This window comes from Zootoca vivipara, chromosome 4, assembly GCF_965207765.1.
Source record: "Zootoca vivipara chromosome 4, rZooViv2.hap1.1, whole genome shotgun sequence".
Taxonomy (NCBI): Eukaryota; Metazoa; Chordata; class Lepidosauria; order Squamata; family Lacertidae; genus Zootoca; species Zootoca vivipara.
The window spans coordinates 85,439,313-85,581,874 of NC_142587.1; the positions used below are offsets into that span (position 1 = coordinate 85,439,313).

The 142,562-nt window shown below is 42.6% G+C and overlaps 3 protein-coding genes across 18 annotated transcripts; all 3 read right to left on the reverse strand.

Moving 5' to 3' along the window:
• Positions 1-5,475: 5,475 nt before the first annotated feature.
• On the reverse strand, positions 5,476-86,442 carry YAP1 (Yes1 associated transcriptional regulator). Of its 11 annotated transcripts, none has more exons than XM_060273863.2 (9): positions 85,734-86,406; positions 77,757-78,001; positions 46,765-46,880; positions 41,997-42,110; positions 27,103-27,284; positions 24,731-24,778; positions 12,424-12,554; positions 9,954-10,066; positions 5,476-9,040 (listed from the first exon to the last, which is right to left on the reverse strand). In XM_060273863.2, exons 1-9 carry the CDS (start codon positions 86,052-86,054, stop codon positions 8,802-8,804), a joined length of 1,509 nt encoding a protein of 502 aa, XP_060129846.2. In that variant the 5' UTR covers positions 86,055-86,406; the 3' UTR covers positions 5,476-8,801. The 11 variants fall into 11 exon arrangements, with proteins under 11 accessions (XP_060129846.2, XP_088524500.1, XP_088524501.1 ...); XM_088668374.1 differs by having other exon boundaries at positions 12,424-12,587; positions 85,734-86,391; XM_088668375.1 differs by having other exon boundaries at positions 27,091-27,284; positions 85,734-86,391.
• Positions 86,443-90,786: 4,344 nt separating this feature from the next.
• On the reverse strand, positions 90,787-101,859 carry CFAP300 (cilia and flagella associated protein 300). The gene is made up of 7 exons (XM_035115906.3): positions 101,702-101,859; positions 101,239-101,320; positions 100,042-100,114; positions 98,610-98,776; positions 96,831-97,003; positions 95,970-96,036; positions 90,787-91,031 (listed from the first exon to the last, which is right to left on the reverse strand). Exons 1-7 carry the CDS (start codon positions 101,812-101,814, stop codon positions 90,900-90,902), a joined length of 807 nt encoding a protein of 268 aa, XP_034971797.3. The 5' UTR covers positions 101,815-101,859; the 3' UTR covers positions 90,787-90,899.
• A 16,593-nt stretch (positions 101,860-118,452) lies between these two features.
• Positions 118,453-140,246, reverse strand: CEP126 (centrosomal protein 126). 6 transcript variants are annotated; one of them, XR_015949713.1, is made up of 13 exons: positions 139,755-140,246; positions 138,932-139,051; positions 135,616-135,764; positions 132,474-132,564; positions 131,713-131,905; positions 131,433-131,472; positions 127,467-129,489; positions 125,052-125,213; positions 123,780-123,904; positions 123,099-123,186; positions 121,991-122,200; positions 120,574-120,638; positions 118,453-118,953 (listed from the first exon to the last, which is right to left on the reverse strand). XR_015949713.1 is itself a non-coding variant. In XM_035116737.3 (12 exons), exons 1-12 carry the CDS (start codon positions 139,985-139,987, stop codon positions 118,858-118,860), a joined length of 3,555 nt encoding a protein of 1,184 aa, XP_034972628.3. In that variant the 5' UTR covers positions 139,988-140,246; the 3' UTR covers positions 118,453-118,857. The 6 variants fall into 6 exon arrangements, 5 of the variants coding, with proteins under 5 accessions (XP_034972628.3, XP_060129851.2, XP_088524507.1 ...); XM_035116737.3 differs by lacking the exon at positions 131,433-131,472; XM_060273868.2 differs by lacking the exons at positions 125,052-125,213; positions 131,433-131,472.
• Between the last annotated feature and the right edge of the window lie 2,316 nt (positions 140,247-142,562).

A 142,562-nucleotide genomic window follows, 5' to 3' on the forward strand; every position in this document is an offset into this window, starting at 1 on the left:
TGGACTGGCAGCAGCTCTTCAGGGTTTGACAGGGGACATCCCCAACCCTACTGGGGTCAAAACAGGGACCTTCTGCATGTCAATCAGGTGTCTTCAAGTTCTTCTTGTGGGCTTTCCTGGTGGGCCACTGCGGGAACAGGAAGCTGCCCTAGATAGGCCTTTGGAATGATCCAACAGGCCTTTTCTTATCTTTTTACAAAAGAACCTAAGGAGAGCCTCCTGGATCTAGTCCAGCATCCTGTTCTCACAGTGGCCAACTAGATTCCTGTGGGAAACCCTGCACCCTCTGAAGGCGGACTAAGGGGTGCAGTACAGTGGTACCTCGGTTTATGAACACAATTGGTTCCGGAAGTCTGTTCATAAACTGAAGCGTTCATAAACTGAAGCGAACTTTCCCATTGAAAGTAATGGAAAGTGGATTAATCCGTTCCAGATGGGTCCGTGGAGTACTTAAACTGAAGCGTTCATAAACTGAAGCATGGGTGTAATTGGTTCCGGAAGTCTGTTCATAAACTGAAGCGTTCATAAACTGAAGCGAACTTTCCCATTGAAAGTAATGGAAAATGAATTAATCCGTTCCAGATGGGTCCGCGGTGTTCATAAACCGAAAATTCATAAACCGAGTTGTTCATAAACCGAGGTTCCGCTGTACATCTTAGGAGCTTGGTTATATTATAGGCTTGGGAGACACCGGCACAAATAAAACCTAATCAGTTGAGTGGGAAAGAAGGACAGTTTGTTTAAAGTGGCAGCCTGCCTGAGGAAAGCAGTAGCACTAACAACTAGGCCTGGTTAGGCCAACGTGCCCAGACCTGAAGTTTTCACCTTTGGCTGTTTGTTCATGGAACGTTTGGTTCACAAAAGTACATCTGAAGGGAAGGGAAGGGCGTCCTCCTGAAATATGTTGTTGCCCATTTCCTTTGTCAGCTGTGCAAGAGGGGGGGGAAGCAAATAAATAGAAGCAGAGCTCAGTAGGCGGCTCAGAGGGTTAGTGTGCCATAAAACCGCTTTGGGCAAAGGCCTGCCTGGCAAAATCAAAAACAGGCTGAGCATGTCTTTAAAGCACAAACGCAGGTGTCAACAAACCCATGTAGGGGTTTGTGAACAAGCTGAGAGCCTAGTGACCCTTTTGGATTTCCACCATCTAACTGCCCTCCCAGATGGCTTTGCACACTAATTCCTTGCAATACCTGTAGGTGCCTGCAAGCTGAACGAGGATGTTGCAGAACCACGGCTTTTATCAAATTCCCAGTCTCTCCTTCATCGCTCTCCTGCTCTGTGAATCCAGCCTGTTGCTGCCTGGTCTCTGGCTAGGTGCATAACTTCCTGTTGCGCATCCCTGCCCTTGTAGCCCCATCTGAAAAAATAAATCTGCTGCTGTACCTGTTCCACTGGAAGACGACCAAGCTTTCCTCACACGGTGACAATACCTACAGAACCCAGCCCTTTCCTGGATTCGTGGTTTCTAGAGCAAATGTGTTTCAAGTCAAGAGGAAAATGCGCTTACTGCAATATAGCTTCCTGAAACTTTGTACCCAAGGGATGGCAAACAGAGGCCCTCCAGCTCCCCTATAGGGCCAGCCAGTATGGCCAGTGATCAAGGAAAATGGGAACTGGAGCCTAAAAACAAAGAAACCAAGCCTTATGAGGAACTGTTTAGGGAATTAGGTATGTTTAGCCCGGAAAAGAGGAGACTCAGAGGAGATATGATAGCCATCTTCAAATATCTCAAGGCTTCTATTCTTCTTCTGCTCTGGAGGGTAGGACCCGAACCACATGAACGGAGATTCTGAGTAAGGAAGAATTTTTTGACAATAAGAGCAGTTCAACAGTGGAACGGGCTCCCTCAAGAGGTGGTGGACTCTCCTTCCTTGGAGGTTTTTAAGCAAAGGTTGGATGGCCATCTGTCATGGATGCTTTGGTTGAGATTCTTGCATTGCAGGGGGGTTGGATTAGAGGATCCTTGGGGTCTCTTCCAACTCATTTTATGATTCTGTTAACATCTGGAGGGCTCCAGCTCTGCCTTAGCAGGACGTATGAGAAGCAGCCCTTCCCCAGCTGAAGTGGCTCCTTGGGTCACTTGGTGGGACCTTCTATCTCCATCAGTGACATGTAATATAATCTTGTCACGTAATCAATGGCAACCAACCCTGATGGCTTTGTTCTGTCTCCACCATTGGAGGCAGAATGCTCCTGAATACCAGGACCCGCAGGTGTGCAGAGTGCTGTTGTGCTCAGGTCCCATTTGCAGACTTCCTAGGAGAACAGGACAAGATGGACCGCTGGCCTGATCCCACAGGCTCCTCCTTGTTTCATATGTCATACTTCAGCTGCATTTTCCATGGGCTCACCTCCTCCCAGGCAGAACACAACGAAGCAGAGCACACCCTAAAAGGCAGCGTGCTCTTTGACAAAAGCTCTCCTGCTATAAATCTGGAATCCCGCCTGGGACACGGCACGGCCATCCACTTGAAAAAGCCACACACGCTTGTTGTGCTGAAATTTTTTAATAGGCCCGCAGTTCTTGCCAGGCCTGTCAGCGAAGCAGCAAGTTTTACAACTCTGTTGCTGTGCAGCCAGATAGATGTCAGCTTGCTAGTGTGTTCTGTTTTGTCTGAACCACAATTATTGGCAGAGGCTGTCTGGCCGCCCCATCCCAAATTCAGCCTTGAGCTTCTTTGGTCGAAGCGCCTCTGGATAGGCGCTTCCAAAGCAGCGATAGCTGGAAACCTGAAGAGAAGCAGGAAGGAGCTCATAGGAGGTGGAGTGTTGGTGTTGGTGGAACTGCCAGTAAAGAGGTCCAGAGTAACTGGGTTTTCACAAGAGCTGCTCTGTCCCAGCATGTGGAACATCAGCCTAGTCGACATCTGGCCTGCAGGTGCCAGGCACCTCTGAAAACAGAATCACTCGATAAACCAAACATCTGGAAGTCTCCCTAGAAAAAACATCTGCATCTCCAAACACAGTCAGTTCTCTCTCCCCACCCCCACCCATTTTAACAGTTATGTTAAAACCCAATTCAAATGCAGCAAAGGAAGTCAGGAAAGCAAAAGACCATCTCATGGTTTTTTCTTTTAAAAGTTACAAATTCTGGGCCTAGAATTCATTGTGCTATGTCATTTGCATACATGTAATTATCATATAGTTCTTATTCATAATTTGAAGCCATGCGGAAGAACCGAGAAAGGGGGGTGGGGGCGGATCCCATGCGGAAATATTTTTTAAACTGCTTTCTCAATTGCTTTTCAAGTCTGGAAACTTCCCAAGGCAGTTTTCAATAATGAAAGCAAACATACCATTTCATAGAATCGTAGCATTGCAGAGTTGGAAGGAATCTCAGATAAAACAGCCGTGACAGGTGGCCACCCAACCTCTGCTTAAAAAAGCATTCCAAATATATTATTGTTGTTGTTATTGCTATATTTAGATTAATACAATATAATATAATGCCAGACACTGAACATTTGAAGTGAAATAGCCTGCTTAAAAGGTAAGGTGGCTACTGAAAAATGCAATTACGAACTTAGCCAAGTCCCCAAAACGTAGGGAGATAGGAAGCTGCCTTATATTGATTCAGACTGTTGGTTCACCTGTCTCATGATTTTACACACTGGCTGGAGACCAGAGTTTGGGAAACCCTGGTTGAGACTGACAGGCAACGGCTCTGCAGGGTTTCAGGCAGGGGTTTCTGCGTGGAGATGCCAGGGATTGAACCTGGGGGTGAGCTATGGCCTCCTTTCCCCTAATTTAAGTTAAACCAGGATGAACCCAGGAGCAGCATGTGAAATTAACAGCCAGATAAAACAAATAGGCCACAATTGATGGAGCCAGTTGTATTTAGACCTCTAGATACGACAAATAAAAACAGAACAAGAAATACTTGCTTACAGGACACAGGGCACATCCTAAGTATATGGTTGTGTAGAGCGAGTAATGCTTCTGAGCTGGGCATCTTTAAAATTGCCCACAGGAGCAAGAGCAGAGGTATTCCTTTTGCTGCAGATGTGTTTACTTTGACATTTCAAACAGGGGTGTGGTCAACAGACTAAGGACTTGGGAGAGGCACTTTTTTCATGTTGCTTCTTATTCCAAGTTAATGAAAACAAATGTCACCCTAATCTAGGGTGTTGTGTGTGTTAGTGATGCAATTGTCGACAGTTTTATTTAGCCCTGACAAGGTTTCAAATTATTTAGGGCCTTCCTGCAACTCAGCTGAACGTCCCGCTCCCCTCAGAAGACTCGCCAATAGCAAGGCTATTGTCATAAACGTGACAGTCAACCACATAAGGTTTCGATACTATGAATTCTGGAAAGGAAAAAATAGAATCTTAGAGGGCTCTTAGAGATTGTCTAATCCAGGCATAGGCAAACTCGGCCCTCCAGATGTTTTGGGACTACAACTCCCATCATCCCTAGCTAACAGGACCAGTGGTCAGGGATGGTGGGAATTGTAGTCTCAAAACATCTGGAGGGCTGAGTTTGCCTATGCCTAGTCCAGTGATGGGCAACCTTTTGAGCTTGGTGTGTCAAAATTCGCCAAAAAAACCGAACATAACTCAGGTGGTGTGTCACTTTGAGAAAAACAACAACCATAATTTCACGATATTTAGTTTAAATAACAAAGAAATATAATTGTAATATATAACTGTAGTTAATAAACCAAAAACTAATTATTTAACCAAACCAAACCAAAACCCCCTTATTTATCATAAAGTGCCCAGAGTTGTTGAGCTTTTTGGGGGGAGCTGTTGACCAAAGTTTTGGAGGTTTTTTGGGGTGTGTGTGCAAAATTTGCCTTGCTTTTTTGGGGATGCCCCAAAGCTGCTGCGCTTTTTGGGGGGGAGATAACAGAAATAAATGACGACTAATACCTTCGCTGGAACTAACACACAGCACCGACATAGTCTGCCAAAGCACCAAAGAAACCAGCACAGAACGGGTTAAAAATGAATGCTGTTACACCCAATCATAGTCTGCCAAAGCGCCAGAAAAAAACAGTATAGACACAAAGGGTTAAAAAACCAATCTCTGGCTACCAGCAACAACAACAAAAACGGATCTGGGCTTTAACAGCGGAGACAAGCTGTAGTGGAGACAAGCTCTAGCAGAGACAAGCTGTAGGAAGAGCAGGAGAATAAATGGGGGGGGGACCAACAACAGCAGCGCGAATGGGCCGATGGGGTGCGTGCCAGCAGTGAGGGCTCTGCGTGTCACATCTGACACACGTGTCATAGATTCGCCATCACTGGCCTTGTCTAATCTAATGGTCTCTCAAAGCTGGAAATCCACTGCAACAACATCCCTGAAAGGGATTAATTTTAGTACTGCAGTTTTATGTAAAATTTGATTTATTTCTTTTTTTAAAAAGTATTAAACGTGTAAGGATTCTGCATTAGCTGTCAAGACCTGGTACAAAATTCCTCATGCCTATGCATTACGATATGTTTAAACATGGAAAAACCAAACAAGACACTGTAAGCGCAAAGTATATATTTATATCATGTAAAACAAAAAAAGCAATGGGGAAAAAAACATATTACATAAAAGAAAATGTAACAGAATTTACTATGGTACCTAACAGAGGCATGCTCTATAAAGAAAATATAACATTCATAACTTTATATATATTTGCAAAAGTTGAGTTTCAGAGTTCTCTAATAGAAAACATTTTAAAATATGGAAGTTTTTCACCCTAAAGTGTCGTTTTAGACACGCACACGCACACACACACCTGCATCTTGTATAAAAAAAATCCCACTATGATTGCAAGTGAAGTCGTTTTAATATGGATTCTCCAGATGTGCAAAAACTAAGTTACCGTTAATCACTCAAAAATTGTCTTTTCACCTTTTGCATTGCTTGAGCTCCAACACTGATTGGTACAATTTTTGATCCATATGATTTATAGAAACAGTACACATTCCAAAGAAGTTATGCTGTCAGACATACACAAGAATTCATAAGCTTCAGTTGCAATCTGAACATAACTGTACTAAAAAAAAAAATCTCAAAGCTATAAAGTTAGGACAGTGATCTGTTTAAATATATACACCAATCAATACAAAATACTACTCATAACACTTTTCTTCCTTCCTTCCTTCCTTCCTCTTTCTTTTTCTTTCTTTCTGCATTTCAATACACACACAAAAGTTAAGCCACTCTGTCAAGTGATCAATTCGAATAAAAATCTAGACTGGCTTGTTTTTCTTCCCCTGTTAACGGTACAAATAATCTCTAAGGCACATTTCCCATCAAATGAAGAGGCTTATAAGGTAACTTGCGTTAAGTACTACATAAACGGCTTAGTGTTAAAGAGAAATTCAAGAATTCCCAGTTTTTATGTCGGTACCTCTCCAGCAGTGCTACTCCAATACAGTATAAGCTGTGTAGTGTATGTACAGCAAGGGGGGAGGAATTAAAAAGTTCCAACCTTAAAGCTGTGACCAAGAAAAGCAAACAGAAACTGTTTCTGTGCACCTCTATGCAATACCCAGGATAGGAATTCAGCAATTTCTACTTGAGGCTCAAAACAGATATAAGTGGTCCTCTGATATCTGGATACAAAGAGCTCACCGAAAAGCAGGAACTCTCAATGTCCAACTTCTCTTCATTTATACAACTGCTAAAGTCCAATTATATTTTGTGTCAGTTTGCCTTTTGAAAGGATCTTTGGGGAAATGTGGGGAGACTAGGAATAAAGGAATCCTCTTAATGGGAGTGTGATGTGTTCTTACGACTACGTCCCAAGTTACTGACTTAGGAGTTAACATGATGTTGCGGAAGGGAGCCATTGAGCCTCTTGGCCAAAGCTTCGCTTTTAGGTTTCATCCCACACGTCAGCTAGGGAGTGGGGTAAAATGAACCTAGGAGATATTATTGACATTAAAACTTAACACACAAAAGTTCCAGCCTGAAAGGTCTTTTGATGGCCAGGTTATAAACCCTTGAAAATAAGGACAATGAATGAATGAATGGGAATGTTGAAAGATCCAGATGGTAGTACTAGCTGGTGCCAACGCATTATGGAAAAAACCAAAACTTCATAGCTTATACTGTAACATTGATTCATGCTCATTTTGTTCACTTAAAAATACTCTTTGGAAAACGTCACAATTCCTACAAACAACTTCGAGGACAATCATTTCTGGTAAAAATAGTTCATGGTTTCAAGATGTACTCGGCTCCTCGACTTCAGTGCTAATCTCTACTACTAAAATACACTACTACTTGCTCACATTACAATCTAACACATATCTTTACAATCTTCTATATGCACCATGGGCTTATTCGTCAGTATGCTTCTGATGCACTTTAACTTTTAGTGTTCATGTTGCTAGTGTTGTAAACTCAAGATGACAGTGCAGGTGGTATCATAAAACTAACTATACGAAAGCATCTCAGTTTTTTTATCCATCAGGGACTTTAGAATCTCAAGCCACCAATTTCATCAACATTTTAAAAAGCTCTCTCAAAAATAGCAAGAGCTGTGATGAAGAACCATAGTATACTTTTTTTTTTTGCTGTGTTTAAAACTCATGATAAAAGCCATACAGGTTGGTCACTCTTAAGCGGTAGTCCTAAAAACATTTTGATGGATGTAAATTCCTCTGAAATTATTGGCGCGAATAAGTGTATTTAGGAATAGTGTTCAGCAGGAGTTCCAACTTTTACAATTTGCTTTGAATTCTGGTACAGGCACAAAAGATAAGCCACCGGTCCTTTAGTCTAATAATACATTCAAAGCTATCTTTTAAAAAGTTATAAGCAAAACATAGAACTATAGATATTCACTGGCTATCTGGCTATACTAGTTAGGTATAAAAAAAAGTCAACCATTTCAGATTTAAATAAGACTAGGTGAAGTCAGGAAATTTAGTTTTCATTATTTAAAAATATGAAACAAAAAACAAAACAAAACTGAAAACAGTTAACTTCTTAACCTACTGCTATATATATATTTTTAAAATGAAGGCCTAGAATTTGAAGAAAAAGCTAAAATAAGAGGCAACAATCAAGATTCTAATGATTTTTTTGTGTGTAAAATGAATCAATTATGGTGCCATAAAATGTGAACAAGCTAATAAAAGAGAATTTTTAAGTAGATAATGATGGGCTTAATCCAATAGAAAAATCACTGCTGTGCATATTTCATTCCTTTCAACGTTGATCAAGCAGCCATAGTGTCTGATGGACTGTGCCCAATAGTAAAATCTCGGCCTTCTTCTGATCCTTATTTCCAAATCCGTATTGACTTCCAATCCATCAGATACATCATTTTTGGCTTACTGGACCAGTAAGTCACTTTTTTTTTTGCAGCTTGTCACAGGCAAAAGAGCAAAACTCCAAGCAAAGCATAGCCAGCTACAAGAAGGGATGTGCAGAGTTGAATTCATAAAACATCTGCATTATTGGATAAAAGGGCATACAAAACAGATAGCGGGACAAAAAGGAATGGCAGTCATCATCCAAAACAGGGCCCTCGCCACTTCCCCATCCTTCCCTCTCTCCATTACGACCATGTGGAACAGTAGTTGCAACAGCAAAAAAAAAAAAGATAAAACGAAACATCTAATTCTTCAGAGTCAACTGTGAAAGAGGTCAGCAGTAAAACAGCAGCGTTTGGACAAGGAGGAACAAAACATTGGATGAAAAAGAATCTGGAGTATTTTGTTCATTTACTTGTTTTCCTCTCTGATCATAAGCCAAGAAGCCTTTGCCGTACAGGCTTGTTTTCAACATCAGGTACGTGTCTTATCTCCTTAGATCCTTCCAAGATTTCAAACTCCATCTCCCCGAGGCCCCTATAACCAGGTAAGAAAACTTTCTTTATCTAGCTTGGTGGCTGCCAATACGGATTCCATGTCATTAAGGATGTCGGAACTCAAAGCCTCCTGTAGGCTTGGCATCAGTTCCTCTCCTTCTATATTCATTGCATCTCCTTCCAGCGTCCCAAGGTCCACGTTTGTCCCTGGAATGGCTTCAAGGTAATCTGGAAAGCGGTTCTGATGGGAGGGTATGTTGCTTTGGTTGATAGTGTCACCTGGGTGCAGAACGAATGCAAAACAGGAACATCACATTCACTGAAAGAGATCATCTAACGTCATACGAGCTGGAGAAATTTGAAGACTTTTTCCCAACACGGAAGTCTCGACTGACCCGTGCTCTTCATTAACCTTTGCACTCTACATATGGGCAACATAGGTTTTTAGGGGGGGGGAACCAACCTCCAGTGGCCAGACCTGGAGAAAAGGTAGTGGTGGACCACCTTTCTGGAAAGCAGCTTGTAAGAAAAGATAAAAATACAAGACAGCATGCAAATCCCCCCCCCTCCCCTAATTTATTGTGATTTTGCTGCTAGTCTACAGTGTTATGTGTGAGTCCACCGCAGCCAGGCCATGGGCCTCCGGGCTGTTGTGGACAAACGCCACACATCCCTGCTATCTTGTAGCACCATGGGGCAAGCCATCAGCACACCTGGCAGCAAATGCATAGGACAGTTATTTCATTTGACACTGGGATGGTGGGAATCACTCTATAAGTAACAGACTCGCATTCACAATTCAATCAAAGATTTGCATCAACCTTAATTTATATATGATGCATTGTTTAATTTTTTAAAAAAAAATTAAGCAAACAAACAAAAGCTAGAAGCAAGATTACCTACTGTAAACCTTCAGCAAAGGGTCAACCCACCTCCCTCCTACGCAACTGTTTTCCTGATTAAACTGCTCTTATCATTAAAAACCTTCACATGTTCAACCGAAGCCCACCCTCCTGTATCTTCAACCCACTGGATCTAGTACCCTGGAACAGGACAGGGCAGCGGCATAAGAGAATTCTGACATTACCTAGAAGTGCAGGGTTTTTTCTCTCTCTCTCTCCGTTACTAGTCAGGCAAGCTACCCAAAAAGAAGAAAATCTCAAGATTTTTATTAGAAGGAAAGGATGCAAACCTGTATCCATTTCATCAACACTGTTGAGGAAGTCATCTGGAGTTCTGGGGACGCTGTAACTGCTCATGCTGAGGCCACTGTCTGTGCTCTCATCTCTCGAGTGGTATGTTCCACTGTAAAGGGTAAATCATCTTAGTTTTAACCAAGAACACTGAAGCACTCATTACCCCAAACATAAAGGCAAGTTTAATTCTGTTCTCAAGTTTGTTTGTTTTTAAAAAGACATTACAAAAACAAAAAAGAAGTTTCTTTGGCTTCTCGATTCTGCACAGAATATTCAATCCTGAACAACAACAACAAAAGCACATGCATCCATGCCTAAAGCTAACACCAAAAAGGCCCCGGCATTTTTTGGAACAATTTGTTCAGGCTGTTCAAGTGAAATATCCAGCCCCAAGTTTGTTTGTTTGTTGCTGTTGTTGTAGATACAGTTTGGTCAAAGTATGGTACCTGTGGTGATGGGGAGAGGCAGATTTGGAATGTGGATTTCATAACTGGTTAGAGATTGTGAACCAAAAAAGAGGTGGAGGTAGAAGGGGCGTTCCCTGAGAAGGAGAAATGTGGCTGGTAATTGGTGTGGGGAGGACACAGGTCTCTTCCTGGGATCCTTAGGATATATGCCAACACTTTATGTATTTCCCAAAAAAATAACTGATATTTCATGTCTTCCAGACCTAAGTAGCACACCCTCCAACTAAAAAAAAAGGTTCCCAAATGTGTGTGTAACACACTTGAGACATGTGGGACACAGATTTCAAATAACAAAAAGGCAGGTCCCTGCAGGCCTGCATCAGACTCTTGGAACGCTCAGGATTCAGGATGCTGTGGCAGAAGGAAAATGAGACCAAGTCAATGTGGCTTGGGAGTTATTTGACAAAGTGATTCTACTAGTGCAAGGACTTTAAACTCCCCTTCCCTCTCAGCTCCCAATCTTCCCCTAAATCTGTTCTGTGTTCCTCCCGCTAACTCCCGCTTACTGGTGCAGATTTGGGGAGATGCGCAGAGAAGAGGGACGGGAACTTCTGTTGCGCATCCGAAGGTCCTTGCGCTGGTGGAAGCATTTGGTTGGATGCCACCTGAGAAGTGGGCAATGTGCTTACTTTTGCTTCGTGGAGGGGACAGAGCCAGTCTGCTGGGGTAACCCTTCCCACAGGACCCTAAAGAACATATTGTGAGGCTGCTGCAACTCACGTGTGGGCCCCGCCTACAGTGATGGAATGTGAAAAGCTGCCCAAAAGCCAAGCAGGAGAAGGAAGCAGTCGGAGAAAAGCATGCCATTCCCTCCTACATCCCCCAACTCTCAAATCCTTGCTTAGAGCCACCTGACAAGAGGGAGGGAGAGAAAGGGAAAGAGAAAAGGGAAGACTCAACATCTCTTCGTAGAAAAAAGGTCTCCTATCCCTGAACTAAATAATGCAAAAATGGCTTGTAGACCTTTCAACACACACATGAAATGCTATAAGCTACAATATCCACATTTATGCTCTGGAGTTATTGACCATAGCAGGAGTACATTGTAACATAGACCAGCAACAGAAAGTCTGCATATTCAGTCGAAATGAATAATCTGCACATCCTGTGTGTGGGAAGGAAGATTAAGGCAACAATTTACACTCTCCCGGCATCTGGTACTGCCAACGTCCTATAGTCAATGAAATCGATTAGGCTGTTGAGATACCAGGAAGTTTTACTAAAATATATGCAAATGTGGTTATGACTAAGAAAACTTAAATCAGGCCTCTGAATGTCATATCCTCAGTGTAAGACGCCAGGAGATAACTTGTATACATATATCCCCAGTTTTTCTGAGCTCCTCAAATCTATATATTTACCGTTTTTAAGCGTATCTTTGCAACAATGAGGGCTAGGAACATTTCTTTAAAATTTAGCCCAAAACAGTTCACAAGGATGTATCTGAACAGGCTGCACAAATGAATGGCCCCCCCCCCAAAACCCTGTTAGCCTGTAAACTCTGCAACTTGATATGTAAAACCCTTATCACAGTTTCCTCTGTAAATGCTACAAAGGATAAAAATAGAACCAGGGCTGCTGCAGAAACTCCTTAAAGTGAGCCCCATGTTAGATCTCATTGCTAAACTTTTGAAAAGCTTTTCTGAGTCAGTAATTCTAAACGGCTGTTCATCAATTGACTTGCGCCGGGGCAAACATGTTATGACTTTGAAGACAAACCCTTCCTACAAGTCTGAACAGTTGACTTCCTCCCGCAGGAGACAGCTTTTAATCCTCAACTTAAAAAACAAAACAAAACAAAACAAAATCTGGACTTTCCATTTAAGGAAAGATTCATTTACAGCTGTGGTTCTTGGAAAAGACAGATGTTCAAAACAGACGATTACATGCACCAAACAGAATCTGAAAATGATCTTCTCTCTCTCTCTCTCTCTCTCTCTCTCTCTCTCTCTCTCTCTCTTGCAAAGCAAAACCACTAGTAGTAGTTACAGCTACTAACCTGTTAAGAAAAGGATCCGAACTATTTGTGGTCATTGTTCTCAGTTCTTGAGACATTCCAGGAGAGGACACTGGATTTTGCGGAACTCCATCCTGTTCCATGCTGGGAAGCTGACTGCGAAGAGCCAATTCCTGCCGACCAAGTTGTAGCCGCGTTAGTATATTCTGTGTACAAAGTTCAAAATCCATCGGCACCACTAAAGAACAGGCAAGAACAGGCATCCACACTACGCACAACCAGAAGGGTGCCCATTTCACCTTTGTTTCACATTGTACCAGCACACATTTTAATGCAAATCCTGCAATAACAATAACAATTATTATTTTATTAATTATATGTCGCCCATCTGACTGGGTTGCCCCAGCCACTCTGGGCATACCTATAAGAGTACCTGTAAGAGTACAAATACAATTTCTCCCTCTAGTCTAGAATTCTGCATCTCGTCTCAGAGCTGCCTTTGCAAAATGGTTCAGAGCTACACATACATATTCCAAGCAAATCTGATACAAATTGCCAAGGGAAGGCAAGGAAGGTGATCCTGAGATGGGACTGCGGAGTCAACAGGTTCTGAAGACACAAAATAGGGTTTAGCAGTGGAGGCACAGATTCATTGTGATTGACTTCCAGCTTTGCCTGAGCCCAGGACCCTTTCACTTAAAGAAGAGAGATTTCCAAGGGGGGGGGGCCTCCGAGTAATGTCTTTCTCTGAAAAAAATTTGGTAGGCCAAATAAGTTTGAGAACCTTTGCCCTAGCCACTCACTGAACTTGTATGTTTACAGGAGCCTGAAAGTTAAAATTGCTGGCGTTCTGGTTTAATAATTCCCACTTGAAATGAACGTGGAGAATTTCAAGAGCAGCAGCAGTAGCCAATGTGGTGCTCTTCAGATGTTGCTCTGTGATTTTCTAACACCAATTCCTAATGTGTACAATATCCTCTGTTTTTAGTATTTTTCGGGGAGGGGGTGGATCTTAGGCAGCAGTACTCATTATTCTGGGAGTACTGGTAATTGAACTCAATGGGTCTTACTTCTGAGTAGACATATATAGGATTCCACTGCTGGGAAATGTATGGTACGTTTTTATTTCAATACAGTACTTCAAAAGCATATTGGAAAGGTTCAGATTTTTGTCCTTGTTTCAAAAATATGTACTATTCTATATATAAAACATAACATCTGAAAAAAAATCTGGCTGAAAACTATTCTTATTTCTTCATTGCTTTCTTTTTAAAAAAAACAAAAACCCCTATGTCAAACTTTTCTAACGGCCCTTGGGAAAGAAAGAGACTTAACACTCATTGTTAGTACAAAATTCTAATTTTAGGTATTGAAAAATGAGCCAAAACAATCTATCAACCCCTTAGAGAAGCTACTCTAAAAATGAGTTTAGCTTTTTGAAAACTATCCAATTGGTCTCTTAAAGGCATTTAGTTGTGTGTGTTTTTCTCTCTCTAAAGAGTCAGAAGGTCTACATAACTTCACTGCTAGTCCCTAAATGTGAAATCCTTAGCTTGGTTTTTAAAAAGGAAGGGAATCAAGCATCTTCTAAACATTTCCTTCACTCAAAATTTCATTATCTGGCATTCCACAGTTCTGGCTTCTTGTACATTCATTAATAGATGCTACAAAAAATCTGCACAAATGTCACAAGTAAAATACTTCACAGGATGAAATCCCCATGCTTCACTCAAGCTCAGCCATTAAATAAGCAACTGTTTGGCAGTGGGCAATGCTAAAGCCCCATATGAGCCACACCAGGAACCAAATTAGAACTCTGGGAAAAAATCTACCCCAACAGCGAAGAAGTGAGCCTTCAAAATATGACTTGCTGTTTGTTTTTGGGGTAGCTGACAAATCCAATCCAACCCTCCCCCTTTAATGTTTGCTTTAAAGTGCGGAATGTATTGCATATATAACAATTGCTATTTTTTTTAAAAAAGTATCTTAGTAATTAATATGTGCAATTCCAGCTATGTACTGTATCTTCCTCAGTTTGTCGGTGTCTAATTTCACTCAGTTTTTTCAGTTCAACTTAATCAAAGGTTTTGCTATAGCCACTTCTGCATAGAAAGAAGGTAGGCGAAGTCAAATTTCCAAATAACGTGTCTGAAAGATTTTGGCTGCGGGAACATTTGCTAAAAGGGTTCTCTATTACAGTAACTCTGGATTCTTTAATGGTGCTGTTGTATATAAACGGACAAATCAGCCAAAAACCAGGATTAACCATTCTCAAAATAGTTTTCCAATATTGGTTGTGCTTTTTACATGCTCCACCACAGGTGGAGAGGAAAAATCACATCTGGCAGACTGACATTTCCAACATCAGAAAACAGTGGTATGATAGCCTAATAGGTTTTGATGGCATCAGATACCATCTATATAACACTTCTATATTTAACTTCTCTCGTAGTGAAGGAGACATTTTATCCAAAGCATTTATGGCAATGAACACAAAATTTATATCATTCCCATAAATGCTCTGGAATCACAATTCTTAAATCTTTGCACCACTGGATATTAAAAATTACTGCTCATGTCTGCAAATTCATCAACATACTTTCTAGGACTTAAGCAGGCTCCTTACATTTCCATTCCTAGTAATTTTTCACAATGGGACACTGGATACAACCCATAGTGATTTTTGCAGGAAGTGATCTCAAAAGCTGGCAGGAACCTCTTATATATGGTTCTATTGCCATATTCCCTGCAGGAACAAGGATGCAAAAACCAAATGCAAAACATTTTTCTATCAGCATATAGCAACATATGAATTATCACCATCAAGACAAATAACAGGTGATATTAGATGGACTTTAACAATATGCTGTCTTCTCAAAACTTAATAAAAAACATCAACAACAACAATTTCCCTTGCTTATCCTTCACCATAGGGTCCCAGGGCGAGTTACAACAACGGCATAAAAATGCAAGTTTAAAATCAGTTGAAACAATTTACAACCAGAAGAACAGGAGAGGTCCTAGAATCTCTCTCAGTTGTCATAGACCAGGATCAAGTCGTCCATCTTAGAATCATACAACAAAAGCTGTACAATGAAGGTGCCAAGTGTACCTTTGTGGGGAGAGATCGCCACTCCTTGTGGGCCTCTACAGAGAATGCCCTTCCCTGGGCTACCAACCCCTCAACTTCAAGGGAACTCTGTGGAAGAGGTGGTCTTTCAAATATTTGGGGGCTATGTCTTTAGGCTTTGCAACACTAATTAATTTGAGCACTTTGAATTGGACCCAGAAACAAACTGGCAAACTATTATAGATGTTTTGAAACAAATAATAATAATAATAATAATAATAATAATAATAATAATAATAATAATTTATTTATACCCTGCCCATCTGGCTGGGTTTCCCCTGCCACTCTGGGCAGCTTCCAACAAAATAAAAAATACAATTCAACATCGGACATTAAAAACTTCCCTAAACAGTTATGCACGTTCTAAATGGATCAGTTGAAATTTCCGAGTCATTGTCCAGGGCAGCCCTCAAAGAGAGTGTGCTGCAACAATCCAATGTGGAAGCTGCCATTGCATGGAATACTGTGGCCGAGTCACCTCTGTCCAAAGACGACCTAGTAGAAACCTGTTCCTTCAAGGGGAGCACAACGCTATCCAGAACAAGCAAATCTACCCACCTTTCAGACTCAAGAACATGAAAAAGATAACAACCTCTTCCTTATCAAGTTTCAGATTCAATCTGCCCTATTCAATAATTATCCAACAGGTGTGCAAGGAAGGGACTTTTTCCTTTCTACGAAATAGCCCCTGCAGAGGGGGGAAAGTGCTGAAAGCCTGCTTCTCAACAGGAAGTGATCCAGATTCCACCTTGGTTGAAGGACTGGCCAAATGCGTGTTCTAGAGAGGTTTATACTCTATTTTGCCAAAGGAATTATGAGATCACACAACAGAATAAAGCAATTGCATATGGAATTGCTTTACAACTATGTTTATCACAGCATACAGAATGCTAACCAATTCTATAAATAAGCCAACTGTAGGTATGTATCAAACTTTACTTTTTATGTGTCTGAATACCGCAAGGAATACAGTTGCCAAAAATGAATGGAATCTTCCAAATTACTTTCAGCAGAACTGCAGAAGACTCATTTCCCATAGAATTGGATTATTTAAATTTGATCCAAAATAAATCTACCCCACTAATGGCCCTAAATCTTTTTAATGCTTTTTCTAAGCCAGGCATCCCAAAACCCGGCCCTCCAGATGTTTTGGGACTACAACTCCCATCATCCCTAGCTAACAGGACCAGTGGTCAGGGATGATGGGAATTGTAGTCCCAAAACATCTGGAGGGCTGAGTTTGGGGATGCCTCAGTGGCCCCTCTCACATACTGGTGGCCCATTTGCCCTGAAAATGACTGAACAAAGTTTCAGGGTTTGTCTGCATTTGAACACTAGCAGATTATTTCAGAGAAGGACTGAGGTTCAAGAAATGAGGCCTGGATTCTACAGGATCATGTTCAGCCACACCCTTTCCCAGCATCATTGGGCTAGTTCCCAAGTCTTAAGACAACAAGCCAGTGATTGGCTAGTGCTAAAAAACTGCTCATACCAATAGTCCACTCACATGGCCAGAAAAAGCACTTTTCATTTGAAAGAAGCTCTGACCTCACAAGCCAGTTTGCAGCTTCCATGTTTACACGTTGTTTGTGCCAGGTAGTTTAGCACATGTCAGCCAAGGGCATTTTGCCAAAGTTAGCTTTCTCTGAATCTTCATCCACACAGACAGAATGCTAACAACTTCTTGCAAAACTACAATCAGTTGCCAAGTCCTAAGACTTTCTCCTGAAACAAAGAGGGCGACCCACTTCGGTGTCATGGTGCAAATAATTCACAGATGCTGAGTATACTTGAAGCTAAATTTCCACTTAAACACACAGTGGCTCCCTTGAAGCCCAATTTTTCATTCTAACCAAAAAAGTGCTCTTGGCTTTTGAAAATATTTTTAATAAATCAAGTGTTTCAGATTTAAACACGAGGGACTGAATATAACTTAGGCACAGAAAAATCAAAGAACATGGCGAAAGCTAAAGAATCCCACAACCGTATCAGTTGCTAAGCACTCTTGATTTCATCACACCACATGTATGCAAAACCCATAGCTGCCAAGTTTTCCCTTTTCTCGCGAGGAAGCCTATTCAGCATAAGAGAAAATCCCTTAAAAAGGGGGATAACTTGGCAGCTATGGCAAAACCCTTGACACGTTTCCTCTCTGTTTTAATTTACTCCGTATCACACCTTACCTGTTCCATTGTTCCACTGTAATTTGTTACTGGCATGTTTCCTGTTTTCCATCACAAGAGAATCAATAAAAAACACATATATGTGAAAAATTAAAGCGGCAATAGCCACAAAAGCTACAACAATTAAGGTGGACTTGCTTTTCCAGTGAAAGCTAACCAAACTCGGAGCTGGTGCAGAATCTTGACTTAGTCATAGCACCAAACTATGTTTATGCTTTGAGGAGCTGAGTGCTCCTTTTCCCCCTCCTGGCAAACACATAATTCAAGCGTTTAGAAAAGTGCCAAACTATGGTTTGCCTCAAGCCAGGCCAGGAGCACAGAGTCACCACACACAAGCAAAGGAAGCGTGAGGCTTCTCAAAAGATTGCACGCATACCAGCAAATTATGGTTTGGCAGCACATGAGAACAATGTGAAGCTTGCTTACCCATGAAAATACGGTAGCTGCTTATGTGAATGGACTAACATGGCAGGAGAGGATTCATGAAACAGTGCAGCTTCTCTTGAGCAGTTAGAAAATACATTGCCTGCAAATAATTGCTCACACAAGTGATCTGCTCTGTGTGTTTTTCCAATCACAGGAGGAGGAATAACAATCTACCAGGAGTCTTTCTGTAGTTATACTATTCACATGAATGGACCATTCACATGAAACAGGCCGTAGTTAACTTCTGCCCATTTCACAATGTATGCCGTACATGCTTGTGTCAGTCAACATACTGCTTTGAAGCTAGCTACATAGGACTCACTTTCTCCCTGGGGGAAAAAGAGAGAAGAGAGCCTTGTTTATTTTTCTGAAGCACTACCTGTTCGTAGCCATTTTTCTCTCTCTCTCTCTCTCTCTCTCTCTCTCTCTCTCTCTCTCTCTCTCTCTCTCTCTCTCTCTCTCTCTCTCCAGAAAATAACTTCTTAGTGTTAGATTGCATCAAGCAACTCCTTCATCAGTTCTGAACAGCCTAAAAACTGCTCAGCAACTCGGAATGAAGTATGCACTTCTGAGGTCTGGCGAAGGCTTTGAGCCACATTGGGAGAAGATGGAACACCATGACATCTGACTCATAATCACTCACACACTTATTAAAGCTTTATTATTATTATTATTTTGCCAGGAAACTGAACACAGAAGGGCTCAGTTTTGCACTGAAGTCCCGAGTGAACACACAACCTCACTATTCACAACACCACATGCAATATATGCAAACATATTGGGTGGAATATGGATAGACTTCAGGTCTGAGCTTTGGCGCATTCGCTCCAGGTCCATGGTTTTAGTAACAAGTAAAATTTGCCTAGTCTGCCAGGCCCACAGCCAGACGCAGGCAAGCAAACAGCATTTCAATAAAAAGGTTTTCAGAAAGAAGTCCAAACGCATTTAAGATAGATGTCTACCCATACTGGTTTTTACAAATGCAAATTCCTCATTTCAACAAACCTTGGATGAAAGCATCAGCTACTTGACAACAGGACAGACAAAATGGAAATACTTTTTCATGCAGCACATTAGATTATGAGTGGCTGTGTGTTATGATTTTGCTATGAGAGGCAGTTGGTGGGGAACATGACCAAAATACTACTATAGCACTTCTTGTGGGCTTCCTACAGGCACGCAAATCGCCACGCTAGGAACAGAATGCATGGCTAGATGGGCCTTTGGAGTCATCCCAGAACGGCTGTCACCTTCCATTTGAAGCACATTATTATAGAGCAGGCGATGGCGACAATGTCCTTTAGTCCAAGAGCTAAGCTACATATTATGCAAATCGATGTGGTGGAGTCCTTCCCGGACGGTACTACTTTATAGACTGCAGGTAGGATATCATATTTTACAGCTTTAAAGGACCTGCCGCCGAATTGCCCATTACATCCAAACTGGCCAATTGGTTTATTCTTGGGAGTACATACCAAGATACGAAAAAAGGATCAGATAGAGTCTGTTGCTGATTTGCATCTCCAGCAATAAGCATATTTTTAGACCATACGCTTTCTTAAAAGCGGTGGGAATTTAACACAACTGATAAATATTCTTTCTGTATTCCATTGTTTTCCTTGATAGCTATTTTCAGTGATATGAAAGAGCCTGTTTTACATCATCATCATCATCATCATCATCATCATCATCATCATCATCATCATCATTCCCCTCCCCAAAAGGACCATCCTCTTAAGGGCACATGTTAGCCATTTTGTTTCAAGGCTCAGTAGCAAGCACAAAAGGCTGCAAGCAAGGCAGCATGCAAATGTAATCGTATGATAGCAAGCCCCACTTAGATTCTGATCGCTGCATCACCTTAAGACAGGCATGTCAAACTTGCGGCCCTCCAGATGTTTTGGCCTACAACTCCCATGATCCCTAGCTAGCAGGACCAGTGGTTGGGGAAGATGGGAATTGTAGTCCAAAACATCTGGAGGGCCGCAAGTTTGACATGCCTGCCTTAAGACATGCTTGTGTAGCCTGACAAAACACAGACTAAAATGCAATCCCGCTGATGATGTATAATCCAGGACAGACTGGCACAGATTAGAAGAATGGTCCTCAGCCAATACATTTAGATTACTCTCAATCCATTGCATGTTACAAACATTTTAATACAGTAGACTGTAAAAAAAGGGGGGGTTGAGGCTTGTAGTGGAGAAAATTTAAGAGCTATTAAGGTAAGCAGGCCAAGCAGCTGCAAGTAGAGCACAAAATCTTCAGGTCACTAACCAAACTGATGTCGGGGGGGGGAGGGGAGATCTCCCCTCCTTCACAGAGTGTGGCAAGGAGTGAGTTTACTTTCATTGTAAAAACAACCACCACTCTACATGATGACTTCCACTTTAAGATTTGATCCTGTGTGCTGCAACCCAAATTCTATCCCAGGCGGGTATTTTTACTGGGGTGCAAAATTGACTTCACTCTTCTAGCTGTGCCAGTAAATGTGTGCCAAGCCTACACCAGCCCATTTCCATTAGTTTGAGGTCAATGTGCACGAGCCCAATAGCTTAAAAACGAAAAACATTTTATTTCTGCAAAATTAATGGCAAACATTAACGTGGGAGGGGAAGTGAATCACCGATTTTATAACACTCGGCAAGGACAGGCACCATCAAAACAGGCTGCTGCAGAAACGTAAAGGAAAAGAGAGGCGGTGTTCTGTTTCAACATTTTAAAGAATCAGCATTGGGTTATTTTGCTCATCTGCTTGCCCTAAGGTAGGATATCTTACTTCCCTAAGCATTCAGTAGACACCTGCCAGCTCAGCCTGTTTTTCTATAAAACTTTCAAGGAAAGGTGCTTCCTGCAACTTACCTGGGCAATTAATTTTGTCACCGCCCCCACCCAGCTTCTGTTTGAACCTTTAAAAAAAATCTATCCACCTACAGTTTCAAAAAGTTACTTCTTGACCCATATGATCAGTAGAATGGATGAACAGTTGTTTTAGAGTTGTCTAACCTTAAATTTAAAAAAAACAAACAAACCCTGTCAACATGCTTCCTTAAGACTTCTTTAGGGAAAATATTTGCCGAAACCTCTGTATGCTGCTTGTGGGTTTCCTCTGCGTTCTTTCAAACAACTTTCTTCAATTAGCTAGAATGGGTCAGACAAGGACCAAGTACTTACGGCAGTATTACTTCCCTGTTGATCCAGGTAAGAAGATATAAGGAGCACTAAGAGGGAGATTGGACCACTTTGGCTCCTGACACATGAAGCTGGGCAGGGAAAATCATGACTAACTCATTAAAATGGGTAATCATTTGTGTAAGATTAACTTGAGGGGTAGCCATTATGGTGCCCCCTTTTCCGATGTTGCTGGACTGCAACTCCCATCATCCCTGATGGGACTTACAATCAAACAACATATTGAGGGTATCACTTGGCTACCCACAATTTAGCTGTTTTTCCTAAGCTATAGATCATATACAAGACACAATGTGTTATAAAAGGAGGGCAATTAGGGTGGTTTGTTTGTCTCAAGTCAGAGATTACTTATGCCCAGCCAATAATATCTCCTGAGACTTGTTCCCACATTGCACCAGTAATGTATGGGGGGTTTAGATAACCTAAGTCAGTGGTTTGTGCACACACACACCCCTCCGTGGACCACTTGCAAACTGCTAAGCACTTAATGGTTTTTCTGCCTGCTGTAGAAATTGTAATGTACTGTCCTAGATGCTGTGTGATTTTTAATTTTATTGCTACATGTATTGCATTTTATTGTATTCCAGAGATTTCAAGTTGTAATACAATAACATACAATATATGAAATAACAGAAACAGTGAAAATGCTATTAAAATCAGTATGACTAGTTAATACAATGGATGTGCCATTTCCTGTCTTCAAATTCGCAGACACCTGATTGAAGCTCATGGATCACTGGTGGCCCAGGGTTCAAGATTTCAGAACCTCTGACCTATTTCTTTTTCCATGCAATGTGCTTCCTCCCTTTCCCATGGGCAGATGATGCAGGCTATCCTGCGACATGAGAACTAGACTTGCTGTGTTGACATAGTAGAAGAGGATGGCTTGACTTTGTGGCAGTTTGAATAAAGCCCATGGCAGAATTCCTACCTTTCCAAGGAAAATATAATATAAGCAGTTAAGTTTAAAAAAAAATATATTCTTGGGTTTATGGTACAGCTTGGATCCAACAGCTTTGATTCTCACACACATTCAGAGAAGGATGCCAAAATGTGCAAACCGCAGGAGTTGAAAGGCCTGACAAATGTATTCGGAGGCAAGCAATTTGCTCATGAAGCCAAACTTCCAAGATGGAAGAAATTACAGAGCCACTAAAAGGTACAGAAATGAGAATGGAGGTGGCAAGGACAGAACACAGCAGACAACACAGTGTAGTTTTGCTTTGGTTTCTGTCACTTGTCTGTTACACCAAACAGAGGAATTTATCAAAAGGTTCTCTCAAGCAGTTTCAAGCACACCTTTAAATATAAAAGCTGAAAGTTTCAATATGGAACATGCAGCCTACTGGAATCAATGTTTCATGTCTTGCAGCTTTAAAAACAACTGCAAATGTGAAAGGTATATTTGATATTAAGGCCTCTACCTCTACCTAAAAAGGAAAACTTTGCAGGAGAAGGAACTCACGTGGATCAAATTTCCTTTTCCAATTACAATTTAATCAATCACTTTACGGAGCTAGGAAGTATTTCTTCTCAGATGAGACAATTTTGGATGTTGTGATCTTCCTTTCTTCTATATCACCTTGTTCACAATCTTATCAAGAACTTAGCAGCATTCTACACATATCTCTCTAACTCCTGTTACCTGCTTACAGCACACAGAGAGATAACCTATCAATTCTATGATTGCATAGTGGATCTTGTACTAAATAGCTTAATATGTGAATTCCAACAGGAGATGAAGCTGCGTTTTAGATCTCCAAGTGGCTCTGAAAATGTTAGACCAAAATCTTTTTAAAACACAAAATGCTAAATTAACAGGATCTCACTAAAATGTAGAAATTGGAGTCACAAACAGAAGCAGTGCTGAGCAAAACATAGCTCTAAAACTAACAGAAATATAAGGCTGATTATCTCTAATAAAAGCAAAAAAAACCTGATAAAGGGTATCAGCATTGCAATGTTTTTATGTGAAACAGCTTTGTCCCAATTCTCGCAGTGAAAGAAGGAAGAAAATATCATGCACTTTGCTTAGTGATGCTCCTAAGCTTTACAAGAGCCTGCCATGGGAAGTTTAAATTGGCCAAATCCAACAGCTTGCCCTGACAAAGGAAATGAATGACATTCAGTCATGAGTTTCTGAAAGAAGGCAGCTCTGGGTGTAAAAGCTCTGGTGGTAACAACTTCCAAGCAATAAAGGCCTAGGTAGATTCTCCAGAGCTACCAGATGAATTTATTGAGCCAGATTCTACTATTTACTAGAATCAGATTATTAAAAACAGCATGGGGCGAGTAAAGCATAGCACTGAGGTTGAGTATGCTGTTCTGCACACAGAAAAACAAAACTTCATTGCCTGACAGTAGAGCAAAGCCCATGAACTAATGAGATAAAAACAAACTACTGGGCTGAAGCAGCAAGCTAAACTGAGTTGGAAAGCCATGTGATGATCATGAAGACAAAACCAGTGTGCTGTAGCAGATGGAATGTTGGCCTGGGCCAAGGAGATCAGAGTTTAAAAGCCAGCTCAACTATGAAGCAAACTAACTCTCAGCTCCATATTTCTGAGAATTTTTTGTTTAAGGGACAACCACATCTATGTCATCCTGAGCTCCTTAGAACGAGGGCACTTCTATGATGAACAGAACAAAGTTTTCAAGAGTTCAGCTTGCATGATGTTGTGTCACCTCACTCCCGCTGTAGCCTATAAAAAAATAGTTTTACTCAAGGCTCTGCGGCCACCACAAGAAGGTAAAAGAATCCAGGCCTGCATCAAGCTGATGTTATACCCTTTTCACTGAACAGCTAAATTATGAGGCATCTCAGCTGCCACAAAGGATTTTTGAGAGATATCAGATTTGTATAGCAAATCTAAAAATGAGGGGAAAGGCAGTTAATATAAAAGCACCTACCAATCTTGGTATTTAGTTCAGCTTACTTGATAACTGAAGTTTTATGGCTGTGTGTCAATGTTGAGGTGAAAGCAGCTAGAACACTGTTAGAGGAAGAAGATTTGAAAGACTGAATGGGAGCCATATTGAATAGTGTTGATACAACACAGACTCTTGGAAGTTGGAACAGAAATCTTGTCTTTTCTTCCTACTGGGACATTTTAGGAGTGTTGAGGTCTCGTGTACCCAAGAGAGAACTTTACAGCAATACAGCTTTGTCTTCAGCATTATGCCTGGCAGTGAGAAATGCTATCTGGGAATCACAGCATCATGTTTGAGAAAAACACAGAGCAAGCAAGACGGCGTACTTTATTAAGCCAACTAGAGCTCCTTTTTCAGTCATGCTGAGGTTACTGGCAGGCTGTGGTTCATAAAATACAAACAGCTTCATATAGCCCAAGCACCTTGTACAGCTGATCTAAGTTAAAAAATGTTTCTTATCTTGCTGAAACATTTGTTAGGAGCCTACCTGACGTTTTGGAGAATTTGCTGTGCTGGGATTGATATTCCGCAATGCCTAAGAGTAAAAGAAATAAGATGGGTAAGCATTACTCTTTTTTCCTTTTCTTTTTTGCTGAGCGTGGTTGGGGAAGATAGGCTGATTTGACAAACACATCACTCTCTTAGCATTCTGACGAGGCAAGTTCCTGAGACAGCCAAAGATGACAAAAGGGTAAGGGAGTTAAGAGCTGACAAAAGCTGCTGCATAATGGAACAAGACGCTTAGGGGTGCTTACAGAGCACACGAAAACATGTCATTTAACAGATAGGGGACATCAAGGTAGAGAACATGGTCTGGCCTGAAGTTAGTCAACTTCTCAAGAGGAAGTTACCGAAGAAGAAATCCAAAATTAGAAGCCTTATCTAAAAGCATGCTGGCACGGCGGCGTATGAATTTGTTGGAGGGTTAATAGCAAAGCAGTTATAGGAAAAGCTTAAGACTATTTCAGCTGAAAAGACCCTTCTTTTTAACTTGTCCAGAGAAAAGTCATCATCAGTTTTGTTTTTAAGGAAGTGACACACATTCTGCAATAGTCCAGTTTACACAAAGTAGTTGTGCCTGCAAATATATCCCTTCGGTACAGAATGTAGTGCAAGAGTTAGACTCCAGAATAAGGGCAGTTAAAGCAAGAGGCGATGAAGTCAAAAGCCTGAGGAAATGATCTCCCAAGAGCATGAAAAATATTTCATGATGCAGGACCCATCACCCAAAGGGGGGAATAAGTTTAAAGAGGTTAGGATGTCTGCGATGTCCCACAACCTTCACAAAAGGTGATGCCAGACATTTGAGACAAGAAGCTAATCAATAATTAGCAGAAGATCTAGGACAGGAAGCGCTGATTGAAAGCGACAGTTCTAGGAGGCAAGCTGAATTGTCTCTTTGGGGTTCATGCCTCCAGGGTTATTTTTAAAAAGAGAAAAGCGAAAGCAGCAATCAGCCTACAACCACATTGGAAAACCATTAAAAGCTTTTAAAAACTAACTAAAACTGAAGTGAAAACACTCACTTAATCCAGTTTGCTTTTAAGAAAGCTAGGCTCTTGAGAACAGCTTGCAACATGTTGTTGTTGTTGTTGTTTAGTCACGTCCGACTCTTCGTGACCCCATGGACCAGAGCACGCCAGGCACTCCTGTCTTCCACTGCCTCCCGCAGCTTGCAACATACACGTTGCCTAATGTGGATGAATTCTCCCAGCCCACCCTTCTGTCTTGTAAATCACAGCCAAGCTGTACATAATGGGTGTACCATTAGCACACTCACATCAAGAACCTTTATCCAATGCCAAAGTTTAGCAAAATGCTACAATGACAAAGTTCCCATTTGCTTAGGGGGCCGGGGGGAGATGAAGTGGTTGCTCTTAGATAAGGTATTGTGACGTAAATCCATGATGCCCAAATCATGAATCCAGTGACAGAGTTCATAACCTGGAGTTCTCATGAACGGTTCTGATTTTGTCAAATCGCAACTCATACTTAACTCACCACTACAAGATGTGATGATGAAAACAGGTATAGATGGCTTCTTTTTTAAAAAAAAAAAAAGGTGAGGCAAACTCTGAAGACGTGTCTATCAATGGCTATAAGCTACGAGAGCTAAAGGAAACCTCCATGTACAGAGGCACTATACCTCCAAAAACAAGGATGCTAGGGACTGTTAACAAGGCCAATATCTTCATGCCTTGCCTGCGAACATTCAGAAGAACTTGGTTGTTTGATGATGGAAACAAAGCAGTGGATTAAATAGCCCTACAGCCAAACTGCAGTTCATATGTCCTTCTGGACCGCTTTGTTTTTACAGACACTGTGGGAAGCATTTTAACTTACAGAGGAGCTGGAGGCCTCAACCCAACAAGGCCAATTCCATTTTACAGGCTCCATCCTCTGTGAAGCTGGAGAACTCGATAGGAACCATTTTTCCATTCAAAGCATTAATAGCTTTTGCAAAGCATCCCAGCAGGTTGCAGTCCATGTGGCAGAGTTTTAAGTGCTGAAAAGAGTGCCAACGCTAGGAAGCATTGCAGGAGTGGTGGGGGACGACGGGACCCACCTTGCAACAGACGTATTCTGAAGAGGCAATTGACCCTGACATAAATTCACAGCTGCGGTGGTCGTGTCTGCTTGCAGCAATGTCACCTTGCTTGGGCAATTTAGTGGAGGAAACATTCCTTACGAGTGCATAGGTCCGAACGCTTACCTTCCACGTGAAAACAAGGTACCTCTTCCTTCCTCCAAACTATTGATGCTTGCTGGAATTAAAGTGGGTGAGCACAAAGCCACCCACACATGCACAAGCAGCAATTTATGTTAGAGCGGAAGCGCTTGTCTAACCTGCGGCCTCACCTGCCGAAGCAGTTCTTGGTGTTTCAGTCGCAACCTCTCTTTTTCCATCTGCAGTTGCTGTAGCCTCATCTGCTGCTGCTGGTTGGAGTTGCTGCCCCCCAGCACTCCACCAGGCGGGCTTTGGGGGGCTATTGGGGGTGGCTGCTTCACAGGAGCACTTTGGCTGATTCTCTGGCTCATAGCTGTGGAGGCAAGCAATAGGGCAGGCATTTTAAAAAGCAACTTGAAAGCAGTGGTTCAGAAATAATATCCATTTGCGTTTCCAAATGGATCCAAAGTAGTACAGTGGTACCTCGGGTCTACGAACAGCCCTGCTAGCGAACTATTCGGGAAACGAACTCCACAAAACCGGAAGTAGGTGTTCCGGTTAGCGAATTTTGCCTCAGAAGCCGAACGGTGGAAGGGCACTGGGAGCCTCGGTTTAAGAACGCTTTGGTTTAAGAATGGACTTCTGGAACGAATTAAGTTCGTAAGCCGAATTACCACTGTACATTATCATGGCCCAGGCTTCATGGATCATTTTGGCATAATGGTATAAAATAAGTAGTGGAGTGGAGAGTTTCATTTCAAAATTTCATTTCAAAATGGCAGAAGCCACAGACAAAGATATGCCTCAACTCAAGCTTGTTCCTTATTTCTACTCGAGGCTGCTTAGATTCCGACAATTAGGCTTGACAATGCTTGCCTCATTACTTCTATAAAGTTTCTAGCCCTCATTGCTGCCCGTGGTTGAATACATTCATGTAGCATCTATGGTGAGCTCTGATAGAGCAACATTTGCAGTCCCCCTATTCATTCATTCATTCATTCATTCATTCATTTTTGCTTTCTACCCATCAGGGGTCAACAAACTTTTTCAGCAGGGGGCTGGTCCACTGTCCCTCAGACCTTGAGGGGGGCCGGACTATATTTTGAAAAAAAAAATGAACAAATTCCTATGCCCCACAAATAACCCAGAGATGCATTTTAAATAAAAGGACACATTCTACTCATTTTACATGGACCCACAAGTAACCCAGAGGTGCATTTTAAATAAAAGGACTCATTCTACTCATGTAAAAACATGCTGATTCCTGGACCGTCCGAGGGCTGGATTTAGAAGGCGATTGGGCCGCATCCGACCCCCGGGCCTTAGTTTGGGGACCCTGATCTAGTCATTTCTACCCTTTTCTAAATTCCAGTGCTACTGAAAACAGCTGTTGCCAGAAGAGTACCAGTTATAAACTGCACAAGCAATTTATGTGCAGTTTATTCAGAGTGCGGAACCAGGATTTTCTTGGTGATAAAAATATTGTAGTAGATCTAGCTCAGTCCATAACTTTCCAGTACGCTTTTATTGCGGGCTTTTTATTTACACTGAGATTTTTCAAGTACCCAGTATATATTTATTATATTCCTGTGCCTCCCCATAACCACTGGGCAGCATACATAAAACGCTAAAGATGGTTTAAAAACCTAAAACATTTAATTTACTACAGAAGAAGTGTTGTGGGCTGTTTTCTATTTTATTTATGCTGACGATTCTCTGAATGAACTGGCAGGCCACTTAAGACTCTAGATTAACTTTCACATTTCAAATATGTATAATTGAAGTAAACACTGAAGCACCATTCATAGCGTCATCCCCAAAATATCAGCCTTATGGTTGCTCTAAATCCAAACTGCGAGGAAGGTGTTCAACAGAATGGTGCATTGTAGTACATTTTCTCATCACATTTTCTCATCACATTTAATGTCAGAAGTTTAAAGGGAAGGAGATTTGCAATTATGGGAGGCAAATGGTAAAAATAAGATGATTCTGAGATGAAATAATCTGAATTCAAAGCACCCTCTTGCTTGTTAGTATGCATTAACTCAGAGAGCCTCTGTTGTGAACACCTAGACCCAGGGGTCAGCAAACTTTGTCAGCAGGGGGCCGGTCCACTGTCCCTCAGACCTTGGTGGGGGACTGGACTATATTTTGGGGGGGAAATATGCCCCACAAATAACCCAGAGATGCATTTTAAATAAAAGAACACATTCTACTCATGTAAAAACATGCTGATTCCTGGACCGTCTGCAGGCTGGATTTAGAAGGCGATTGATCCAGCCCCCAGGCCTTAGTTTGGGGACTCCTGACCTAGACATTGTAGCTAGAATTCTTGCATACCTTTCCCCCTTTTTCATTTTCCTTTGCATTAAATCATGGGCAAATCATATACAATTACTGTGTGCTATAATCACAAGCAGAAATGGAAATGGAAAAGGACGAAATGTAAAATTTAGGAAACAACAGCACAAAATAAATTCCTGTTTGAAAATGCAAATATGTGTGTGTTTTTAGAGAGAGAGGGGGGAGAGGGAGAGAGGGAGGGAGAGAGAGAGAGAAAGGAAAAGTACAGTAATGCTATTTTAATGTCAAAATGCTAAAGAAAAGGACAAATCCTAAAACAACTTTGTCTTGGGTTGTGTTTTGGGATGCACCCATACGCAGAACCAACCAGGGATCACAGAACTGAAGTCTTATCTTAGCTGATAGAGACCATGGATTTAAATAATCCAGCAAACTTCACAGTGAATTCCACAACAGGAGGCCCTGCAGTGCTTGAAAAACCAATTCTGAAGTTAAAAACTAGTTGCTCATACTGTACAAACAGTGGGCTCTTTAAAAATAATAAATAAATAAAAGCCTCAATATGCATGTCCAACTTTCCTTGTGTGCATCAAAAGCAGTTGTTAAGATCATGGCCATAACACAAGATTTATTTTGATGTCTTTTAAGGATTTCGTGATCCAAATCTCTCCCTATTGCTGAGAACAACCATCTTCCCATATATTTTCAACCAGAACAGTCTAATAAAAGGGGAGAACAAACTGAATTCAGAACGAAGTCGTCCGGGAAGATAGAAAGCAGGACGCCGAGATGACAGTTCCTCCCTGGGGAGGCTCACTTCACAATTTGGTTTACATCAAGAGCTCTCAAAGTCATTTTAAACTAACCAAGCACTTGGGCAGCAAGGCTGCTATCCCGATTACACGTTTTAGCCAACTGGGCTGCTCCTAGGTCATAGAAACAAAATACATTGGACGATAAATATAGGCTCATGTAGAAATTGTGCCAGTTTCCATTTCGGTTGTAAATAGACAGCCATCGGCCAGCTCCACTGGGCTGTAGATCAAACCCAGGCTATTTATAGGCATGTGGCAAAAAATAACCAAACACTTTCAATTCCTTGAACATATTCTCAGCCAGTTCCAAGACGCTCAAATGATTAGCATTTATGAGCGCAATTCCTCCAGGAACATCTCCTACAAGAGGCAAAATAAAAAGCAACAGGGTACGAGTGGGGGGCTGGAGGCACACGGGTACTTCTTGGCCTTGCCACTCTAATTTATAAAATGGAAGGAGGGGACTGCCATGATTTTTATGAAAAAGGCAATGCCCCCAACAGAAGGGACACGTTGCTTAAAAGAAAACAAAACAAAAGAAAAGACCCTGATCCAGGCTTATCTGAAATCTACCAGGGTTCAGTCTGCAAATGGAGCACATAAAGAAAAATTAAGGATGTCTTCATTGCGTTATGGGCTATTATACAGCTAGCCAGGGCTATTAAATAGCTAACTAGGGGTCCAGCTTTGGGAAACACATTTGTCTGTGCTATTAAACATCCTACACTTGGCAAGCAACACTTTTTATTGGGGTGGGGGAATAATCTATCACCAATCAAAGGAAGAGACGTTGCACAGCAAAACCCATACAAATAAAGCCTTAGCTGTGCAACCCTCATATGAAGTGCCAATGTTTTTACGTACCTTCAACTCCACTTTGGAGGTTCGAGAAAGGCATCTAATGATCTTTAAATATTTAGTTCATTTTTAAAGTCTGCCCAGATGGAGAAGGTGTGGGGGGGGGGGAGAGGCAAAATGACTTCCTTTATCTGCTAGAGCTAGGATTTAACCAGCTTCCTGTTCCTTACTTTCATAGGTATCAAGGAAGCATTTAACTATGAGGCTCAACACCCACAAATGGGGCAAGTAACAAAGACCTCACAGGCAGTCGAGGAACAAAAATGTCTTTATTTCAAAGAGGAAAGAGGGGGATTTAGGAGGAAAGGGGGATTTGGAGCAAGGAATGAGGGGAACAGCACATACCATTTAGCACATACCATTTAATATAACACATACCATTTAGCTACATTGTGTTTTTTAATATTTGGTAAGGCAACATTTTAGGACAGAATACCGTCTCTTCAGTTTTTCTACTCTACATCTGCATCTTGGATGAATTTTTAAGAATACAGTACAGTGGAACCTCGGTTTATGAACACCTCGGTTTATGAATTTTCGGTTTATGAACGCCGCGGACCCATCTGGAACGGATTAATTCATTTTCCATTACTTTCAATGGGAATGTTTGCTTCAGTTTATGAACGCTTCAGTTTATGAACAGACTTCCGGAACCAATTACACCCATGCTTCAGTTTATGAACGCTTCAGTTTAAGTACTCCGCGGACCCATCTGGAACGGATTAATCCACTTTCCATTACTTTCAATGGGAAAGTTTGCTTCAGTTTATGAACGCTTACTCCGCGGACCGTCTGGAATGGATTAATTCACTTTCCATTACTTTCAATGGGAAAGTTTGCTTCAGTTTATGAACGCTTACTCCGCAGACCGTCTGGAACGGATTAATTCACTTTCCATTACTTTCAATGGGAAAGTTCGCTTCAGTTTATGAACGCTTCAGTTTATGAACAGACTTCCGGAACCAATTGTGTTCATAAACCGAGGTACCACTGTATTCTATAATCAGTGGGAATCAAGATACTAGGAATACCCCGCCCCTTTCTATCTCAAAAGCAAGGACTGTGTTGTTCTTGGTCGTATTGATTGGTTATCTTTACAGAGAGTGGGACAAAGGGAATGAAAACTTTTATTTTATTTATTCAATTTCTATACCACCCTTTGTCAGATCACAATATTGAAGACTATTAATATTCTCTGCAATGCAAAATTCAGCAGTATCTTGCATTTAATGCAGGCTGCGTTTGCTCCTTTCAAAAATATGGAGCAAACGTAGGCAGGGCCCTGGCATTGTTGCTTCTTTTACATAAGGCTCTCACTGTTTGTATAAATCAAGTAAGAACTGGTCCCCTTGTATTCTCCACAAAGGAAGAATAATAGAAGTTATGACTAAGCTGTTTAACTTTGAAGTGTCAGCATAGTACACCAACTTCAACTGGCAAATTTGCAATTTCTATTTTGCGTTACAAGTATACTATAACTTTCCATTAACTTTGTTTTCATCCTCACATATGAACTGTCCATGGCACCAAGAGCAATTAAAATGGAGGGGAACTCTTTTGTATAGTATTGCTGGGGCTGAAGTTTGCAAGTGCCTTTGTGCATTCATTATGTTGAAACAATACCTTAAATAACATTTTTGCTTTTGAGGGCAAGCCTGACCCAATGCAAGCGTTCAATCCTTTGCACTGGGGGTAGGAAGCAGCTTGGATGGGTGGAGGTCTCCCTCTGTCCAGCCCCAAACTGGCCTTTGTCCATAGAGTAATGCTAGCACCTCTACTCCAGGTGCAAGATGGTGGAAGAAGCAATGATTTCCATCGCCTGCCAAAGGCTCCTGAACAAGGCATTTGGGAGGCAGGGAGGGGCTGATCTGGCCCTGGATCCAGAGCCAGCCGCACTGGCATAATTTGACAACATTGAGCCCAACCCATACCCAATTGCCAGGCCAACGCTAGCTTTGGTGCAGCCGAGCAGGGTTTTGCTTCACTCATTTTTCACACCAGCTGATGTGAGTGGCAGGACTAGGATGCAGTGGAGGCTACACCATTCTGCCACACCCACACCCACCCACTGCTGCCCAGCTGGGATTAGGATTAATATTGTGTGACACAGAGCTACTTCTTACTTTTGGGAACTTGAAACCAATTTTCTAACAGTCAACTCCCTCTTGCATCCTTTGAACCACCAGCAATACAGTCGTACCTTGGTTGTTGAACGGAATCCATTCGACTTCCGAAATCCAAGGCACAGCTTCCGATTGGCTGCAGGGGCTTCCTGCACTCAATCAGAAGCCGCAGAAGTGGCGTCGGACGATCAGCTTCCAAAGAACGTTTGCAAACCGAAACACTCACTTCTGGATTTGCAGCATCCAGGAGCCAAAACGGACGAGTACAAAGGCATTCGACAACCAAGGTACAGTTCTCCGAATGTGAAGTGCTCCTGTTGAAAGACGAGGGGTGTTTTCCTGTTCCGAGTATGTGGCCCTAGTCAACACGCATGCTTGCCACTTCCCTATGCTTGGATTCTACTCCAATGATGCCTTGAAATAGCAAGGCTGATCATGCAGGTACAACTCATGCCCATGTATCCTAGTCACTGATGTTGTGCACGTATCATAAGCATGATTCCTTCCTTCAAGCATTATAGGAGCAGGATGGGGTCAAAGACAAAAGGAGCAGACAGTTGAGCTTTTCTGGTAATGAGAGGCCTAGCCTTGCTCCACTCACCTTCTGGGCCCTCAAATTGTCATGAGAATTGAGCAAGTGTTACCTCTCATGCACCCTACCTAGTTATACTTCAAGAGGCTCACATCTGCTGCTACTGTACAGTACTTGGAGAGGCTCCTATAAAAACCTCATATACTGTAAAATGGCGAGGAAGTACCCAGACATGTTGCATCTTTCTCCAGCCAATGTGTCAAGAATTTATAAAGAAGGTCACTAAATGTTGAACGAAACAAAATAAAAAAATTCCTTCCAGCAGCACCTTAGAGACCAACTAAGTTTGTCATCAGTATGAGCTTTTGTGTGCATGCACACTTCTTCAGAATGCACATGAAAGCTCATACCAATGACAAACTTAGTGGGTCTCGAAGGTGCTGCTGGAAGGAATTTTTGTTATTTTGTTTCGACTACATCAGACCAACACGGCTACCTACCTGTAACTAAATGTTGAACGGTTTATGTAAGACTACCCACCTAAACAACTGAAAGGGTGAACAGCTGGATCAAAAAGAAGCTGGAATGTGCAAACAAGATGCTTCATTTAATTACCAGTGCTTGTATTCCAGTGAGAACAATAAAGGGAAATGAGGACTACTTCATGATCCCACAAGTTGGCAAGGAAGGGGAATTCCTTGGTGGCAGAGTCTCAATGTGTTTGATTTCTTTTGTTCCAAAATGCCTGAACAATTGGGCACACGTTACTTGGTTGATTTATTTATTTGTTTATTTATTTATTTAGTTCTACCTCAGTTTAATATCTGTAGTCACACCTCAGTTTAAGTATGCCTTGGTTTGAGTATTTTCAGTTTAAGTACTCCACGGACCGTCTGGAACGGATTAATCCACTTTCCATTACTTTTAATGGGAAAGTTCGCTTCAGGTTAAGTACGCTTCAGGTACAGACTTCTGGAACCAATTGTGTTTGTAAACTGAGGTACCACTGTACATCTTGTGTAGTAATAGAAGCTTCCTCTGGAGGAGGGTTAATTTCTGAGTTTTGCTCAGAAATTACATTTATTTCTCCTCCTTGGTGCTTTGTTTTCAGTGTTTACAATGGAAAGCAGACTGCAATGAGAGTCCATCTATTCTTGTGAAGAAAGCATTTTGAAGTCTCCTAGATCACTGAGGCTTTTTTTAAATCTACTTTTAACCTAGAGTTGCTGAAAACACATTTCTTAAAAGGGAGACGGAGTGTGAAACAGGGCATTTTGCTACCTCAGATGGAAAACCCACATTCCCCTCAACTTAAACATGGTGCTCAGTTTACCAAGCCATTCATCTGCATGTTCTGAACTGGAAAGAACAACAGATGAACCAACACACAGTTGTTCATTTAGTGGGTTTTGTACTGGACATCTATGCTACATTTACATCTGCAGAACTCCATACCATAGCTCACATCATTGAAGCGTCTCCCAATCACCAGCAGCAGATTATTTTTTTGTATGGGTGGGTGGGGTTATCATGGGGAGATCCTGATCTGTGAAAATTGATTGTCTTTGATTTGTGGGGAGGAAAGTAGAGATTCAAACCACTAATTCTGGATTTTCATATGTGCTGTGAGCCAGAAGGGGGAAAGGTCAGGCGAGAGAAGGGTGCGAGCAGAACAAATTCCCTTGGCACAGACATTTGAAAACTGAAACACAGCCATCACTACCACGTAGAAACTTAGAACGTTTCAAGGAAGCCTCCTCTCTCTGTTCAATAGCAGGCTGTCTCCCATTTGCCATCGCCCTCAATCAAAGAAGCCCATATGCTTGTGCTTCTCTTCCCCCTTCCCCCTTCCCCCTTCCCCCTTCAGCTGAGCCCTTTAACTGAAAAGGCCTGGAACAGATTAAAAGTTCAACCACAGAATATTTTTTTAAAAAAATGTTCTGGCGTGTACTCAAGCCTGTCTGCACTATGCATACACACTGGGCCCAAAAAGGGAAACTATGCAGTGAAAAAAATAAAACAGCTGTATGCCTCTATTTTTTGGATATTGAAGCTTTTGAGTTTAACTGATGCAGCACTTCACATCTTAGGAAAGGATGGCATGCTTAAGACAAGTAGTTGCATTGCTCGGAGTGAGGAGGCACCGCTATTCACAGCAGACTGTGTGTGTTTTTCCAGAGGGAGAGGTTCCCAGCTTGTGACCTTTGCTCTAGCTCCTTATTCCAGATAGCCTTTAACATATGGTTACCAGATTTTTTTCAATGAATCCAGGGACACTTTTTTTTTTGAAGGTGAGTAGCAACAGGGAGTCAGTAGTGGGGATGGCGAGGCAAAAGACCCTGGGCCGAAGCACACATGCATATTGTATAAAGCTGCAAAGCCCTTCTTTCACACCCTGTGAAACATAAATGCGCAGAGTTTTTTGGGTTTTTTTAAACTGGGCAACGGCCACCCACCGGCAACTCCTGAGCCTCCCCCGATCAGTCAAAACAAAGGGGGCAGGAGATCTGTATTACCAGACATCCCTGGTTCCCCCTTTGGCAGCGGCAGTCAGCAGCCTGGTAGCGCAGTTGGTTCTGGCTGACTTCAGGAGCTGCTCGCGGTCGTGGCGCCCACCATTTTTCCTTTCCAGAAGTCCCCATATGATGTGTTGTGCACAAGACACATCATATGAGGACTTCCAGCAGGAAAAATGGGGGGGGGGGTGCCACGGCAGTGAGCAGCTCCTGAAGCCATCCAGAGCCAATTGCACTACCAGGCTGGCTCTGGGCTGCTGAGGCTGCCGCTGCCACGTTTCCCGGGGACAGATTTGCAAATCCGGGGACTGTCCCCAGGAGCCAGGGATGTCTGTTAACCCTACTTTAACAAATCTTGCAAGCAAGAGGTGGGGGGGGGAAAGAGAGAGAGAGATCAATGCATGGGAAAAAGCCTTTCCGTCGCAGATCATCAACACATGGCCCAGACATGACACTTTGCAGATCACTCTTTCCTGGGAGAAGCAGAGATTGCCTTGACCCTACCAAACATGGTTTGGTTCTCAGAGTAACATGGTTATAAGAGCTGCAGCTCTAAAATCATTTTGGTATGATCACCAAAAAATATTTGAGCTGCCAGCACTCAGTGATGGGCAGGTTGCCATTCAATGTGCCTAAATAGCAACCTGCTTGGTCATGATTTCTTCTAGGCAACCAGGCAAGGAAAGTTTTGCAACCTAACAGTAGGTTCCTCTTCTACTGCCTTTCAGGTCACTGCTTAGCCACACAGGGTGGACCAATTTAAAATTACAAGGCTATTTAAATCAAATCACAGGGAAAGGGGCCAATTCATATCAAGTTCCCCATCTTTTGATTCATCTATTTCTTGAACAACTATGAATTTTAATTGGTTACTAATACAGTTAAAAGCTATCTGCTTGCCACTAAACAGAACATTTTACTACATAGGCGCACTGTTAACAGTTGTTCTGTTACAAAGCCCACTAAAGATATAAATCCATTAAGAGGAGTAGTTGTGAAATTACGAGTTTCCGTTTGGCTTTATATACACATCCAGGCACTAAACAAGATCATTTACAGTTAAGTGCTCCAAACTTCCCAGAAGTAATGGCTGGTAATATTTTCATGGTATGGAAAGTGTCCATGCTAGTCTAGATTTTCAGTTCACACAATAAATAATTCCACTTTGGAGCTAGCTATTTTAGTGCTTGACCTTGGGACAATTTATTTTTTTATTTTTGCCTCAGGTTCATCTTTTGAATAAAAAAAAATCAGGTTTTTAACTCAGTGTATTGAGTAAGGCAGGGGTCCCCAGACTACGCCCCCCGGACCGGATGCGGCCCAATTGGCCTCCCAATCCGGCCCGTGACGACCCCCGTCGCCCGCTGCCGCCGCCCGCTCTTACAGCGCGCAGCACGGCGGCGATCTTCAAAATCGGAAAAAAATCGCCAAAAATCCTTTGTGCGCATGCGTATGGGCCTCTCCCGACCCAGAAGAGGTCATTTCCGGTGCACTTCCGGGTCAGGGGAGGCCCATACGCATGCACACAAGTGATTTTCGGCGATTTCCTCCCCGACCGTGTGCGTGTGCGCATGCGCACGGGCGCGCACTCCCCCGCCCTCCGGCCCGCTGCGCGCGCACTCCCCTGCCCTCCGGCCCGCCGCGCGGTCGGCACGGCAGGCACCGGCCTGAAGCCCGGTAAGTCTGGGGACCCCTGGAGTAAGGCATACTTTCTGCAGGAAAGCAATCTGGGGTGTTGCAGAGTGTAATACAGGCATAGGCAAACTCGGCCCTCCAGATGTTTTGGGACTACAACTCCCATCATCCCTGACTACTGGTCCTGTTAGCTAGGGATGATGGGAGTTGTAGTCCCAAAACATCTGGCGGGCTGAGTTTGCCTATGCCTGGTGTAATACCCTGAAGCACAAATGTTGTCATTCGTAAATATAATAAAAGGGGAACAAATCCGTTACAAAGAACGCTTTACTGCATCTGTGAGCAAGCACCCTGCTTTTGAAATTATATAGCTCTGAAAACTTTTGCAACATACAAAGCTGCCTAAAACTTGACAAGTTAGTTCTAATTCCTAGCTGGCATTCACTCTTCAAGACATACAGCCAGTTTAACTGTAACTGCAATTATTCAACTGGCCTACAAAGACCTTCCAAGTGACACAAGCCAATGGCAGTGGTGGAACAAAAAATGTTTTTCTCCATTCCACCTCCATAAACAACCTGCCCCCCACCCTAACAAACCATCACCAAACGATCACAGGTACAGTTATAGCAATCAGATTACAGCTGCTCCTTTACAGCCACTCTGTGAAATCATAGCATTTCTGGAGAGTTTGATGCTTGGATATGTGATTTCTCAAGGGCATCAGCTTATTTTAAAAGGGAAATGAATGAGCCTTCAATGGCTTAAGATTTCCAGCAGGGGTGGTGGACAGAAAAATGCACAACACGATGTTTTTGAAACTCTTTCCCCATACTATGCAATGTCGTTTCAGGAGTGGAGGGGGCGGAGGCACCCTTTTCCCTTTCTTGTTCTCCCCATTTCTTCTATCTGACAATAAAGCAGTTAGGCTGAGGCTGCCAGGCAATCCTGCACTTGGCCTCCAGCAGCACTGAACTATCTATAACAGAGCAGGAAGGCTCTGGGTGCGTGGAAAAGGAGAAAGGCATCTCTTCTTCCTTCCCTGCTGCTGAATGGTCCTCTTCCCTTAAGTTCTTAGACATCACTGCAATGTTGCTGCTTTATCCTAGCTGGAGCTCTGAACAAGAGGACTCCTTAGAACACATTGCACTATTTCGTTGCATCGGTTCATCACTTTTTCTTAGATTGCGTAGCACCTCAAATTTACTAGGTGTTTTGGCAGTCTGATGTCAGAATGCCACTCATACTGAACTGATCCAAGATCTAAAGATGAAGGACAGGAAACAAACAAATATGATAGGACAGGGCAGGGCCCTACCGTGTTTTCCCGAAAATAAGACACTGTCTTATATTCATTGTTCCTCAAGATGACACACTGTGGCTTATTTTCAGGGGGTGTCTTATTTTTATTACGCATCCAGCCTTGCCTCTTCCTTGGCGCCCTCCAGAACTGCGCCTATCGCTATGTCTTATTTTTGGGGTATGGCTTATATTGCGCAAATGCTTAGAAAGCCTGCTACGGCTTATTTTATTGGATGTCTTATTTTCGGGAAAACAGGGTAGTATGGTGTCTCACTGACTAACTCTTGAGCTCTCCCCTGATCTTTTGCAATCCTCAGCCTTCTTCCTCTCCACAAACAAAATAGGGCTGTTAAACTATTTGCCTTATTTAACTTTATCATGAAGAGTCAGAAGGCTTATTTAGCATGGAAAGGTGCAATTCTAACCCTACTTACCTGGGAGCAAGCCCCACTGAATTCAATGGGACTTAACACTGCACAGGCATGGTTAGGATTTTGCTGTAAAACATTAATACACAAATACGAGTAGTGAGATCTAATACGGGGGAAACAAGAGCTGTCGAGTCTTCCGGCAGTGTGCACTTGTGAAGTTAATGCACCTCCCTGAAGAGGTCCACAGTTGTTGATAGGTCAAAAGCCCTGTGAAGCTTCAAAGCCTTTTGTACACCTTCAGCCTGACCTACTCCGTGATCTGCACATTATTTTCGTTTCACTGCACTAAGGCCAAGACAAAACTTCAGAAGCCACAAAGATCTGCTTTCTTGCCAGTATCAGATCTGTTGTGTGATTCTTTATTAGTACAATGGTACAGGTATAACATTCTAAAATAAAGAACCAACCAACAGAGTTACTGCATTTTTAAAGAGTATTTTAACTTCATATACCCTGCTTTCCTTTACAGAAATACCCAACAGCTTCCCTAAGATCCCAATATCGCTGTCTAAGTACCAATGAGGCAGAGACACGCTCAACTTTAAAAATGTGGCATCACCACAGGCCTTCAGAGCATTCCCTGGCCCTAGCTGTCTATCACACATTGGTGGCGCTGTGCATGCATATTTAACATTATTTTCTCTTATCCAATATTATTATATCCTTACTAACCAAAAGAAATTAATAAACAGGTACCCAAATAAGCCGCGGTAAAGCCTATATAATATTTCGTGGAGAAGTTTCCATTTAGGCCAAAACAATTGCTTTTAAACACAACATGCCCATTTTAAGCATTTTTTTTGGGGGGGGGATATTGTCTATGTGAATTTCAACCAATTTCAAAACTGCAATCCTAAATACTTACTAGTGAGCACAAGATTTTTCTCTGTGTGAAACTAAAAGTTTACTCTCAAGTCATTAGAAACCGCTCCTTCAGTAAGCTGGTTCCAAGTTTTGATTTCCCAGTAAGCTACAGGAAGATGGAAAATTAAACCAAAAGTATCACAGACAAATTATAAAGGAATTGATGTGTGGGGGGGTGGTGGTGGTGGTGGTGGGGTGTATCCGAAAGGTGGTGCTTTGCCCTGGATATTTGTTGAAAAAGATCAACAACTTTTGGGTGTCCTGGCTTTTACTTTTTCAAATATGGCAGCTCTATAAATGGCCTATATAAAATTAATTGCCAAAAAGCATCCTCACGAACATGGTTTGCAGCCCTGTTACCCACCCACTCCCTTCTACTCCCCAGGCCTGGTGAATAACCCCTTATTCACCAAGTATTTCGGCATCCTTCACAGCTGTTCAGCCACCATGCAATGTAAAAGGGCATGCTTGGATCTCTCAACCATGCCAACAGATAAGAAGAGACAACACTCGTGTGTTGCTAGATTTGGAACAAACACTACAGTGCACCCAGTTCTTTGCTATAAACAAGTTTCCAAAGCTTTATCCATTATGTATCTGCTGAGGGGTTCTCCCATAGATCATTACAGCAAACTATAGTGCAAGGTTTATAACAATGCAAGTTATAAAACAAGTATCGCTGGCATAGCAAAGAAAAAAAATTAATGATTTTATATTAATGCAGACAATTATATGGCAAGTACTTCTACTGCCATGTAAACCCATGAGTGCAACAAAAACTGGCAACCCTTAAGACAGAGCTCCTATAAAATCCTGAACCTTGGCATTAAAGTGGTTGTCACCTGTAATCTAACCTTGGATGCCAACCATTGGCTGAGGCATTGTGACATCACAGAATGTTCACAACAGTCCTCCTTGCTGAGAAGATGGGACAGTCGCGTGCTTGCAATGTTGTTGCTGTGTAAGGAGTGGAAAATCAGCCATGGAAAAGCAAAGGCACGCCTTGATTAGCATAAGGGACTGAACCAGAGGTGCTTGGAAGATCAAGTCCTGAGAAATTGAGGGGGGATTTACTTCAAGGAAAAATAAAAGGCTGAAAAGCTGAGTGGAAAGAGGATTCATGAGGCAGATCAACTGTCCCTAATCCCTTTAGTGTATAAAGCTAGTATAGATAGAAGCTTGGAGACCAAGCCATGAACTAGAATAATTCTGGGTCAAATTGTTTCCCTGAACTAAGCAGCCTAAGCCCTCTATGGGCATCATTAGGCTAACCTTACAGAATCATTATAACAATTGTCAGTGTAAGTAAAGCATGTCAAACATTGTAAAGATGCAACGTATTATTCAAGGAGCCTGCATACAAGAATCTGAGGAAAGGGTGGGAAGGAGGCAGCAGAAAACTAAAATGTGGTGGCTGCGGTGTCAATGAGAGGAGGACACTGGGGGGGGATCTATCCCACTGCCTAGGGGCGGGAGTGTTATGTGTTAAGAGAAGTGGGCAGAGGCACAAGACAGTTAAAGAGACATGAGTTACGGAGATAGGTGGGGATGAATTTTAGAAATTAATCTGAAATACTTAGCCAAGTCTTTGGCTACAGGTAGCCAGTAAAAAGCAAAAAATATGTTATATTTACCTAAGTACAAAGGTGTCTTAAGGGAGGGGAAACAAAAAAAAAAAAGAGTCTTAAGTGAGAGGAACTTTTACCAAAGCGTGGGTCAAGCCTTGGATCTAGCCAAGATGTGGTCTTGTTCTTATGGTTTATGTAGTAAATTTCTCCATCCTGGGTCATGGCTTGTTCCCATCCATCAGGGAGCGGGCCTGTAACACAGAAGGAAGCAATTCATAGTAGGCTCTGCTTTGCCCCTACTGAAAAAGTTAGCCAATTTTTATTAAGAACCCCCAAAAATGATTTACACAGCACACAGCACACATGAAACTAATAGTTTCAGTCTCTAGTAGCTCTGGGGGTGTGGGGGACAGAGATAGATGCTGTGTTATAGTAACACATTCGTTTCGCATCTGGAGTGAAAAATCTCAAACCACGCCAGAGTTCACCCTATTTTTTATTTGCACAAAATTTGCCCTATTCCCAAGATTTAACACAGGCAGTGCAGGAGACCAGTCTCTGGGCCCAAAGTCCTTATAGTCTGTATGTATAAAGCAACTATTTCTGTCTTTGTTTCTCCTTTAAGGAGCAGCTGAACATTCAAATTTCCAGAAGCGTTTAGGATCTACTTTTGGCTTCCTTTGTGTCCTTGTTTAGTTTTTCTAAATGATTCCCCATATGTTGCCCTTCATATTTAAAGAATGTGAGTTGGCTGGCAATTTGTGGAGTCATTAGGAGGGTTGCAAAAAGTGTTACGACACTGTAGCAGGCAGGCTATTACTGTAGCGGCTCCTGTATTTTCTCCTGGACTCAGTGAGGGCCCACTAAGAAGGACTTGGGCTGAGTAGACCACAGTCATAGACTCACTAGATAAGATGCCTTGCCAGATACTTTCTCCGTTACTATCTATAGAATGGGAACACTGATTACCCACTTCTTTCAGGACTGACAAGAGCATAGATGAACTAGAAACCGTGATGCACTTTGTACACTAAAATAACTATATAGACTGTTAATCATAGAGGCATTTGTTTATTGGTGGGAAGCAGCAATGTTCTATTTTTCTTCAGTGTCCCATCTTAATGAGCAGTGAGCTAATGTTCAGCATCAAAACATCACAGAAGCACAACATGCTCCACTTATCTCCAATGCAAATTCCAAATACGCCCATTAATTATGTAAATGTATGCATATGAAGTAGAAAGTAAAGAGGGTTAACTAATAGGCTTCCAGTGTTGCTCATCCACTGAGCAGAGAGAATGAAGTCTTAAGTTAGGAAGGACCACCCAAGATAGCACATATGGAGATATTTGAAAAGTACGTTAAAGAGGAAAGTTTATTAGTAATACATTACGCTGCCTTTCCACAACACTCAAAAGGAAGGGGGTAAAAATGGTATTTCACAATAACTCAGAGACAGCTATGCCCACCATCTTTGCACCTCCAGTTCTTATCCTCCCTCAGCAGCCTGAAGGTTTCCTTCTCTCTTTCCTCTTATTATCCTTTGCTGCCTTTTATGCCCTGAAATCCCTCCCAGATTTTCCAGCGCCATCTACTTCCCTTCAAAATCTACATTGTGCATGAAGCTGTTCTTGACCCTCCATTCACCCAATTTCAACAAAATCTAAGTACCTGTTCCCCCCAATGTTCTAGACTGCCAACAAACATCTGGATGAGAGGATCCAGTAGCATCTCAAATTGGAAGGCTGCAGGAAATGGGGTTCGGCAAGGAACTCCACTGGGACCACTGTTTTCTAACTCGCTTTAAAAAAGATTTGGAATTAGGAGTTTGCAGTGAGGTAACCAGGTTTGATGATGATGCTATGGCAGGTATCCCCAAACTTCGGCCCTCCAGATGTTTTGGACTACAATTCCCATCATCCCTGACCACCATCCCATCATCATCCCTCTTAGCTAGGGATCATGGGAATTGTAGGCCAAAACATCTGGAGGGCCGCAGTTTGGGGATGCCTGTGCTATGGCTTTGTACTACTACTTCCATCATTGAAAGCAGTATGCCTCTGAAAGCCAACTGCTGGGCATTGCAAGTGAGAAAAGTGCAGTTGCAGTAATCTCTTGCTTGTGGGCTTCCCATAGGCTTCTGGTTGGTTGCCTATGAACACCAGCCTCTGGGGATCATGAAATGCAGCAGGCTATCACACTCATGGGATGCGGGTGGCGCTGTGGGCTAAACCACAGAGCCTAGGGCTTGCCAATCAGAAGGTCGGCGGTTCGAATCCCCGCAACTGGGGTGAGCTCCTGTTGCTCGGTCGTAGCTCCTGCCAACCTAGCAGTTCAAAAGCACGTCAAAGTGCAAGTAGATAAATAGGTACCGCTACAGCGGTAAGGTAAACAGCATTTCCATGTGCTGCTCTGGTTAGCCAGGAGCGGCTTTGTCATGCTGGCCACATGACGTGGAAGCTGTACGCCGGCTCCCTCAGCCAATAATGCGAGATGATCGCCACAATCCCAGAGTCGGTCACGACTGGACCTAATGGTCAGGGGTCCCTTTACCTTTATCACACTCATAGTTTGCTCTTGCATAAATAGCGTAGGGCCGTAGGCAAAGCAGAAAGTATGCCACAAGATTTGAAAACAAGCTATATTTATGCCAGCTTTTACTAGACCAGACCCAATGGTGGGTCTCTACCAACAGGAGTTTGCAAGTGCAGGAGGTATCACTGGCTGTTGTAATAGTGCCCATTTTTGCCACAATTTCTGCTCATTGCAAGTGGAGACGCAGAATCACACTGCACAAAATGAGTGGACTACATTTTGTCATTGTAGTTGCAGCTACATCTGGGGTAGTTTAACACTGTTACGACTCCTGTCCCCTCCCATTCACCCCAATACCCATGTGTCATGCTCTTTCCATATTATTTGATACTTGTAAGTATCTCACTCCAGGCAAACCACTTAGTAGCTATCATTATTAACCCAAGGAATTAGCAATATGCATTACTGTACACACACACGCTGAATGAAGCCTTTTAGAAGCATCACCACCAAATGAGGGCTTTGAAAGGGAAGAAAAATCATAACCCCCCCCTTTTTGGTCGATAGAGTAATTGACTGGTTCTCAATTTGATATTTTGTTGTGGCTGCAAGTGTGGCTCCCCTCCCATGACACAAGCAAACACAGTACCAAATGTGAATCTCTTCTCTTTTCTAACAGATCCATGGAGTCATTGCAGTAGTCCTCTGCCCAAAATTTCCAGTTTCTCTCTCATCCATGCCCAACTTCCACTTCAATCATCACATGAAAAGTTGCAACCACCACCATTACTTTTGGAAAAAGTAAAAAAATTAAAGCTGCAGAAAGTGACAATTCCTACATAATCTGAGCTCTTAAAAGTCACCATCCAATGTTATGTGATCCATTTGTAATCTATATTAAAGCCATGCAATTTCACATCTGAGAAGCCAGGTGTTCAAGTTTTAAAAATGCAGTTGTGTAACTCAATAATATACAAAATAATAGTTACAGGTAGGTAGCCATGTCTGTCTGACGTAGTCGAAACAAAATAAAAAAAATCCTTCCAGTAGCACCTTAGAGACCAACTGCCGTTGTTAGCCATTGTCAACAGGTTTACCACACCTATCAGCCAATCACCCATTCCCACCACCCTTCTGAGTAATATCCCTCCCCACCCACTCACTATATATATACTGTATAAGGGTCTGGTGACTTCTGTTTCAGTGTATCTGAAGAAGTGTGCATCCACACGAAAGCTCATACCAATGACAAACTTAGCTGCTACTGGAAGGAATACAAAATAATAGCTAGCACCGAATTCAGAACTACAGTACCCCTGAGATCTTGTTTTGATTAGGGATGGAGAACCTAAGGCCCTCCAAATATTGTTGGGCTACAACTCTCATTGTTTCTGTCTATTGGCTTGCTCAGTGGGTCTGATGGGAACTGGAGTCCAACAACATCTAGAGGCCAATTGGTTTCCCACCCCTAGTTTAGATAAAGCAAGAAGTGGGTATACAATAAGAAAAGCAATGGCAAGGAAAGTTGCTTTGCTCTGTCTTTCCAACAAAGAATCAGCATGGCACAGGGAACTGATCTTAACACAGCACCTATGTACAATCACCACAACTGTTCCCCATCTGGCATTCAGACCGCTGAAAGACTAGCATGGGTTAAGGGCCTGGTTTAGAGCAGGTTCAGTCAACCTCCATGAATTGGAAAGTGACAGAAAAACTGCAACAGGAGGGAGCCAGACCTAGCATTTTAATTAGTGCCATGTTTTAAAGTAATGCCTGTTGAGGAGGACCTTTGGCTTTTTTTGAATGAGAGATCGACTGTCATAGGCAAGTATGGGTTGTGCAGTTACTGAGCCACTTCCCAAAAAGGGATTGAACAAAGCAATGTTGACTTTTTCAAAAGGTTATGCATGAGCCAAATGTTAGGAAAAACACCATGAAATCACACCAGATAGGAGAGAGATACATCATGGTTGTAATAAAAATGAAGGCAGAAAAGGGCAGAAAAGATTTAAGAGGACGAGAGAAAAAACAAGAGAAAGGGTTATGTTGACTAACATGTAGTAACTAGAGCAGCATATTAACTTTGATACTGTTTAAAAACAGACTTGAATATTTCAAAAGAAACAGTTGTATCTCACTTCTCTATCTTGGAAGTACAGTAGGTCCCTTGTTAATTATACAAATCTGTATTATTTTTAATTGGGTGTTCTACCTCCTCGGTGGAAGCACCAGTATATAGCATAAACTATTTGGCAATTGAAGCATATGTAGTAATGACAGACTGCACTTCAGCAATGCATTAACTTTTCACTATTAAATACTAAACTGCTTGATGCAACTTCATTGAAGATTTTGTTGATTTCTCCTTACCAGTTGCTGAATTCATGATGCTCTGTTGCACTGGAGGACTTGTGGGAGCTGTAACATTCATCTGAGAAAGGAGGGCCTTCCTTGGATCCTGCCATGTTGTTGTCTGATCAATGTGACTGAGACAAAACAGAACGAGGAATTTAGACAACATGCTATTGCAATACTCAAGGTTACAAGTAACTGGAAAAGCAAGCACCAAAACATGAGGCCACACAAAAGGAGCATCAGATGAATTGCTCTTCACAAAGAATAGCCCCAATCGTTGGAGGCATGGGCTGGCATCTAAAAAACTCCATAGTTCAACATACCCAACTGGCGTTTGGCTTGAGTGCTCTTCCAACAGCAGGTTCCCATGGCATATAATGAACTGTTTTTGAAACAGGAGCATCTTGTAATACAAATTTGTGATATGGCATGGGAGGGTCTGCTCTTTAAAGGCCAGAAACAATCTCACCGGAAAGTCTGCAAAAGGGCACGTCTAACGTGGCTCTTCGGACATCCACCATATCATGTTGGTCCTCTGTCAAACAATACAGGTTCTAGCTGCTTTGGCATAAGGACAAAAGACTACAGGAGATAGCATCAATTCTGAATGCAGTGAGCTGAGGGTTGACCATCTTCAACATGTTTCCCTGCTTCCAATGGTAACTGGGAGTATAATTAGCATTCTTATATAAACATTTTTTCCAAATATAAATTTAACCATGAAGGGGGAGGGGGTGTTTATAGATAGGCATCCAAAAAGAACAGTATTATTTTGGATGGCACAAAAACCTAACTATTTTCATTGGGGTGGAGCCTAGCCACATTTCACCTAGATATTAGTAATGTTTTGTTGTTATGCAACTGCCCAATTACAATGAATCTGCTACCAACAAGGCAAGCTAACTGATGCATAAAAGTTGCTTTCTCCCAACCCGCCTTTGCTACCTGCTTCATTTCCACTTCCTCAAATCTGCTTACTCAGAATTCCAGGAACACAAACAGCAGAGAAATGCACTTGGGATTAGATACCAGGCTGCTCTAATGAGCCAGTTGTCATTCTTTGGAACATGTGTGCCTGTTGCATCACAAGCAACCCTCCTGAGGAGAAGGCCAGGAAAAGATGACACCAGTGTACACAGACACAAACTAATTTTCATTTCCTTGCCTCCACACAAACACACATTTTTTCCCTTTTGCCCAATCAGCTTAAGCTTTCTTTCACCAAATACTTTTGGGCCAATCAATAGTAATGCTGCTGCAACCCACAGTCCCCTGTTTCATTTAGTACTGGTACAATTGTGATTTTTAGCCATTTTGGGCACACATTTTAAGTAAGCCCGACAGGAATGGAAACAAAGACAGCATGGTTCTTCTTGAACTTTTTTGTGCTTTAGATAACCATTTTAGTTTGTATTGGTTTGCAAACAAGCACATTTTTTATATCAGTAGTTTTCAGCCAGTATGCTGTGGCACCCTGGGGTGCCTGAATGATGGTCAGGGTACCACGGTAAACACTGGCCTCTGTCCCTCTTTCTTTCTTTCCTTCCCTCCCTCCTTTGATGCCCTCTTGCGTCTCTGCCTCCCAAAGGCTTGCATGGCTGTTTGTTGCAGCAGCCCTGGCTACATATGAATGGTGCCTCTGGGTCTGGCCAGGGGGTGCTTCCCAGGCCCCTGTGGAGCAGTGTGAGCAGACACCTCACAGTCTCAGAGACCAGGGGTTGCAGCTGCGGCTGCTCAGAGGACTCCCAAGGAGAGGGGAGAGGAGAAGACGCTGAGGGAACACTCCACAAGAGAGGGTGTTCGAAAAAGGGGGAAGGGCTGCCAGCTTTGCAGGCAAGGGGTGACATAACTGGGCTCCTGAGCCCCACAGGGGTGCTGCAAAAAGAATGTAGATTGTCAAGGGAGTTGTGGAGTCAAAAAGCTTGAAAACCTCCGATTTATATTATTACTGCCACAGCAAGGCCACTCAAAAGTTGTTCATGTATTGAACACACTGATATACAAAAAGTGCAAGCACAATTAGGTAGGGTAGTGGGCATGTTTGTGCACTTCTGGCAACACATAGATTTGTCAGACAAGTCACTGCTATTCAGAGCCAAACAACTGTCCTGGCCAAAACTTTCAGATTTACTTATTTATTTAGCAATTTTCAACATGGTCATGTAGACTTCTGAGTGCACAATGATCTTTCTTAGTTCAGCTTTAGATAGTTTTATGTTTAAGTCTTCATGAAAAGGGAGTGCCAAAAGTTCTAGATTATTTTTCCAATCCTCTTTTAATAAACACCCATTAAAATAACAACTAATCCCCGCCCGCCCTTCTCTCTTACACACACAGTGGAAAAAGAAGCTCAGATCACAATAAAGCTGTTGAAAAAATACTAAAAAGTTAGAGCAACTGATGAAGCTAATGTACATTTGTGGCGAAACGTATCAGCAATTTCTCCCTGATCCCTCTAGAGCCAAATTAAATACAGTGGACGCTTGGGTTGTGAACGTGATCCGTGAGGGAGGCACGTTCGCAACCCGCAGCGCCACATCTGCGCATGCACAAAGCGCGATTTAGTGTTTCTGCACATGTGCCGAAACCCGGAAGTAACCCGTTCCAGGACTTCCGGGTTTGGCGCGGTGTGCAACCCGAAAACGCGCAACCTGAAGCGGCCATAACCCGAGGTATGACTGTATTTTGGGTTGCCTGCTTTGTGCTGTTTACAAAGAGTTTGGCTCCCACTCCTTTAGTAAAGACTGTTCTTCAGAAGCAAATCTCTGGCTCCCTACTCAGCTTATGTCTCATGTTACAGTTTCCATAACCAACTTCTTTTAGAGAGGAAAGAACAGAGCCCTGAGAGGTTAAGAAGTTTCATGACTTTTGAAACAACACATTTATTCATCAAGAAGAAATAAGTGCTAGGTAGTGGGCCTTAAAACACACTAGGAAGAGAAGAGAAGAAATGCATAGGGGAAAAAGCAGGCATATACTCAAGCTATTGTTTACCACTATTTCTAACAATTGAAGAGTCTTGTGGAAACTTGAAGACTAACAAATTGTTTTTGGCATAAGGTTCCATGGACTCAATCCCACTTCATCAGATGCAGGCTTGAGTCCATGGAAGCTTATTCTATAAAAACAGGTTAGTCTTTAAAGGGGTGCCATTAGACTTTTTGATGTTTTTGCTACAAGAGACTCCCAGCTAAGGTGGACGGGGATTAGGGTACCTCTGCAGCTAATTGCACAGGCTGATCCCCTTTACAATGCTTTGCTGGGCAAATCAGGGTTCAGGAAACAGCATGGAGGTCAACTAGGAAACAGTACAAGTAGCTGTGCTCAAAATATTGACCAGATTAACTGGGCTCTCTAGCTCCTGAATAGTAACCATCTCTTATCTAAACCCAAGATGAGGGTGGCGCTGTGGTCTAAACCACTGAGCCTTGGGCTTGTGGATCGGAAGGTCGGCAGTTTGAAATCCTGCAACAGGGTGAGTCCTGTTGCTCGGTCCCAGCTCCTGCCAACCTACCAGTTCGAAAGCACGTCAAAGTGCAAGTTTCCGAGCACAATTCAAAATGTTGGTGCTGACCTTTAAAGCCCTAAACGGCCTCGGTCCAGTATACCTGAAGGAGCATCTCCAGCCCCATCATTCTGCGGTCCAGTGCCGAAGCCTTCTGGCGGTTCCCTCGCTGTGAGAAGCCAAGTTACAGGGAACCAGGCAGAGGGCCTTCTTGGTAGTGGCACCCACCCTGTGGAATGCCCTCCCACCAAATGTCAAAGAGAAACACAACTACCAGACTTTTAGAAGATATCTGAAGGCAGCCCCGCTTAGGGAAGCTGTTAATGTTTAATAGATTATTATATTTTAATATTCTGTTGGAAGCCACCCAGAGTGGCTGGGGGAAACCCAGCCAGATGGGCGGGGTATAAATAATAAAATTATTACTATTAATTATTATTATTATTATTATTATGTAGATAAATAGGTACCGCTCCGGCGGGAGGTTAACAGCATTTCCGTGTGCTGCTCTGGTTTTGCCAGAAGTGGCTTAGTCATGCTGGCCACATGACGCAGAAAAACTGTCTGCGGAAGCGGACAAACGCCGGCTCCCTCGGCCAGTAAAGCGGGATGAGCACCCAGAGTCGTTCGCGACTGGACTTAACTGTTAGGGGTCCTTTACCTTTACCTTATCTAAAGGTCCATTCTCAACTGACCTTTATTTCAACCACATCACCATCTTTTTGGGTAACATAGTTTTTATTCATTTTCATCTTTAAACTATCAACATGGTTGCATCTCTCTCTCTCTCTCTCTCTCTCTCTCTCTCTCTCTCTCTCTCTCACACACACACACACACACACACACACACACAAAGTGTTTGGCATGCAACAATTACATAGAATTAAAAACAAAAATGAAGCAAGAACACTCAGATAAACATTTCTGAATATATCAACAAAGTTGTATCAAAAGTGTAGATAACCAAAATTATTAGTCATTACATACAGTGGTACCTCGGGTTACAAACACTTTGGGTTACAGACCCCGGTAACCCGGAAGTCAGGGTCGGCCCTAAGGCAAGGCTGGGTGGCGCAATGCGCCAGGCCGCCAAAGGGTGCCGCACTGCGCCTGCCAGACAGCTGCGCTGGGAAACGGTGGGCGGGGCGGAGGGATCTTCTCGCCACGGTGCCAGATATGCTTAAGATGGCCCTACTGGAAGTAGTACCTCAGGTTAAGAACTTTACCTCAGGATGAGAACAGAAATCGCGCAGCGGCAGGCCCCATTAGCTAAAGTGGTACCTCAGGTTAAGAACAGACCTCCAGAATGAATTATTAAGTTCATAACCAGAGGTACCACTGTATTTGAAATGATGTGTTGCAATATGTATTGCTTAGCTTGGTGACCATAAGTAAAAGTTATTTTGTATCAATAACAATGAGAATTTATAGGAATGGGGAGGGTACTGTTTTACCATATCCCTTGTTATTTGTACAATCAATAGTAACACCAGACTACATAAAAATGGTAGTGTTTCTTTTGGCCTCTTGCTACTTTTAATTTTCTTTTCTTCTTTTTTTGTTTTCTTTTTGCTGCTACAGCCAGCAAACAAAGGGATACTAAGGGGAGGGGGGAGGAGAAAAGCTTGGGGCCCATGCTGATGATAAGCACCCATTCCCCACCTCTGCACTCTGTGTTCACCTCTTGCCTGTCATTAATGAAAAATTTAAATAAAGAGACTCACTCATTGAGATGATTTTTCATCTCCTATTCCAGCTCCTCCTAGCCCCCTCCTCTCTCACACACACATATTGTTTAGGCAAGTCCATAACAAAATTATGCAAGTGTAAAAGCAAGCTGCAGCCTGACTCTCACTCACTTTCTTAAAAAAATGTGCAGAGGATTGGAAAATGCTGCAACTTGAATTGGTTGGGGGCACTGGTTATCTCTCTGCTAAACTTTTGTGACCTTCTGAATGCTAACAATTGGTGGAGGCAGGAAAGGGTTAGCAGAGGAGTGTAGCTCCAAGCAAGTTGACTATGTTTTGCCTCCTCCCTCCCCCCCCCCCCCGCCAGAGGTGGGACTTAGCAACACAGACTGATTGCTGCTCTTTGAATGCTTATTGGCCATAGACTAAAAAACTGGTCCCAGAGATACAGAGTGATTTTATCAATGAAAGTGTGAGGTAGTGGAGGCCTGGGAATCAGCAAGATTGTTGCTTCTGGCTGGCAGACCAGCCAGTCTTGTTTGATGTAAAGATTCATTTACCCTGAGAGTGAAAAAATTAACAAGGGTGGGCGAGAGGCAGGAGGGACTGAGCTCGTCTGTCCTTGGGGTTCTGGGATTTCAGGGGTGGCTGTGCCCACTCGCCCAAGCTGACCAGCCATCCTTGACCAGAAGAATACCGTCTCCGCACTTTCTTCCGACCACAATACTGGAGAAAACCAGAGGATGCGGACTCTCCTTCCTTGGAGGTTTTTAAGCAGAGGTTGGATGGCCATCTGTCATGGATGCTCTTAGCTGAGATTCCTGCATTGCAGGGGGCTGGACTGGATGGCCCTCGGGGTCCCTTCCAACTCTACATTTCTATGATTCTGACTGTAGGAAGCCTTTCTCCCGAGTCTCCCTCTGCCCACCTGTATGTGTGACAGAGTATCATTTCTTTTCATATCCAGATTGATTTCTTCATAAAGTGTGCTTCCCCCCCCCCTTGTATTCCTCCTCTTGCTTGGAGCAGAAAATTCTGGGGAAGATTAGGGCGCACAACCTCTTCTACAAAGTCGCATTGCTGTGTCAGGGGAGATATGCCACCTGTTGCATTCCACAGCCCTACAGTTCTTTTTCCTGTATATGAATCCTTTGTATTGTTTTTTTTGTTTTTAACCCAATGACCCCATTTCCCTTTATGGAAACAAGCAAGCAGTATAGGCTGAATCCATGGAGCAGAACGATGCAAAAGACGGCTTTGACAACAGAATAGTTGTTTAGCTCAACTCCAGCTCTCCTTAATTTTTTCGCCAGCAGTCAATTCAAAATAATGCAATGGCAAGGGCTGGCATTTAAAGTGCTCAGCAGGCTGACTGCTCAGATTTATGGCCCACTTACCAAGCCTATATTTGTTGTGAAATTGTTATTTATAAAGTCACATGCTAGGGCTTGTTCCCAAGCTTGCTAAACCTACACGCTTAATTGACTCTCCGGACAATGCTTTATTGTCAGCTAATCTTTCTACAGTTCCTCACACAAAAATGTATGATCTCTTGTTTGGGTTACGCTGTTTGCATGTTCACTCCTGTCTATTTTCAGAACTGTCAACACAAAGTTGCAACTCCTTACAGTGAAAATATATGAATGAAAGACTACAATTATTAATGCCACAGCCAATAGGCAGGAAGTCAGTTTTTTTTAAAATATGCGACTATTTCTATCGCACTACCAAATGTCGCAAAATAGACATTGAGGAATTCTCAACCGAAAGTTCACTGACATATTGATAAGCACACCCCTCTATCTAGAGTTGTGAATATCTGGAAGCAAAGATTAAACAATTACACTTTAAATATTTACTATGCCTAGAACAGGAAAGGCATCGCCTTTAAAATAGCTTGGAAATCATTAGCCTATTTATAACCAGGGTAGTAAACCTAGGTTCACAAGGGCAAAATAAAGAAACTTATCTATGGCACAATTCCAACTAAAGTTAAGCATTAATGGGCTCTTTTCCCTCTCCAAGAACTAATGATTAACAAGTGGCATATTTATTACTTCATTGTTATTGTGTGTGTTTTTTTAAAAAATAAAAGTTCCTTTTTTCCAATCTACATTAGAATAAACATGCCATTTTTGTAAAAATACTAATAACTGGAAATACCAAGAATTTAAACTGTTGGTGTTGTCACTGGGTGAGGGCATCCCAAGAGCTCAGAAAGAATGAATCCCCTGTACATTCACAGCTCCTGGGATGGCCTTGGGACCTTAAATCTAACTCTGCCTTTCTTTACCAAGAGTTCAGTGAATGTCGACACCTGCAGCACACACAGCTAGGGACAGATAAATCGTATTTGCAGGATCACGGGCAGCTTTGATACACTTGGCAGAGAACAGGAACAAGGCAGTCTACTACAGCGAAGTCATAGCAGTTTGCAACCAACTGGGGGTCAAGCCAGGAAAAGAGAGGTGAGAAGGGGGGGGGGAATGAGAGCAAAGGAGAATAGTGACTGGGCTGCAGGAACAAACACAAATGTAAGAGAAATAACTGGACTGGCAGAAGGTGTGCTGAGTAAAGCAACCAACAGGTAGAACATGCAGCACAACAAGGAGAAATCAGAAGTGAACTTTAAAAGGAGGATCCTGGATCAGAGGCCAGAACAACAGGTAGCAATAGCAAGGAGATGATGACTCCTTGAATCAAACTTAAGTACTTGTCTTACTGGTCCACAAGTTTCATAAGAAAAGAAAGAAATGGCACAACCACTTAGATTAGTGTATCGCAATAAGTACTTGGGCGCAACGTCACCCAGTTTTCCCTGAGTCAGCTTGCAGAACAATGAACGGACATTCTCTTTGCCACCTTCAGGATTGCCCAGTTAATATGACTTCCTAGCAAGCAGTCGGTCCTCCCATTTCCCTAGTCAGTCTGAGCTCAGGGAAGGGACTGAGATTTCTGGGACATGGTGACACGTGATGGATTTCCAAGGCACAACCTGCATTAGGGAATCCTAGTGTCTCCATATACTTCCTTCTTCAGGGTATCACTGCCCCGAAAGAGGAAGGAATTGATGCCACACAGGGCAACTCCAGCAGGTCCACTAACAAGGGTCCACTGTACTTACAATATTTCAATCTCTTATTATGTTGTTTTGAATGTGCATTTTATATTTGACTTCCTTTACTAGTATTTTCTTTTGAAATGTTTAAGATTTTTTCTGTTAACGTTGCTGTGCTAAATGTACATTCTGTAGCTGATCTCGTTTGTAATGTTTGTTTTGAAATCTTTAAGATAACATTTTAGGTTCCAGTTAATTATGTTGCTTTGAATGTATGCCTTATATTTGACTTTCTTCAGCAATGTTTTATTCGGTATATCTTTATTTGATGTTTTAATGTGTTGTAAACCCCTTTGAGATTTCCCCCCCTTTAAAATATAAAGCTGTATATAAATGAAATGAGGAATAATAATAAAAGTAATCACAGGCCCGTATTCAGGAAATGCCGTCTAGTATCACACCAAAATAATCCAACAACCCCCACCTGGGTGATCTTGTATTATTTAATACTCTGTAATTACCAGTTTTGAAATATGTGCAGTGAAACTTCGGAAAAGTTTATCTATCAAAACAAGGATATTTACTTTGGTTCTCATAAAAACAACACCACATATTAATAAGAACTTAAAATTGAAATAATTATGTTATTAAAGTATTGCTTAGTTATATTAATTTTTGAACTGGCATCTTATGGATTAGTTTACTTCACTGTAAACTAATAAGCAGACAATACATACTGCTATGATATTGGTACAGCCATACCTCGGTTTACGTTCGCTGCGGTTTGAGCACCCTCGTTTGAGTACTCGTGTTTACTTCCGGGTTCCGCAGCGCGCAAATGCGCAGAAGCGATCTGCGCGCTGCGCGCATGCGCAAAAGTGCTCTATCGGCGCTTTGCACATGCGCGGAAGAGGCACTCCGTTTAAGTACTGCTCAGGGAGCAAACGGCTCCCTGGAACCAATTGCGTCCTTAAACCGAGGTACTGTACCACTGTAGTTTGCTAGCTTTTTGCCACACCTCAAACATGAATGGCTAAGATAAGGTGGGTTTTCCTGTATCATTTTAGGCTATGCGACTGCAAATACTAACATTCATATTTCAAAAAGTAAGTTGATAAAATCGAGGGCATGAGGGAAAATATAGGGTAAAAGAAAAGTGAAAGCCAACATGATGTCCGAACCAACAGTAGGAAAGTGCATCCAAAGTTGCCTTGGGCTGCTAAGTCACTTGGCCAACACATTGCTCTAGCTACCAAACAATATTACAAAGTCAGCACTTCCGATGGAAGGATATGTACATTCTAAATACCTGTAACTAAACACGTTCTCTGAAAGCCAATCCTTACGCAGCCAAACTTGCACCATTCACACAAAAGACAGGCACCAGCAGATTAGAAGGAATTCAAATGTTTGCAGAATACAATACAATAAAATAAAGTCTAGGCTACAGAATGCCGAGTGTCTGCTTTGGGGGCTGGGGTGGGCATGTATATCCTGGAAAACAGCATTGCTGCTTCAAAGCCTTGAAAGGAGCACTCCACACAGCTACATTTCTTTGAAGTATGACACATAAAATTCTGATATGGGAGAAGAGCTGCAGCTCAGTGGCGCTGCATCTGCTTTGCTGCAGAAGGTCCCAGGTTCAATCCTTGCCATCTCAAAGTACAGCAGGGAATATCCCATCTCTGAAACCCTGGACAGCTGGTGCCAGCTGGGGTGGACAAATAACTGTTGGGTTTTTCTTTAAAGTGGACCCTTGGGTTACGTACCACTCTGGATACGTAATCTTCAGGTTGCGAAAGCGGCAAACCCAGAAGGGTATTCTTCCGGGTTTCGCCGCTCGCGCATGCGCAGCAGCGGCGCCTCTGGTTACGGATTTTTTTGGGTGCACACGGACCCCTGAAACAAATTACATTTGTAACCAGAGGGTCCACTGTATCTTGAGATGGCCAATGGTGCTACTCAGAGGTGCAGTTTGCAGTTTTGACCTGCTTGGCAGCACACCTGTGGTCTCTTGACAATTTGACTAATTAAAGGGGGAGTTTACTTTCTGCACTGAATGAAGGGATGTGATAGAGTAATTGATTATTTGAAAACTGTATTTAAGTTGATTAAATGTTTTGTATGCTGCTGGTGAAGCAAAGGTATTGCGGACAGCCTTTTATTTCAATGCCCCAGTCACTGCGCGCACACTCTGTTTGCAAAAAAGCCCAACAGCAATGAGCTAGGTTGGTGAATGTTCTGAATTGGTATAAGACAAAGGTATTTACTAGACTTAGCCTAGGTTTGGCTTATGCATCTCCAGTTGCTGATTCCCAGTGCCACCACCAACCAACCCAGAGGGAAAAGGAGGAGAATGGAAGGAATGAGACAACAGGCTGCTCTGAGAGGAGGGTCCTGGGAACTGTAGGCAGACATGCACCTACAGAGGAACCCACAGGACCCCCTACACCACAACGCACTGAAATTAGACTTGAAATAAGCATTCTGTCTTAGGCAATGAAATAGGTTGTGGCGTGTGTTGTACAGTTCTTCTGGTTTGCAAATGTGCTCACGTGCCCAGAAATGGTTGGAGACCCCTGGATTAAAGTCTACTAAGTGTGTCTTTAAATCAAATCATCAATACGCCTCTGAAATGTCAAAAGTCCAACACACGTTATGCCACCTTCCCGTCTCCTCCCGTTTTCCTTTTACATAAAATCTACGCTAGCCTAAAACAAAACCCCAGCCAAGTGTGTCCTTCTCTCACAACCCCACCAATTGAAGTTGGTCCCCAACTAACCAACACACACTTTAATAAAGTAAAGCTTGCCATCTTGAGTTTATGTATGTTTGAATCTTGAAAGTATGCAGAACCAAATGCCACACCAAAACATGGTTTGGCATCACACAAAAAAAGGAGGAGATGCAGGCCTAAGGTCCGTGTACTCCCGCCTTCCTTCATGAACCAAACTTTAGGTGGCAATTTATCGCAAGCCATGGCCAACCGCTTCAACTGAACCTGGCAGACTATAGTATTTACACAGAGTGCCAAACCACACACAGAATCACAGAAGCGTAGAGTTGGAAGGGACCCTGAGGATTATCTAGTTCAACCCCCTGCAATGCAGGAATATGCAGCTGTCCCATATGGAGAGTGAACCCGCAACCTTGGCATTATCAGCACCATGCTCTAACCAACTGAGCTATGTTCCTTGCTTTACAATGTTAAGTGAAGATAGGCTCCCACCCAAAAGAAGCTTACATAACAAAATGTGATGAGGACACAGGAAAGAGAGGCACATTAGTCTGCTCAGTAAGCCTGGTTTGTGTTGCATATTTGTTTCAGAAGGTACATTCAGAAACACACAGCCATATGCAATGCCCATGAAAAAGATTGTGTGTACTCTATGTGTTTGCCAAAACAGCTAGATCTTGCCTACATATACACACCTCAACATGCACATGCACCTTAATGTTCTGTTCTTTATCCTCAGAACTGGTGGTAAAGATTGCAGAAGTTGCGTATGTAGGTGTAGATATGTTTAGGCGTCATGGCAAAGCGCAGGGAGGCAAGACCACTTCCACTGCCTCATATTCAACGTAAACAGTTTATAGTTTATGTGCCTACTCTACAGAAGTTAATAAGCAACACCATGAAGCTGTTTGTGTGCAAAAGGCTACAAACTGCAAGGTTTACTGCATTTAAATATTTACAGTAGTTTGCTTTTCATAGAGTAAAAATGGAATGTAAACTTTGTGTTTTGTTTAGTCTTTCTAGAACAAGACCACCATTAATTCAGCCTAACCTTTTTTTGGGGGGGGGGGGGTATAGAGTGTAACTTGCAGAGTGGAAAGAAAGCAACTTATGATAATTAGGGTGCATTTATATTATTGTAAAACAACCCGAGAACCTACATGTAAATTATTGGCCTACATGTAAATAATGTAAATATTTTTTTAACTTGATGTGACTGATACGGTTGCTCCTCCAACAGGAAGAGTTCTAGTAAGATGCCTGAGCGCTGCGCAGTTTCCCATCCCCTTGTGAAAATTAAATTCTCAAGGTTCGATTGAGCAGCAGAGACGGAGAATTATATCCAATACTGGCCATTCCCAAGAGTAGACCGACTGCAACTGATAAACATAACTCACTTAGATCCATTAAGTCTAATCCGAGTACAACTTAGTACAGTGGTGCCTCGACTTACGAATTTAATCTGTTCCGAAGGCACCTTCGTAACTTGAAAAATTCGTAAGTCGAAAAACGCCATTGGAAACGCGATTTCCCATAGGAATGCATTGAAAACGGAAAAATTCGTAAGTTGAAGCAACCCTATCTAAAAATTCGTAAGTCGAAAAATCCCTATCTAAAACTGCCGCGGGTTTTTTTTTGGGGGGGGATGTCGAGACATTTGTAAGCGCGCGGCCATTATCCCCATTCGTAAGTCGAAAAATTCAGTTGTCGTGTCGTTCGCCAGTCGAGGTACCACTGTAGTTGGATATAGCTAGCTGGAATTTATGTCTATTTGCATCTGCAGTAGGGCACTACTCATGATCTGAGTCACAATCAATAATAATCTGAACTCAGAAGTACTAGCATTCTCCAAGCAAGATGTTTGAACACAATAGTAGGAGCCTGCTTCATAAATAACATGTTAAAAAATTAAAGTAACAATGATGCATTGGTGAAGGAACACCCACCTAAAAACCGCTCCAACCGGTTTGTCTTTATGTTGGAATCTCTCCCTTCTTCTTAAGCAACTTAATGCTCTAAATTCTGTGGCCTTTGGCAAAGACACCATGCATTAACTCAGACCCTAACTCCCAACATGCACACACAAAATATTCCAAAATGAATCTCAAGATGAATAGAATTTTATAGGAGTTCAAATCTAGGCCAATATGGCTGATGGGTATTAAGTTTCATACTCCCTCAGGTTACTAGAACAAAGGCGGGGTGGGGGTGGGGAGTATTTCTGAGGTCAGCCATAACAGATCAATTGAAATATTTGCTGGGGGAAAACACTAAGCTGTGGCTCAAAATGAATAAAAAAGCAATCCTCCGAAGCCCTTTGTACAACATGATGTATGATTTTCTATTTGGGTTTCCTAGCATATGCTTTACCTGATGCAAACTGAAAAGCTGGGGCAGGGAGTGCTTAAAAAGACTGAATTGCTCTTTCCTCAACTCTGCCCACGTGACCTCTCTAGTTATTACGGTATTTCAGCTAAGTTAACTTGCTTTGAAAGTTATTAACCTATTCCTCCCTACTTTTTGCTGGAAAAGGAAAGAACCAGAAGCCATTTTAAGAGAGCAAAGTTTACACAGCAAAAAGTTTTGAACTCTTCCTTCAGCAGGACTAAAGGGTGGAGGAATCAATTAAGATTGCAAGTCAATCTCCACCTTGCTCAGCAGCTCTGCATAAACAGGATTCAGGTTGCAGCCCTGAGGAAAGAAATGTAGAAGAAAAAACCTTTAAGGTACTAATTGATTGTTAACAGTTAAAGGCTAAAGAACTGTCAACACTGTTTCAGAAAATTAATTTCAGCATGGATTCCTACAGATGGGAGATGCTTGCATGTTTAAAACATTTTAGTCAGCTCTGATCACAAGCCAAAACTGCTAGCTTCCAGTTTTCACCCCTCTCCCATCAAAAGTTGGAAGGCCTCGCCATTAGTTGACGCACCTCAGGCAGCAGAGTTTGGGTGTCATAGCAAGATAGACCTGACCCCAAGAAGCAAAATCCAGCAGAAAGCACTCTTCTAAAATGAACAGAATCTGTACGAGAACATAAATCAAGAGATTCTGCTAAAGTTAATGGGGAATATGAAGATGCTGAAATTTGGATTTTCCACCTCAGGCATCAAATCTGTTAAGGTAAATGATGTTCAAATAGCTACTATAAAGACCTTGCAACTTGCATAGGGTCAACGACATCCCAGAGTAGAACTGTCAAGCTTGTTTATATTTGATAGTTGAGGGAAAAATACTCTTTGCCATTTGTACCCTGAAAAGTCCGCAACCCGACCAGCGGTTTTGCACATGCGTGAAAATGCAATAGAGCGCTTCTGTGCATGCACAAAGCACGCAGACTGCTTCTGCGCATGCACGTGCGGCGAAACCTGGAAGTAAACACTTTCAGGTCCACTGTGTTCGTAACCTGGAAAAACGGACACAACATGACGTATGACTATATAGGTTTTGGAATCCTATGCTACAGGATGTGATGGTGGCCATATGTGATGATGTCATGAAAGGGAGATTAGACAAGTTCACGAATAAGTCTATTGATTATGACAATGGAGCCTCCATTTCAAAGGGTGTATATCATTGAATCTACGTTTCCAGGCAAAAAGGGTGGAGCTGTTGCTTGCGGCTCCCAGAGGTACCTGGTTGACCACTGTACAAAGCAGGATGCTGAAGTACAGTAGGTAGAGCTTTGACCTAATAAGAAGAGTGCCAAGTCCCCGGCTTGGTGGAACGCTCTCTCACAGGAGACCAGGGCCCTGCGGGATTTGACATCTTTCCGCAGGGCCTGCAAGACGGAGCTGTTCCGCCTGGCCTTTGGGCTGGACTCAGTCTGACCCCTGTGTTTCCCTCCCTTATGGTTTTGATTTGGGCTGCATTTTAAAATTTAAAATTTAAACTGTATTTTAACCCGTATTTTAATTACTTGTTTTTCTTTCTTTTACGTCTTATTGTAATTTTACTGGTGTTAGCCGCCCTGAGCTCGGTTTTGACTGGGGAGGGCAGGGTATAAATAATAATAATAATAATTATTATTATTATTATTATTATTATTATTATTAGACCACCCCTTCCTCAGCAATCCTCATGGCCTGCTGTGTGTTCAACAGTGCTAGTCACACCAAGAAAGTCATGAATGGCCATGGCACAAGAGTTGTATTGGCTGTTCTCCAATGCAGGGCTTGCTTCCTCCCAGGTGTTTGCCAAAGCTCAAGCCGGAATGTTTCCTAGAGGCAATGTTTATTCTGGCAGGCATCTTACGTCCAGGGATGGGCATGGGGTTATCAGCAGTGTTTTTCATGATTTACAAATGCTTTTATTTTCAAATATAGTAATCTGCCTTTACCTTATCAGATTGAATCTTTGTGTTTTCTTTCCCACTGTCTCCTCTTACCCGACACTCATAGTCAAACTGTACCAAACATGTTTGCAGCTGATGCATTATTATTAATGGTCTGCATTGCCTTCTTCCCCACCAAACATGCACAACTTTATCCAGTAGATCTCAAGATTTTATCAACTTTAGTTATATTTCAACTTAATAACCTTGCCGTTGTCATACTATTAGCTTGTCCAATCCCCTTAAGAATTTTAATGGCTATGCTTTTCCGAAAGACCATAATTAAATTCAAGTTGATTTGCCAAAGGCAAGTGTTATGGACACCAATTTGAAGAGCCTGCAACTTTCCTAATGTCTCTTAAACATATTGAACTGCAAAGTTCAGTGAACAGTTTGGTTTTGTAGGAGGTGCCAGACAGCTTAAAATGAAACCCAATACTGTATGGCGGTTAGAGGGTTGGACCAGAGAAGCTCAGATTTGGATCCAGTTAGCTTTTTATTTACATTCTCATCCAGTTTATAGTGGGGAAGGGTGGACTGAGAGGTAGCAATGAGACCTTGGAAAAGGGTGAGGATGAGGACTTGATTTGCCAATGCTTTTGCCCATCTCAAAGTAGCTTTCCAGTAAAAGCTAGCTTCTGAGTAGGTCATTCCCAAGGCCACACAGAGAAATTCCAGTATTTGTCGGTTGTCTCCAAGATCCAAAACTCTCACCATATCCACTGGGACAACCTTTGAAGAATAGTATTCTTTTGGTAAGCGGTTTCCCTCAATTTGAAAGGCTTCTGTCTATTGTTAATGAATTTTATGGCTGAGCGTTATTATTGCATTTATATAATGAACTGCCCTGAAAACACTAAAGATACAGGTTAATAATTTAATACAGTACATTTACTCCTTCCAAAATATAGAAAACTGGGCATTGCAATTTCATTTAAAAGAACTTTTGCAGCACAGGTGAATGAAATGCTGTCTTGCCTTGGGGCAAACCAAGTCCTGGACATGCCTGAACTGTATTTTTCAGTACAGCCAAAGCATAAATGTTTTAGGTGCTTATTTCAGATAAATGGATGGGCTCATAAGTAGCCAAGGGAGAGCCCTAGACTGATAGACTGAAAGTAAGTGGTTCTGATCACTCCAAAAATAGCAGTGCCTAGTTCTGTACCACGACTAGGACAGACAGAGGCATTGCACTTGGGAGGTCGCTGTTCCTCAAGAAAGGAAGAAGCAATGAAGGAACAGAAGCATAACAGCTCCTCCCATTTGGCTGCTTGCATTTCAATGGTTGTTTGGAGAAGAGCAGGAAGAAGAGTCATATGTGGCTGTCAGGTAGGAAAACCCGGCTCTGCCAAAACAGACCAAGGGAGCCCTGCCTCTCTTTTTGGAAAATCTGGTTCTGTGCGCACACCTGCATGAATTCCTGTTCTTCAGAAAACCAATTCCTGTTATTCCTGAAAGATGAAAGAAGTTTCCTTTAACAAAATGTTTTAAATGAGTCTTCATTTATTCATCCACTTGCAATTATAGTAAATGGTTGCCAATTGTGAAATCAATGCAGGACAAGAAATGTTTTAAACAAGCCTTGCATTGGTCAGAATCACTGAAGCAGTCAATTTCTATTTAGGATATAGCAAGTCCTCAATTTACGTGGGGGTAAATTCTGGGGGTCCCGTCTAAAGCCAAAATCAATGTATAATCCTTTTCCTTTTCTTTTCTTACCTATGAAAGATGTGAATCTGTTTTTATATGCCACAACTGCAGCCAGAATATTGTTAGCAAAGTACTGGAAGACACAGAAGATACCTACAGTGGAGGAATGGCAAATGAAGATGTTGGACTATATAGAACTTCCTGATCTGACCGGAAGACTACGCGACCGGGGAGAGGTGAAGACGGAAGAGGAATGGAAGAAATTTAGAATTTATTATTAAAAAATATTGTAGAATTGATGTATGAAGAGAAATATAAGCAATTGTGTACGTTGCAGGTTAAGAATTAAGGGAGAGATATTTAAAAATAGGTTAGAATTTTATAATGGATAGTAAAGTGGAAGAAAAGATGTGGTAATCGTAATTAAGGATAGATAATATGAATAGAACCTGCAAAGAATGATATGCAATGAACCATTAGAAAGGGGACTTGAGGAAGTTCATTATTGAATTGAGTAAATTGGATTATTAAGTTAGTTTTTTTTTAATGCCTTTTTTGTTAATGTGGATGTCTGAATATGGTATGTTATATAGATGTCATTGTTGTTTCTTTTTCTTTATAAAAATCTTAATAAAAATATTTTAAAAAACAAACAAAATCAATGTATAATCAGAACACACTGGGTGCAATGGCAGTTGGCATTGCCAAAGTCTCTTCCCCCCCCCAACGCTTGCCCCCTTTTTAGAGTTGCGAAACAAGTTTTGCCAATTGTGTAAAGCTAAATGTGTTAGTTTTGAGCTTACTGCATTAGGGTTTCCTGTGTGAAAACGGAGGGTGAAATTATCACTATCACTATATAAAACAGCAGGCATGTCAGCTTCAATAAATTAAATTAAGGACCAACAAGACAATAAATTAGCTCCATTTCTGTGCTATACCTATCTCTTTCTAAGATGCCCCTGACAAGGGAACTTATCCAAAATGCATTGGGCTTTTAAATCAATTGTTTGTGGCGCTCCTGAGAACTCACCTCTTTGGGGTTTCACCAAACAGCTGAAACCTCTATTTTCCATCTGCCAGTAGTTGAAAAATATGTTGCCAAATTCAGATCCTTTGCTTTTGGAAAATTAAGTCTTCAAGTAAGTGACCTTGATTTGCTGCTATACAAGGATTTGCCTCACCTTTACAAAGACATAATGTACCAAATTTATATAAAGGTTCTATTTAGTTCTGCAAATGACAGTGCCTTACACGAGGGATCCCCAAATTTTGCCTGATCTTCATAGCCAAGTCAAAATTTGTGGTCCCTGGAGTCCCTTTCCTTCTGCACAATTCTATGTAAGTTTACTTAGAAGCAAGACTTCATTCAATGGGGATTACTCCCAACATATTGGAGCATACTGTTTTGTTTCCAGCTTCACACAGTGAAAACACAGTGCAAATTCAAGAACTTGCAAAATAAGTTTGTAAGAATTTCAAAAGGACATTTATTTAAATATTTTCCTTTGGTAATGTAAGATATACCATGAGACATCACATTGCTCATAAAACCATAAACCAGATGAAAACTAACCGGTTTAACAACTCTTGCTCTCTAGCTACACTGGGGGAGGGGTTGGAGAAGAAAATAATGAGACAGGCAGGGTGAGGGGTTAGAGGAGCAAGTGCCATGATTTATAACCAACTCTTGTTTGCCTCTTGGGGAGGTCAGGACCTGAGCAAATAAAGGTGCTTCCATGGCAGCAGTATAAAGTTGCTAGAAAGCCCTCTGCTATAGTACTTGGGCAGCCAGAGACATGAACAAACAATTTCCGTTCTTTAAAGGAACAACATCCTGTTTCACAGTGGAAGTTTTGATTTTCCTGTACAATGAAACCAACCTTAGGGCCAAAGTACATGAGTCGGCGGCAGACTGGGGTGGGATATCACTTTTTATAGCAAAAGGGAAATGTGCAGGGAACGAGAGGGGGATGATCCCTCCCCACACCTACAACTTAAATCTCTCCAAGTGAATATCCGAGCATGGTTGAGGAGAAAAACCTAATGGGAGTGGGTTTAGCATCCCATCAGTCTGGCCTTAGAGCAAATGTGAGGAAACTATGGCCTTACAAATGCTGTTGAACTACAACCATCAGCTCCAGCAAGCATTTTTCCATGTACAAGACACCCCCATGTATAAGATGACCCCTATTTTTTTGAACCCTAAATTAAGAAATCGGGCCAGAGCCAAAGCCCAAAACCAAACCTGGACCATCTGCGCCAGAGCCCAAACCCAGGCTGCCCGCGCCACAGCCCAACCCCGAACCCAGACTCCCTGTGCCGGAACCTGAACCAAAGCCCGGGCTGCCCGCACCACATCCAGAGCCCAAAACCTGTGCATTCACCATCCATGTATAAGACAACCTCCAATTTTTGACTTCTTTTTTCTTTAGCACAAAACACTCTCTTTTACATGGGAAAATATGGTACATCTTTGTCCTGCTGCAGTGACTATTTTATCAGTTTCCTTTATATCGGTTTGTTTGTGTTTTAAATACAATGCAAACTGCCTTGAGAACTTTTAATTAGTAGGTGTGGTATAAATACTCCGGGGGGGAAAATAACTAAAATCATCGTCACCACCACCTTAATGAAACAACTCTTTAGTATGGATTATTTTCACTTATCAGCGACCTTGGAGGCCTGTTATCAAACAGGAAGGTAGGGTTTATTTTAAATGAACAGAAGTACACCACCACACGCTGCCATTGACAGAAAAATCAACACTTATTTCCTAGGGCTGCCTTACTTTGAACTATGATATTATGCTTAAGTATATCTACTTAAAATCTCTCCTTTCCAATCTTCTCTTTCCAGCAGCTCTGCACGTAGCAGGGCACTCACTCAAAGGATGTTATCAGTGTTTTGTTTTTTAAGCTGCAGTGCGGTATTTAGCATGTCACTCTTGCCTTCAATGCCCACCCACCAAGCTGCCAGCGCTCCCTTTCTCCCATAGCTCTGCCTCAAGAAGACTAAGGCAAATAGGCAGACACTCCCCCAAACTCCCTAGATAGGACAGTTATTTTGCAAAGCTGCATTTTCCACACCAGCATTTCAACACCGATTTCTCTCAGCAAAATTTAAGTTTTCGGATTACAGACATCTTTTGCTCTATTTGTATCCAATAAGAACTTTACAGCACAAACATTTGCCTGGTGTTTGTGGATTTAAAAATGTTTGTGATTATTTGGCAACTGCTATACAGTGGTTTTCCCAGTAGTGATGTATGGAAGTGAGAGCTGGACAATAAAGAAGGCTGATCGCCGAAGAATTGATGCTTTTGAATTATGGTGCTGGAGGAGACTCTTGAGAGTCCCATGGACTGCAAGAAGATCAAACCTATCCATTCTGAAGGAAATCAGCCCTGAGTTCTCACTGGAAGGACAGATCCTGAAGCTGAGGCTCCAATATTTGGCCACCTCATGAGAAGAGAAAACTCCCCAGAAAAGACCCTGATGTTAGGAAAGATTGAGGGCGCAAGGAAAAGGGGACGACAGAGGACGAGATGGTTGGACAGTGTTCTCAAAGCTACGAACATGAGTCTGACCAAACTGCAGGAGGCAGTGGAAGACAGGAGTGCCTGGCGTGCTCTGGTCCATGGGGTCATGAAGAGTCGGACATGACTAAACGACTGAACAACAACATACAGTGGTACCTCTGGTTATGAACTTAATCCCTTCTGAAGGTCCGTTTGTAACCCGAAACCACTTGTAATATGAGACGCGCTTTCGCTAATGGCGCCTCCCACTGCTGCCACACTGCCAGCATATGACTTCCGCTCGCATCCCGGGGCAAAGTTCGCAACAAGGGGCATCTACTTCCGGGTTAGCAGAGCTTGTAACCCGCAACTTTTGCAAGGAGGACAGTACGTAACACGAGGTTCCACTGTACAGTGGGACCTTGAAAGTGGAATGGAATCCATTCCGGAAGTCTGTTCGACTTCCAAAATGTTTGGAAACCAAAGCACGGCTTCGGTTGGCTGCAGGAAGCTCCTGCAGCCAATTGGAAGCTGTGGAAGCCCCGTTGGATTTTCGGCTTCCAAAAATAGTTCACAAACTGGAACAGTCACATCTGGGTTTATGGGGTTCGGAAGCCAAAATGTTCAAGAACTAAGCTGTTCAAAAACCAAGGTACTGTATGCTAATGTGTATGACCCCTGTTCCACAGATTGTATACAAACACTAAGTTAAAAAACTGAAGAAGACCGAACCAAAACAGTATGATTACCTTGGATCACTGTCATCGCATGCCGTTATTTTTAAAGATAAAAATATATATTTCGCCCGTTGGAATTGGTCGACGTGTTGCCTCCTTTTTTTGGTACAAAAACCAAGGTATGACTGTATTCTTGCTATCGGAACTGAACATACCAGTAAATCAAAGTCTCATTGTGTCAAACAGATCCTTGGTAGCAGGGCTATGCCACAAATATTACTCTGGATCTCCAAGTAGTATACCAACTCTGGCAACTGGGACCCCTTGATCCGCAATTTTATATCTCACTTCTCCTCCAGGAATCTCAAGGCAGTGAACATAGGACTTCCCAAATAATATCCTGTCGAGGCCTTTGACAAATTATTGTCTCAGGCCAGCCAACCTCACAGAAACATTACACAGCTGAAACACAGCTCCTTATTTGCCCCCCTGAGCACCTTGGAAGAAAGGTGGCAAACACAGGTGCAGTGCTTTTTTCAGGGGGTACTCAAGGGTGGCGCTGTGGTCTAAACCACAGAGCCTAGGGCTTGCCGATCAGAAGGTCGGTGGTTCGAATCCCCGCAGCAGGGTGAGTCCTGTTGCTTGGTCCCTGCTCCTGCCCACTTAGCAGTTTGAAAGCATGTCAAAGTGCAAGTAGATAAATAGGTACCACTCCAGTGGGGTGGGTAAACGGCGTTTCCATGCACTGCTCTGGTTCGCCAGAAGCGGCTTAGTCATGCTGGCCACATGACCCGGAAGCTGTACACCGGCTCCCTCAGCCAGTAAAGCGAGATGAGCGCCGCAACCCCAGAGTCGTCCGTGACTGGACTTAACGGTCAGGGGTCCCTTTACCTTTACCTTACTCAAGGGTACGCAGTACTGGCACCTTTTTTGTTGTTAAAAAGTGTGGCACTTACTCTAACAACTTCATGATGAGTACCAACAACAACAAAAAGCACTGCACAGATGCATATGTGCACCCTCATGTTGTATCCGGACAGAATAGGAGTGTGATCATACAAGCAATATGACATGATTTATGCTCCCCACAGAAAGATGTTTAGAAGCCACATGAGAATTCACCAATATCACCAAGACAGTAGGTGCAGAGCTCAATGCACATTGTAGACAATCTATACCAGTACTCATCTTCTGCTTTCACACAATCCAGTACTATGTACTAGTAAGGTACAACAGAGAAGCCACACTAGAGAATTTCAATCAAGTGTGCAAGAAATACAAGGAAAGGCAGAAGCAGGATGTGCAAGCTGCCCAATAATTGCCCGTAACACACACACGCAAAGGATGAAACTGCAACAGTTGGCACAAGACAAATTAACTACATATTATTACCAAGTATGTGGAAAGAGCCTGTACATTTTGAGAACTACATGAAATCTATGTGGCCAATACACCCATAACAAAAACAGGAGCAATGCTAAAAGTGCAATTCATCTGCCTATATCTTCAGAAGTTGGCACACATGCCTTCAGAATGAATGGGATTTGCACCAGCAAAACATTCAGGACCAGATTGGTCTATGAACAGCATACCAACTCAACTGAGCTCAGTTTTTAAACCAAGTTGCCAAATAAAGTTTTACTCTGGTCACTTTTAATACAGTCAAGTCTGTACATTTGTACTCATCATGATCCTACAGTATGGTCAGCTAAATTTAAATTGTTTACTTGTATGGTTATTGAAGTAAGGCACATGGGCAATAACTAGCGAACAATATTGGCTCCTTTGGAAGGAAGGGCGGGATATAAATTTAACTATTAAATGAAAATCCATGCTCAGTGTAGTACCTCACTCCCTTCTGAATTAGCAGAACTGTGTGAAATAGTAAAGTTTGAAAAATGAATAAATTATTAGTTTGCTCAGGTAAGAGAATCAACAATGTCTGGGTTGGTCCAAGGAATCTTCCCATTTGTTCCTCTAGTCCACAACGGTTTGTTCAACCTGACAGTTATTCTCCATGGACTTTCCAACCACCTAATCCTTTTCATAGGAGGATACCATTACCCAAGTTACTCTTATACAAATTTCCAATTTATGTACATAGCATAAACTGCCCCCAGTGACAGTCTTCTGTCCTTTTCAGATACAAACCTACGATTTCTGCGTTTTGATTTTATGAAGCACTTGCGAAACAAGCCATTCTGTTTTCTTAAAGGGGCAATTATCACACATTTTGCCTTTGGCTTGCCCAGTTCATACACTGAAGGCATAACACACCTAGCAACCTCATCCGGGTTAAGTTTTAACACTCGGGTTGTGTCAACATCCCCAACAGCACCCACAGATACAAATTGAAAACTTGTGGCAAGTTCATTCAGGAAGCTATACAACAGCTGAAAGAGAAAATAGGAAGTTGTTGACAAACTCCTTGGAAGAGCAGTTTCCTGCAGAGAAAGTTAACTACAGAAGACAGCTGGGGTGATCAGTAACAGTTTCCTCAGCGTGTGGCATGATTAATGAGTGTTGCAAGAGTCTGTACAGGGATTAGATGCATGAATCTATGACGTCAAACCATCCAACTTGCTTCTACTCTAGAAGACACCAGCAAAAGCACACCTGGAAAAAAGCAACCTCTTCAAGATATGGCTCTGCAAATCATCATCTGCTGCTAATTAGAGCGTGCTTTTTTGTCTTAAAAGATGAAGCCAAACCCCCACTTCATAGTTCACTGCAATGTCAACTTACAGCTGGCCAACAGGAAGCATTTCAAAGGCAACACAGATGTCTGTTCTGCTTGCCATTTGCATGGTGCACGGGCCCATTCCAAACCCTCTTCTCTCAACACCCAGACACTAGAGGTAACAAACCACACCAAAACTATTGTGAGCTCATCAGGACAACATTTCATGGATTGCACTCTTAACTGCCAAATAGCGAGCCTTGGTTAGCCATTCTCGCTTTTAATTCAACTGTAGTCGTGACCACAAAAGCAGTTCTCAAGAAGGTTCGCTACCAAGTCTAAGCCAAAACTGTCCAAGCCTATGAGCCGCCTCAGGCAGGCAAGGGTTTGTGGAGTCAACAGAAAGCAGCCAAGCGCCTTGCTCTTCCTGTTCGACCACAACTCCATCCTGTCTGAATTAAAACTTTCAAAGCTTCAGCATCCATGGGGTGTACACACTGACCTACATCAGCATACTAGAAAGATGAAAAAGATACAATAAGTGAGGCACAGGAAGCTTCCTGTTGTAACTGCAACACCCAGTAGAAGATCTCAGAAATAAACACAAACACCTTGCAGCATTTGCTCATCAACAAATATGTCAAAAAAGGAAAGGTGAGGCTGGTGAAGTTTCACAAACAGGTGATATACCCCGCCAAAAGGCTGGCCCTTAAGGGAAGTGGCGAAGTTTGCTACGTGGCACTCCCCCACTAGGGCCAGCCAACACAATGGCTAAAATATGCAGCCTTCCATTTTGCACTGTTTCCTGGTGTAGTCAAGGCACACAAACACATCCGACCCTCTTCTAGCAGCTCTCTGGCCCTACCTTAACTTTGAGGAACTCTAATACAAAAGCCACAACTGCTTATTGGAGGCAAAAATAGCAAACAATAAACCAAAAGCTGCCTTGGGGAGCATGAAAATTTGAGCAGAGAAACAGCTGAAAGAGGGGCTACCCTAAACACTTTAGGCATTTTCACACAATGCAATTTATCCCTCTGAACTACTTTTCTACCCACACAGGAGGTAAGATACTGTGCAGCTCCTCTGCAGAGAGCAAAGCATCCAGACACTATTTGAAAACAATGGCCAGTAGGTATTTTATTTCTCTTCAGTCATGGCAAGATTCACTCTCTCTCTCTCTCATCATTTAATAAATGATTAAACTACATAATGTGGGATTAACTGAATGACATTAAGGAATTCATATTTAGAATTCATAACAAATGAATAGTGAGTTGACAAATGTTTTGAGTAATAAAAGTTAAGAACCAACTGAATAAAAATTAAAAAAAAAACAGAATCACAGAATTGTAGAGTTCGAAGGGACACTGAGAGTCATCTCAACTAAAGCATTCTTCTATGGAAACATTTTTAATTATATTTGTTATCTAATTAAGTGAGATAAACCTATAATCCATCAGGTTAGTCTAAATTTGAGGCACAATCTACTGCAACATTCTCCTGCACACTCCCCATTAAAATAAATGATAAACCAAACATGGCATTCCAATGGGAGTGTACAAAAAGGAACTTTCCAACGGGTAGTGCTAAGCTCTTATAAAAAAGAAAACTGTATTGAATGTGTAACATCCTATGCATATTGAGATGTTATTAGCCCTGAGAATCTAGTAATTGCTTTAAATCAGTGTTCATTAATTCAAAGAGTTTTATTCCCCCAAACCTTACAATTCACACTGTAAGGTTGAGATTCTTTTGACAACAATTTCCAAGAGTCATTTAAAGCACTATCAACATCACGATTGCTGGCTGAATACAGTAGTATTAACAGAAAATGTCACATAAGAAGTATTTTTTTAAAAAAGTTTAAAGAATCCCACTGAACCGGATACAGTATTCTTTTTTCAGTAGTAATACAATAACACTTTCTTTTACACATAAGCAACACATCAGACACAGGTTGGACCCATTGAAATCAATGACGTAAGTTAGTCAAGCCCGCTGATTACAATGGGTCTACTCTGAACAACTGCAGGTTACAGCATGTTTAATTGGGAGCCATGCATTAAATTTTTAAATGACTTTTCACATTATTAATATGTTTGTTTTTATTAAACATGTTTTGACCCATATTATTGGGATCAGTAGGTCTGCTTTCATTAAACACATTTTAAACCATATTACTGGGATGACAAACGTTTTCTTTCAACTTGTCTGGAAATATTTTTGTATAGAACATTTGCATGCCATCTCTTAACATAAAGTTACTTGTGTGATTTACCATAAGATGCTTCAGCTAGAAAGATAACTGTGGCGCTATTTCTAACAAGAGAATTAACTTTGTACATGATTAAGTACTGTCACTTGCCTGTTCGTTCATGTGCCATCAGTGTTTGTCATGAGCAAACAAACAAAGCAAACAAACAGTTAATTACACTACTGTTTCTGGATTTAATTTCAGATGCAAAGTGACAATATCTATAGCCCAATTTTATTCCAAGATGGAACTCAAGACAGGATACCCTCACCTAGCTACTAACCAGTCTCAGACCTGCTTATCTTCAGCAAGTCTTGTACATCTTCAAAATCATGCCCTAGGACCAAAACCACCATGCATCAACAATTAAAAACTGGATACCAAGTGTTACCCGTCTCTAGTACAGATCATCATCGCCAGTTATGACACTGCATTGGCGGACAATCAATAATCCATGCTAACTGTTCATTTACTTATAACTTTATTTGCAAACACAAAAACTGCATTGATTTCTGTTCTGCAAGAACAAATGAAACAGGCTGTTAGGTAGATTAATACGGTGCAGTAGCAGATAGGCCAAATTGTACCAAAAACTGGAGATTATTTTTAAACAGTTGCTTTCCATTTTCCATTTTAACTTTCTTCTGTCCAGCCAGCAATCAGGTCTCATTAATTCTGATGGTCTTTTTAAAAAGCTACTATGTGGAACCTGTACCGATTAACATATTCACCAAAAACCAAGGCTAGAGCCATGCATTGCAGGTGTTCCCAATCTTCGAGAAGAAACAGTACTTTTTCTAAAGAGTACTTTTTCTATCCCGTACTGACTTACATTGGGCAATACTTCTTTTTCAAAGCACACCTCTACCCAACCACTTCTTTCCAGTAGGGCACAACTAGCTACACGCTTCTTCCTGAACTGTGCACGCTTTTTTCAAGCGGTCCACAGGGAGCAGCAATGAACTATTGCTGGGTCTTCCAACAGTAATGCAATATTAAACTGCTCTTGGTCAAATGTGAATCCTGAGGTCAGAACAGGAAGCCAAGTGTCAGTGAAGGGCACCCACAATTAGGTTTCAAGTGGAGTAACTGAAAATAAAAAGAACCTCCATATAACGTACTATTTGTCTGCTTGCTTTGTCAGAGGAGCCATTTTCTCCAGTAAAGAGGGCACACAACCCAGCGTGGGAGAGCCAAACATGTAGGTACCATTGTGCTGCTTCTGGACAGGACTGCAAAAGCTGTACACACAGCTCTGTCACTTTCTCTAACATTAAGGACTATCCTGTGCTAAATACCAATTTGTGCAGACTTCCACTACCAATCCTAACTGATTTGGCACCAGTGACTGTCTCATGGTCAGAATTTGGAAGAGGTGTCAGTATGAAGGAACGAGAAGAAAGGCAGGCAAAGCCTCTAACTCGCATGATTGAGAGGCTGATTGTCAAGATTTAAAAAGACTTGCTGTAGTTTAATGTGAGCCAATATTAATTTTAAAGTGCTCACATGCGCACATTCTCTCTTTATCTATATATGTTCTGTGTCGCAGACAATGAGAATATTGTCAATTGCATTTCTACCAGCTGTGGTTTTAAAAAAAAAATACTACGGCTTTAAGATGACTTCATGCATTTATTTCTGCTAAAAACAGAACTTTCAAAACAAGCCATTCTTTAAACTTAGGTAACCTAGGTTACAAAGTAATAAGATATCATTTTACACAAAACAGTGGGTCTGGTACATCTCCACAACACACAAAATCTATATAGGAGTGTCCATGTTGTTGTTCTTCGGGCCTAAGCAGAACTTTCAGAACTGTCCTCAGATTCTCCCAAACCACAGCAGCACCCAAGGAAAAGCAGAAAGAAAAACAATTTATTAAGCTGTTTAAAATCTCCCCAGATCAGCATGTGACCCAGCAGGGAGAGGTTCAAAAAAAGAAAAAAAGCACAGCCTTTATTTTTCTTCCTAACAACCTGGTTTGTTTCTGCTCTTTCCCCCCTTCAAGACACATCCTTCACAGCTAGCAGCTCTTTCAATCATTTACTTTGGATGTCTGCTTGAGAACAAATGATCTTGCTCATGCAGATGAGTTTGCCAGACTTGTGTGTACTTTCCAGTCTCAGGCTCTTTATTGTCCTTATGGAAACCTGACCCTTTGAAACAGATACCAAGAAAAGACCAGTGAGAGAGGGAGGAGATCACTCATAGGAGCAGGAAGACTTTTCTGTAGCAATAATAAAACTGTCAAAAAAAATGGCCATGATCAAACGGTTCCTCTGCTTCCACCTAAATCTGCATAGGTTGGAAAGCCAGTTACACAAAGGCTTACGTTCGTTTTTCTCCTCTTTTTAGAGGCAGCTCGTTTTTTTAAAAAAGGAATTTTGCTGAACTGTCTACTACAATGTGCAGTTTCCAAGTCCTATATTCTTGAACTGAATTAGATATACAGGGTAGAAATCAACACTACCTCTACTCAGGGTAAATCGACTGAAGTTAGATATGACTAACTTAGTTTGGTTATTTTAAAGGGGCCTGCTCTGAGTAGGACTTGGTTGAAAAGAACCCATAGATTGCAACCCTAAGGGAAAAAATCCATAGGAAGATCTGCTAGATGCTTGGGGTTAGGATCCAGTGGATTTCTGGCTGAACTGGGAGGCAGCCAGGCTACACCACTGTAACGTCCCAACCTCAGTTCAGCTGGGGATACATTGGCTTGTCTCTCCACATGTGGGCAGCCTGGTAAGCCCTGGTAGGGGCCATGGTTGGGGCAGGACCAGAGAGGGGAAACTCAGACCAAATCCTCCTAAGCATATTCAGTTTGGTCACGTGACCTGGCAACCCTGCAAAAAGTGGGGTGTAACTGAAACACCATCTTAAAGGCTTCTTTTCCTTCTGCCAGGCTTAGCAGAAGCCCCACTCCTGAATGGAATCTGGTACTTTTCACTGGCTTGCTGTACACCAGCATCTTGTGCATAGGATTGCTCCCAAAATGCACTTGAGTTGAAAATAGTTACTGCTAAAACAATATGAATTGAGAGGGTGCCTTTTATCTTATACTTATTATGTTTTTGTGTACCTCACCCTTAGACCATTTGCTATAGGTAGTGATATAGATATTGATTGATTGATTGATTGATGATAGATGATAGGATAGATGATAGATCAAGCCAGCCACATCAGACCATTGCTCCATCTAACTCAATATGATCTTCACTAAACGGCAGCAGCTACTCGGGGTTTTTATGCAATACTGTCTCTCAGACCTAACTGCAGATTCCAAGGATTCAAGCTGGAACTTTTTCTGCTACAGCCTTGCCCCATGGATCCAACAATGCAATCTTCCGTACAGCAGATGTCTAAGGAGGCCAACAAGAAGAATTAACCACTACACTCCTTATTTTTTCTTAAGGAAAGGCAATGGAAAATCTGATGAGATGATGCTGTAAAATGCCCACACGGTCTTAAAACACAGGGCTGTTATTAACGCGCACTAGATCCATGCACCGACTTACTCCTTCCTCCCTTGAACACTGTCATTTTCCCCAATAACTACCTGGTGTTTTTATATTGCTTACTGCACAACAGCTTCACATTCATTATCTCAGCAAGCCTCACAAGCACCCCGCAAAGCAAGTCAGTTTCATTTCCATATTATGAGCCAAGGCTTCCCAAAGGTCACCAGACAAGTACAGGCTAAGGAAAGATTTTTAGCCCGGTTCCTGTGCTTCACAGTTCACTTTCTTAACCACCATGACATTTTACAAGTGGTATGGCTGTCACAATAAACCATGGTTTATCGTGAAAAGAATGAACTGCATTAGACGGGTGGGATAGAAATTTCTATATAAATTAATATGTTTATGGGACTAGTAATGTCAGATGATAGGGTCTGATCAGGACGGATTAGTTGTGCGTGACAAGACCTTCTTTAATAGACCTTTCAGAACCAGACACCCATGAGGTCCCATCCTGTCCTACATTCTAGAGCATGGGTAGGCAACCTAAGGCCGGGGGACCGGATGCAGCCCAATCACCTTCTCAATCTGGCCCACAGACGGTCCAGGAATCAGTGTGTTTTTACATGAGTAGAATGTATCCTTTTTAAAAAAATGCATCTCTGGGTTATTTGTGGGGCATAGGAATTCATTCATTCCCCCCCAAAAAAATATAGTCCAGCCCCCCACAAGGTCTGAGGGACGGTGGACCAGCCCACGGCTAAAAAGGTTGCTGACCCCTGTTCTACAGGTATAGAAAGTATGCAGAGTCAGCCTACAATCAAGTGAGCATATGAACTTAAAAAGTAGGGATGGGCAGACCTATGGCCCATAAATAGTTAAAATTATCTACAAAATCATAGCTTTTTTTAAATTAAAAAAGTGCTCTTCATTATTCCAGAGAAGTTGTGGTGGAAAAAATACTGAGTTTTAAGGAGGGGAAGAACCTGCCCCCCCAACTCAGGTATCCCAGCTCACACTTTTGCTGTTCCTAGTTCTATATGAAAGCATGAAACTACCTTATCAGCCCACTTATACTGTCTCTATTGACTTGCAGTGACTCTTCAAGATCTCTCACCCCTGCAACCCCAAGATCCTTTCTAACCGAGACTCTGGAACCTTTCCGTTGTGAAACATGTGTAACAGGTACAACCATTCCCATATACTATCAAAAGTCTTAAAATACTATATGTTTATAAGTGATATGCAAATTGCTTAATTGCATAAAGTTAAAAGTATACAATTATTTTAAAACTGACAATACAATTGACCCCACACTGTCAAACAAGGATATGGCCTTCAGGATGAAGCACAAGGTATTAATTCTACCAGAATTGGTTGTGGTGTGTTTTTTTTAAGCACAAAGATTTGCTGCCGTCAACTCCCCTTTCCCGATCATTGTACTTACTTCAAAAAATATCTCTGGCCAGAAGGTGTCTTTGCCATCTCCCAACCCGGTGGTAGGGGCACATCATCAGGGATTTCAAAGGATGACTGGCGGAGATGTTGAGAAGAAGGTGCCGCTCCAGGAACTATGCCGGAAGGGGTAAGCCCCCCTGGAGAAACGGTTCCCAACTGCAACGATGCTGGAGAGGAGTGGGCACGGACATGCTGAGGTGTGAGGGCTCCTGCTGTCCCTGCGTCTGTGCTGGCCTGCAGAGTTAAACAATTCCTTAAGTCTGTGATGTAGCCAGGTACCCATTACGTCAGCAGCATGCTCGAGAAACCCCACTTTTCACCTAGAAACAGTGAATCTGTGTCAAGGACAGGTGAACGCACAGGGCATTGCTGCTTCCAACACGTAGGGTAATAACCAAAGCTAATGTTGAAATGGGCATGAGACAAAAACTGAATTTCATTATTTCACACACAGGTATTTTTTAAGTCCGGGACTGCGGATACAGTACAGTCATACCTCAGGTTAGAGACACTTCAGGTTACGTCTTTTCGGGTTGCGCACCGTGCAAATCCAGAAGTACCCAAACGGGTTACTTCTGGGTTTCGGCACTCGCGCTGAAACACTAAATTATACTTTGCGCATGCACAAAAGTGCCAAATCGAGACCCGTGCATGCACAGACGCGGCGCTTCGGGTTGCGAACGTGCCTCAACGCACAGATCATGTTCGCAACCCGAGCGTCCACTGTATTGGAATTGGACCGATGTCTTTTGTGAAAGATAAAGCTTTATAACCAGGTGAGGAACTTGGTGTCCAGCAACAACTGGAGTAATGTAACTCCCATCAGCCCCCAAAAGTCCATCAAATGTCATAGGCTTCTCATCCCTGCTTTAGAAGAACATTTCTACTGAATGGTTTTATTGACATGTACATCTTTTAGAATTTTCAGGTATCCCTCATCTCTTCCTAATACCAAGTTCCTGCTTCTGTCTGCTCTGTCCTCTACCACAGTCCCCCCCCACCTCCACTGCTGTCCCACATCTTTATCAAGGGCTTCAGAGACAGCTGTGAAAGCTGTTTAAATGGTCTTACAAAATGGGACAAATGAAGTCCACATTGCAAACAGTAATACATGTCTGGTTTTGCTAAAATGTGTTCCAGATGACAAAAGATTAAGGGGGGGGGAGAGAAAGCATGATTTAAAGCAGGGCAGGGCAAATCACTCTTTTTCTCCAGGCTAACTTTTCTCCTATTACTGTATCTCCAAGGCAGAACTTCTCAATGCTGCCATTTTAGAATACAGCTGGAGATATAATCCTCACATCCCTTCTGCGATGTGATGGGATTCTACTATAAATTGAACAGAGTTGTGTCTCTTAAACTGCCAGGATACACACACACACACACAAAAACAACAACAACAGAGAGCGAGCCAATGAAGTTGTACTCTGAGTAGACCCACTGAAATCAACACACTTCATTAACTATCGATTCCAATCAGTTGACACTGAGCATGACTAAGCTGGATATTGCCCAGGATGGTGTTCAGTGGTCACTGCATGTTCTCAAGGAACTTTGCATTGCATTGCAGGTGGGGTGGACAAGATGATGCTTGGGGTCCCTTTCAACTCTGCAATTCTATGATTCTGTTATTTAGGACATTGGCTGCAGCTTGGGGAAACTGGAGACTAGAGTAGAACAGGTAGAAAATATGGATGATTAGTTTGAGCCAGGCTTCTAGTATTTCAATCAGGCCTGATCAGTTCTGAAGTTTCCTACTGAATCACAGAGGCTGATGTTGCAGATCCCCTAATCTCTTCTGCACCTTAGGAAGGCTATGAAGCCCGAGTTTGCACAACTCAAGAGAGGTTATTAACCTAGATTTCAGCCTTAGACTGTAATCCACACCCAACAACTGCCAAGTCCTTTACCATTAGCCTAAGTAATTCTCAGTTTGTGTTAATATGCTGAATTATTGTCCACCAAGATCTGAAGACATAGACATGAAGCTTTTGAAAACCACAGACACCTAGACACACAGATAGCTTTTATGCATTTTATGGTGTATATAGATGTATTTCTGCAGAGCTTTAAGGCCCAAGGCTTGGAATTAAGTACACAGTTCAATGTGAAACTGTTTAGGCAAGTATTTTCGCCTTTTGTATTCAAGCAGCACACATGGATTACACTATACAGCTATCTCCATATGGGAGGCAGCTCAAACGCAGATTAATGCCAGTTTGCAAATAAGTAAACCATGATAAAAACCACTCTCGTACTTGAAGCTGAAGATGGTTTCGGTACATAGCTAATAACTTTTCTTCTGCAATTGAGGGGAGTTTGAGATACTGGACCTACATGGAAAGTATGTGATAAGCCTGTACTATGTTAAAGTTCAAAGGCAGCAAAGCAATCATCTCTACTTGCAACTCTACAACTTCAAGTCTAGGGTTTTTTCCATTTAATATCTGTCAAATGAATTAATGTTTGGGTAAGAGCTGTATGCCAAGGTTCAAGCAGACTTTTTTTAAAAAGCCACACACAAAGCCAAGCCCCTTTTTAAGAGAGGTTTAATAATGGAAAAGCTGACATAATTGGTCACAGAAATATCAGAAGCGGTTGCAAAATAGTCACTTCTGCTGGCTGAATAGATGACAATAGCTTATGATGAAGACTCAAAATATACTTCTCAAATAAAAAATCTTGAAGAAAAAGAACCAATTCCAACTCCTCTCCCCCTAAAAAAAACCCCACACACAGAACCCATTAAGTTGCCAAATTATTAACTTCCATCTTGTCTGTTCTAATATTTAAATAACTATCCACAGGCTAAACTTATTCAGAACCCAACATCTCCTTTTCAGACAGCTTTTCTCTTAAAGTGTTTATGGTCTGCAAGACTATGGCTTCAACACCTAGATTCAAGCTTCAAGACAGCAAACACTCCACATTACAGACATCAAAGTGTCAACAGTACAATGGCAATATATCCCAGCCCTGACATTAGGAAGGTTCACGCTAATGTCACAGGAATATGCTGCAATCCAATGCTCTTAAGGCACAAAACTGATCACAGCTCTACATGTAGAAGTTTTTGGACACTCACACAACTCACCTCAGTACACCAGTCAAGAGCAATTATGAGATCAATGTCCATTTGCTTTTTGGAGTGATTAATTTCCAATATCATTTCAGAGGCTTTAAGCCAGGGGCTCTCAAACTAAGGCCTGGGGGCCAGATGCGGCCCAATCGCCTTCTAAATCTGGCCCATGGACAGTCCGGGAATCAGCATGTTTTTACATAAGTAGAATGTGTCCTTTTATTTAAAATGCATCTCTGGGTTATTTGTGGGGCATAGGAATTTGTTCATTCCCCCCCCAAAAAAATAAATAGTCCGGCCCCCCACAAGGTCTGAGGGACAGTAGACCCCCCCCCCACTGAAAAAGTTTGCTGACCCCTGCTTTAAGCCTTCTTCCTGCAGCAATGGCAAGAACTCTGCTTAGGTGACAGCTAAAACACTGGTGTGGTGAAAACAGGCCTTGGAATGATATGGGGGGGGCTTATCTAGAAAGCGCAAAATTCAAGGCTTCCATAGCTCCAACTCCCCCTCCTAGCTCAGAGAGAAATGACAGACTTTCCACAATCCTGGGAAGAGGGAATGGGGGGATAAGTGTGGTGTGGTGATTAGGGGAGTCAATTAGGACCCGGAAGACCAGGGTTCAAATCCTCCCTCAGCCATGAAGTTCACGGGTAACCTTTGGCCAGTTACTTGTCTCTTAACCCAACTTACTTCACAGGGGAAAGGGGGGAAATGAGGAAGAAAGAACCATGTGCACAACCTTGAATTCCATGGAGAAAATGTGTGCTATAAATGTAACAGTAAATATAAATCATTGAAAAGACAAAGTGCAGGGAATGCAATATGCAAGTGGGTAAGACAGGGGAGTTAAAGCCCCCTCCCCTACAAATTCCCTAAAGTTAAGGAATAGGGGGGGGGGGAAATGGAGTTGCCACAAGCATTTTAGAAGGTCTTAGAGAGGATGGCATAGCTCGGGATAAGGATTAAAGGTAGCTCAAAGGAAGGGATAGGAGAGAACTGCTGCTATCACTCCCACCTCCCCCATTCACAAACAAGTGGCCAGGAAAACAAGCAAACAAAAAACAGATTAGAGGTGAAGAAGAGGGAAGCTAGCCTGAACAGCTCCATCCAGGGATTTATGAGAGAATAAAATCAGAAGGTAGATCAACACTTCTTCACAAGCAAAGACAAAATGGAGGGATGTGAAGGGGGATTTCTACTACTGCAGAAGCAGGTCTATAATGGGCAAAAGTGAAAATTTCCTCATAATGAAGAACGCTGGAAGAAGAATGGAGGTGGGATAAAGAGGATAATTATATGCTGGGAAGTGCTGTGCAGAGGAAGGGGGCCACCACCGAAAGGACTTCAGAGGGTAAAAAGAGGTTTCGGAGCTCTTCTAGAAAGGAAATTATCTTCCATCTCCTAAAGTAAGGGACAGAGAGAAGGAAGCTTAAGCACTGCCGAACCACTGCACATCATTCTCCTAAATCCAACACGGTCTACTTGAAAATTTAGGATCATCAGCAACTGCACCCCATCACCACAAGCTCAGAAGAACTGTGGAGGAAAGGCAAATGAAAAAAGTGATCACTTCATAACAAGAACCAAAAGCAAGGGAACAATATCCACCTATAATACAAGCACCAAGGCTAAGCACAGATTCAAGAGGAAGGAGGTGAAAGTTGCATCTTGCGCTGCAGAGGCCCAAGAAAGCGATTGAAGTTTAGGATCCCAACATGAAAGCAACAGTGCAGGGGAGAAAGCAAGATTCTACCCTCTCTTTCCTCCTCCCCTCAAGAAAGTGTCAAACTAGAACTGGGGAAATCAAGGTTCAAACCCCCACTTGGAAATGACACTCTCACTGCCCAAACTTGGTCAAGTAACTGGATTAGTCCTTGCCTAATATCAGGGCCGTCTCAAGCACGTCGGGCGCCCTGGCGCCGTGGCGCGGTGATCGCTCCGGTGCCCCCGCCCCGCTTCATGTTGTGGCTGGTGGGCGGGCGCAGCGCGCAGCACAGTTTTTGCGCAGCTCCGCCGCACAGCGCCCCCCAGACTATACCTAGAGCCGGCCCTGCCTAATATTAACCCATGGTTTAAACAAACTCAGGGTTCTTTGAATGTGCAAGTTCAGCAGGTTAACCACAATTTGATTTCTACCAATGAATGAAGCTGTGGTTGGCTTAGCAAACCATGGTTTGTTTTAACCCATGTCTGAACCCAAGAACCATGGTTTGTTTGGCCAGCCCACGCCAAACACTCATGATGCTACACTGGCATGTGGAAACAGCAGCTGGAAAACAGGCCCTCCTGGGCTCCTTTGGGAGGAAGAGCAGGATATAAATTTAATAGCTAAAATACAAACCAAGCTTTGCAGGACAAGCAATGGTTTGTTTGCTCATCTGTGAGAGGACTCACGTTTGGCTGAACAAACCATGCCTTAGCAATTATGTGCTAACTGTTATCATTCTCTTTTGGCCTAACTACTTCACAAGGTTGACGCAAGGAAAACATTGTGGTTGGGTAGAAAACCATGTATGCCATCTTGAGTTCCTTGGAGTGTAACAAAAGTATTACAGTGGTACCTCTGGTTACGAACTTAATTTGTTCCGGAGGTTCTTAACCTGAAACCATTCTTAACCTGAGGTACCACTTTAGCTAATGGGGCCTCCCGCTGCTGCCACACCGCCAGCGCGCAATTTCTGTTCTCATCCTGGGGTTCTTAACCCGAGGTACTACTTCCGAGTTAGCGGAGTCTGTAACCCGAAGTGTTTGTAACTTGAGGTACCACTGTAAATCCCTACAAGAAGCCACGGGCTTCTAGCATAATTATGAGACAAATTCTTCTCCCCTTTCCTGAAAAACTAGGAACGGGTGTTGAATACCTCAGACAACTGCAAGGAAACAGAAAACTATGAAGTGCTTTTCACATTAATAAATCAGTAACTCAGTTTTATTATTGTTCTGAAAGAATACACAAACACACACACTGGGGGTGTGTAGGCAACTTCCCAACTAGCAAAGTAGTCATGGTATTTACATCTTTAAGTGTCAGATACACAGGATCAAGCTGCCTGGAAGCCACACCCTCTGACCTGGAAACCCTTTTCCTCAAGGCTCAGGGCTGCCTCACCCACAGCATTTTTGTACACTCAAGTAGGAAAAGCAAACACCTGTGCATACAGTTGCACATGGGAAGCATACAAATGTTCATTTTGCTACAGAAGCTCCATCTCTTCAAACCTTCTTAAGCAGGCCTTGAAAACCTACTTGCTTGCTGTGGCTTTATGGTAATGAGATGGTGCAATATGTTGTGCTAGTTTACTGTGACTGTACTGTAGTTTTAAGGTTTTACTGGGGACGATGACTGTAGTTGTAAGACCACTTACTGTGTTTAATGTACTTTTGTCTACTACTTGCTACTTTCATTAATTATTTTTGCTGCATATGCTTTACAAATTATTGTTCTATACCTGTTGGGTGGACCCAGGTACCTTGTATGTTGCCTAGTGAGTTTTTTTTAAGGCAAGATACAAATCTAATACTGTAAATCAATACATACCTGCACCCATCTATTTAGCAATATATGGCAGCTTCCTAATGTGTACACATGGCAAAAATCCAGGTAAACATCATGCAAGTGTTCAATTCTGAATAACCCCTCCCCCACCACACAAGAAATACAAGAAAAGTGTGTGTAAAGGCTGTCATCAGCCATGAAGAGGAGGCAAGGCTACACTTGTTTTTACCTGAAAAGCAATATATAACTGCATCTGCCAATTTTTCTTCTCCTGACATCCTTAACTCTGGTTTTCCTTTCCTCCCTTTATTTACCCTGTTGCGTCATCTTCTGTCAGCATTTAGACTGCAAGCTCCTTGGGGCAAAGACATGCCTTTTTTTCATCCATCTTACCCAGGCATCCCCAAACGTCGGCCCTCCAGATGTTTTGGACTACAATTCCCATCTTCCCCAACCACTGGTCCTGTTAGCTAGGGATCGTGGGAGTTGCAAGCCAAAACATCTGGAGGGCCACAGTTTGGGGGTGCCTGATCTTACCCAATGAAACATCACTTGCAAATGTTAGATGATGATGATGATGATGAAGACTACGACGATCACAAGCAGAGAGAGACAATGATTTATTTTTTAATCATACTCCTACCAGTATGGTGCAAGACAATCTGCACTGAACTCTGAAACACAGTATATCATTAACTTTGATTCATGATTTTGTACACCCCAATGAAACACAAAACTCACAAAAAAGGCTGCTATACCCTTCCCTTCAGGTAGTCTGACCCATTGAAACTAAGTGAGATTTACTTCTAAGTAAACACCTAACAGTGTTACACTATAACAAAACAAAACAAAAAACCACTATTCCCTATCTGGAGTTCATGGTGAGGTGGGAAGGAAGGGAGAGAGAAAGAGAGAAAGAAAAGAAAGTGGGTGGGGGAGAGCATGTTGCTACTATTGTTCTTAACCACTTTATTCTTAAAATACTGTACAGCCTTTTCCATCCAGCCCTTTCAAAGGCAGCTGACAAAAGTTTATGGAAAGTGAGATGGGGGGGGATGTTTCAAGAAGTGGTGTGTGAGAGAGCAGAAAACAGCCCTTTCTCTACAAATAAATATAGATATCACAGCTTTTAATCCTACCCATGTTTGGTTGCTTTTAAATGACTCCCACCCATTCCCCGACGCTGTTTTTAAGGTAGATTTTTGTAAGCCGCCTTGGGTCCTTGTGGGGGGGGAGGGAAAGGCGGGGCATAAACAAATCAAACTATTAATAAATAAAAATAATATTTGGCAATATCATAATTAACAAAAACAACACCCACACCCAAACAGGAAAGTTTCTCTCTCTCTCTCCCCCACCCACCCACCCCCCACCTCCCCAAACCCGCTCACCTGGCGAGAGTGGGCCTTGGGCTCGGGCGGCTTGAAGAAAGAGTCGGGCAGCTTCCGGAGCCTCATGGGCAGCGTGTGGGGGACGTTGGCGCCCTTGGGGTTCATGACGGCGTTGAAGAGAGCCTCCAGGTCCGTCTCCGAGTCGCCGCGGACGTGCACGATCTGGTGGCCGGCCGGGGGTGGGCCGGAGACGGCGCCGCCGGGCTGCTGAGGCGGCGGCGGCGCCTGAGGAGGGGGCTGCCCCGAAGAATTGGGGGGCGGAGGAGGCTGCTGCCCCGGTTGCTGCGAGGCCGACTGCTGGGGCTGCCCGGCGGCGTCCATGGCGGCGGGCTCCCGTCCCCACCGACTCCTCTCTCTCTCTCTCTATCTCTCTCTTTTTCTCTCAAGCGGCCGCAGCTCCGCGCTCTCCGTCCCGCATCCCCCGCCGCCGGTTTTGGCTGCCCGCCCGCCTCCTTCTTCTTTAAAAAAAAGTTCCTGCGAGTTGCGCCTCCTCCACACGCAACAGCGCAACGCAGCCCTCCCGACTCCTTCCTCAAGCCAACACGGTGAGGAGCGTGAGAATGAGGACTTTTAGATGCAGTATCTATATTTCGGAGGAATCTCGTCCCGCGCGCCGCCGCCGCCGGACCCGCAGAACGCGCGCACAAACACCGCCAAACAAAAGTTCTGAGACGCGCCCGCCCGAGCCAGCTCCGCCCAGCGAGAGCCCGCCCGCGCCGAATCCGGCGGGACTTTAACGCAGCCCAGCCGGCGAGGGTGTGTGGGAGGGGGATCCTGCTCCTCCTTCTCCTCCCGCTGCTGGACTTCTCGCGCCCGGCCGCGCTGGATTTTAGAGAGAGGACATTCTTTCTCTTCCCCCCCCCCGCCCCTCCACATGTACACACTCCAGTTTTTTTTCTCTTCCTCTCCGCCCCTACTCCATTTTTTACTCTCTCTACGTCTCTTCCCCCCCCCAACACACAGCACCCCCGGCGTGTGCTGAGTTTTTTCGGTTTCACGCGCCCGCCCGCGCGGCTGTTTTCCGTCGCGAATTTGTCTGTCAACCGCGGGTTTTTTACAGGACTTGCTTTAAAAGAAAGAGGTTTTCCATCCCTCCCACGGAGACGGGGAGGAGGGGAGGTTGGGTTGCCCCCTCCCTCTCCCGCACCAGAACGGGGGGGGGAGATGAGGGAAGGAAACGAGACCCTAGTCACAGCACAGACTCCAAACCCCACACTTGGGGGGGGGGGTCAGGGCGCCCCTTCTTCCCTTGACAGCGGCGAAAGCTGCTGCAACGCCACCCCGTCCCCCCAAGTGGGCTGCAGAAAAAGGCCAGAGCTCTTCTTCGTTTAGCCCCCACTAGAACCAGAGTCTGTCTGTCTGTCTGTCTGTCTCTCTCTGTCTCTCTCTCTCTGTCTCTGTCTCTCTCTCTCTCTCTCACACACACACACACACCCTCCTTGACACGGGAGCTGGTGGTGGGGACGTGGGAAGGCGGTGGAACAAGTGCAAGGAAAAGTTTCAGCCCACACGCAGACAGCCCTTGCAAGCTCTGTCTCCCGCGATGTTCCCAAACTTGTGGTCGCCAAACTCCAGGCGGATCTGTTTTCGCTTTGGTTTGTTTCTTTTTCTGATAGCAGAGATTGAAGCCCTTCGGACCAAAGGCAGATGACCAGAGGTGAAGAAAGAGCCCTAGGCCCTCGTGCGTTTGTGTTTGGTTAAAGATAGGGTTCTGGTGCAGTCCGATTAAAAAAAAAAGTTAGAAAAGGTAAAGTAGTATCCCACTAAGTTTTTTCTTTTCTTTCAGAGTAAACCCCCCCTGAAATTAATGAGCGTGGTTTTAGTTGGGTCTGTTAACTTCAATGGATCTACTCTGAGTAAAAAATAGCCTTAGCAAAGTGGTACTTCAAGCTAACAGATACTTGTACTACACTTCGACTTCACAGACATTTGCTCACAAAACACAAATCCATCGCATTACAAAGATGGCAATTAAAAATATGACGTTATGAATAAGCTTTGATTTATACAAAGTGATTTTTTAAATGGTCCACTGATACGCCTGTAATTTTCAAGTAGTCTGCAGGGGGCAGGACTCTGCTGCATTCTTGTCTAATTTGCAGTACTGCCTGTAGTCCAAAATTTAGAATATGAAGCTGCTGTATACTTCAGACCATCTAGCTCAGAGTACTGTCTATTGGCAGTAACTCTCCAGGATTTCAAATTGGGCATTTCCAGTCCCAGCCAGAGATGGTGTGGATACAGATGGAGACTTTATTATTTATAAATAATAAACAATGCATCCATAAAATGACTGGCTACTTCAGAAGCATTTTAGACAACAGCACAGGCTTTCTGCAGTCAAAGCAGCAACAGGCTGTAGAAGCTGTATAATCTGCAAGCTATATTAAAATGATCGAATCCGAAGACTTGGGGAACCTGCAGTGCCATTACATGCAAATACATTGCAACTGGACAGTGATGAGCTGTTGATCAGAGATGCCTGCTACAATCAGATTTTTTTATTTATGTCATTTTACATTGTGATTGATATTAATGCTGTATTCTTAGTTTTAGATTTTATTATTTCTGTGGAAATTGTTTTCCATTTGGTTGTGTACATATTGATGTGTTTTATTTATTGCTTATGACTTTTGTTATGTTGGTAATTATGTAAATCTTATCATGTTGTCTTCCATGGGGTCACGAAGAGTCGGACACAACTAAACGACTAAACAACAACAAATCATGTAAGCCACCTTGAGCATTGTTTTAACTATGGAAAGGTGGCATACAAATAAAATTATGATTGTGGTGATGATGATGATGATGATGATGATGATGATGGGAGTCCCTTCTAGTTGGCATCAAGCCTTCTAGTTGACATCAAGCCACTTCTGGGCAATTATATCTTGCAAATAAAACATATTTGCAGTTAATTATAAAATGGGGTTACGAAACCATCTGAACTCGCTCTTGGCCATCAATATGCCAGCCATGTCAATAGTGTCAGCAAAGCCATGCAAGAAATCTTCCAAAAGGAAATTCCCATTGTTTACAAGCAAATGGTGAAAAGCTTCTTTAAGGAGTGTGGGAGGAGAAACTTCCTGGGAAGTAGGTCACAAACTAAAGCACCAAAATAAAGTTGTAATCAAAGAAGTACTATCGAAATCAGTGGCGCTTACTTCAGCATATAAACATTGTGAGTTACTGCAGGCAGTCCTGCCTTCAGTGCCCTTAAAGGGAGGGGTATTTTCATACAGAGAAACAATACTATGATAGTTTCAAGAAAATTACTACAGATCGGTGCAAGCCTGAACTATCTCATCATACTCTCTTTGGTGAAACAAAATAAAAAAATTCCTTCCAGCAGCACCTTAGAGACCAACTAAGTTTGTCATTGGTATGAGCTTTCGTGTGCATGCCCACTTCTTCAGTAACTCTTTGGTGAAGTTACCTACCTTACAGAGTTGTTGTAAGGATTGCAAGTAGAAAATGCTTGTGCAGCACTTTGAGCACTTGAAAGTGCTATACAAAAGCTACATACTGCTATTGTTATTATTATTGTTATTATTTATAATGATTAAAGGCCATAAGGTTTTATTTCCAATATTTATAGGCCACTTTTAACACCACACATGCTCACAAAGCAGTTTACAAAGCAGTAAAAAAAAGCAAGTTAGAGCAATACAATCAAAGTAATATGATGGTTTAAAAACCCCTACAAAAGCTCAGTAAATAGGCACAGTACTAAAGTACAATTACAGATGGGAAGGCCTGGGGGGAGGACTGAAAAAAATGGGGGCCAAAGCCATTTTTCCGGGGGGGAATGAGGGGGGAGTGTGTGGAATAGTCAAACTATATCAAACTGGGTTTGTTTTTTGGTGTTTTTTTTTTTATTTAAAAGAAGGCTTTGGAAAAAAAACAGAAAAAACCTGGTGTCCCCCCCCCCAAAAAAATTCCCCAGGTTTTTTTCCAGGCCTTCCCATCTCTTAAGCACAACACAGCCTTTTGATCCAGAGTGGGCTAACCAAACCCACAATATGTCTGGGTAAACAGAAATGTCTTGAGTTAGCTACATCCCTGATGAGCCTGAGTTGCCTTCTGTGTCTCCAAAGCAGGCTTTCTCAAACTCGGCCCTCCAGATGTTTTTGGCCTACAATTCCCATGATCCCTAGCTAGCAGGACCAGTGGTCAAGGATGATGGGAATTGTAGTCTCAAAACTTCTGGAGGGCCGGGTTTGAGGAAGCCTGCTCCAAAGGAAGGTGTTCCACATCTGGGGCCAACCACAGAGAAGGCCCTAACTTTCATCTCCACATGGAGCAGCACTCCAAGGGATAGTAAGACGGCACTCCTCTTCCAATCTCAAAGCCTGGGCCAACTGGTATGGAAACAGGTGCTCCATCAAGTGCCTAAGTACCAAGTCATTCTCGGCTTTGTATTTTAACATCCATACCTTGAATTGGAATAGGCAGCCAGTGCAGATCCTGTAGAACAGGTTTTAAATGGCTGTGCATTGAAGTGCCAATCAGTACCCTCGGACCACCATTTTGTGCTAGCTGCAGTTTCCATACTGTCTTCAAGGGTGCGTTAAGAGTAGTCAAGAAAAGTCATCAGAGCTTGCAAATTGGACTGACAAAATCACAATATCCCTTTCAAAGTGCATCCTATTATCTCAAAATAAGAGACTTCTTTCTCACAGGAATGCATGTTTGGAAATGTTACACCTCTTAATAGTTAGAAAAATATAGAAGGACATTCCATACCCCGAAACATGTTTAGGAAATAATACAGGCTCTTTTTTTCAATCAGTAATTTATTAAGCTAGTTTTTTTTAATATAAAATAAATAAAGTTAAAATGTATCAATATAATGACCTAGTTTTAAAAAGAGAACTTTGTAACAGCAGAATATTAGTTAATACAGGAGCACCAAAACTTTTTGGAGAATATATTCTGCAAGTATTGGTACGGCCTTACAGTTTTCAACAATAATACAAATCGCATGTGTTGCAAAATCAATATCAGTGCCCAATGTCTAGGTAAAACAGATTTCACTGTAAATAACAGAATCTTGACAAATTATTATTATTTATTAAATATTTATATAATTCATTAAAGCTACACTTTTTTATATATAAAAAAGAATCCCTTTAATAATCAGATATACCTGAGATGTGAAGAGAGTCAGTTATAAAAACAAGCTTCACCAAAAGAGTGGTACAAGACATAGATGTGTCGTTTCAAAGGATTCACAATCAAATAGGCAAAATTCTGTTCATGGATGTTGGATGAAGGGTAACAAAGGCCATGAGCATCCTAGAAGATGAAATATTTAGCATTAATATAAGGTAGTAAGTAATGTGTGATACAAATTCATCTCGAACACTACAAAGCCTGACTAAAATGGGATTAAGCGTACACAGCTCTTTGGCTCTGTTCTGTTTGAATTTGGCTTGTTTCAGTAAACCCCATGCGGGAGATCTGATACTATTGGGGCTCATCACATCAGCTCTGCACTGCAGGCAACCTGAAAAGATTATCAGCACAACTGGGCTGGAAGTGGCTTGGACTGGTAGTGGGTCAGTTGTCTCACATTTCCCCTACCCTCATTTCTGCTATATAAGGAACAGAGGCAGCAGAGGAGGAAAGAGGGGAGACAAAACTCTGCAGCTAATGGGAGAGTGGTAGAACTAAGTCCAAAGCCAGAGCTGTATCCATCTCTTAACAAGAACAGCTGCAGGAAAGGGGACCATGGAAGCATCCTTTCCAGGCAATTGTCACCCAGTGGAGAGCTAGGAATATTGCAGGTGAAGGCACTGTGCTGTCGGTTGTGGGACTGCAAGGAGCTCTACAACTGCACTGATTAATGTCTTTCAACAGCAGGGACAAAAGTACCATATTGGCTTGAATATAAGCCTCACTTTCCCCCCAAATTCCAACCGTGAAAAGGTAAAGTGCGGCTTATATTCACAGCCTTATGGTGTGCAGCCAGGAGCAAGGGGTTTCATGCAAGTCTATTTAGGCCTGATTGGTCAAAGGAACATTCTAAACAGATTGCTAGGTTGCTCCTAATTATGGGTTTGCTGAATCTAACTCTACTACTACGCTAACAAATCTGAGTAAGTTTTTGCTACAACCTATCATTATTCCTGATTATTTGGGACAAAACTGCTGCTCATTTACATCAGTTTCTTATTTCCCCGCCTCCCGCCCCCATGCTTGCAAACAAACATACACACACACTTTAAAATAAAAATGGCTATACCATATTATATTAAATAAAGGTAAAGGTAAAGGTACCCCTGACCGTTAGGTCCAGTCGCAGATGACTCTGGGGTTGCATGCTCATCTCGCTCTATAGGTCGAGGGAGCCGGCGTTTGTCCGCAGACAGCTTCCAGATCATGTGGCCAGCATGACTAAGCAGCTTCTGGCAAACCAGAGCAGCACACGGAAACGCCATTTACCTTCCCACCGGAGCTTAGCTGCCAAGTATCCCATTTTTCGTGGGAAACCCCCGGATTTTAATCCGTTTCCCGCTGTTCTCCCGAATGGAGAAAAATCCCGGAAATCCCCCAGATTTCCTACCTGTCAGGGAGCCTCCATTTTGGGTGCCGCTCTTCCCATGTGTGGGCACCGGAAATCGGGCAGAGTGTCACCAGAAGGCACTTCTACACATGCCCAACGGTCATCTTGGTGGTGGCCACACGGCGGCAGCCACCACCAAGATGGCTGCCACGCGGCCACCACCAAAATGGCCACTGGGCATTCATAGAAGTGACTTCCGGTGCCGCTCTACCCGATTTCCGGTGCCCACACATGGGAAGAGCAGCCCCAGAAGTTGCTTCTACGCAACTTCCGGTGCCATGCCGCTGCTGATCCCTCATTTTTCAGTGGGAGACTTGGCAGGTATGCGCCGGAGCGGTACCTATTTATCTACTTGCATTCTGATGTGCTTCCGAACTGCTAGGTGGGCAGGAGCTAGGACCGATGGGAGCTCACCCCATCGCGGGGATTTGAACCACCGACCACCTTGTCAGCAAGCCCTAGGCACCACCTGTGTCCTGTACTGTATTATATTAAATACAGTAGTATAAAAATAAGTGGAGGGTGCAGCGTTGGGTAAGGACATTCTGTCATGAGAAATAATAGTAGAAATACTACTGATCCCTCTGATGGTGTTTTGCTGGATGGCAAAGGTCATCCTCTTTAGAGATGCCTTTCTACAACTCTTTTGATAGCTCTATTAAGGATACTGATCTGTTGCCATTTTGATTAACAATGCTGCTGCTATTTTCATGGCCTTGTCCTATTATTATAGCTTATGTTTTATCCCATGGCTTTTATACCTTTTTATACATTTTGCAATAGAAGGTTTTGATATTTTATTATCAAGTTGGCTAGCTGCATTGGACTTTTTGGTAGAGGCAGAGTAAAATAAATTAACACTGAACTTCAAATCTGCAAGCTGTCCACATCGAAAATGCTGATTCTTCAGGCATGCTGGGTGCTGATTTTAGCAGTATTTAAATCAAAGTTTTGCTAAGGAAATGCAAAATCTATAGCTGTAGAGGTACTCTGTTTTTGCAAAAACCAAAACCAAACCTCAGATACAGTACCAGTGTTATCTTCTAACCCTCATATCAACTGAATCTGGAAACCCAGCCAGATGGGGGGGTATAAATAATAAATAATAATAATAATATAGTATTATTATTATTATTATTATTATTATTATTATTATTATTATTATCTCTTACTGAATCTAACTTAAGAGTTTTACAGTGTCTCACAATTTCTGATGTGCTAATTAACTTACCCACCCTAAAGTTTTTCTTAGATGTATAACCATCAAGGTATGCAACTCCATTTTCTTATCTCATTCACATGCAAACTACAAGTAAGTGTCTATCATTCTCTTTCCTTAGGGAGGTAAACTAATGGTATTTCCACATGCTACTTAGAAAGGCAAATGCTAGTGCTTAAAAAAGGAGACGTTGTTTCATTGAATGGGCTTTCTTTATCTGATTGGCAGCATTTAAAATTCTGTTGTGTGTAGGTCTGCATTTTATTTGAGGCTACCTATATTGAAATCTAGTTTGACATGGAAGCCATAAAAATACCTTGCTCTTCGCCACAGAGGAATACTTTTAAAACCATAGGTTAAAATGAAATACTTTGTCTGATTTGCCTTTTTGAGAAATATGTTCAGTCTATGTAAATTAAAGTCCCTGAAATTCTGGTATCTGAAGATGTTTGTGGCCAGGCAAAATAGAATCCCCCCTACTTTCTGCATTGTCCATTGCCCAAGGAAGAAAGAGGGCAAAAATTGGAAACAGGTGTGCACAAAATTTGCATATTCTAATTTATATGTATAAATGCATATTTAGAAATACTGGGTCGGGTCCATCTAATTCTACTCAGAGCAGTTCCACTGAAATTATTTTCAATACGTCTGCTCTGACTAGGACTATAATTGAAGACGCCCAATATAATTTAAACAGAGGCACCATCTGCACACTACATTTAATGCAGTATTACACCACTTTAAAGAGTCATGGCTTCCTCCAAAAAATACTTAAGGTTGCTGATAATTGTTAGACCTCTACTCCACTCACAGAACTATAATTTCCAGAGTTTGCTAGGAAGAGGTATTGATTGTTCAACCACTCTGGGAATTGTAGCTTTGTGAGGGGAATGGAGTCCTCTGCATGCAAAAGTTACCAACTTTAATCCCCTGGTATCTTTAGGCACAGCTAGGAAATACCAACCACCACCCCCCTCTAGAAAGCCACTGCCTGGCACTATAGACAATACTGAACTAGATGGATTGATGGTCTGCGTTGGTATAAAGCACCATCATATGTACATACTTAAGGCTCACAGTACTATAAATGATAATAATGTTCGCAGAGTCGGACACGACTAAACGACTAAACAACAACAACAATGTTCGCAGTGGATTGAAATCTTGAGAAATGGGTTGGGTTGATGATTTAACAGAATGATGAGCCAAACATCATTATATAGCTATTATATTCAGCAACGTTTCCACTGAATTATAAAAGAATCTATCATTTTAAACAGAAAACCTTTTATCATCCTCTTTAACTGCAGGTGGGTGGTCAACCATTTGTTACATGATTTGCACTCTGGGACTAAGGTTAGATTCTCAGCTGCTGTTAAAAAATCACATAGCAAGAGTGACCAAGACAGCTTTCTTTCACCTGTGTCTTACAACTAAAAGATTTGTCATTTTTTTATTTCTTATTTTCGGATGCAGACTTAGTTACAGTGACTCATGGCTGGGTCCCCACAATGACAGTGAAGAGAAATTTATCAAAGAACAACTCCAAAACAGAGGCGGGACAGAAATGCAACTGTATCCTTAAATAGATTTTCTGATCATAAGCACAATACCCAGTTTACCTTGGAATGTTGTTGTGTAAATAAAAAAGGTTACGTCCAAATCTGCAACATCCATTTATACAATCACATCAAGACGGTCCTCAGATTTACAAAAGTAAGTTGTAGTAATGGATGCAATCAAGTGCTGTAATATATGGGATGCCAACATAGCTAAAAGTACAAATACCCATCATAGTTCTCATTTTTAAAGTGTTATGTAAAAACTGAGAAAAAATAATTTTAAAATCTTGCAGGAAAATCCTCATGGTTCAGCAAAAGTTATGCACTTTTATGTGTCATTGGTTTTGATGGGAGTGATCCTAGCACACGTTTACCTCTCACATTTTGGCCATAAGAAATTTGTTTCAATGTCTAAACTAACATGTTAACAAGATTTAAAGGAGAAAAAAGAATACAACATTAATTTCTAATTAATTTCTTTTTTTGACAATGAGAAGAAACCTGGTTTGTCACCCAAGTCAAATTATTGTTTCGAAATGTTCTAAAAATTTGAACTAAAGTAGTCAATAGATGCACAATTTTGTTGGATGACTCCTCAGCTATTTGTAAATATTTTTATTTATTATTTTATCTTCAACAGGTCTTTGAAAGATTATGGTTATTGAAAGTTGCATTGTTTTGTGTATAACATTTCCTGTGATTTTTTGTTAAGTGCTTAGTGTTATAACAACAATTTCACCCATCAAAATCAATGGGATGTAAAAGTACTTTGATCATGCCCAAACAGTGTTTGCCTGACTGTCTTTATTCATAATTTGCTTGAAATTTATATCTGAAAATATTTTTGGTTACATGATTAGCACCCCTCCTCCTAATGAAATACTTACATAAGCGCAGACTTTAAAAATGGTAGATGTTATTTTTATTTCCTTAGTTTCAGGATCCTTTTGAACACTGAAATTCAAAAAAGTATAAACTGTTTTAATAATGACATCTGGAATAGTCAGAACTTACAGTCCAAGATAGACTGTGTGGATTGGCAGCTAAAGAGTTAATAGAACACAATATCATATGAGACCTTCAGGATCAAAGAAGGAGCAGTAGAACAACAACAAGTAAAAACATGAAACATAATAGAAAAAGAGAAAGGAAAGCTTCTAGAAGAGAGTTGTCAGCAAGTGGGTGGGAAAAAATTGAAAAATGTCATGGCAGCCAAGAGTGAACACTGCCTTGCTAAGGGTGTTAGATCTGAGTGGAAAAATTGAGGAAAAGGTGGAATTAGGAAATGAAAAGGAAAGGGAGGAAAATGACTCCAGAATATTTTAGAGTACTTCCAATATGTTGTGAACCCCTTATTCCCAAGCTTCTTTTTGGACTGGTGCTCCAACTAGCCATGGCAAGGTTGGGAGCGGAATTCTGTATGTTGCTGTTCAATTTGCAGGTTGCTAGAATAGGATAACACTCCGAAACATTATTGGGTATGCTTTCTACCTGGGAGCCAGCTTCTACCCATATTTTCTGTGGACAAGGTTGTTCCTTATAAGATGACAAGGAATAGACTAGGCATTTATACTAACATTGCAAACTTGTTTCCTGCCCAGCCCTGCTTAGATCATATATATGATGCCATTGCAAAGCTGCAACCTGCCCCAGAGCATCTTTCATAATCACACCAACAAGTAAAACAAGTACGGTAAATCAGTAAGTAAATCAGATTCACATTTAAAAAAAAGGAAAAACATATTCACCTCACAAGTTCTTTATATAAAGCCTTTGTGGTTTCTAAGTATGGACCAAGTTCATCTTCATATTGACAAAGAGCTCCTCCAAGGCAAAGATGCTTAAAAAGGCAGAAGAGAAATTCCTCACGGTCTAAATGGCTGAATAAGTCATAGTGGTCTGAATCTTCCAGAAGAAGTACCTATCATGAGACAAGGAGGAAAGACAATGTAATATGGATAATGCTTTATATATTATATTACAAAAACACCCTATTTTGTATTCCCAGTGGTTTGTTTATATATACAGTACATGCAATAAATTTGGTAATTAATTTGGGGAGAGTTAAAAAATATATACAGTATATGCAAAGCTGCAGCAGGGAATCCAGGCCACAATCTGGCCCAATCACTGACCAAACTGCACAGCTGCCATCAGCTTTGAAACATATGTCAACAGGAAATAGCCCCATCAAAAAAAGTCACCAGTTACTAGAAAACATTTTTCTCTTGGAAATTCAGTGTCCTCCACCACAGTTAAACAGAGGTGGTTCTAGGGTGGTGTCATGGACTGGCTGGATGCAGAGCAGTAGTGGGAGGCAGCAGCTGGGGGATTGGTGGTGGGACGATGATGTGTGGTCAGAGGGAGAAGAGAGAGAAGGCTGGGAGGAGGTGGTGTTGGAAGCTGAAGAGGCAACAGGCTTTAGTGGGCAGGAAAAGGCTGTGGCAGAAGGCAGTCCAGACTCCTCGAGGCAGGAGGAGGAGGGAGGGAGGGAGACAGAGATGAGGAAGGCTGCTGAAGAATCCAGGGAGTCTCCCCCTCCTGCTACGACCAGTTCCCCCTCCCCCTTGTCTCTCAGAACACGAAGAGAAATGAAAAGTAGGGAGCAATGAGATAAAAGGCGAGGGAGCATCAGTTTGCTGGGGACGGAACCAGGGAAAGGAGCCTTAGAGAATGGTGGGGAAGCAATCCTCACAGCAGCTTCATTAGGGCAAGACTGGGAAGCATTGCTGTGACCATTAGGACTGAGCTGTTTTGTTTCTCTGAATAAAGAGTTAACATCACTGACATCGGGTCCTGACAGGTGGTGCGACTGGTGTGGTTGCACTAGGCACTGCACTGCAGGGGGTGCCAAAACAACGCTATAGAATGGAACATGGTGGGGGGTACTGAATTTTAGCATTGCACAGGGCCCAAAATCCACCACTGGCTTAAGTCCAGCAACATCTAGAGAACCACAGGCTACTCACTGCTCTAGCACATCTTAAGCTATCAGTCTTCCTCAAGGGCAATGTCTATATAAACCAGCCCACAAAACCAAGAGAGGTAACCATCAGTCATGATGCAGTAGCACGTCATAATTTTATCACAATGAGCTTTTTTTAGACATAGAAACATTTCCTGAACCTCAAGTAGGTTTTGACTCTGTGGAGGCAAAAAGGAACTGAGCAAGTGAATTTATTGTTCTGCACCACAATTGGTCAAAGGGAGGAGTAGGAGTATGCTCCAAGCATAAAAGGCTTGTATATTTCACAATTTGTAATAAAACTGGCTGCAGAATGCAGTTCTCTGAAACCACATGCTGACACCATCAGATGATAGCAAAATTGAAAGGAAATTGAGAAAAAACACTTTGGGATTTAGTGCTGTTTATGAACACAAGATCCACATGGAGGCTATCAATATTAGCTGTGATAACTATGTGGTTGCCCTGGCAAGAAAAAGTGACTAATAAATTTAATAAATGATAATTAAAACTATAAAATAATAATAGACAGAAGACAGATCTTAACTACACTTGTACTAACCTTTCTTAACTCATCAGCAATGAGAATATCATCGTGATATTCATCAAAACACTTTACAATACTTCCACTTTCTCGAACAACCCCTTTACAGTATAATCGGTCAAAAAATGACATGGAAACTTGTTTGCACAGAATATTCTTGACATCAATTTTTCTCACACTAGTATCTGAAACATATGGCAGAAATCAAAAGAAAAATCACAATAGCATTCATGAATCTGCAAGATTATATTTTCATATCTGAACAAAGTGGCTTAATACTATCAAGGTTACATTTAAATTTGCAACATTATAAATGTATTGAAATGTTTCCCAACTTACTACGTATGAAAAATATGACTACCTTTAGACCCAGTGTGGTGGAATAGGGATAGAGTTTGGTTAAGAGAAAGCAAGATAAATTCCAACACAATTACAAGCAGGTCACAAAGCATACAAAAGTTGGCAAAAACACCAACGGTGTAGAATTCTTCCCTCTTCCCTAATGTCTAGTCCAGCACATGGTGAAGTTATTTTAGTGTGAAGCAGCCAATTGAATGGTGCAGGCGTGAGGAAATGTGAAATGTTGTGACATGAGAACACAGGGTAGGTGGAACTAGACACTATGGGGTGGAAGGCGGGTTATATGGATACACCATTTTCAACAGCATTCTCGTGTTCTTTGTTCCATTCCCAGTAGGGTGACTTTTATCTCTCAGTGTAACCACAGGCTAAAATGTTGCCCTGAGGAAGAGCAGTATGCAAATGTAACAAGCACACATTGGGCATGATAAGCTTAGAACTTCTTAGAACTTCTGTTCACTGGACTGGAATGAACAGGAAATATGTAAGTGTTCTCTTGCCCAATTTTCATTTATGAAATAATTACGAACTGCTCATATAAAATTATTTATTCAGTAGTATCAAAGCTGAGGAAACCACAAAAAGGAAGCAATAAAGATGTCAATGCAGAAGGAGGAACTTTTACTCAGTCTCCAAAAAATAAAAATAAATAAAGGCTATCTTAAAAATAAATAGATCTGGAACTCTTTTGAAGAGACTAAGATGAAAGAGAAACAGCTGACAATGCATTAATGTCTGCAAATGCAGGTGATAATGTTCATCATATAAATTTAATACATTTTACATCACCTTTCAACGGTAAACTGACCTAGAAATGTTTTAACAGACCACAAAAAACATTAGGGATTTAAATAAAAACTTGAATACTGTTACTTAATATTTAACAATCATTTAATGTTGCTCATTGTCATGAATGTATCTTCATGCTACTTTGGTATAAGCTGTATTGGAAGGCTCTGTATCCTGAAAAGCAATACTGTATATAAATAACCGCCACCAATCACACCATCATTAGAATCAGCAAGTCACTTTGCAGGGGAAAAGGAAAATGGGTTTAAAAGAGAAGTTGTCCCAAATTTGTTATTTTTACCTAATGTAGTCCATTGTCCAGAAGGTGAAATCAATTTCAAATTGCTGTTAACATCTGGATAATTAAAAAAGGCCTGGAAGTACAGAGTCAATAACAATTGGCAGTTAAACAGATTCTATTATCTGATTTGATACACGCATCAACTAAGGTGGCTTTGGCTTGATTTAAGACCATAAAAGGGCCCTGCACCAGAGGTCCATCAGTCCTATATTTCCCACTAGCCAAACATATGCCTATAGGAAGCGCTCAAGTAAGACATGAGGACAACAGCCCCTTCCTGTTGTTGTTCCTCAGTACAAGCTGCCTCTGACCCATCAAGTGTTACATAGCCATAAAAACTAATAACCATTGACAGCTTCATCCTCCGTAAATTTGTCTAATGTTCTCCAAATGTCTGAAATTTAAGATTGCTGACCAAATTAGGGTTTTCATTCATGGAACTACTGCTGCAAGTCATTCCACTGATAAAAGTCTGGAATGTGAGAAGGATTTATACCCATGTCTATTTATAAATGAGACAGGTCTGCCCAGCTGCTTCTGAGCAAACACAATCACAGTTTGCAAGTTCACACAGGAGTATAATTCTTCCCCTTAAAAAAACCACACACACACTATGGGAATGACCTGTAGAAGTACTCTTGTGAACAAAAAAAAAGCATTGTGGGAAATGAGAAACAAGTTTTTTTAAAACAAACAAACATGTTGTGTTACTTAATATAATAAAAATCACTAAGTAGCATATATAAAAACAAGAAAAACACAAGCACATTCAATAAAATATGCTAAAAACTAAAATTTTAAAATGCAACTGTATATCACAAATTAAACTGAACAGTCTATAAAACCAGGGTTGGAAACAGGGTTGTATTTAAAACAATGCATGCTGCTGTTTTGCCCTGTTGTGCTTCTAGCCATTTGATATTTTAATGCTGCTTCCGTTTTAGTAATACTGTATTTATGACACATCACTTTGAAGATTTTAATCAAAATTCCAAAGTGGCCTATAAATCTACAGACTACCTCAAAAAGTGGGTGGATTCTCTCATTCACTGGAGGTTTTTAAACAAGAGGTCGGATGGCCATCTGTCCTGGATGCAACAGCTGCGATTCCTGGGGTCAACCTAGATGACCCTTAGGTGTCCCTTCCAACTCTATGAAACCCACTTTTAAACTAATAAGCCAGATTTGGTTAACTACCATAATGAAATCATCCCTCTGGTAGCCTCTGAAGTTCTGATCAAAGCTGAATGCCTGTGCAGCGATTCTGCCGTCCATGGACCTGCGGAATGTAGAAAAAGAAGTCTGTCAGGCTTGTATTCTTCATGTAATAATAATAAGCATGAGGGGATTCCGCACTGGAAAAAATGATGATAAAAGAATCTTTAACGTGGCATTTTTTAAAAAATTTTTTTAAAGTGACAAGTTCTGGGGCGGAGCTGGATGCCAGCAATTATTTGCTGAAAGATTTCCAATTACAGCAGTGAAGCCTCTCGGTTAAATATCTTGATCATGAAACGCATCTTGCCTTCCCACAGTCCTGAGGGCAGACTGACCCCCATTCTCTTGCACTTGACCCCACTTTTCCCTTCCCCCTTTCCTTCCTCCCCCCCCCCGCCGCCGCCGCCTGAGAAACCGGAGAAGGAATGCCGCTTCTCCCCACCACTTGAGGAGGCGGCCTCGGGTGTCCCTGCTCTCCAGCACCGGGAAGCTTTTTTGCGGGAGGTGATGGAAAGCGTAGCGGGGCTCCCCGCCTTCGTCTCCGCAGGCGGCCATCGCCGCTTCTGTGGGACGCGGGCGGTTCCCATGGCAACGCGCTCCCGCTGGCCGCTCAGCGTTGCACCTTTTTTTCCCGTCCCCCCAGGAAACAAGCAGCTCGGTGACAACGGTTCCGCTTCTGTAATGCAGGAGATTTAACATCTGCAATCAGCTGGAGTGGGAGGGGAGTTAGGGAGCGGGGCGGCTGAGCTATTTTCTCCATATTTAAGTGGATGGATATTGAAATATACTCGGAGTCGAGAGTGAATTTCATGCTCTTTATTCAGCTCATATTCATCAAGGAGAAGAAGAGAAGACGAATGGCTCTTTTCCCAAAACCATCTGCTTATATACATTATTTACACAATGGGCCTTGCGTGATTGGCTACTTCAGGGCTACACCTGTGGGCCAATTATATTGTGGATTGACTTCTGCCTGCAGCCTGATTGGCTGCTCCTACAGGCCAATCAGGTAGCAGATTCACTTCTGCCAGCCGCCTGATTGGCTGCTCCAGCAGGCCAATCAGGTTGCGGATTCACTTCCACCTGGAGTTGGATTGGGTAGCTCCCGCTGATTCTGAATCCTATTGTTCTAGGATTCAGCTCAGTACATAACACCCCTCCCCTCTAAGTTCCAGTCCTGCCCGGGAAGTTGCATTCGTAGTCCCCAAGGTCTGCTGGCCGCCTCCGTGTGCGTTGTGGCCTGGGGTGTTCCTTGGTCAGGGGTTCTGGTTCTGGCTCGTGTTCCGAGGCTGCTGGCTGTGCCGGGGCTGTCTGGTCTGGCGCCACTGAACCACTAGGTTGTGACTCTGGTTCCGGTGTCCTTCCAGCCTCGGGGCGCCCCTCTGTGCCTACTGCTTCTGCTTCCCCTGCCCACCCCTCTCGCTCTACAGGCCTCACTGCCCTGCTGTCCCCTTGGGACCCCTCTGTCCCGCTCTCCTCCCGGGTTCCTCCTGGGAATCGTCGCCGTAGCTGGTCGCAGTGGCGGCGCCAACATTGCCCCCCTTCCGTTAGTACCTCGTACGACACGGGACCGGTCACCTTGGTGACTGTGGCGGGTACCCATGCTGGGCCTGCCCCAAAATTCTTTGCATACACTGGGTCCTGGGCCACAAATGTCCGGGGGTTCCTGCCTTTCCCCACCACTACCTCATCCTGAGCTCTGTCGGGGTGAAGTCGGTCCAGTCTAGTTGCAAGGCGCCGGCCCATGAGTAGTTCAGCTGGGCTCCGGCCCGTCGTTGTGCTTGGGGTGCTGTGCTGTGCTAGAAGAAATGCGGCAAGGCGGTATTCCCAGTCCCCTTGTGTTATGCGGCGGAGGCTGTCCTTGGTGGTCCGCACCATGCGCTCCGCTTGGCCATTGGTGGCAGGGTGGAATGGTGCTGAGCGGATGTGGCGGATGGCGTTCTGCGCTGTGAAGGTCTGGAACTCCTCTGACGTGAATGCGGTTCCATTGTCCGAGACGAGGGTGTCAGGGAGCCCGTGGGTTGCAAACAGCTTACGTAGTACCCGGATGGCTGCCGCCGTAGAAGTGGACGGTACCAGTGCGACCTCCAGCCATTTGGTGTAGGAATCCACCACTATGAAGAATGTTTTTCCCTGGAAGGGGCCAGCGAAGTCCACGTGCAAGCGTGACCATGGATGTCGGGCGGACTCCCAGGGCTGGACTGGGGCCCTTGGGGGATCCGGGCGGGATTCTTGGCAGGTCTGGCAGTGTTGGACCCAGGCCTCTATCTCTCTGTCAATCCCCGGCCACCACACATAACTCCTGGCAAGGGCCTTCATCCTCACTACCCCTGGGTGTGTCTCGTGTAGGGCTGTGAGGACCCTTTTGCGGAGGGGCTGGGGAACAACAACCCTGCTTCCCCATAACAGGCACCCCTTGTGGGCCGACAGTTCATGTTTGCGGTTTGTGTAGCCAGCGAATTCTGGCCCGGGGCTGCTGCTGGGCCATCCTCGCCACACCCAGTCCAGGACCCGGGAGATGACCCTATCTTTTGTGGAATGGTGCGCAACTTCTTGTGCCTGAATGGGTCGGTCGGGAAGCAGCTCCAGGGTCATAACCTCTTGCGCAGGCGCTGGGTCGGGGCCTGTTTCTGGTAGTGGTAGCCTGCTGAGTGCGTCTGCGTGGCCCATCGCCTTCCCAGGGCGGTGGATTAGTGCATACTGGTAGCCGGCAAGGAAAATTGACCACCTGAGGACACGTGGAGACAACACTTGGGGGGTCTGCTTCTCGGGGGCAAACAGGCCAAGCAACGGCTTGTGGTCAGTCACTATGGTAAAGGGCCGCCCGTACAAGAAATCATGGAATTTTTTTACGCCCTTCACGATTGCCAGACCCTCCTTGTCAATCTGTGAGTAGTTTCGTTCGGCTGCAGCAAGCGTCTGGGAGAAGTATGCCACCGGCACCTCTCTTCCATCCGGGAGTTGGTGTCCCAGGACAGCGCCGATGCCATAGGGAGAGGCGTCGCATGCCAGCACCACTGGCAGCCTCTCGTCGAAGTGTGCCAAGACCGAGTTTGAGACGAGCAAGTCCTTGACTGCCTGGAATGCGGCCCTTTGTCGCTGGCCCCACACCCAAGGGGCCCTTTTATCTAGGAGTCTGTGTAGGGGCTCCGCTACCGCTGCCTTATGGGGAAGGAAGGCATGGTAAAAGTTCAATAGTCCCAAGAATGACTGAAGTTCGGGCTTGCTCTTGGGCGCTGGGGCCTCACAAATGGCCCGTACCTTGTCACCGGTTGGATGGACCCCTTCTGCGTCCACCTTAAATCCCAGAAAGTCCACCTGCGGCACTCCCAGTAAACACTTTTCCCGCTTCACCTTGAGGCCCGCCGTCTGGAAACGGTGCAGGACGGAGCGGAGGCGGTCCTCAAATTCCTCTGGTGTGGGCCCGGCGATCAGTACATCATCGAAGAAGGGGGTGACGCCAGGAATCCCTTTAAGGAGAGAGTCCATTAGATTCTGGAATATGCCTGGTGCCACGCTAACGCCAAATTGCAGCCGCTTTACTCTGAATGCCCCTCTGTGCGTCACAATTGTCTGAGCCTCTGCTGTGGCTTCGTCCACAGGCAACTGTTGATACGCTTGGGCCAAGTCCAGTTTGCCAAAGATTTTTGACCCAGCCAGGGTGGCGAGGACATGGCTGACCACTGGCACTGGGTATGCATGGGCCGTGAGAGCCTTGTTTATGGTGCATTTGTAGTCTGCACAGATGCGGACCGAACCGTTAGGCTTGACGGGTGTGACAATTGGAGTTTCCCAGGGGGCGTTGGGCACCGGCTCCAGCACTCCTTGCTCCACGAGCCGGTCCAATTCCTCGTCTATGCGGGGTTTCAGGGCGAACGGGACCCGGCGGGCCTTGTGCCTGATGGGTCGTACAGCGGGGTCTAGCTGTAGGGCAATGGGGGGTCCTGTATATCGTCCCAATGCCCCATCGAAAACCCCTGGAAACTCTTTGCATATGGCGTCCACGTCCACTTGTAAGCTAGTGCGGTTCACCCCGGTAACGGCTAGCCCCAGAGGTCCAAACCATGCCAGTCCCAGTAAGCTAACGTAGGGGCCCTTAACTACCAGCAAGTCCAATTGTTGCTTTCGCCCTCGATATTGCACCCTGAAGGTCCCCACCCCCATTGTAGGGACCTTACGTTTCTGGAAGTCCCGGAGGGTGAATGGGGCCGGCCTTAGTTTGGGACCCCCATTAGGGCACAGTTCCCTTAATGTTCGGGCCGAGATTATGGATAGAGTTGAACCCGTGTCCAGCTCCATGCGGCATGGGGCTCCCTCTATCTGTACCTCTATATAAATTTTCTCTGTGCTGGGATGGGGCAACTGGAATACCTGGTAGTCCGTGATCTCCGTCGAGTTGCCTTGGTGCATGGTGCCGTGTGACCTGGGGCTCCTGGGTCGGTCATCTGATGCTTGTCGACGGGTGAGTCGAGCCCGACACACCCGGGCGATGTGTCCCAATTTTCTGCACTGCCTGCACTCTGCGTTGCGGAAACGACAGGTCCTCCTCTCGTGGTTCTCCCCGCAGCTTGCACAGTTCCCTCCTTCTCGTCGAGGCTGCTGTGGTGTGTGTGCTGCTTGAGTGCGCCGCTGTACTCGGTGTACTTCCTCCCTGTCAGATTCGGATTCGTCGGTGAGGTCTTCGTGGTAGACCCTCGGTTGGGATGGCGGGGCCGGTCGTGCCTCTTGCGTTGACCTCTCGGCGGCTTCGGTTGCCAGGGCTTCCTCCAGAGCAATCTGGAACGTGAGGTCTTTTTTGGCGTAGAGGCGTCGTTGCAACATCTCGTCCCTCAGGCCACCGACGAGGCGGTCACGAAGCATGTTCTCCAACTCTGAGAAGTTGCATAACCGGGCGGCTTGGCGGAGGGAGGTCACAAACCCAGTTATGGTTTCCCCCGGGGCTTGCCGCTTTGCGTAGAAGGCATTTCGGCAAGCTACCACCGAGGGCTGTGGTGAAAAGTGCTCCTTCAGCCGTTCCATTATTGTTTTGTAAGAGACGGTAGCGACATCTCTAGGTGCAAGGAGAGCCCGGGCGATTTCAAACGTCTCCTCTCCACAGACGCTGAAGAATGTCGCCCTCTTCATGGCATCGTTGGTGACTTCTTTCGCTTGCAGGAGGAAGTTGAAATGGGCGGCGTACCCTTCCCAGTCTCCTGATGCTGGTTTGAATGGCAAGAAGCTGCTGTCGGTTGCCATTCTGGGTTCCTTGGGTCCTGGAGCTGAAACCTGGATGCACGGTGCGATGCAGCGGTGCAGCAGGTGGCGGTGCTGCGGTGCAGTGCGTGGTGGCGGTCAGCTCAGCAGGATCCCACCTTCGTCGCCAGTGAAATATACTCGGAGTCGAGAGTGAATTTCATGCTCTTTATTCAGCTCATATTCATCAAGGAGAAGAAGAGAAGACGAATGGCTCTTTTCCCAAAACCATCTGCTTATATACATTATTTACACAATGGGCCTTGCGTGATTGGCTACTTCAGGGCTACACCTGTGGGCCAATTATATTGTGGATTGACTTCTGCCTGCAGCCTGATTGGCTGCTCCTACAGGCCAATCAGGTAGCAGATTCACTTCTGCCAGCCGCCTGATTGGCTGCTCCAGCAGGCCAATCAGGTTGCGGATTCACTTCCACCTGGAGTTGGATTGGGTAGCTCCCGCTGATTCTGAATCCTATTGTTCTAGGATTCAGCTCAGTACATAACAGATATACTTCGCCTTTTAGTAAGTTTTGGTCGCACTCTCTCAATGTATATGCATATATGTGTGTATGTATTTTTTAATCTGTGACATGTTAATGTACAGTATTTTAAATCTTTCTTGGAAGCCGCTCAGAGTGGCTGGGGAAACCCAGTCAGATGGGCGGGATACAATTAATAAGTTGTTGTTGTTGTTGTTGTTGTTGTTGTTGTTGTTGTTGTTGTATTTGTAAGTTTAGAAACCTCAGAAATCAGTGAGCCTGTCTTTACTGAGGATCTGTTTGCAAAATATTGTGGAGTTCTTTGACTTTTTCATTTTTTTTTAGCTTTGTGGCTAATCCTTAGCTGATAATCCATCTTGAAGGTAAAGGTAAAGGGACCCCTGACCATTAGGTCCAGTCGTGACCGACTCTGGGGTTGCGCGCTCATCTCGCATTATTGGCTGAGGGAGCCGGCGTTTAGCTTCCAGGTCATGTGGCCAGCATGACAAAGCCGCTTCTGGCAAACCAGAGCAGCACATGGAAACGCCGTTTACCTTCCCGCTGTAGCGGTTTCCTATTTATCTACTTGCATTTTGACATGCTTTCGAACTGATAGGTTGGCAGGAGCTGGGACCAAGCAACGGGAGCTCACCCCATCACAGGGATTTGAACCGCCGACCTTCTGATCAGCAAGCCCTAGGCTCAGTGGTTTAACCACAGCGCCACCTGGGTCCATCTTGAAGACTCTGGCTAAATGCAGACTTTATGACTTGAACATCAAGCCAGCTTTTTGCTCACTGTTTTGTGGCATTCTAGTACAGTGGCACCTCGGTTTATGAACACAATTGGTTCCGGAAGTCTGTTCATAAACTGAAGCGTTCATAAACTGAAGCGAACTTTCCCATTGAAAGTAATGGAAATTGGATTAATCTGTTCCAGACAGTCCGCGGAGTACTTAAACTGAAGCGTTCATAAACTGAAGCGAACTTTCCCATTGAAAGTAATGGAAAATGAATTAATCCGTTCCAGATGGGTCCGCAGTGTTCATAAACCGAAAATTCATAAACCGAGGTGTTCATAAACCGAGGTTCCACTGTAGGTCTTAATAAAAGTATTGCCACACACACACACAATTGTAAGCGCCTGCACTATGGAACCCCCTAACCAGGAGCCTTCAATGTGCTCTTTTCATCACCTGCTAAACACATTCCTGTTTAGACAAGCCTACGCAGGTGCTTAGAAAGTTGAGGTAATTTTAACCTGCATGAGTGTTTTACCTTTTGTATGTTTTGAAGGAAAAAATTCTGAGAGTTGTCAGAAGAAGGAACAGTTTATGGAGTTGGGTATGTTTAGCCTGGAAAAGAGGAGGCTGAGAGGAGATATGATAGCTATTTTGAAACATCTAAAGGGCCATCACGTGGAAGATGGAGCAAGCTTGTTTGCTCCTGCTGTGGAGGGTAGGACCCAAACTAATGTCTCCAAGTTACCAGAAAGAAGAATCCGGCTAAGCATCAGGAAGAACTTTCTGACAGTAAGAGCTGTTCGACAGTGGAATGGATTCCTTCCAAAAGTGGTGGACTCTGCTTCCTTGGAGGTTTTAAAGCAGAGGTTGGGTATCCATCTGTCACTCATATGTAAGAGTCCTGCATTGCAGGGGGGTCGTCTCAATGACCCTTGGGACACTTCTATGGTTCCCCCCCCCTTTGATTTTACTGTTTTATCTTTTGTAAACCGCTTTGAGGTTGTTTGTTGTCTTTACAATCAAGTGGTGTATCCGTTTTATGAAACAAACAAATAATATACATAACGATTCATCAGTATGAAAATCACACACGCTATAAAAGCAATTCAGCGTGCACAAATTAAATAACTTTCGTACGAGTCTTCATGATGAGTGTTAGTAAACAGTGGCATTAGCATCATTATTATATGCAGAGTCATCAATGTGGAAGCGTTTCAGCACTTTCTGCATACACCATCACCTGTAGCCTATTCCACCCCCCAAGCTGTTCCTGATCATTACTACTAAGGGTGTATGCCACCGCCCTCCACCAAGCCCACTGCGCTCATCCCTGTCATTCATAACCTGTTCAGAATGAGGCAACAAACTTTGTTGGTTTCTTTGTATGTACTCTTTACTCCAATTTTGTTTGACTGACAGGTACAGCCTGACTCAGTATTTCTCTCTCCCCATCTCCTCCTCCTTCCAAGGGATTGGTAACATTTTAATTGGTTTGATTTGGGCTGATGCTCAGTGGTATCGGTCATGCTAGCAAAGTAAGCAAAATGCCAGCATGACTAAGGGTGGTTTTTTTTAAGGCAGCAATCCAATGCATGCTTCTTTGAAAGCATGCCTCACTGTAGGGATGCAGGTGGAGATGTGGTCCAAGCCACTGAGCCTCTTGGGCTTGCTGAATGGAAGGTCGGCAGTTCGAATCCCCATGATGGGGTGAGCTCCTGTTGCTCTGTCCCAGCTCCTGCCAACCTAGCAGTTCGAAAGCACACCAGTGCGAGTAGATAAATAGGTATCGCTGTGCTGGTAAGGTAAATGGTGTTTCAGTGCACTCTGGTTTCTGTCACGGTGTCCCGTTGTGCCAGAAGCGGTTTAGTCAGGCATAGGCAAATTTGGCCTTCCAGATGTTTTGGGACTACAAATCCCATCATCCCTGACCACTGGTCCTGTTAGCTAGGGATGATGGGAGTTGTAGTCCCAAAACATCTGGAGAGCCAAGTTTACCTATGCCTGAGTTTAGCCATGCTGGCCACATGACCCAGAAAGCTGTCTGTGAACAAACGCCGGCTCCCTCGGCCTGAAAGCGAGATGAGTGCCGCAACCCCACAGTCGTCTTTGACTGGACTTAACTGTCCAGGGGTCCTTTACCTTTTACTTCTGAGTAATAGATAGTGGGATGATCTGGTGGTATAAACATTAAGCACATTAGGAACAGATTGATTAGAATTTCAGCTTTTCCCTGTGAGGTTGCTGGTATAGTTATGTCCATCAATCTGCTCATCCCATGTAAGTATGGTCATCATGGATTCGGGCATCCTCAGAGTGGCACTGGAAGCAGTTGCAGCTGCAACTGGCTTCCAGCAGTTACTTTCATGCACATAAAGGAGTTGGAACATTGTGTTCTATAAGAATAATGTACGGGAACAGATGTAGTAGAGCTTTGGAGATATAGATCAGCTGCAAGAGGCATCGCCCACTCAAGTCATTGTGCCTGCTGCCTGATCAGCCATTGAGTCAGGGTGTGTTTACTTCTCCAGCTGGTTGTTCTGGATCCTTAGGAGGCGAAAGGCCAAGGAAGGGCACGTGCAGGATGTTGGCACGAAGCACAGGTGAGTCTACACCTGTTCTTGCAAGGGAGACTTTGCATGGTCCCCACCCTCGGGTGGGATTCAAGGAAACAAGAAATCAGTTTTTAATATGGGATATTTGTTTGGTTTTATTATAATAGTTGTAAATTGTCTTGGGAAGGGTGGTCGAGAAATGAAATGAATGAATTAAAACGTCATCCTCTCTCTGCAGAAGCTGCTCAGTCTGTGCACTTCAAAACTCACCTGGGTTTACGTCCTCCATCACTTCCTTTCAGATATGCCGACCCCGAGTTTCCATCAGTGGCTATTATACCTTGCTTTGTCAGACAGAAGGGTGGCACAGAAAGGTCCCCTGCGCTTTATTGGCTGGGACCAACTGCCATTTAGCTCCTTCCCTCCCCAAATTGCCCCATAATTAGCTACTCCACCTAGTCATGGGGCTTAGGCAACCCCCACTTACACCTTAAAATTACAAGTGAGAGTCAAGGGGTGGCATTAAGTAGCCCCCCCCCGCCCTACACACATCTGATATGCATTCTAACCACATACACCGTCAGCCTTAATGTAATGGGCTCCTGGGTCATTCAGAATTCCATGACTTTGGAGCTACCCTTGACCTTTTTAACACCAGGGCTCTGTTGCTTCCCTGCTGTGCATCTTCTGCAGCTGCCGCTTCTGGCTGCTGCCTGCTTGGTGCTGACCCACGGCAGGGCCTTTCTCAGGGGTGGCCCCCCATTTGTGAACTGCCCTCCCTAGTAATGTGCACCTATCTCCCTCGTTATTAACATTCAGGAGGAATTCAAACATGTTCACTCAAAAGATGGTGGCTGGAAAAGACTGTTTCCAGCAACCTCAACAGTATTATCTGTGCGGATATGCGGCTGTATTAAAATGCTTTTAGATGCTCTTAATGTGTTTAACTGTTCTTATTTGTTTTATTGTTCATTCCACTGTTTGGCTGCTTTGCCACCCTGGGCTTCTGTAAGGGGAAGAATAGGGTGAAATAATAATAATAATAATAATAATAATAATAATAATAATAATAATAATAATAATATAATACTGTAATACTCTTCTTAAACTTACACTTACTTGTATATTTCACAGCTAACCCTTTGGACTAGTGGGGAATTGGGATGGGTTGGTCACCTGAACTGTGGGGATAAGAGGATCCTGCAAGCAAAGGGAAAGGACATGGTCTAGTGGTAAATGATCTGCTTTGCATGCAGAAGGCCCCCGGTTTAATCCCTGGCGTCTCCAGCTATTGCTGAGAAAGTCCCATGCTTGAAAGTCTGAGCTGCTGCCAGTCAGTGTAGATCAGGCATCCCCAAACTGTGGCCCTCCAGATGTTTTGGCCTACAACTCCCATGATCCCTAGGTAAGTGGTCAGGGATGATGTGAATTGTAGTCCAAAACATCTGGAGGGCCACAGTTTGGGAATGCCTGGTGTAGATGATACTGAACTAGATGAGCCAATGGCCTGACTTAGTAGAAGGAGACCTTCTAAGTCTCTATGTTCCAAAGTGTGTTCCTACTGCTTCTTTTAACTGCTGAGCAGGAAGCCCTGCAGTTTCTTTGTCTAGCTCAGGCATCCCCAAACTTCGGCCCTCCAGATGTTTTGGACTACATTTCCCATCTTCCCCAACCACTGGTCCTGTTAGCTAAGGATCATGGGAGTTGTAGGCCAAAACATCTGGAGGGCCGCAGTTTGGGGATGCCTGGTCTAGCTTTTCCAAAAATAGCTTTTATTGCAAAATCCTGTTTTCTTTGTCTGTTGTTTACACTGGTTCAAAGAAAGTTTATGAAGCGTTATAAAACAGAGGTAACCAAATGTCATCCTCTGCTTAGTCTGCTAGGTCTTCTAATCTCCACAGGCTTTTTAGGGAGGAGCTATGGTCAGTGGGTGGACACGGGTGGTGCTGTGGGTTAAACCACAGAGCCTAGGGCTTGCCGATCAGAAGGTTGGCGGTTTGAATCCCTGTGATGGGGTGAGCTCCCGTTGCTCTGTCCCTGCTCCTGCCAACCTACCTAGCAGTTCGAAAGCACCTCAAAGTGCAAGTAGGTAAATAGGTACCGCTACAGCGGGAAGGTAAACGGCGTTTCCGTGTGCTGCTCTGGTTCACCAGAAGCGGCTTTGTCATGCTGGCCACATGACCTGGAAGCTGTACGCTGGCTCCCTCGGCCAATAACACAAAATGAGCACCGCAACCCCAGAGTCGGTCATGACTGGACCTAATGGTCAGGGGTCCCTTTACCTTTACCTATAGTCAGTGGTAGAGCATCTGCTTTGACTGCAGAAGGTCCTGGGTTCAATGCCCATCATGTCCAAGTAGCAGGTGATTTGATGCCCCATGGAAACTTTAGGTAGGGGATGCTTGAGGAGGTAAATAAGGCAACTTCCTATGCCCTGAAATATCTGGGTGTGCTTAGCAGTGAAACAAAGCAGCAAGACCTAGAGGTGTTCCCCCCACCCCAAAACAGTTCACTGTAACAAAGCAACAGAGCATTCATTGTATGCATTCAACATGACTATGTATAAAGGTCCATAAAGTCTTCATTTAAGGGGGTTTCCAGATGATTTGTGTATGGCTTCTTGGCCTTTTGGCTAAGAATCAAGTGTGGAATCCAGATGGTTTGTGTATTGGGCATTCATCCTGATTTGTTTGCCAAGAGAGTGGACAACTATTGGCTATTTAATGAACATTCATTCTGAATAATTGTGCATGCACACGAAAGCTCATACCAATAACAAACTTAGTTGGTCTCTAAGGTGCTACTAGAAGGATTTTTTAAATTTTGTTTTGACTACGGCAGACCAACACGGCTACCTACCTGTAACTATTCATTCTGGTGTGTTTGCAAGGAGGGAGCTTTGATGACATTGCATCTTTTTTTTATAATCTATTTTTATTAATTTTCCAATTAAAACACAATTATATCACATCCATTATTTCAAATTATACAAATACATATCAATTAAACCGAATGTTATGCCAAATCATATAAAATTTTCGGAGTTCCCATGCTTCAAAAATTTGGGGATTCCTCGCAACTGTCCACTGCCGTCTTTTTCTAAAGTCCAAATCGTGATGACATTGCATCAAAGCAAGTGTTACCCACACTTTCTGGTGCATTCCCCCCACTACTTTTCCTTCTTGCAGAAAGTCTGATATTTGTTGGTTTGTTGCACAAGGAGACCTTCCAATCAACCCAAATGTGCCCACCAGAAAATAGTTTGAAAGCGCCCTAAGTCATGTTAACCTCTGGATATAATGGTCATATGTAGGGGCTGGTGGAATGAAGCGGTGTTAGAGTGGAGACCCTACAATTTCAAAAAGAAATGGAGGGATGACCACTTATGCAGTGGGTGAACAGTCTGCAATTAACAACAGTGCCTTATGTGGATGCAAGAAGCAGACAGCAGAGAATGGAAGAGAGAACTTAAAGAGGTGTCTATATCCAAAGATGGATGGGAGGTGCTGTGAAAGAAAAAGAAGGAATATGTAAGATGCTCTGGGCGACATTTCGGCTGAAAAGCAGTTGCAAATGCTCTAAATAAATACATAGGAGTGTGGAGTAGCTACACCCACTTTTGGCCACATCCACCATTGGTATGTGTTGCCCCCCCACCCCATGGTTGCTCAAAGGTGAATGCCACCCTCAGGCTAAAGAGATTTAGCTATCCCTGTTCTAAGAGGCTGTTGAAGGAATAATAAGAAAACCCTTTGAAATGCTTTGTATTTTTCTAATGAAAAAAAATATCATACGGTAGAATCATACAAGCTTCTCTTGTTCCAGAGTCAGTCTTTGAGAATCGGGTTTTGCAAGTACCTAGGACCAATACATGTTGTGTGTGTGTGTGTGTGTGTGTGTGTGTGTGTGTGTGTGTGTGTGTGTGTGTTTTACGAAAGGCCTTTTACCCAGTTCCCTCCATTTAACCCAGGATAAGACCTTGAAATGCGGAGAGTGCAAAGAGATTTAATTGAACCATTTAAAAACAAACCCCGAAGCAAGTTGGCAGCCATTTAGGCCCTTGGAATGAATGAAGGTGTAATAAATAATACGCTCCAATCGATTATCAGAATCTCAGTGCAGACATCAGCTAAAAATATATGCTCTGGCTCATGACTGATTTATTCTTCCTCTGCTATCCTATTTAAAAGTCATTAGATTGATGCCCTGAAAGTGACAAAAGTGTTGACTGAAAGATTCATATCACAATCAGATGAGAGATTAAAAACTCAGGAACCTAGGAATAACCTGAGGGTTCTGAATAACCGACACAAAAGTAGTAAGAACATAAAAAGAGTTTGCTGGATAAGGCCAGTGGTCCATCTGATTCTGCATCCTTTTCTCACATTGGCCAATCAGGTCATAGGAAAGATGCAAGCAGGACTTGAGCACAACACCACTCTCCCCTCCTGCAGTTTCTAGCAATTGGTATTCACTGGTATTCACAAGCATACTGGTTTATACTTCCACTAAAATTAATGGGCCTAAGTTAGTCATGCTTGGTTACCTTCCATTGTGCTTTGCCTTGAATTATTTGGATTTTCTCATGTTGTATGGTGCATTTGTACTGAATGCCTTTAGGGTTGCCACACATATCCGAAATACTGCTGTCTCTAGCAGTCTCCGGGCGGAAATTGGTAGAACCCTAGAATAGCTCATTTGGTTAGTGTGTGGTGCTGATAATGCCAAGGTTGCAGGTTTGATCTCTGAATGGGACAGCTACATATTTGACTAGATCAGGCATGTCCAAAGTTCATTTCAGGAGCCTAATCTCCGGCCCACCATGCGATTTAATCTGGCCCCTGTGGCAGTATATGTCCTGGAGTAAAATTCTTTAAAAAAGCTCAGCAACTTTGGTCGGCCCTCACACATGTTCACTTAGAATCATAGAATCATAGAGTTGGAGGAGACCACAAGGGCCATCCAGTCCAACCCCCTGTCAAGCAGGAAACACCATCAAAGCATTTTTGACATATGCCTGTCAAGCCTCTGCTTAAAGACCTCCAAAGAAGGAGACTCCACCACACTCCTTGGTAGCAAATTCCACTGTCGAACAGCTCTTACTGCCAGGAAGTTCTTCCTAATGTTTAGGTGGAATCTTCTTTCTTGTAGTTTGAATGCATTGTTCCGTGTCCGCTTCTCTGGAGCAGCAGAAAACAACCTTTCTCCCTCCTCTATATGACATCATTTTATATATTTGAACATGGCTATCATATCACCCCTTAACCTTCTCTTCCCCTGGGTAAACATACCCAGCTCCCTAAGCCGTTCCTCATAAGGCATCGTTTCCAGGCCTTTGACCATTTGGGTTGCCCTCTTCTGGACACGTTCCAGCTTGTCAGTATCCTTCTTGAACTGTGGTGCCCAATTTGACTTCATCAAATCTGGCCCTCTTTGAAAAAAGTTTGGACACCCCTGCACTAGATGATCCTCAGGGTCTCTTCTAACTCTACATTTCTAAGATTCTATGATTGTGCTGTTATTTGTAAGTAAATAAGCTTGCATAAAGCAACAAATAAGCTTGATGTTTATGAAGTCAGTTTGCAATAAATAAGGTATAGAATTGGGCTAGAAGGTGCTGCATCATATTGAAGAAGCATAAACTTGAGTTCTGTGTCAATTTGCTTGATCAGCAATACAAAATGTAAGCTGAGAAGTCAACGTAAGAAAAACAATGGGGACAAAGCTTATATTTGAGAGATATATCTCGGAAAGAATTATAATCTGCCCAGAAAATGAAGCATTTTTTTTTCTGGAGCAAAACTAAAACCTATGCAGCGAATGTTGCACTGTAAAACCAACAACAAAATAAATGATAATCTTTCAATCTATTTTCCCCTCAGAAAACTGCTGAAATACAAGAACATGAAATAACAGCATTAGCAGAGGAAAGTCCAGAAATGTTGAAGAAACAAAAAGCTGTAATATTTATGATGTCTCAGACAATATTCTCAGAGAGCAAACTACCGTATAAGGTCTACTGAATATGACAGTAAGAAAAAAGTGTTATAAATTGATGAGTAGGTGCAGTGCTTTTTTACTGGGGGGACACAGGTGTGTACATACCCATAAACATTTTGTGAATCTTTGTACTTTGGTCCATTTACTGTATTTATTTCCCGCGATTTGAACTCTAAAATGGTGATTTTTCTTGAGTCAAAAGAAGAGTACCCCCTAAATATTATCTTTAGGGGGAAAAAGCACTGAGTAGGAACTATTCAATGGAGATGCTGGAAGTGTGGTAAAGACTTGTGAGTGCTAGCAAAATTGACTTAGATGGCAAAAAAAGAGACAAATATGAGATTTTTTCATGAGAAAAGGGGAAATGTTTATTTTGTATGTTAGATCTAGAGGACGTGTTTTGGAAGGGAGCTATGATTTCTCACTCTTTTGAGTTGCAGACTGGAGAAGGGATAGTAATCGATCATCTGCGAAGATATGTTGTTGTTGTTTAGTCGTTTAGTCGTGTCCGACTCTTCGTGACCCCATGGACCATAGCACGCCAGGCACTCCTGTCTTGCACTGCCTCCCGCAGTTTGGTCAAACTCATGTTCGTAGCTTCGAGAACACTGTCCAACCATCTCGTCCTCTGTCGTCCCCTTCTCCTAGTGCCCTCCATCTTTCCCAACATCAGGGTCTTTTCCAAGGATTCTTCTCTTCTCATGAGGTGGCCAAAGTATTGGAGCCTCAGCTTCACGATCTGTCCTTCCAGGGAGCACTGAATGGATAGGTTTGATCTTCTAGCAGTCCATGGGACTCTCAAGAGTCTCCTCCAGCACCATAATTCAAAAGCATAAATTCTTCGACGATCAGCCTTCTTTATGGTCCAGCTCTCACTTCCATACATCACTACTGGGAAAAACCATAGCTTTAACTATACGGACCTTTGTCGGCAAAGTGATGTCTCTGCTTTTTAAGATGCTGTCTAGGTTTGTCATTGCTTTTCTCCCAAGAAGCAGGCGTCTTTTAATTTCGTGACTGCTGTCACCATCTGCAGTGATCAAGGAGCCCAAGAAAGTAAAATCTCTCACTGCCTCCATTTCTTCCCCTTCTATTTGCCAGGAGGTGATGGGACCAGTGGCCATGATCTTGGTTTTTTTGATGTTGAGCTTCAGACCATATTTTGCGCTCTCCTCTTTCACCCTCTTTCACCCTCTGCGAAGATATATGTTTTTGCTAATAGGAGACACAACAATTTTACAGAACTGTATTGTGTTTGGAATGTATGTTTGCTCTTACATTATGCTGTAAACTATAATGTCATACTTGTAGTCTATCTGCCTCCTTATTTTGCATGGACACACACCAGACATTCTTGGGCAGCTGCAGGGGGTTGCCTGACCTATGGTATCCTTGAATTTGTTTTCCTGGTCTAGTGCTCTGAGCGGCTGGGTCCAGTTACCATTTTAATTTTCCCCAATGTATCATCAGCCTGCAGCATTGTAGAAAACAGAGATGGCAGTTGTCAGGTGGTGTTTGGAGCATTGTTACATGACACTGCTGCCAGGGCTCACCAATAGATTAGGAGCTCCACAAGAGGGCCAGGGTCTCCTCAAATCTTTCTTGGAAAGCTAGAAATATCTTCCCAATTTGTAAGTCATTTTGGGAGCCTCTCAGGGCTATAAAATGGGATTTACTTAGTCTAAAGTTTAAACACACACAAATCCTAAATGGGTGTGGTTCCATTTGTTCTAATTATTTCTCACATTGTTTACAGAAGACCAGGACAACCAATTCACATTCCCTCTTAGAAAACACTTGTATCTTTGAAGATTACCACCAGCCTCTCCATAGTCTCCAATTGCCATGAAAATGCCAGTACTTTCATGAAAACCCTTAAACTGTCAGGGCTTCTCACTTTGTCATGCGGAGCCTGGATTCCCAATTGCAATCCTTTCCTGTATTAGGATAAAACCTCACACCATTCCAAAACCCCTTCACCATTGTTCAGTTATCTTCAAGTTATTCAGCGAGCCATATCATTTTTCTTTTAGGACACTGAGTAGAGAGATGCAGTAAGTAGCCGCTTGAGCAAGCTATCATTGTTATGACTTTAAAGTATTGTTTTCTGAATCTAGGAGTAGAACCATTATGACACTATTAACCTGGTTAGCTCTGCAGATAATTGATTATCATTTTCTACAACATACCTTTTACAAATGTAGTAGAAATTTATTAGCAGTTAATGAAAGCAATAAAGTTGGGAGATGAACTTATACATAATTTTTAATCAATAGCAAAATAATTTCTTTTCTTTTTAATTAAAAATGTACAGTAAATTTATAAACAACAGCACTCATTTAAAAGTGAGGTATTCCATTCTTTAAAAAAAATACAATATATTTTACAATAAAGTGCAATATAAAAATATATGTATATTTTGCCCTAAATGTAAACTAGGTAACAAGCAATCAATACTTGTGTTACATCTTTATTTTGTTTGAGTTGTTTTTAATAGCATTTAAGGCATGTTGCAAATAATTATGTTACAAAGATAGCAGCTGAGAATATATTAAAATAGATCCCAGTTCAATAGCCTCTGTTAGACCAAATCAATATCTTCTCTGTGTTAGGTTTCGAGGGTCACCTGATGTGCTCTTGTATCTTTGCATGGTAGGGATGATGTCCATGTATGAGGGAGATGTGACCTGGAAGAGGAAGAGAAAACACAACACAAACAGCTTAAAGTATTCTGACAATATATTATTATTAACCACCATTCATCAAAAGATATCAGGGCACTTCACAGAATAAGATACAAAATAAAACACAAGTAAATAATTAAATTAAATTAAATCAAAACAAAACAACCCTCTCTTCCCACAGACATACAGTATTTAAAAGGCTGTAGGATATTAATCAGCCAACAATAATAAGACTACCTTGCTGTGATGGATAGGAGACTAAGTTTGCTTTCTGAACGAAGGTTAGATCTCTGTGTAGTGACTCTAACCATATAAAAAAGCACTGATAGCTCCTGCGAACCTATCCTTAGCTTGCTGGTGAGGCACAGGTTCTCTGTTCTGGAATAACTATGTAGAGTTCTCAAGGCTCTCACCACCTCACCCTTTTATAGCCACTGAAAGAAGAACCACTAAGACTGTTATTTATCCTTAACAGTGATCTTCATGGTCTTCATAACTGCAGCCTGCAGGGTCTCCAAACTAGTTGAAGGGTGGTGGCTCCACTCTGGAAGTTATGGAGATAAGGATAGGTTCTGAGCAGTGTATGTTCTTTTTTTGAGATGCTGGATACCAGAGCCAAGACCTGGTGACATAGGGAACTGGGTTTCAAGCCCAAGTACAGATAGTCCTGAAGCAACGTTAAGGTTTCCTGGATGAAAATACTGTAGCAGGCACCTTGTTTGAGTACGGCCAGTTATTCAGTCACCAAGTGGGTAAGTGTAGTCAAACAGAATCTGGGTGCAACAGACCTAGAGACAAAATGTCTGGTAGATTGAAGGACTAGGCTCTTAGTGGGTCTTTGAGATTTGACAAGTGGCCAACCTATCTTCTGGGCGACCGAATCATAGAATCAGAAGGGATCCTGAGGGTCATCTAGTCCAACCTCCTGTAATGCAGGAATCTCAACTAATAGTAATAGTAATAACAATAACAATAATTTTATCTTTTATTGCAAACAGTTCTAGGATAGAGCTGCTGAAGTGCTACTGGAGGATGCTGAATGTTGGCTGAGACAAGGATCACTCTCTGGGGTTTCATTAATAGCTAAAGAAATAGGCAGTTGGGTTGAGGCTTTTATGCATGTTGAGACCAACAGCAGGCTGGACTCTGTCCCGATTTACAGGAACTCAGTCTTGTGGAACAGAGACCAGGTTTGGATCTGTTCAAATACTGCAAGTCTGAGATGGATCTCCAGTTGCCTCCATTGCAGAGGAGCCACTAAGCTGGGGGGGGGATTGGAATGGGGAAATGGCAGATGGGAAAAGTATTAAGTAATCTCTCATGTCTATTCTCTGCCTTAAATTCTTGCATACCATCCTAAAAGAGCTTTGTTTCTTTTCTTTTTTAAAAAGGCATCCAGGACACAGTTACACGCGTTAGCACACAGTTATTACAGGATATTAGACGAACACATTTTGCTGGATCAAATTAAAACCCATGTAGTCCAGCGTTTTGGTTCAGACAGCAGGCAACCATATGCCTTTGAAAGAGTACAAGTGGATGATTATCTCTGCTGCATCTTTATAATAAACAACATACTGTTCATATGCATTTTACAATGGAAGAGCAAATGGGTATGCTTACCAAAGGGGAAAGAGTCTGTAAAACATTGGTGGAGGATGGGATTTTTTTCATGGTTTCATGGACATCTAAAATTGCATAAAATAAGAAATTTCAAGTTTATGGCGGGGAAAAACAAGGTGTACAATAATTTATTCTTCCTTCAAATAATACAGACTCTATGTTACCTCCAGTTTTTGTTCCCTTTGCAGGGCTGCAGAAGCATTCATTTTATTTCATATTTATATATTTCAAATTTGTAGAGAGAAGTCTATAAATGTCTACAATTCCTGGCAGTATATGAAACTATGCTCAGAAGTGGTGGGGCATTAAGTGCCCATTGCTACAGAGTAATAACCCCTGCTTGGGGGATTCCAAAAGGCACTTGAATGGTGACCGTGGGAAATGAGATATGAACTCTTCTAGTACAAAGCTCTTTTATGTTCTCAAATGTTCAGCTCAGCTTTTTCTGGCTCTTCAGTTTGCAGGCATGTAGTACTTTGGGATCCACGAACAAGGTGGCACTGTAGCCAGGGGCACTTTCCCACCAATTCCACTTGGTAGGCACCTCTTTCAGAATTAAGTCTGGCAGCCATCATTTGATGGGTTACCCTATGGAAGAGGTAGCTTGTCCTTTGACAGAGGTGGGTTCAAAAGCAAATGACAAAGGATTCTGAACGGCTTATCCCCTCCTTCCGTCAATATCCCCTGCATAATCTCAGATCTGTCATAAATCAAAATAGAGTTTGAAATAAGAGTGTGAGTAGCAAAACATTCCGAGAGTAGCTAAAACATGAGAGAGAGGCAGGAAGGATAGAAAATTGTTGAGATCATACCTATTATTGGATAATAATTTCTAAGGTTTGAAGAAGCTTTAGATGTTCTTTGTCTTTGAAAATAATGGACTTTTGCATGACCAAATGAATACCCCAATTATAGTTGTATGGGAGTCCTCATGCCTAGAGAACCCCCCTCTATCTACCATCTTCACAGAGGCTCCAATCTACAGTACTTTAAAGTGCTTATGTGCAAAAACATACCTTGCCATGCGATTCTTGCATACATGCCATATGGCTGCAAATGGGGGCAACTATTTGACTAGGGAAATGAAAGGTCGTTTGTCACATTCCCATCTTCTGTATTGTAAGCTAAATAAAGCATCTAGGAACAGCAGTTCCACTATCACATAACCTTGTAACTAAATAATTATTATGCCACTGCATGGTATATTTGTTAGAAAACTGGGAGACAACACAGTTGGAAGCTGAAATGATCATTCTTGCAGTATTACTTATTTACATTTAAACTGCAAACCTATGTGCACTTACTGGAAGACCCACTAATCTCAGTGGAACCTACTACCAAGAAGACAGGCAGAGAGTTGTATTGATAGAGTTGACTACCCTGGTGGATTTCATAGCATGATCTGTTGACTACTTACTAAGTAGCTTTTGATTAATGCGGTCGAGTGACTGAAGAACTTTGTGCTCTTCAAATGACAATGCACTCATTCCTTGCCGTCCAGGTCTGTTTAGCACTGTAGTCTGTTTGTATGGTTGAACTGTGTCCAAATCAATCAAGATGTCACTTTCTGTAGCTGATGTGTTTGCTAAGTTTTCTGCCAGCATAAACTGTGTAGTACTGTCTGAAACTAATAACAGAAATGTAGAAAAGGTTAGAAAGAAAACAAACAAAAAACTGGATGTGTTCCTGGGGTCAATTTGTTTTAATATCCACCTTTTACAACCTTTCTCCATTGCTAACAACATGTATTTGTGCATTTTTCACAAATAATTTTATTTATATTTGTTCCCACAGAACATCATGACCCTATCCAAGCAACATTAGAATTGTCTTTGAGGATGCCCTGTGGTCTAAACCACTGGGCCTCTTGGGCTTGCTGAATGGAAGATCGGCGGTTTGAATCCCCGCGACAGGGTGAGCTCCCGTTGCTCAGTCCCAGCTCCTGCCAACCTAGCAGTTCGAAAGCATGTCAAAGTTCAAGTAGATAAATAGGTGGGAAGGTAAACGGTGTTTCCATGTGCTGCTCTGGTTTCGCCAGAAGTGGCTTAGTCATGCTGGCCACATGACTTGGAAAAACTGTCTGCGGACAAACGTTGGCTCCCTCGGCCAGTAAAGCGAGATGAGCGCCGCAACCCCAGAGTCGTTTGCGACTAGACTTAACTGTCAGGGGTCCTTTACCTTATCATCACTTTCCTATAATGTTTCTGTGAGAAATGGACACATGACAGATACCCAATCTTTTTTAAAAATTGCCTTTTTTCTGTGGCTTTCTTTAACTGTTCTTAAACTTTTTAGCATTTCTTACTATCTGCAACCCTCTTATGTGTTAAGACTGTGTCTTTTTCTTTGACTTATGTACAACACCTTGTTGTTACAAGCACTCTACACATGGGATTTTATTAGCAAAACTCAAAGATATTCCTTAATTGGGAATGACACATGATACTTAGCAATGAATAAGTTTATAATAAGAACCTTAAAATAATAATTCATAGCAACAGTCAGATTGAAACATGCTGCATTACCTTCATCAGAATTACTGGTGCCACCCATGGTTTGAACTGTATCATTTGCACAATGAGGTGGTGCTCGTTTCACAGCTTGTGTCGTATTCTATTAAAAAAGAATTTTATTATCAAACTGCTTGAAAAAAATAATCCTGGCATTTCATGGTCCAGAAGTGCTAACGTTACTCTGAAATGAAAGTCAAATGATGAAAAAGCCTTAAAACACACACACACACACACACACACACACACACACACACACACACCTACCTATAACATATGCTGCTGTATTCTGGAGAACATTAACCTGTGATAGTGGTGATACTGAACTACAGCAGAAAAATTTAATACTGCGGTTATTAACTCGGATTCCCACATGGTGTTCTATGATAACCCATGAACAGGTTACATATGCAAGTATGTTCAGGATATAGTAAACCTGAACAGTTACTTGTGAAATGACTCCACCAGAGAGTTTCCTTTACAATGTACAGAATACCCTCTCTCTACATTCTGCCTTTTTTAGAGAAGTGGAAGCAAGAGGTCTAGAGATAACTGTAGAATCTCTTTTCTACTGGAAGTAACATTTAAATTTTCTTCAGCATATTGTTCATATTTTTTTTAACTGCATGATACAGAATCCATTTTCCTAGGACAGCAACTTTTGATATTTTTCCGTCAGAAATTTTTCAGATATACCTGTACGACACTAGTGGGCTTCCATACTGCAGAGGCTGCCTTTTGTCTCCTCTGTTCTAAAAGAGCCTTGCGTTTATTTTCATTATTTTCAATACTTTGTTTTCGTCTTGTCATGGCAAAAGTAGCTGAAAAGGATAAAAAAGAACCACAAAACACGCACCTTGTTATTATTTTATACTTAAATTATAATTATAGTTTCAATGTTATATTTTGTTTATAAGCCACTTCGAACACATATAGGGAAACATAGTAACAAATAAATATGCAGAAAAAAGGAATACAGATGGCTTAACTTGAGTTTACTTTTGGATTATATCAGTAATGTTGAGCAAGATAGATGGCAAACCTGCTTGTATGGTACATATATGTTTTGCCTCATGGAGCAAATGTACAATTCTGGGTGTGTGTTGTTTGAGAGAGAAAAGCCGTGTGAGGAAAACAACAAAAACTTCCTCTTGTACCACGGCTCTATTCCAAACCACTTCTATTTACTCTTTACAAAAAGACAATCCAATTATAGATCTCCCACCATCACATCTAGTTTGGGGCTTAGGTCTCCAGCAGAGGGCTTTCCTAGTCCAACTATCTGAGATTCCTTTAGCAGGAGATGATGGGGACTGAACCTGGAATCTTCTGCAGGCAAGAATGTGCTCAACCACTAAGCTATGGTTCAACATTTGGGGTAGTTTATAACTAGAGCTGCAAACTTTAATTGGTAGATTAATTAAATAGAGCTTTAGTTTATTGATGGGAGCGAATTCAAATCAATGGAGTTAAACGTTAAGGATATATTGGTTAATTTAGCTTATTTTCAAATTCTCTAATTTTCCTCTTGTGGTAAAAATACTAAAAATTATACTAGTGCTGATAGTTTAAAGGAATGTTTGGAAAAGACAAGCACAAAAGAATTTTCATGAATAGAGCCCTCGATTAGCATGTGAGCTATAGAAGAAACCACTTCAGAATATACCAGCATACTCTAATTTATCAATATGAACTCTCAGTACTTAGGAAAGTTCCACAACCATACATGCCTATCCCAGGTACCCTTCTAGATTTTTTACTCTCAAAAAGTTGCCAGTGCGGAAAATACAGAATTGAAACTAGGGTACAGACTCAAACCAAACTTCATACACGGCTCATTGACTATACATATATTACTGTATAAGCTTTATTATTCAAGATTCGTTAAATTTGGCCTATATATATACTCTCATTTTTTCTCTCTCCCCCCCCCCCCCCCAACAAAATTTGATAAAGGAAGAACCTTACTGCTTGGTGGAGAAGCAAATATTGGATTCACTCTGACACCTGATTTAATATTGCCCATCAGATTGCCACCATCAATTGTGATGTGAGTCACATTAGGTCTAGTGGGTTGCAAGTCACCATTATTTGAATTATTACAGAGTGTAATACAATGTTGTGAATCTCCTGAAAGAAAAGGAAAAACACACAAGAAGATTTAGAAATTATATTGCCAGGCTAACTTCACTCATCAGTTCATTAATTAGTCAGGAATGTGTGTGTGTTTTACAACCAACTGTATTGTTTCACTCAATTGCTTTAAGGCGTGTGGGGTAAAGTTGCAGCAAGACCTAATTTACCAGCAGATGATTAGACCAAATCATTGTACGAATGTGCAAGTTAAACATTCACTCAAGGCACATCCAATCTCCCTTCATTACTGAAGCACCACAAGTTTAAGCACACTGTCAAGGACTCTGTTAGATGACAGCCAAAGCACTCAGTCATTTACAAAAATTAACTTTCATTTCATTAGTAGCAATCTGTTATATCAGAAAACAGCTATTATATTAATATTGTTGTTGAATTAATAAATCACATTTCAAATAAATTTACAGGCAATTAACAACCATAAAACAAAACAAGTGAAACAAGTAAAAGTAAATTTAAATACAATACAACACAATAGGCAGAGACATGTCCCCCCCCCCGCTCCCCCAACATCCAGCTGGAAAGGCAAAGTGAAGCAAAAGCATCTTCAGTTGTTTCTGGAAACTCCAGATAGTGGGCACCTGTTGTATCTCAATAGGGATGCTTTTCACTTAACAGTGACAGCTACACCTGCTTCAAATTACTGTGTAGTGGGATTCTGATATTAATTTAGGAACTTCAGGGAGATCCTCCTGCAAAATGCAGTGGCCTACTAGGTATGTAGTGAGTAAGGCAGTCTCTAAAGTAACCTAGTCATAAGATGCATAGGGCCTCATACAGTGGTACCTTGGTTTACAACAATAATCTGTTCCGGAGGTCTGCTTGTAAACCAAAACAGGTTGTAATGCAAGGCGCGCTTTCGCCAACGGGGCCTAAAAAGGGGGGGGGGTTGTAATCCCAAAAAAGGGACACACACTTCTGGGTTTGACGTGATTATAGTCCAAAATGGTTGTAATCCAAAACGGTTGCAAACCAAGGTACCACTGTATGTTCATACCAAAACCTTGAACTTGGCTCTGTAGCAGATTGGTAGCCTGTGCAGATCCCATAGGCAATGTGTTATATACTGGTGGCAGTTCGCTCCCATAAGCAACCCAGGCATCATGTCACGTGCTAGCTGTAGGCTCGGGACCATCCTCAATATACCCACAAAGAGTTCATTGCAGTAATCCAACCTTGAAATTACAGATGAGCTGAGATTTACAACATACTGGGAAATCTGCTTGGGTACATGTACCCTGATATGGCCTACCAGGGCTGATATCCTGCCCACTGGCGGAGGAAGAGGGGAGCGGGGGGAGCGCACCGCCCCCAGCAGTGCGATCCCGGTGGGGTGCCATTGCGGCTGCCCCCCTGCCCACGCTGGGTGCCACGCCCCTGCCTGCTCTCCGCCCCCTGGTGCCAGAGCATGAAGCTCTGCCACACTGATCCTGCCTGGACTGCCTCTAGTACCTGCTGCCACTGAGAACTCCTGTAGCTGTCAGCCTCTCCTTCCCCTTGCAAGTGGGCTAATCTGGTGATGTTGGCGCTAAAAAGTACTAGGAGGAAATGGCTACTTCATTCCATTTGGCAAGTCGAGGTCAGCAACTCTGTGGGAGATAAATATGGCAGCCACCAGTGTTGAGCAGAGCTGATAACTTACTTGCCTCTAGGCCCACTGTGATATAAGCCTGCTTGTGAGGGGGAAGGAGGTGGCTGCAGTATTGTTAACATCAGGGAGCCCAAACGGTGGGAGGTGCTGGGTTGGGTGAGGGCAGCCTGCTCATGGCTCCTCCAAACAGAGAGCTGAGCTTGTTTATATATGAAAATGCACTAGGGATGGCTTGATTCAGCTCTACGTCTAAAAATTCAAAAGGAGCTTTTATCCTCCAGTCAGAAATGGCACCGTGGTTTTATCCACTGTGGCACCATTCATCAGGGCTGAGCTAGTCACACCTATTTGTAAATGTCATGGTCAGGGACTGGCTAAAACCAGGAACGGGCAGAATACCACTTGTTAGAAACAATTTTTGTCTGGATTTTGAAAGGAAGTATGTCCAGTCTGGTCTTTCTCTTTCAGTACACTCCTGCCCTTGTTATTTCTAATGATAATGTAAGATTGGCACAATATGCCTGAAATTAAACTTCTTTCAAAATCCCTCTGAATGGACCCTCTGTTATTAGTTCTCATTTTATCAAATACACAATCTTATAAATCCTTCTAAATCAGTGAAAACACATAAATCTTACCAGCAGCACCATCCTTTTGAGCCAGTGCACGATGCACTCCTTGCCACAAAACTGTGATTTCTTCATCGGTTGGTGTGCGATCTCGACATAATCCATTTTCTGAGTACACAGAGTTTCCTTTTGGAAAGCTGTTGCACCGGGCAACTGCTTGACCAGTAGCCTTTTTCTTCCTCAACAGCTCATAGGTAAATATGCTATACGAAGGTCGCATAGTGGCCATCTGTGAATTGCAAGCAGTACCTGAAGATGGAGAATCTGTAGTATCTGAACATAAATCTTGACCTTCAGGCAAGAAATGACTGTTTTCAGTATCTGTGTGAGCTTTCCAAAGATTTCCTGACTGAGACACACTGTCTGGATTTTCATCCAATTTTTTGCCTGGTATGGGCTTGCTTGGTGGGTGAGGTGCCATGATTTTGCCCTGAGTTTTCATAACCTTTGTGGCTTCGCTAGCTGACTGTGGTCGGATAATGGTGCCCTTTCGGTTTTTAGTTGTGAAAGTTGATGTGGCTTTGGCAGATTTTGGTCTTTTGATCAATTTTGTTCTACTTTTACATGGATTGCTTTTGGGATTTTTTAGTTCACAATTATATAGCAGGGGTATTTCTTCACCTCTTGGCGCCATCCATGCTTGTCTAGCAACATGATATCCTGTAGATACAAAAGCATTCTGCATCCCATTATCTTTTTCTGAGTCTTTAACAGTAGCATTTTTTGCAGATGCCTGAGAATTCTCCTGGAGATATTCTGGAAAAACAGAATTGAGAGTGCAAGCGGGAATGCTTCTAACATTAGTTCTAGAAGTGGCAGCTCTAATTTGGGAAACAGGTGATCTGGGCTGTGCATGAGGTATTTCAATGATATTTTGTTCTGAATGCTTTTCATCACCCCCTGCTCTGTTAATTTCATCAAACCACCTAAGTTTTTTACAGTTCTTTTGCTCTGCATCTTTCCCTTTCATTTTTGCCAATTCAACACTGTCTCTAGGAATCACAGTCTGAGTCCCAAATCTGACCCCCCTGTTGACAACCACTGCCTTGAAATTGCCAAATTCATATTTAGATTCTTTTTTCAATATGCTTTTTGGAAATTTCACTACTTTTTCTTCATTGGGGTTGTTCCCCTGTTGGTCAAGATCAGACAAATTAGCAGTGGAATCTTCATGCGACATAGATAAACTATTTTTAGTCATTTCATTATCTCCATTAGCGTTCTGTTGATTTATACAGCCTTTACACATATCTTCAAGCAAAGATGCTACAACATTTTCATGTTTAGCATTTGTCACACCATCTATATCTTCAGTACATCTTGCTGAATCATCATTTCCCTTCTTCTCCATGCAATTAATTGAGAAGCTGTTATTGTAAGGGGCAGTAGGAAAGACCGCAGGGGTTGCTGCTTGTTGACAGGAGACTTGTGCTGATGAGGTTCTGTTCTGGGGAAGCTGAGAATTTCTCTCTTGTACTGAAACAACTGAAGGATCAGGGACAGCCCAAGCTTTGTTTATTTTGTGTACCGGGCTGTCAGTAGCTACAGGAACCTCTGTGCTAATCGTGCCTGAAGATGGACGTTTTGACAGAAAACTTCTCTCTTCTCTTTCATTTTGTGCAAAAGTTAGATTCTCATCGGAAGCATCTCTCGCAGTCTCTCTTTGTTCAGACCTACTTTGAACAAATGATTTCTGATCAGGACTGCATGTGTCCTCGTCAGAAGGTATGACATTGTATTTTATTAAAATATCACGAAAGGGGGAGGTTGTCTGGAAATTTGAGGTATTTAAATTTGTAAGCCAATTATTTACATGCTGATTTTTAGATAAAGTCATGTCAGTTTCATCAGAGAAACTTTTATTTCTAGTCTGTAATTCCTCTGAATTGTGGACTGAGGAGTCCAACTGTGCAGATAAAGAAGATATTTCACTGGGTGTTGTACAACCTTCATTTGGTTCTGCAGCCTCAAGACTGTCCACACTGCAAACACTTTCTGTACGGGCTATTTCATTCACTTCTTGATGAAAATCCTAAGACAGAAAAGCAAACAGCTTATAAATATCACCAAGACATTTCTTCTTGGTCAAGTTTAAGAGAAAATTAGGGAAATCCTTATGGTTTATTGTGTGAATAGTAAGATTTTCAGGTTTGCATTTCAAATAAACATCAATATGTCCTTGTGGACACTCTTTACCAAATCAAAAAGGAAAAATACATTGGGAATAATTTGATAGAAAACTGTAGAATTTTTCAAGAATACATTTCAAAGATATTTTTTAAAGTCATTCTGAATACAGGATGAAGTGTGCTAAAAATGTCACAAACAGCTAGTATTCTTAACTGGAGCTTCTATTTGGTCACTGATTTTCAGTGCTAGAAAAACATTGCAAGTTCTCATACACCACACATTTTGGGTGCCACTTCTGCACAGGGATGAACTAATTTCAATTGTATATCAAATTTATAGGCAGCCACATGCCTGAGATTTTTTTAGCTCTAATTTCAGTCTATTTAGCTGAATGTTTTTTCAAATGTCTGGTGCTGCAAGTTTAGACAGAAATTACCTATGAAAGCCCCTGGGATATACAACCTGGCAGGAATAAAATAAGTTAATCGCCAGTGCTAATGTGTGCTTGTTAAAAGCTCACTTGTTTTTCCAGGCCTTTGCTAGCCATTAATATACCATCTTGTTGTATTTGCCCTGGTATCTGTATGCTGCTGCGCTTGTTGCTTTAAGGTATTAGAACATTTTTAAAATTTGTTGTGAACAACTTTGAGAAACGAAGGGAGGTATAGAAATGTGTTTTACAAAATTTATCAGATAGCTGGAAACCACAATAGCATCCAAACTAATGATGATTTTGCTTCATTGTTTTCAGCTTAAGTCTTATAAAAATAGTTTGCCTTATCTCTTCCTTGGTTATAATTAAGAACCAGTAAAGCTTGTTTCTTTGCGATAAAAAATATTAGTGGTTATCAGTCCAGTAATTTTTATTGTAGGCCCTTGAATTTTATTTGAAAACAGGCGCTATACCTCAAAAATCACAAAAAAGTGCATACAAACCCTGTGGTGACTATATTGCAGCAATATTCTGGTTTAGAAGTGAATTAGGTTTAGAACTGAAATTTTGTTTGATTTTAAAGGGATATATTAATAGGAAACAATATTCATATTGGCATAGTGACCTTTTAATATGCCCTAAAAGGGGGGATTTTAGGAATCTTTATAATCCTACCAGACCTGTAAAACCACAAAGTGAGAGGACCACAATGTATAATCATACAGATATGGTGTACAGTCAATTGCAATGATTTTGACTGACTACAGCAGCCTATTCAACTATTGCTTTCCACTCACCCTTGCTTAATTAAAAGTGAGTTTCAGAGCAAAGCACCACAGTGAAACAATGTCAGTAGTTACTCTGTAGCATTTGTTTGTATGTTTAAACTCTTACATATTTACAGTCAAACCTCAGCTACTGAACGCCTCCATTTTGGAACGTTTTGGCTCCCAAATGCAAAAAACCCAGAAGTAAATGCTCCGGTTTTCAAATGTTTTTCAGAGGTTGAACGTCCAATGTGGCTTCCACTTGAGTGCAGGAAGCTTCTGCAACCAACTGGAAGTCGCGCCTTGGTTGTCAAACATTTTGGAAGCCGAACGGGCTTCCAGGATGGATTACGTTTGACAACTGAGGTTTGACTGTATAAGCAACTTCCCTTTCTGCTAATTATCTTCAACAGTTTGAAAATTGTATCTGCTTTGCCAGAAACCCCCCAGTGGCCCCTAGTGGCAATTTAACGGTGCAAAAGAAAAAGAAGTTGTTTATACTATTGCTATGCAATTCAAGCAGCAGACCAAACTGAGCACAGTTGCTTCAAAGAAACCTAAACATTAGCAGTGAATGGATTTTGATGCTCTTTGACTGATAAAGCAACTGTAACAGCAACTTCAGCTAAGGATACTGCAACACACCTGGCTCAGCAGTGATGTGCACCTTCACGGGGTGACATGCCTAGGATAAGGAAGACTCTGTTAACACTTTAATGTCCTTTCATGTGAAGTTCTACTTGTGTGGGGGGTTATCATGCTGTTTTACCTTTCAAGGTGATAGAAGTCCTGGGCTTCTAGATCTTTAAATTGGCATTGAAGCAGGTGCAATGGGTCTTAAAAGTTGGTACATTAGGTACTCCTACTTGGATGGTTTATGAATTGCACCTTTAAGAGGATGTAAATAACTGCCAGGACATCATACCTGAAGGTTGCTGAAATGTTGTTCTTGTAGTTGCTGCTGCATTTCATTCAGATTTTGTTGGAAGAGAAGCTGGGAATTGTCCAGGTTTGAACCACTGTTTTCCTGCATTATCCTATCACAGCCAGCTTTCACTGAGCTCTGTTTCCAGGAAAAGGGATCATTTCTAGTAGCTGAGGAAGTTGTGTCAGCAGCTCTTGCAGAGAAGAAACATTATAGTCACTTCCAGCTACATTTTTACTAGTTTCATGAAAAGTTTCACAGTAAAAAATTACATCTAAAGTGAAACATTCTGCACACTAAAATTAACTTAGTAGCTACAAGGTACTATAGAAGGTACTTGTGAAAACATATTTCAGTAAAAATTTGCCCCAAACTATGAATAAAGTGATTCTGCTGATGTTGCATTTAGCTGCATTTTTTAATACTCTGTTAAGTTCTTACTTTGCTTTGCTAAATGCATATTTTGGGGGGAAATATGTGTCATAGAAAGCAAGTTTTCTGCCCCTTCCTGCAGCTATCTGCACCTCTGAAAAGCTTCTTAGGAGAGTTGTGGGGACCTTGAATAACATGGGATTTGATGTGGCAGTTGTTGAATGAAGGATCACCCAAAATCGGGCCTGGATTCTAATACGTTAATTTATAGAAATTAATGGAGGGGAAATTTCCCATTCCCTCCTCCCACCCAGCAGTTCTTCCATTTAGCTTTCGCCCACAAGTACTGCAACAATTTTATGATTGAATTAAACAAATAAAATATGTACCTTCCAATGACTTTGGATGGTGACAAATGTAATCCTGTTACTTGAATTTTCTTTAAAGCCTCTTCTAATTTAGATTCTGGTTTTCTCTGCACTAGGAATTAAAAAGAAGGACAGCATTTAGAAATATTTAATAAAATGTCAAGCTTTTAAGCACACAAACTCAGGAATAGTTTCCCCCCACCAGAAAGCTCCTACAATTCTAAAATTATGCCCACATCAGCCCTCCACTACTACAATCCTTAACTTCTTCTGCCTTGTTGTTCCCATAGAGCATGGCTTTGCAAACTCTGCACACTCTGACTTATTTAAATGCATCAACAATTACTGCAATTCCTAAACTGTTTTTTGAATTTTTGAGGCATCCGATAATGATAGTGTATTTACAACTGAGGCTAAATTTACAAATGATACTGGACCACTAAATTAAGCATATGTAATTGCAACACAGAGAATTCAATATAAGGGACAAAAAAAGAGCACAATCCATGATAGCCTTCTTGTACTATTTATTTCAGTCCAGTTCATTTTAATGGGGTCCATATAAAAAAACTTCCTGGTAGATTGTGCCAGTAGCTGTTTTTTGGTAGGTGGAAATAGAAAGCCCTGCTAAAGGTAGGAGAGGAGGGCAGTGACTATAAGAAATGTCTTGTCAAAATTATTATTTTCTAAATTGCATGCTATCTTTCTGCCACAAATGACATTAAAGGTGGCTTAACAATTCATAAAAATATCAGTAATGAAATAAAAAAGCAGGAAATATATGAAAATACACCCTTGTTTTGAAAAGTAATATAAATAAAATGCAGCAGTTAAATAATTTCTGCACCCAATAGGCCACGCAAAGGAGAAAATCTCTGGCTCCCAGCTCATTTCTGCCACTGAGCTATGGCTTGGTATTGATATCAACAATACTATTCATGGGTAGCTTCCTTTAATTCAATAATTAATTATGATGAAACATGTACACACAATGACGTTAATTCGTTAACCATTAAAAGTTTTGATGTATAAATTTAGTGTATGAATTTTACAAGAAAAACAAGTAGGAAATCCCTGGAGAAGTTTCACAGTCAAATCAAAATGCATCATTACCAATGCTAGGTTTTTTTGTCTTTCATTTGATCAGTGGATAGGAAACATCCACTGAGAATCGGAGGTGATGCACTCATGACTTCCTGAGTGGAGAAGAATATTTAAGTGAAATACCATATCACATAGTTTCAACCTTGGAAAATTGACTGAGATATCAGACTGTCTGTGCTTACAACTGTTAGATGCCCCTGAGAGAGTACATTCATGAGAATTATAAAGACTGGAGCAGAACCAAAGGTGTGTTTGTGAATCGTTCAGAACTGTTATGCTGTGTCATCAAAAACAAGTTTGAAATAGGGATCCTGTATTTAAATACTAAAAAACCCTGAAATATACAAAATTACTGTATTACATCTCATTGGACTGCCAAAGTATGAACTTTGTTCACGTATGAAACCAACTTCAAAGACACATGAAGTAATTTGAAATTATTGAGTTTAAACAGTTTGAAATCCTAGTCACTAACAGTAAAGGCACACACACCCCTACAAGGACACCCAGGTTTCCAAGGAAAAGAATCACATACAAAAGTGCAGAAAAACTGATTGCAGGCTGAATCATAGAATCAAAGTCAGCACATGTGCCAGTGGTTATATTATCACAAGATTCAAAGTCTTCCACATTGCACAGTCTCTTCACCCCTAAAATTACTGCTCTTTGATGCGGTTAACATTGAAGAAGCACTGCACCCTCCAAAACTAATGCTCAATCAAAATGGTCAGTTTTGACACAGCTAATCTTAGGCTGGAGATCCAAACTTGCACCACAGATGCAGTGCTCCCAAAGCACAGCAGCTTTTTACACTGTCAGTAGTGTAGATTTACCTTTGGAAACCTATTTCTGTGCTCACAACTGTGTTACTAGATCAGGGATTGCCAGCTGTTTTGCATCCAATGATGTATGGGAAAACCCCATCAGTGGTTGCACAAAAGCAGAGGCTGTGGCCAAAGCTAAAAGTGGCTAGAGCACTTTTTACTTCTTTCTGCCACCTTTCCCCTTGCCCTGAAAGCTCAACAACTTTCCTAAAAAAACAACTCAACAATTTTGGTCCACCCCAGGTGGGGGTTGCTACGCTGCTGGAGCAGAGACCAAGACCTGGTTAGGCAAGTGCATAATGGAAGGCAGAAGCAGCTGGTAAGATGCAGCCGCTTTGTTCTCCTGGCTCCACCAGGTATCAAGAGCATTGCATTGCTCCACCAAGAGCATACATGGGATTAATCAGAAGTGGCAGTAAGGAAGTCACTACTCAAAACCCCAACAATCCAAGGGTCAGTCAATACACTAAAACAGTATTATGAAAAGTATAGACTTCCTCCTGTTTATATATATTTCTCATTATCTGGTACGTTGTTCCTGACCTTTTTGGCTATTCAGATAGCTAAGTTAAGCTTACAATAACGCATTCTGCAGGATCAATAATAATAATAATAATAATAATAATAATTTATTATTTATACCCCGCCCATCTGGGTGGGGTATAAGCCACTCTGGGTGGCTTCCAACAGAAATATTAAAATACAATAATTTATTAAACATTAAAAGCTTCCCTAAACAGGGCTGCCTTCAGATGTCCTCTAAAAGTCTGGTAGTTGTTTTTCTCTTTGACATCTGGTGGGGCAGGGCAGGTGCCACAGGGTTCCACAGGGCAGGTGCCACTACCAAGAAGGCCCTCTGCCTGGTTCCCTGTAACTTGGCTTCTCGCAGCGAGGGAACCGCCAGAAGGCCCTTGGCACTGGACCTCAGTGTCCGGGCAGAATGATGGAGGTGGAGACGCTCCTTCAGGTATACTGGACCGAGGCCATTTAGGGCTTTAAAGGTCAGCACCAACACTCTTGTGGGCATGGTGTTTTGTTTTTTTGATAACATTATTTCACTTTCTAAACTTTTTTAAAGGAATAATAGATTTGATTGTTTACTATACTTTTATGGAATGGCCCCTAGGTATTGCAAAAATTGTCTGTTGACGGATACTAATCTGGAATGAAAACTATTTCTAGCATGCATTATAATGCAAGCATTATAGATATAGCTGCATTTGCAATATGCAAACCTTCTACTTTCTTCCGTTGTGAAAGTGGAATATGACCACGCTGGAACCTTTCAGTTGCTTCCTGATGTTTCAGTTTCCTCTGCAGCAAAATTTGTTCTCTGAATTTTTGTTCTTTTTCTTCAACGTCTTTCCATTTTTCTTCAAGTGCTCTGTGTAAAAACAACTATGGCTTTCAATAAAAATAATCACCATGGTAAGTGGCTCACACCATTTTGCTTAAATCCTTCTTTCTCCAAATACATCAGTGATTCATATTAAGAAGCATGTTTCAAACTCAGTCATGTCCTGACCTCTCTCCTGGCATGTGCCAGGAAGAGTGTGGATTGGCTCCATTGGCATGTTTGCATTGCACAGACCTTGCCTCCCCATCTCTGTCTCTCTACACCCACACCCACCCACTTAAACACCCATTCCCTGACATGACAATCACTGATTTCCCTCTTGGTATCTGCAAGTTCACCTTTGAGTACTGGGAAAGGAAGTAATAAGCTACCATGGAGTATCTAGATCTGATTAATAGCATATGTGGCACCCCCAGGATAAAGAACAAATAAAAAACAAATAATCTTTCAGATTTTTAGCTGAAAAGTCTATAGTAATGAGTGAAGAGCTGCATTCAAAATGTATAAGGATTTACTGTTTGAATAAACCTTTCTAACAGTACTTTTTATTATATTTCTTGGCACATCAAGCAAGGGATAACATATATACATTAAAGTGTATATTCTGTTCCTTTGGGGCTTTGTGAATCCAGGGGAGATTTACTCCTTTGTTTGGCATAGAAGCTTGATTTCTAACAGTACAAGAATATAATCCTTGAAAACTATAAATTATTCTATGTACAAATAATCCCAACAAGGTGGAGACTAGTTTCCCATCAACCTCCTATCAGGTAGAATGTGCCTCCCTATTCTTCAGCTTTTTGGTGGCTGTTTGGACTTAGGGTCTGTGTTGAGGATAAGCTACAACTTTTTTCATTAAATCAAGTGGTCCCAGGGTGGGATTCATTACTGTTTTTTGGGGGTATTATTTTTCTCGTGTGTTTATCATTTTAATTTATAGTTGTTAGCCACCTTTAGCTCCCTTGAGGAAAGGCAGGATATAACTATTTTAATTAATAAAAATAAGTCCACTGCATTGCCCCTATTCTTTAACTCCCTCTCTAAATCTGTGATTTATCGCAAGTTCCTGCTTGTTGAAATCTGTACCAAGTGCCTCTTGTACTAAGAAGAATATAATGTCAGAAAGTAATACTAGCAGCAGATCATAACACAGGCACTGACTCAAGGAATCTACTGTTACATGAATGTATACTATTTCACATTGTGTAAACTAATGAACTCTGAACATTTCTTGACTGCAGCAGGGCAAAGCAAGAGTGTAACAAGAAGTGAACAACAAGATACTCAATCTTCCAGGTATAATTTAGCTTAGCACTTATTTCAAAAGGCCACCACTTTAAGTGTTAGGTATGATAATCTTTATTCTAGCCACACTGTGTTTCCTGAAATAAATTTATATTTAATTTAAACTTTAAGCCATGGTTTCCTACTTCTTAGATTTTCATGGCCACACTGGAAACTCATCATTAGTTTAGGACCTCAGCTAATCTGCAGCATTTTATAAATTCTAAGTTTCAAGAGTATCGTTTGAACATTACCGTTTTTTTTTATTTGCTTCATTTTTATTCTACTCTATCAAACCAAATGATCCCAGGGCAGGGTATTGCAATTATAAAACAAGTAGCAAATAAAATAAATAGCAATAAAATATTCAAATGATATAAAATCCATAAATGTTACAACTACTACTTTTTCCTCCAGGTATCTGTGGCTTAACATATCCTACATCATTAAAAGCCTGGCTAGAGAGGTAGTTTTTACTTGGCAACAAAATTCAATCAATATAGGCACCAGTCAAATTTTAAGTGAGAGAGCATTCCACAGCCAAGGAAGCCACCATCAAATAGGCCTTTTCATAAGTCACAGAGACATGAATCACACACAGCAATGAAACAAGCAGCAGGGCTTCTTCAGCTGATCGTAAGGCCTGGGTACGGGGATACAGAGGGAGGCACTCTGGTAACTGGATCCTTCCTACGCCATTCAAGTCAACATTAAACACTTGAAATTGACTTAATAGCATACAGGAAGGCAATGCAGACTCTTCAGAACTGGGTGATCTGCTGGCAAATCTGTCAGTGCTCTTGCCGTAGCATTCTGTATCAGCTGCAGTTCCAAACCTTTTTCAAGGGCAGACTGACAAAGAGCACAGTACAGTGATCCAACCTGAGGTTATCAGAGCGTGATCACTGTAGCCACACTATCCCTGTCCAAGAATGACCATAGCTGGTATTGGAGCTCCAAGCCACTTGGGCTTCCAGTAACAGAGATTAATTTTACAGCAACCCCAGAATGTGCACCTGTTTCCTCAGAGCAAATGTAACCCCAGCCAGAACAGGCCATCTATTCAATTACTGGACATTAAAGGTAAAGGAAAAGGATTCCTAACAGTTATGTCCAGTCACGAACGACTCTGGGATTGCAGCACTCATCTCTCTTTACTGGCCAAGGGAGCCGACGTTTGTCCACAGACAGTTTTACACCATTTAAATACTGACATCTGACTTGTTATGATTCACTTTCAGTTTATTGGCCCTTATCAAGCCCATTACTGCCTCCAGTCATTGATATTCTAATACCAGCAGAACCTCTACAGATTTAAGTGGTAGGGAGAGACACAAGGTGAGTATCCTTAGCATACTTATGTATGCTTCATATCGCCTGATGAGCTCACTCAGCAGCATTATGTATATGTTAAACAACATGGGGGAAAGAACAGACCCCCTGCAGGCTCCCACAACCTACTTGCCATCAGGCCAAGCTGAAGTCTCCCTGTTGCCTCCACCTGGAAGCCGTCTTTCAGCCAGAAGCAGAATCAAGAGTTTCACAGTGCCTCTGATGCCAGCCCACCAGAGCCAATGAAGGAGGAAACTGTGGTCCAACTATCAAAATCTGCTGATTCAGTAGGACTAACAAGACTATGCTCCCTCTGTATATCTTCTGATACAGCTGATCAATGAAAAGAACCAACCAATGCCCCAAATGGACCTGAAACCAGATTGAAATGGGAATAAATAGTATATTTCTCCAAATACACATGAAACCCATCTGCCATGACCCTCTCAAGTACCTTGCTCCAAGCAAGTAGCTGTCGCAGAAGGGTTTCTTGAGGGGCTCTACCAGTACCAACTGCCCTTTCAAAGTAGCTTGAACCACCACAACTAAAATATCAAGCATGCCTTACATTTACATACCTCCTCCTTTTATTTGTTTCTAGAAAATGTTTTCGTGCTCGATTACGAAACAGTCTTTGATCCTTTAGCAACTCGTGACGCTCTTTTGATAAGTCTCTTTCAAGGAGAATCTTTAGATTTCTGACGATGACATTAAAGACAACAGAAACTGTAGCGAAAACCCTAGACACCCAGCCCACATTTAGGAATAAGGAGGAATTATTTATTGGCCAAGTACCAAACATACTTGGAATTTTGCTTCGACTACATTGCAAAATTTACTTAGTTTAATTTCTTGAAGGTGCTTTTTTGTTTTTCATTTCAGTGCTTGTTTTTCATTTCAGGGTGCTGCTGTTAAAAAGTGTGGTACTCACTGTAACAACTTCATGGTGTTGAGTAAGGCACCTAATTTTCTGCAAAAAAGCACCGATGCTGATGATGATAATAATAAAATCAACTTCTGTTTTTGTTAATAATAATAATAATAAAACCAAATTCTGTTCCTTTATTTATTATTGATTGAATTTATATATTGCCCTGTACCCTGAGGCGGCTATTATTATTATTATTATTATTATTATTATTATTATTATTATTATTATTATTATTATGTTTTGTGAAGTTTCAGCAAGCCTATTGAGAAGACCCCTGAGAAGCAACTGTACCAAAAGGAATTATTGTGAAAATAAGAACTATTTAGGGGGCCGGGTCGCCAAATTTTGTCCTCATTGAGTCCGCCCTGGCCTGAGCGCCACACCTGTTCCCTCAACAAGCGCTTCTTTCCCGCCCTCTCGCCTCCTGCCCCACAGGAGACCCGGCCTCTCCCTCCCTGAGAGGAGGATACGTGGAGGGGCCCAAGGCGCTTAAGGCCCGGCGGCTGAGGCCCCGCGGCGGGCCGCTTTCCGAGATGCCCCTCCTCGCGCCGGGGGCAGCGGGCTCGGCGGCGCCTTCGGCCTCCCACGCCGAGGCGGCCTGGCTCCCGCCCGCTGCCGCCGGCGCCCGCCCGTAGCTGGAGTAGTAGTAGAAGGTGCCGTTGCCGCCGATCACGTTGCCGTTGGCGCCTCCGCCAGGCTCCATCCACGCGCCCCCGAACCTTCAGCCGCCCTCCGCCGCCGCCATCTTCGCCGTCCCCTCACACCCAGCGGCTCTCGGGCTTCTCTCTCTGCCTCACTCCCTCGCTCTCCGCCCTTCGTCTCGCTCGCGGGATCCCCGTCAGCGCCCAGCGGGGGGGCTCCAGCGAGCCCTCCCCGCCGCCTCAGAAGCGCCCGCCGAAGCCCCTCGCCTGGCTCCAGGGCGCCGCCGCCCAGCCGCCATCTTAGCAACCGGCGACGCCGCTTCCTTCGCAACGGAAACCAAGGGAGACGGAGGAGGAGGAGAAGGAGAAGGGGCGGAGCGCCATGCGCAGGGGCCGAGACAAGGGCCGCGCCGAGGCGGAGACTCTGAGGGGAGAGTCTCTTCCCCGCCGTCGAATATATTATATTTCCCCTCGAATATTTTATCTTTTTTTTGGGGGGGGGTGTTCTTTTTTTTGGCCGATATATAAAGGAGATACACACACACACACATACATACGTGTGTGTGTGTGTGTGTGTGTGTGTGTGTATATATATATATATATATATATATATATATATATATATATATATATATATATATGTATGTATACTGTATATACATATGCGGGCCTATACACACGCGGGCCTAACCAGTGCTTATTTTCTTTTAAAAAATGTTTAGGGGCTGCTGCTCTCATTTTGACTCAAGAAAACCACCGTTTTACAGTTCAAATCGGGAAAAATAAATACAGTAAATGGACAAAAATACAAAGATTCACAATATGTTTAGGGGTATGTGTCCCCTTGTGTCCCCTCAGAAAAAAAAGCAACGAGCCTAAACACCTCAGGTGAGGCAAAAAATAATGATAATAATCCTTCCAGTAGCACCTTAGAGACCAACTAAGTTTGTCATTGGTAAGGTTAGCCTGATATATAGGGTTGCTGTGGGGATTCAAAGAACGGAGAGAAAACCTTGTGCTCCTTAGAAAAGGGAGGGATAAATAAATGCAATCAATCAATCAATCAATCAGCTAGCTGTGGAAAAATGTTAAAAAATAAATCAAGTAAGGCTTGACTGGCCGCTGCCCTTCTTTTTTTTCTGTGTGTGTAAAAAATAAATACACATATATCATTTCCACATTTATATGCATGGGCATAACCAGGATTTATGTTGGGGAGGGGCAGGCTTCATGTTAAGGGGGGGCAGAACCTCAGTTAAGTATTTTTCTTGATTTTCTTGGCTATGCCACCATTTATACGTACCGCCCTTCTAGTATTCTAGGGCAGGTTATCTGTGCGTTGGACTAGATGACCCTCAGGGGTCCCTTCCAACTCTACAAAACTCTGAAAACCTGCAAGGTACAATACAGTGGTACCTCGCAAGATGAATGCCTTGCGCAACGAAAAACTCGCAAGACGAAAGGGATTCAGGATTTTTTTGGTGACTCGCAAGACGAATTTTTCTATGGCCGTGAACGCATTAATTAAATTTCAATGCATTCCTATGGGAAACCGTGCTTCGCAAGATGAAATTTTCGCAAGACGAAACAACTCACTGTAATACGTATTCCAGAAATACGATATTACCAAAAGGAGTCGGGGGGGGAGGGTTAATATAGTAATAGTCTCCAACTCAGTAAGGCAAAAACCTGCCTAAACAAAAAGGGGCAGTTGTTTGCTGAGATTCCTGCCTTGGAGGGGGTTAGGCTTGCGGTCCTTTCAATTCTATTGTTCTCCCTGCTCATTTAACCCCCACAGCAACCCTGTTAGGTGGTTACGCAGGGAGGCAGCGACTGGCCCAAGGTTCACCCAGTCAGTCCCATCTTAACCACATCGAGCGCCGTGGCGCAAAGGTCGCTCTGCCGGCGCCCCAACTCACCGCGGACGCAGAGGAGGAACATGGCATGGGCAGGCCGTGCGCTGAGGGTGGGCCGGGCTCAGTGGCGCCGCAGCGGGTGGACTGGGCTGCCTGGTTGTCCTCTGGGGCGCCAGCGCTGCCTCCCCCTGCGCGGAGGCCTCTGCCGGGGGCGGCGGTGCCACGCCGCCCCTGGCCTCTTGTCCTCCTCATGCCCCCGACCCGCCAGGCTGAGGCCGGGGCTCAAACCCGTGGCGGGTGGGAGAGAGGGAGGCAAGGAGCAGGGGGAGGGGGAAGGCGGCCGGGCTGTCTGGCGGGCGCGGCGCCCCCTGGCGGCGCGGCGCCCTGGTGCATTGCACCACCCAGCCTTGCCTTAGGGCCGGCCCTGCACCCAGTGAGCGCCATGGAGGAGTGGGGATTTGAACCCTGGTCTCTCCCAGGTCTTAGTGCAAGACTAACCACTGTGATACACTGGCTCTCAGGTGTGACTGTGGGTGGGCAAGACGTCCCCACCCTCATTGAGCCTCTGATATACAGAAGTGCTCCGTTAAGGCAGCCTTCATCAGCCTGGAGCCCTCCAGAAGTTTGGGACTACAACTCCCATCAGCCCCAGCCAGCATGAGTGCTAGTGCTGGCTGATGGGCGCTGCAGTCCCAAGACATCTGGGGGGGGGGCATCAGGTTGGTGAAGGCTGCTCTGAGGTACCATGGACCTAAGCCATTTCTTATTGAGGTCAGTGGTG

Bases quoted from the DNA above. Each gene is read 5' to 3' on its own strand.
- CEP126 (XM_035116737.3), bottom strand. From the start codon at position 139,987: ATGGAGCCTGGCGGAGGCGCCAACGGCAACGTGATCGGCGGCAACGGC. The intron at 139,052-139,754 runs GTATCCTCCTCT...TGTCATCGTCAG, and splicing joins AGCGCCTTGGGCCCCTCCAC to AAATCTAAAGATTCTCCTTG. The intron at 131,906-132,473 runs GTACATATTTTA...CTTCTCTGCAAG, and splicing joins CCATCCAAAGTCATTGGAAG to AGCTGCTGACACAACTTCCT.
- CFAP300 (XM_035115906.3), bottom strand. From the start codon at position 101,814: ATGGCCGCCTGCGGAGACGAAGGCGGGGAGCCCCGCTACGCTTTCCAT. The intron at 96,037-96,830 runs GTGAATATGTTT...TTTGAATTTCAG, and splicing joins TTATATAAAGAACTTGTGAG to TGTTCAAAAGGATCCTGAAA. The intron at 91,032-95,969 runs GTAAGTATTTCA...TTCATCTTCTAG, and splicing joins TTTTTAAAGTCTGCGCTTAT to GATGCTCATGGCCTTTGTTA.
- YAP1 (XM_088668373.1), bottom strand. From the start codon at position 86,054: ATGGACGCCGCCGGGCAGCCCCAGCAGTCGGCCTCGCAGCAACCGGGG. The intron at 46,881-77,756 runs GTAAGTACAATG...GTTTTGTCTCAG, and splicing joins GGCCAGAGATATTTTTTGAA to TCACATTGATCAGACAACAA. The intron at 27,285-41,996 runs GTAAAAGTTCCT...TTGCCTCCACAG, and splicing joins AAGGCTTGACCCACGCTTTG to CTATGAGCCAGAGAATCAGC.